Source organism: Alosa alosa, chromosome 22 (genome assembly GCF_017589495.1).
Source record: "Alosa alosa isolate M-15738 ecotype Scorff River chromosome 22, AALO_Geno_1.1, whole genome shotgun sequence".
NCBI classification, from domain to species: domain Eukaryota; kingdom Metazoa; phylum Chordata; class Actinopteri; order Clupeiformes; family Clupeidae; genus Alosa; species Alosa alosa.
Window position 1 is genome coordinate 14138364 of NC_063210.1, and position 121896 is coordinate 14260259.

The following is a 121896-nucleotide window of genomic DNA, read 5'->3' on the forward strand; positions in this document are numbered from 1 at the left end:
CATTCCACGCCACCATCGTTTGCTGGACACCCATTATATCCCTACGGTTTTATACTGCCCAACGACCCCCAGCCACATGTTTGTAATTGGGTCTCGGCGAATGGACCCTGTGACAAACGGTTTTCCAGCTCCGAAGAACTTCTCAATCACTTGCGGACTCACACTGCCTTCGCCGGGACTGAGAAATTGATCTCAGGATATCCCAGCTCTTCGTCTCTGGCCAGTGCTGCGGCAGCGGCAATGGCATGTCATATGCACATACCCCCGACGGGGGCTCCCGGAGGCCCGGGAGCGCTGGCACTCAGGACCCCGCATCACGCACTCGGACTCAGCAGTCGTTACCACCCGTATTCTAAGAGCCCGCTGCCGAACGGGGCACCTGTACCTGTGCCCGCGGCCACTGGTCCCTATTACTCCCCTTATGCATTGTACGGGCAAAGACTAACTACAGCTCCAGGCCTTGGATATCAATAGAGACTGTCATGTTCAAAGTTTATAAAAAGATTTGAATTATATGCCTAAAGATTTTCTATATTGAATGTCCACGTCGGCATATGGTCGACGGGCCACTATTTATTTACGTTAGCTTCAAGCGATACAAAAAATAAAATGATGAACCCCAATCTGGAAGAGACTCAATGTTTTTAAAATCAGACAATGATCTCTTAAATTGCACCATGTTTTAGGGCTATTGCTTTTGTTTTAATCTTTTGTAGCAACCGTTTATAACTAATGCAGGTCTATGCAAGATGCATGTCGTATATTCAAGATAGCCTAAAATCAAATTCAGTCTCAATTTATTTTAAATTACACATATTGGAACGAGTCAAAAAATAGTGCTTTAGGAGAGCTTGGAGAAATTGCAAGGCTATTTTACACATATTAAACGTGTCATTAAATGTAATTGAATATTATAAACTACCCTTATTTCATCAGGGTATTTTATAAATTATATGGGTCTTGGTATCGAATTGGAACTGAAATCCTCTTAATATTTAGGGACCGAGAATCTCATTATTCCAAACAGAGATTGTCAGTGGGTTCTCGACTGTCAGGCCTGTCCCATAATGTCTGCATTAGCATGCATTATTGACATGGCAGTTGTCTGTGAAAAGGGGCCTTGCGTGTTTTTGTCTTCTTTAGCCTATTATATTCGTGTTATTCCCAAGTTTGAAACGCAATATATTTTCTCCCATGATAATTGAAGAAAAAGTACACCTGTGACTCAACTGTATGTATAGCCTACAAATAAAAAAGTTGGCTTAATTTTTCAATATTAAGCGAGTTTCATACGTATGAAGGAGCACAGACCTAATAGTTTTGTTTATCATCTGGATGGCATAGCCTAATAACTGGTCGACATGTAATATTAAGTTTTAAGCCCAGGCTCTTTCTTGATGTGCTGTTATTCTGTTGGCCTCACCAGATTAAGAGGGCTAGTCTAAAACAAACTGTAAAACCAAACCTGGAGAGTTTTTCCATTTTGGATGGGCCAGTGAAAAGAACTGTCCGCATGTTTTCGAGGATTTTATTTGTCCTTGTTTCTGGCCTGGCCATATGTCGAATAGTCTCTGAAGAGGCTATGCTACAGACAACACATTTTCACAATCTAATTTAAGACGTCAATTTTCTATAGAGTTAATGTTTAATATGTTATGAAAGTAGACCTACGCGATGGCCTGCTGCAAAAACAGAGCAGTTCGCACAAAGAAAACCACTGACGGAGAAAGAACTCTGCCAGTCCAACTTGTAAGCTAGGCCTCCACATGCTCTTTCGAACTCAGTTCATTGAAATTAATTTAAATGTGATTTTTGTTTTACAAAAGAAGTCAAGTAAAACATAACGAAGTAAAAACAAAACACTATCGAAAGGTTTATTTTGAAATGGACTGCGCTGATGACAATACGTTGCTGGTATAGGCCGATTCCACAGCTGCAAGGCAGGGATGCGCCTAGGGAGTGATCTGTCTTCCATTTACAATCCAATCGCCGAATCCTAGCTGTATTTCTATGGTAATATTCATCTGTGTTAGGGAGGAGGGACGACGTGTTGAGTGAAAAGTGTGGTGTCTGCTAATGTCATAACCTTGGGCTTGACCCGTAAACTGGCCTTCAGATGATTAATGGAACCTCATAACCCTGCGATTGAGGTCCTGCTGAGATTAGTCTATGAAGGAATAAATAATCGTGCATTTTTTCCGTGATGGCAGTAAAGTCCTCACATTCACACACCCCTTTTAATCTGTGCAGTGCAGGACAACAGGGCCTTAGAGTGCGGAGTGCGCAAACAAATTTGCTCTCTCAAATATTGGTTGCGCCGTTCTCTAACTTTGACTGTTACAAAGTCTGAGTCTCACAATGACCATCAGTATTTTGATATGATAGAGCTGCTAACTATTTTGTTGTCATGTTTTGGTTCTATTAACAACTATGACTTTACAATTAAGTCATCTTTTTTAATCTAAAGAGAAACTTGATATTTGTAATCCAACAAGCCTAAAACGACTGAAAACCATGTCCCACATGAGATAATATTTCAAGAAATTAAGAAAGGCATGTCAATATTAAAATGGGAAAACTTCAGATCCGACGCGCAACATTGGAAAGTTGCAGGACATTGCAGCATGGTAACACGGTGTATTTTGCCATGCATTGAAATACAATCTCAACCTTTTTTGCGGGAAAACATTCTACCATTATTCTTACTTTTACTGGAATAGCCTAAATTAAATTTACACTGAATTTGTTTTATTGTAAATGGAAAACAAATGACAAATTAGTCGTGACTGTTTCTGTGTCTCTGTTTTTAATGGATGTCATGGAAAAGTTGAAACCGTACCAAGGTCACATGAGTAAGTAGTTTGATCGGCAAATTCTGTTTCTCTGTTGTCAAAACTTCACAATCAGGTGTGTGTGTTTGTGTGCTTCCATAGGCTAATCAGGTGATATATCTAAATGTACTGCATTAAAGAAAAATGTATTTAGCACTTCAGTAGCCTATACTCTATATAAACCTGGGCCTATACTATTAGTTAATGTTCGTAATGTGTTCAAATAAAAGTAGACCACTAGTCTACCACTGTAGCAGTCTACATGAAAAAAGATACATGCACAAAAAGCTTTCACCTCCTAACTCATGGATTTTTCAGAATTAGGGGCTGGCACGTAGGCAGATTTTGACTTTATCTCCAAACGCGCAAGTATAGTTTTCACAGGAGGCGCATAAAAATATCCATAGTCCATTAGCACAAAACAAGTCAGCTCACTGGCATACGTCTGCAGCACTGACCTAAACAGTGATTTATGGTGACAAGGGACGCGAGACATTTCTACAGATTGTGTGATTGCGATAATGAAGCCGTAAAACCCCGACAACATGAAACGACGCATGGGAGCCCTACTCGTTTAATCAGCTCCCTATGAACCCCACTGCATCTGAGGTCCCGCGACGGCATTACCCATGCAAAGTAAATCACATTAATCCCCAAAGATAAAATCAACATCATTAATGGTCACATGTCGTATTCATCAAAACGAAGCCATCCCCGTTTGACAGATTAATCCCAGCCAGAGCTCCCTGGTTGTATGGTAATGGGCCCTGTCGTCGACGATTCACAGTAATAAGGCTGCAGTTTAAAAGGACGCCAAGACCATACCAAGGGGCGCCTCCTGATCTACATGACTGTAAGGATCACACTAGTGTACAAAGATGGGATCTGAGGATCCCTTCCCCTGTTCATAACTTCAGACATGGCTGTACTATCTTAAACACTTGATACAAATTCATGTTATTTATCAGGATTATAAACAAATGCAGTAACCATTTCAATGATTTACAAACATACATGAATTACCAGGTGGGTTTGTGTTGCAACCCAATCAAATATCCAGTCAGATAAACAGGCCTTCCTGTTTTATAAAAAAAAATATTATTTTAAAATAAAGAGTAATGTAACAAATTGTACATTTCTAAATTTCAAGACACTATAGCTGTAACACAGTACACTTTCAATATTATGAAGCTGGTTTTGTTTACAACAACTTTCCATACTATGAGCTGTAAATGATATGCTCTGTACAAAGTAGCCTACACAGTCAACCTTGTAATTCACACAAATTGTATGTAGTTGTCTGACTTATCCAATGTACTTAGTAATTAGATTCTGCACCAAACACCTCAACATATCAATAACTATGATTTTCAAAATTAGCCGTATTATTATTATCTACAAATAATCCATACATATAGTATTATCTATAATACTATAATAAGTAAGTAAGTTACCCTAAGTAAGTAAGTATGCTTTATTTATAGTGCTCTACACATATCACAGAGTGCTTTACAGGCAACAACAACATCCTAATCAAGCATCAGATAAAGGGTGCCCTGCTATGGTCCTTTGTATCCAACTGCCTATGGTCATCTCGCCTGAGTTTCAGATCCGTCATTGTGATTTAATGCTGATGAGTTCCTGGACAGCCATGCCAGGGTCAACCACGGCCAGCCTTACACCTTCCAAATGAACCTGAGGCCCACCTTACCCCCCCATACATAATGTAAAGTCATACTCTATCAATCACACCCTGCACCATATATCCACCCCACCTCTCGACAGAGACCCACTCCTCTGAAAAGACTCACATCCAATGGGTACTTCAGGTTTGCGAGAACACCCCCCCCTCCACAACCTGCCCCCCTGCTGTGCTTTGAACTTGAATATAAAGGGGGTTATCTCTAGCCTTGGCTAGTTCTGTGTATAGGGGCTGTGTTTTCAGCGTAGTAGCATGACCAGAGCAAGACATCTGCTTACACGAGGAAAGATGGCCGACGATGACCGAGCCATGCCATGCCCATCTCTCTGGCGGCGGCAGCTGTTAGCCATGTGTCTTAGCATCTGGGAGCTGTTACGCTCGACGGCAGTGGATGTCATAAACACCGCCCGTGAGTCAGGCCGCGGCTATGTCACGTTTCAGGGTAGAACACTTCTCAGATTGGACTGTGTGTGTGTGTGTGTGTGTGTGTGTGTGTGTAAATTATACCTTCATGTTAAAGTGCACGTAGCCACTGGGGATGGACTCCCTCTCAAAACAATACAGCTCAAAGTTTAAGACCACAACCCACTGTAAACAACAAACAACAGCTGATGTGAACAGCTCCTTAGCAGACACTAGCACAGATAGAGAGACAGAAAGAGAGACAGAGAGAGAGAGAGAGCGAGATGAGAGCAAGATGAGCAAAGCAGATCTGTAGGAAGCTACAGGCCCAGTCTGTTAGAAACTTCCCACCGAGCGCTTGACTGATGAGGGCCCTCGTCACACTTATATAAATGAATGTCATCATTTTTCCTCAGTTGGTCCGCTGGAGAATTCAGGGGCTCTCGAGTTTTGTGTGTGTGTGTGTGTGTGTGTGTGCGCGCGCGCAAGCTCCCTGCTGTAAAAGGGGACTCGCATCACTGTTTACCGAGCCAGAGGGAAAATAAATGACTTTTCGCATGTTCAATCAACTGCGAAGTGTGTGTTCAATCACGCCGAGGACCACTGGTTTGTTTTGGTTGCCGAAAAGCTTGACTTTTTTTCAAACATCCCCCCATATTAATCACTGCTACGTTGCCCCCCCCCCTTTTTTTCTCTGACAACTGAAGTAAACGAAAGGGTCCGAGTCCAAGCAAGTGTTTGAGGAGAACGTCAAGTCAGTGTAACCCATTCAAGATACAGCATTTCGACTGTCCATTGAAAAGCCTTCGGGAGAAGTAGAAAAATTCACCAGCTTTGTAGCAATAGTGCATGGCAACTGAACAACATAGAGAGGCACTGTACCTAGAGGAAACTCTGTTATAACAAAAACGGGCTTTGAGGTTTGGCCTGGGAACGTGCAAAGCAGAACGCTGTCTAAGATTTCAGTAATTGAACAATAGTCTTGTGTAGGTTTGTCCAGAGAACTCGGCAGCAGATGTTTGTCCTGGCATGTTGGAGCAGCAGGTTTGTTTTATAGGCCTACTAAGGTGCGAACTTGATGAGGAGTTATAGCTTGCTATGTTACTGTGTCAAGTAGGGTTCAATATATTTTTCTTGATTTTATTCAGCCTAATTCTCCCTCCAGTCACGCAAAAGGTTCGTCACATTTGCATATGCCAAGTTAGGAGGTTTAAAAAACACAATGCCTTCACAAACACGACTAGACTGAACAAGATAATACTGTCTTTATTTAGTGTACAAACTGAGTGACTGAGTCCGAGGACAAAAGGCATTTAAGAATTGGTGACAGGCCAGCATCCCAAACCTCACTTGATGTTGGGACCATTTTTATTAACCCTTAAAGGATTACCGTCACACCGGTGTGACGGGAATGTTGGGAAATTAACATTCTAAAGAATATCTGGGTTCATTGAATTCAACATAGAATTTTAGAACCTTCAATTGTTGCGGAACTTAGAATGTTCAAAAACCTACACCTTTAAGGGTTAAGGAACGGCCACAAATCATCTCTCATAGTTCAGTCATTTCTTCTCATTTCTGTTCTCAAAGCTGGTTATTATGAACAATTAAAGACGCATCGACTTGTCATTAGTCCAGATTACAAGGTTATGCTGGTATATGACTTTTCCTCCTCTTTGCCCACGAAACCAGAACCCTGCTGTACTTAAAATGCAATCAGACATAATACCTTTCAAATAACAGCTCAGAGGAAGTCTGCTTTTTATCAATACATCATTCCTCCACAAAAAACTTAAGGCGGAGGAAGAAGACCCCCACCCCTGTAGGTTTGGCGCATGTAACATTTATTCTGCTTTACTGAGAGATTAATGGCCCACTCATGCATCTCGGGCACTCATACATTTTTATAACTTCGGTGTGAAGTGATTTTGATTCATCAGCAGAGACAAATGAGGAGTAAGTTACCGCAGCAGCTGCTTCACCAGTCGGCGGCCATATTTCTCCCGCCGCCGCCGCCGCTGCCGCCGACACCCTCATATTCATATCTCTCTCGGCGTGCCTGTCCAGCCCAATGGCTAACGCGGGAGACGGATGGGCCCCACTGTGGACTGATGTGTTGTTAATTGCAGGGCCTCCAGTCTCTGGTGTGATTGCTTTTGTCCTTTAATCACTGGAGAGAGACAGACAGAGAGAAAGAGAGAGAGAGAAAGAGAGAGAGAGAGAGAGAGAGAGACAGAGAGATGTGGGTTGGGGTTAGGGAAGAATTTGTGTACTGATGAATTTGTGGTTGAGAAAGTCTGATATAGCTATGTGGGCATGTGTCTGCGTTGCTTTACATGCATTCATACATAGCCTTTGTGTGACTTCACATGTGTGTCCAAAAAAAAAACACTAAACAAATGTGCAAATCCACTTTAAAGCATGGTAGAGAGGGACAGGGCGAAGGGGGGAAAAACAGGGTGGACTCCACAATCAGTCATCAACAAATCCTAGGGATAGAGCAACTGTGAGTTAAACAGTGGTCCCTTGTCTGTCAACAGGAGACAGAGCCTATAATTAACAGTCCGCCAGCCATGAAGGGGAGTGTGGGGTTAGTTTTGAAGCCCGCCATTGAAAGCAAACTTTTTTTGTATCTAAATGACTTGCTTACATGGAATTGACTGCTTGCGGTTGGTGTGATTAATGACTTGTGGCCTTGTTTTGTGTAGTCGGCTAATTAGCTGCATGCAGACCGACTGAGGTGCCATGAAATCTTCCCCTCCCCTTCTCTCCCTTTTTTCCCTTGATAACCTGAACTTTCTCCCCTCTTTCTCTTTCTCTCTCTTTTTCTCTTCCTGCATAATGGTAGCATGTGGAAACTCTTACAGTCAGAGCTGTAGAAAGTGCAGATACCCAGATGGTGAGGAAGATGAATGGAGGCTCCAAAGGCAGCAAACACAGTGTCTAATTTGAGAGAATACAAATGTATGGAACACTGGCATTGTGTTCTTATTCGGTCTATGCTTCCAATGCAAGTGGGGGTTGGAGTCCAAGTTCCTTGGCTGCTGGTTTAAAATTAGGGCCCGGCATATTCAAGCCAGAGAACTTCGTAGAACTGCCAAGAGCATGCTTATTTTCCCTGAAATAGCTTATACCACCTCTTTTTCAAAAATGTACAGAACAGCAATGGCAGTTGTAAGAAGTGGCAAAGGCAAGCTTTCTAAAGTATTTTTTCATCATCAATTGAACTGTCTATGTTCAAAAAAAAAAGAAATAGAAAATACGTTTTGAAAAGTGTTTCCTCGAAAAAGTTTACCGGCTGAATTTATTTGAAGTGCTGCCACGTTGGCTGTCACCAGTCGTCTGGCTAAAAACGTAATAAAGTTACAGTGAAGTCTGCATACCTTGCCCAAGGTGACAGCCTCTAATTGCTTTAGTGTCAGCATGTCACTGAACAATGCAAAGCCCCTCTCGGGTGAAAACTACATGCAGCGTTCGGCGAAAAATTCCTCTCCGTTTTGGTTGGAACCGACACACACTCAGCGTGCCACCGTGTTTACACAGTATTTCCAAGATGGAGGTCCCGCAAGCAGGGCGAGCCAAAGCAGAGGAGGAAAAATAACTGTGAGCGCGACTTGCCATTTTCCTCCTTTTGCGAAAACATTTGACTTAGATCCCTGACGTTGATGAAAAGCAGCGGGAGAGACAAGCAGAAGGGATTTCTGGCGGCGATACAACAAATGAAAAATGCAGAGTGGACCTCGCACGGAGAAATATGTTTCATGTCACAGGGCTGTCAATGGTGTGACATTCATGTCCACAGTCCCGACCGAGCAGGCCAGTATTCTTTATAACAACGGCCAGAATGAAGTGAGGTGGATCGGGGCGGAGGTGTGCGAAGGGTTAAAAAGCTAAATCAGAACCAGCAGCTGATTATATTATCAGAATAGCACGAAGCTCCATGGTGGGGAATGAGAGAGGCTCTCTCCTGTCTTTCCCCGGCACTCAGCACCGGCCCCGTCTGATCCATATATCACTTAGCGTCGTGACAAATGTTTTTCACTTTCCAAAATTAGATCAGACGAGCGCTATTAATCTTGTCACTGTCTGGAAAGAGCAACAAGATTCCACCCTTCACTCTCCCTCTCTTTTCCTAAATGTCACTCGCTTTTTGTTCCCCTCTCTTTTCTCGTCCTTGTTTACAGAGCAGATGTGGCATCGGTGTGCTTACTCATTCACAAAATGTTTATCCGGTTTTCCCGCGGCGCGACATAGTTCTAGCGGCTATGAAGCCGTGACCATCCTCGGCTTTTTAAATATAGTCTACCAGTGATCTTGCTCTTGAGAGCATTGAGGCAGTCTGGAGGACCTCTTTGGCACCAGCGCCGAGTTGACCTCTATAGGAACTAAAAAGACCTTCAGTCTGTCACCCACTTTGCAAATTAACGGCCGACATAACATGTCAGGTGCCGGACTCCCCTGACAGTTACAAGCCATTAGGGGAGTAGTGATGTTTTCACCAAGCGACAGACAGAGAAGTCAGTCAGCCAGGCCTTCTTTCTCCCTTCTATCGCATCCACCTCCTCCTCTTTCTCCTCTTCTTATTTTTTGAGCGAGTGAGTGAGAGTGTGTGTGTGTGTGTGTGTGTGTGTGTGTGTTTGTGGGCTTTATAGAGGACTTGTCTGTCAGCTGGCGCTCAAGTCATAACAAATCACCAGCACTCAGCTGAGGCTGAACATTCGGCAGCGTCGCGAGAAAGACGGATGACCTACAGGCCTTTGAAGTGAGGCTGGCGTCTCAGATGGGTCCTGCGCGCTGACAGAGAAATATACACAACAACACAACCAGTAATGAGAACATTAAACATTCTTGCCACCTGACAGACGTGACAGAAAAGCTTCGGACGCACATCAATCATCCCGACCAGACGTAACCTTGACAATTAGTCCTCTCTTTAAGTACCGGGGGGGAAAAGAAATGACAAACCCCAGACTTCTCGAAAAATAGTGCCACAGTGCTTTTGACCATTAGGGTGGTGATGAGCTTTCGGGGTGCATTTCTGACCGTGCGAAAAAGGACATTAAAAAACAAACCCCTGAGACACTCTGTGCGGCATCTGAGAGTGAGCCACAAATGGACAGATGACAGTGGAGGGAGAGCCGCGGGCGAGACCATGATGTTGGACGTCGACTCAGGGTTGACAGGGCGCTCCGTGACAGGCCGAGCTCCGCCTCAAAGATGACAGCCAGACGTTAAACATTACACGCATCTAGGCGCGCGCTCGATACTTTGTTGCTATGAATAATACCGCGTCGCAGCACTCGGCTGGGCTCGGAATGAATATTTTATGCTCTGTCTGTGATAATGTTTCGGTGATGGAGGTTAAGTGATGGCTGAGATAAGTCAAGAGCCGACCATTTTAGCAGCACTCTTCTCCGGGAAAGTGAATGGTTTCTTACGGCCATTTTGTCCGTGCTGTAATTTTTCATTCAGGATTTTTCTCGGGCTTTCACTCGTCTTGGACACAACTCCATTGCCACATGACTGACCTAGGAGTTAGAGTGTTCCCATTTGTGTGTGTCTCTCTCTCTCTCTCTCTCTCTCTCTCTCTCTCTCTAACCCCTCCAGCGCTACTTTTAGCACCATGTTCATTTATCTTTAAGAGATACCCGAGATCTCTCTCCAATCTGCTGTGGTATTAACACACCCTAATCGCACCATACGACGTAATGATGTGTTAATCACCAATCTGTTTTCGGCACCTGCTTCTTCTGAACTGCCCTCGTGAAAAACGAAACCCCCCCCCCCTCCACTCCTCTTCTTCCACCCCTCGTAACTGAAAATGAAGACGTCTCAACTTATGAACCTACAACAAAAGGGCATTCGACGGGACACACGGCCCGAAGTATAGAGAGAGAGCCTGTTACAGTTTATACTAACATACATTGCCGTTTTATTGTCTTTAATGGTCTTGTTATATTACTCTGTTACTCTTAACACTATCTGTATCCAAACAGTCATGCTAATAAAACAACTTGGACTTTGAGAGGTAGAAAGAAAGAGGGGGAGACACACTCTTCGGAGGAAGTATCATTCACCTTATTTTTTGTGTTCGCTGGAAGAGCAATAAATAGCGTGCCAAGGGGTGCCCGTTGGCAGTGTTACGAGATCCACCTGCACTTGAGCGGCGTAATTAGTGGCCCTGAAGATGATGGACGACTCGGCCTCACCCACTGGAACTGCACACCAAATGAGGACACAACTAATTGCCATGCAAAGATGCTTGGCATGGGGAGGAACAAAGAGAGAGAAAGAGAGCAAGAGAGAGAGAGAGAAAAAAAGAGATACAAGGGCCACTGCTGCGCCAAAAATGTTTCTCCCTCAACCCTCCCATCTCTCAACTGGTCTTTGCCACCCATAAATCACTGGCTGTTTACAGCAGATACAGCTGACACTAGCCTTAGTCATCAGCATGCAATCGCTTAAGCGACAGAATCCATCCCCACCACATTAATGCCACTGCTCAAATGTGGAGCTCATGGTTCTTTTTTCCCCCTCCTTCCTCTGCTGCTGTCTCCTGTCCATGACATGTCTCCCACCATCAACTTGCACTTATCAGAAAATGGAGAACAGATGGGAACAACAACAACCAAAAACACAGTTGGGTTCACTCTCGCAACGAAGCTGAAGTGCTTCTGAACTCGTAGGACGGCAGATATTTTTAGGGGGAGGCAGGAGGGAGAGAGAAAGAGAAATTACACTGAAAAACTACAGTGTGATGGTTCTCTCTCTCTCTCTCTCGCTCTCTGTGTGTGTGTGAAGCTTGGGCTCACCTGTGTAACCTGCCAAATGCTTTTGGTGATTACAATCCAAGGATCAGACAACGAGACAAGTCCAGGGAGCGACGGAGATGAATTGCCTGCACACTCGCCTGTGGCTGAGGTGAGCCTACTGTAATTGCAGACAAACTAAACACTCAGTGTGCTCTCTCTCTCTTGCTCTCTCTTTCTTTCTTTCTTTCTTTCTTTCTCTCTCTCCAAGGTCCCTGTAAACCTATGGGTGTCATTTTGGTATGATAAATGCCGGGGCCCTATCAGGAGATGGGATTTTACATGATCCTACCAGACTACCTGACTTCCACATCTGCCTCTGCTATTATGATAATGAGTAGCCTGAATACAAATGCATCAAACTCCAAAGGTTATTGAGAATGTGTAGTGTAGTAAAACTGTAATGTTAAAACATGTTAAAAACATTTAGGGGCAAAACCAATTAGTGCCGAGAAGATACAAAACACTTCAGTGAGAAACCATCCCCGAAACTCTAAAAGATGTGCTGGAAACGTGGCAAACCCAAGGGTCTTAGCATAATTATTAGCATTCCTGTGTTCGAGTCCAGTGCGGGCTATCCACATTTATATAAAATCACATGGGGAGCCATATATGGAAAAACATATAACCACTCAATACTTTGCCAAGTTTATGCCCACATACCCAAAGATGAGGCCCTAACATCAAACTCTAAGCACTTCACAAAAGAGAGATTTATTTCACAACATTAGCCACACATCTATAAGCCTTGTAATGAAATAACCCAATTACTGCAAGTGTTCCAGGGCCAGCCTCGACAATGTTGGAGCTCTAGACACAATTTTGCATTGTTTCATTGTTTCAACTTTCTCACCCAAAATACTGGAAAATTTCAACATTCTTCGGTAACACTTTACTTGACAGTATCGACATGACACTGTTATGAACACATGACACTGTCATGACACATGAACCCTAACCCTAACCCTAACCCCAACCCTAACCCTAACTTGTCATGACAAAAATGTCACTTCTGTCACTTAATAACAGAAGCGTTATGTTTATGACTTGTTTATGACACTTTCATGACTTTCATGACTTGTTTATGACAGTGTCATGTCACTCTTATGTCGATACTGTCAAGGAAAGTGTAACCCATTCTTCTTTTTATTGCTATCCCTCTACTGACAGCAAGAATTCAGACTACAAAACTGCTGCACAAACTAAACAAGGTGTGAAGTTAAGTCTAATGTAACATTGATTACTGTAAGAGTCTTGTTCTGTTTCCCCTGTCTACACTTTGATTTTCTGCATTCCTTTGTGTCTCCTTTGTTTACCTATAGACCTCTGAAGTTCGCCTATTAAAAAGCTGCCATCTTTGAGATCTGGTATTTATCATTTTTTCCTATGGGAATATAACATGGGTATTTTGAAGGCAGAGGACAAAAGTGTGTAGAGCAAAACGTTTGCATTTCCAATTTCGTCATCCCCGTGAGAGTGTAACAGGTGTGATCATTCAAAATGGGAAAATAGGAAATAGGACAAATCGACAGATACCAGATCTCCTTATATGGGCAAAGATGTTAGCTTTTTTGTAGGCTCCTATGTTTACTTCCTGTATCCTGTGTCATGTGCTTCCTGTTCCTGATTTTCCCTGTCTCTGCCAAGGGGGTAAGCGAACATCCAGAAAGTGGAAAGTGTACAGCCTATGGGAAATTCCATAGGCTAACAAGCCATCACCTACTGCTAGTGTAACAGAGGTCCGCCGCTCACGGCCCTCGAACCCGCCACCTCAACACACACCGGCATGGGAGTTGAACACTCTAACCACTGAGCTAAAAGCCCAGGCTTCCAAATCAGCGGTTAGAAGCGTTCTGAAGGTTAGGGGTATGAGGATTTACATGCACCACAAGCATGCTAGCTCCGTCTCCGCCTCTGTTACACTAGCATTCCATTGAGCCCCATTCATTTTGGCGTTACTTTGAAAGCAAATAACTTTACATCTGAAGCGTTTAAAGACTCTTATTTGTCCAATGTTTATTTCTAAAGAAACAACAACAATGTATGAATACCTCCATTACCTTGTATCTCACGTTATGGCCCCGTAGCAGCCGTTTTTGTAAAAAATATGCTAACGATGATGTCATGACCACGCAACTTTCTGTCGTGCAGTAGAGAAATTACCGTGCGTCAGGAGAAGCTTGCAGACAATCGGGGGAATTGTTGGTGGACGTGGAGGCGAAGGGAAAAGGGAGAAGCTAAAAGCCCAGGCTACTAGCTTTCATGCCAGCCGCACTCTTGAAGTGTCGGGGAGTGAGGTTTACCAATGTTCCCCACGCACAGCTAAGCTAGCTGGTATCTGTTATACTTGATTCTGATTTCTCTCTGCGCAGCTACCAGAAGAGTTTCAGACTGGTTGCTCATGTCCCAGCTACGTTGTCAAGCTCAGTTTGAGGCTACGCAGTACACTCCGGAATCACCGGAAAAGTGCTTCCAAATAACTTCACTTGTCTCGGTCGAAGTCTATGGGGTCTGTTCGTCCATTTCTTTTACTGTCTATGGTCTCCGCCCCTTGCATGATTTGACTTTCAACTCCATGATTATTGTTTCAGTGTCTTTACCTGTGTCTCGTTCCCCAGTGTATTTAGTCCTCATGTTCCCTCTGTTCCTTGTCGGTCTTTTTCGTGTTCTACACGCAGTTTGGTTTGTATCCTGTTTCATTGAAGTAAAGCTCCTTTTCATTCCATGTTCGTGGTGTTTGTCATGCGTTTGGGTCCAAACTCCCTGCAAAAAGCCTGAGTCAATTTTTTTTTAAAATGCGTTTTTACTCTTCTTAGAGCATGAAAAATTCACTTTTTTTTTCAAAAATATGATTCTTTCAGAAAGTTACAGACATGTCCACTACACTGGACTACATGCGCTTAAACACTCAACATAAACAGAATAAACTTAATGGAAGAATGAATCAAATTGAATTGTATCGTGAATCCATGAACAGTTATTTCATTTTATGCTTTGAAAAGCATTTAACTATACTTTCACACACTTCAACGTTCTATAGACCTATTATTTAGGCCGAAATAAGAGAGCAAACAGCACTCGCAACTGTAAAGCTTCCATCTAAGCTTTCAAAACATCTCTAAAAGGAACAAACATACTCCATACTTCTTCAAGGATGCAGGACTGGTAAACCAGGTCATTAAACATGCATTATGTTTTCAGCAACAAGAACAGTCAGTCTCTGCATCACTTAATATCTATATCTCCAAAAAGTCTCCGCTTCTCCAAACATTTTTTTTTTCAAATGAGCCTCAGTGTATGCTCAGTTCATCAATCCTAGGCTATATGAAAATTGGCAAAGCATCCAGGGCAGAGTGCCACACGGCACTGCATGCAGATGTATTTGGTCTTCCGTGTACATGCAGCATCGTGGCATCTGTTTGCATTTTTGACCTGGGTGAGCTTGGGCCAATGATTTCCTGTGCTGAACCTGACCTCACTGGGTACTTTAGTCACTGTTCTGCGCTTTGCTGGAGGTGGGGTCCCACTGGATCTCCCTCTTCTGTTTTGCTGGAGGGACCCAGCATTTATCAGTGCACGGGCCACAGAAGCTTTGAAGATCAGGAGATTCATCTTTTCCAATCCAGACATTAGGTAGAGGCGCCATGCATTAACAACGGTCACATCCAGAAAATGAAAAAACACTCGGCTGTACCATCGCTTGTTTCTACGTCTGTGGGGATACATTGCCACACACTGGTCAACAAGATCCACCCCACCCACACCGCTGATCATTGTTTTTTCTTTCTTCAGCCATCTTTTGGCCGTGTCTTCAGGGGACTGACCAGCACAGGTTGACGCCAGGTGGAGGACTGAACTGTCAAGGTGTGATAGTGATGTTTCCATTTGTGCTGACAACAGAGCAAGCTCCTCTGACCTCTTTTTTCAGTTGTTTTTCACTCTTGAGTTTTTGACTTGCTCCTTTCACTCTGTTTGCTCTGCATGTTCCTGTGCCATAAATGCCTAGGTCTTTCAAGGCTTCAAGGAGAGGAATGCTGGAAAAGAAATGATCAAAAAACACCTTGTGGTTCTTGTGTTTTATGTCATCACAAAGGCACATCACTACATCTCCAGCCATTCCCAAACCACTGCTGTGACCCCTATTTGCTGAGCCCTGGTACACTTCAAATCTATACACATAACCTGAGGACCCTGCCCTCACCCACACTTTCACTCCCCAGGGCTTGGGCTTTTTTGGTATGTATTGCTTGATCGACAGTAGGCCTTTGAAGGGAATCATTTGCTCATCAATTGAGTGGAATTCTTCAGGGTCTGCTGCCGCCAGGAATGTTTTTTGTTAAGTGTACTTAGCACTGGTCTTACTTTGAAGAGCCTATCCGTGTTTTCTGGCTGGTAAGTATAGTTATCCACAAAGAGGAGATAACTCAGAATTTGCTCAAATCTGTTTACAGACATGGCATCTGCAATTATTCCATCCTCACTGGACCAGTACATTCGTGCCCTAGGAAATCGAATGTACCCCATGATCACGTTGATCCCTAGAAAAATTTGCATTTCTTGTCACTTGTCACTGCCAGATTTTCTTTCCCTTTCTGCAGAGCATACATGTTGGTGTTGTGCACTTCATCATCTCATCAATGAGAGCTATGGGAAACAGATGCTTAAAAAAATCGACTGGTTCCCTTCCCTCAACATTCACTCTCCAGTCTCCTAGAAAAGGTGGCAAGTCTCCATCAAAGTCGTTGTCTTGGAGTTTCCAGACATATTCACGGCCTTGAGGTGCCTTGCGAACATTTCTCTGGGCAGGTACCATGCGAACATTTCCCACAGCTCCCTCACCATGCTGACCTTCGTCTGTATCCTGTCCCTCATCATCTTGGCCCTCATCATCCTGACTGTCAGCATCCTGACTCTATGCATCTCCTTCATCATCCTCATTTCCTACATCTCTATTGTTCTCTGGCAGCCACTCATCATCACTGTCGTTGCTATAATCATCATCACTGGAGTCAGAGGGAATTTCCTGGACCATTCTATAGTCTTCCCTATTCTTTGCTGCACTTGTGGTCTAAAAATATGATCAAATTATTTTTTTTACTAACACGAACTACATCTAATCTGCACAAAAATTGACAGATTTTTAAAACTAACATAAATACACCAAAAATGAACTGAATTTCAAGATAAGATAACCAAGAAAAATCATAAAAGATTAATAAACCACATGACTTGTATTTGTCAGACACCAAACAGGACGAGGACCACAAAAGCGTCCGTTAGAATGTTTATTTAAGGGTTGGGGGGTTACAGGGGTTTCAGGGGTTCGGGGAGTTCAAGAGTCTGCGTGTGTGTGTTCCCCAATAGCCGAGCAGCAATGGCAGGAGCTGGATGATCCGGGGAAGTCCTGGGGAAACACACACACACAACAGCAATTGAAAGCAAGCAGCAGTACAGTCAAAGGGCTAGGCTGTATTCAGAGAAGAGAGGCGGAAGGGCAGGTCAAGATTACGGGGCTGGAGATCAAAGAAGTAGTCGGCGGGTCTGGGTTCACAGGCAAAAAGTAAGAGTCGTTTTTCCAAGACAGGCAGGTAACTGGTGCGGGTTTGCAGGCGATCTGACAAGTGTGGACTGAAAAAGCAAGGCTTTATATACCGGGCATGATGAGTGGTGAATGCAGTGCAGCTGGTAGGTAAACGAGGGTGAGGCAGAGCAGAGCAGGAACAGGTGGAGGTCATCGGACTTTAATCAGCTGTGTTACCAGGCAGAGAGAGAGGCTCATGACAGAACCCCCCCTAAGGGGCGGGCCCCAGAAGTCCCCAAGAGTGACACCACGCCCGGGGGGGGCGGAGGGAGCCGGTGGAGGGCTAGGAATTCCTCCCGGCGGTCGAGTGAACATCCTCATCCCGGGGAGGGAGCTGGAGGGTCGCGTGGACAGAAGGCGGGACAGGTACGGGCAGGGTCAGGGTCAGGCACAGGACAGGAAGCGGGGCGGGCAGGACGGGTTAGGGGACCCCTCTGGTGCGGCCCCTACGGATTGCAGGTTGATCAGGATGCAGGCGGTGGAAGTCGGCGATGAGTGTCCGTCCACAATCCGACTGGCTGGCACCCAGGTTCTCTCCCTCAGGCCCATAGCCTCCCAGTCGACGAGATACTGGAGGGCCCCTACCTCGCCGTCTGGACGAAGCAGGCGTCGAACGGTGTACACCAGCCCACCGATCAGCTTGCGCAGGGAGGAGGAGGAGGAAGCGGCACGGGGACCAGCGGGCTTTCATCGCGTCGGCTTGACTTTCGAAACATGGAAAGTAGGGTGCACCCTCATGGAGGTTGGCAACTGGAGCCGGACTGCGGTTGGGCTGATGACCCTCTGGATGGGGACGGGCCGAGGAATCGAGGTGCCAGTTCTGGCCCCCACCCGCAGTGGGAGATCCTTGGGCTGACAGCCACACCTTCTAGCCAACACGGTAGGCGGGTGCAGGTGATCTTGGCCAGTTAGCCCCAGTGGCATAGCTGACAGCTGACTTGAGTAGCGTGTACGAGCTTGTGACCAGGTGCGGCGGCAACGGCGGGCATAGGCGAGGGCAGGCGGGCAGGACACATCTCCCTCCTGGCTGGGGAACAGGGGGCTGGTAGCCATACACACACTGGAAAGGTGACATACCAGTGGCAGAGCAGGTGAGGGAGTTGTGAGCATACTCTATCCACGCCAGTTGTTGTGCCCAAGCCTGGGGTTTGCGAGAAACCATGCACCGCAGCGCCTTCTCCAGCTCCTGGTTTGCCCGGGCCGGATTGACCATTGGACTGGGGGTGGGAACCCAGGAGTGAGACTCACTGTGGCCCCTAGAAGACAGCAGAACTCCTTCCAGAATGTGGAGGTGAATTTGGGACCTGGGTCAGAGACAACATCCCTGGGCAGCCCGTGTAGGCGGAAGACATGATCAAGAACAGCCTGGGCAGTCTCTCTGGCAGATGGCAGTTTAGGGAGGGATGAAGTGTGCCATCTTGCTGAACCGGGTCAACCACAGTGAGAATGACCGTCATCCCACCTGATGGTGGGAGGCCAGTTACAAAGTCCAAGGAGGCGTGGGACCAGGGTCGGGTGGGCACAGGCAAGGGCTGGAGTAAACCAGCGGGGGCCGAGTGGGAGGACTTGTTCTGATTGCAGGTGGGGCAGGCACGACGGATTCCTCGGACATCCCTTCTCAAAGCAGACCACCAAGCTGGGCAAGGGAGAGATGGCAGGTGCGGGCGGAGCCCAGGTGGCAGGCAAGGCGGGGAGTTGTGTCCCCACCTGTATGACCCGGGACCTCAAATTCTCTGGGACAAAGAGACGACCCGTCTGGGCATGCACTGGGACTGGGATGGTCACGGAGGGCCTCCTGAATTTCCTCCTCGATATCCCAGGTCAGGGCAGCTTCTGACGCAGGGATCGGGCAGAATTGATGCAGGTTCCTGGGAAGGGCGTCATCCTTATGAAACTGGCCGGGAGAGAGCGTCGGCTTGGTGTTCCGAGAACCTGGGCGGTATGACAGGGTGAAGTTGAATCTGGTGAAAAACAAGGCCCAGCGGGATTGTCTGGGGTTAAGACGTTTGGCGTTGCGGATGTATTCCGAGGTTTTTGTGATCGGTCCAGACCAGGAACGGAACTGTGGACCCCTCCAGCCAGTGGCGCCACTCCTCCAGGGCAAGCTTGACTGCCAACAGCTCAGCGGTCTCCAACATCATAATTGCGCTCTGCAGGTGAAAGCCGGCCGAGAGAAAAAAAATGCACAGGGGTGCAACTTGTTGTCCTCCTCTGCCCGTTGAGAGAGTATGGCCCCGACTCCCACGTCTGAGGCATCCACCTCGACAACGAACTGCCGGTCTGAATCCGCATCTGGAGGATGGGGCAGTGGTGAACCGGGCCTTGAGGGTATGAAAGGCTGTGTTGGCCTCTGGGGTCCAGGAAAAGGGGTGTTTGATGCTGGTCAGAGCTGTGAGGGGAGCGCGGCGAGCTGTAGTTCGGATGAATCTCCGGAAATTGGCAAACCCGGGAATTGCTGCAACTTCTTCCTATTCCCCCGGAACTGGCCAGGAGGTAACTGCGAGACCTGCGGGGTCCATCTGGATATTGCCTTCAGCGACAATGTATCCCAGGAACGACACAGTCTGAGCGTGGAACTTCGCATTTCTCGCTTTGACATAAAGGGAGTTCTCCAGGAGCCGTTGAAGAACCAGCTGGACATGACGAGTGTGTTCGGACAGAGTTCTGGAGAAAATTAAGATGTCGCCCAGGTACCGCGAAGACAATTTATTCAGCATGTCCCGCAGCACATCATTCACCAGCGCCTGGAATACCATTGGGCGTTGGTGAGCCAAATGGCATTACCAGGTACTCATAATGGCCGGTGTGGGTGTTGAATGCAGTCTTCCACTCGCCACCCTCCCTTACCGGACTAGGTGGTAAGCATTTCTAAGGTCCAGTTTGGTGAAAATAGTGGATCCCTGGAGCAACTCAAAAGCAGAGGTGAGTAAAGGCAGAGGGTACGGTTCTTCACTGTGACATCGTTCAGACCTCGATAATCAATGCAGGGGCTAAGAGAACCATCTTTCTTTCCCACAAAGAAGAACCCGGCACCAGCTGGCGAGGGAAGACGGGCGGATGAGTCCAGCTGCCAGGGGAGTCCCTGATGTAAACCTCCATAGTTTTTCTTTCAGGAGGGATAGTGAGTAGAGGTGACCTTTGGGTGGAGCAGTCCCAGGGAGGAGATCAATGGCACAGTCGCATGCGGGGCGGTGTGTGGGGGCAGAGATGTGGCTTTGGTCTTGTTGAACACCTCTCGGAGGCCATGGTAACATTCAGGGACATTAGAAATGTCGGGGCAGTGCTGGGGTACGGGGCCGGGGGCAGCGAGGCAGCACGCAAACAGGTCAGGTGGCAGGCATTTCCCCACTCTTTCACAGTTCCGAGGCCCAATCGAGGTGAGGGTTGTGGAGACGGAGCCAAGGGTAGCCCAGGATTAGGGGTTGGCCTGGGGAGCTGAGCAGGTGGAAGCGGATGGTCTCTCGGTGGTTTCCTGACACCATCATTGAGATGGGGGGCTGTGATGCTGGTAACTGTGCCAATTACGTGACCGTCCAGGGCCCGGCTGGAACAGGAGTGGACAAGCCGATGGCTTTCCAAGCCCAGCTGACGAAAGCAAGTCCTGTGTCAATAATGTTTGCTTCTGCGCCAGAGTCCACCAGGGCTGCCAGGGTGTGGGTGGAATCAGACAGGTAAAGACAGACTTGGATGAGGGTTTACGGCTGATGGAGGGCGGAATGTTCATTGAGCTCATCCGGATTCCTCCTACATCTGGTGAGCTCCGGCCTTTTGCTGGACAGGTGGCGACTCGATGACCATCACCACCACAGTACAGGCACAAGTTGGAGGTGATGCGTCGCTGGCGCTCTGCAGGGGTTAGGGGGCGGCCGATCTCCATCGGTTCAGACTGGTCCGCTGGTTAGGCGGTGTGGCAGGTGCGGACAGAAGGGCAGTTGGGACACTCCGTGTGCTGGTGGATGGACTCTGGTGCCCTCTCTCGACGACGGACCTGGATCCTGCGGTCGACGCGACAGCCAGAGCAATGGCTTCATCAAGAGTGGGGGTTGATCATGGGAAACCAGCTCGTCCTTTATGTAGTCCGCCAGGCTGTGGAGGAAGGCATCCACCAATGCTTCCATGTTCCAGGAGCTCCGACTTGCCACAGTTCGGAAGTCAATGGAGTAATCCGCAACAGTCCTTCTGCCTTGGCGAATACTCATCAGGGTCCGAGATGCCTCGGCTGTGGTGGATTCCAAATCGAATACCTTGAGCATCTCCTCTGCGAATAGGTTGAAGGTTGCACATGCTGGGGTCTGGCCTTTCGAACTCCGCCGTTCCCAGAGTCGAGCTTCGGCCCGCCAGGTGAGTGATCACGTAACCGACCCTGCCCCTTCAGTGGCAAAAGTCCTGGGTTGCAGGGTAAACTGGACACGGCAGCTCGTCAGGAACGCCTGCGCCTGGGTTGGGTCGCCGCTGAACCGCTCTGGGTTGCCGATCCTGGGTTCTGGGGCTCCGGCAGCCACGGCAGCAGTGGACTGGGCAGGAGACTCGGGTGCTGGGCCGGTGAGAAGTTGAATGATCATTGCAAGTTGTTGCTGTTGCTGCTGGAACTGCTGAAGCTGTTGGTAGGCGGCTTGAAGTAGGGGAGGCAGTGTCAGCAGTGTTCGGTTTGCCTCTCTCTCAGTCTCTTCCAGGCGTTGCATGGCGGTGGGTGGTTCTGGTTCGTCCGGTTTCCATGTTGGTTCGACCGTCGCTGGGTCCATGTTTGGTCAGATCGTACTGTCAGACACCAAACAGGGCGAGACCACAAAAGCGTCACGTTAGAATGTTTATTTAAGGGTTGGGGGGTTACAGGGGTTTCAGGGGTTCCGGAGTTCCAAGAGTCTCGTGTGTGTGTTCCCCAATAGCCGAGCAGCAATGGCAGGAGCTGGATGATCCGGGAAGTCCTGGGGAAACACACACAACAACAATTGAAACGAAGCAGCAGTACAGTCAAGGGCTAGGCTGTATTAAGAAGAAGAGAGACGGAAGGCAGGTCAAGATTACCGGGCTGGAGATCAAAGAAGTAGTCGGCGGGTCTGGGTTCACAGGCAAAGAGTAAGAGTCGTTTTCCAAGACAGGCAGGTAACTGGTGCGGGTTTGCAGGCGATCTGACAAGTGTGGACTGAAAAGCAAGGCTTTATATACCGGGCATGATGAGTGGTGAATGCAGTGCAGCTGGTAGGTAAACGAGGGTGAGGCAGAGCAGAGCAGGAACAGGTGGAGGTCATCAGACTTTAATCAGCGCGTGTTACCAGGCAGAGAGAGAGCTTATGACAGTATTGGAAATAATCTTAGAAATACATGATGTCCATTATATTGGACACATCGTTAATCGCAATTTATGACTTATTTGAAATAAAATTTTCAAAACGAAAAGAATTATATTGTTCCTTAGATATTCCTGCACATCATCATATTTTTTTACCTCTAGGGTTCTTCTGGTATAGAAGGATTGATAAGATACCGGTGTGGCTGTCTGTCGGCCATCTTGGAGGAGAGGAGGTTTACTTGTAGTTCTAACAACCTACCACTAAATAAATGAAGGGGGGCAGCAGAGAGCATTCTAACAACTGATATGGAATTCCACCATAGAAATAATTGCATTTAGTAAAAAAATTACTTTTAAACAGCTGTCCACTGTAGTGACCGCTATGCATAACTAAGGTCACCTTGAAGCAAGCAAAACATCTGTTTGACTGGAAGGGGTAGCAACAGGTCAACAGTACAAAGACTAATCAGACTCGATTGTAGAGCTTATGTTATGAGAGTAGTAAAATATGGGATATTTTATGGGAAAATATTGAAACAGGAAGACAACCGGAAAAAAGTTTAAATATGTGAGCAACCCAGAAAAAACGGAAGGGTTGACAGGTATAGGGTAACTGCTGGACAGCTGGACAGCTGGAAGGATTATTGGTGCTTCACTCCCCTCCCTGAAGGACATTTACACCACCCACCTCACCCGCAAGGCGACCAAAATTGTGAGTGATGCAAGTCACCCCGCTCACAATCTGTTTGATCTACTGCCCTCTGGGAAGAGGTACAGAAGCCTGCGCTCCCCCACTACCAGACTCACCAACAGCTTCATACACCAAGCTGTAAGGATGCTGAACTCTCTCCCTCCTCTCCCCCCTCCACCCTCAGCTACATAACATCCTGGACATTGGACCCAAAATGGCCGCCTGCACTACTCCACTTGCACACTTGCACACTTGTACACTTTACAACTTGGTGTTGTTGTCCTGAAAACACAACACTTCTGCTGCTCTTACATAACTTGCACCACTATGCCACTTTCTTTCTTACTTAGGTCAAACAGAACTACCCAAGCCTTTTATTGGCCTGACTTTGCACTAGTATTTTATTGACTGTCTATGCACAATTTCAACCAAATTTTGCTGCTCTTATTTTTTCATTATTATATGTGCCCTCTCATTTACTTATTTCCTTACTTTTTTGTTTACTTGAATGTTATGTTTGTCTGTGGACCTAAATTGGTAAAATATGTCTTGTCTTCACCGTGGGATAGTGAGAAACGTAATTTCGATCTCTTTGTATGTCTGGAACATGTGAAGAAATTGACAATAAAGCTGACTTTGACTTTGACTTTGACTACAGCACCCGAACCATATTCGGGTCCAAGTGCCCACGGGGATCCAGATTTGAGTCTGACCCGGGTCATTTCCCGATTCTACCCCATCTCTCTCTCTCACACTCGCTTCCTGTCAGTGTTTTCACGAGCCTATCACAATAAAGGCAATAAAAGCCCCAAAACTGTTTTTAAAAACGGGGGTGGGTACAAAATTGAAAAAAAGTGGTGGGGACATGTCCCTGGCGCTCCCATCACAAATGACGCCTGTGCTGTGAAACCCTTCTGATCCAGTATCCTTTGGCTCATTCATAAAAGAAACAGGGTTGTTTCCAATCTAGCCTGCAAAACAACATCTCATGCAAAAGAGTGTGTCATGCGTTCAACACAAGGGTAAAATAGCCCATGCTGAGACAGCCATTCAAATGTCTGCTTTTCTTCTCCACCTCAGAAGACCTGAACAGACATCTGGAAACTTCCACCCCCCCTGACTCCATCCTGTTCTTCCAAATCACTGTTTGGTATAAATACAAAAACGTTCACTGTTGCCTGGGAGAACTTAATCATTATTGATCTCACAAGGTGCACGAATGAACTGGACATCATAAAGTCCCTTTACTGCTGTTCCCAATAACCAGAGGCAATATTACTCCAATATACACTGAACATAAAAAATATTATCTTTCAAAAGTGTATGGAAAGTATATTACCTTTCTACTATTACATTCTGTCAACCTTTTCTGAGGGCACAGGGCTTTATAGCCACCTAATGCCATAAATCAACACATTCAGGTACGCTTAGAGCAAAGGTACAAAGGAATATGTCTTTACACAAAGCAGTGTATGAGGCCAACTCCTCTCCCTCTCTTATCCTCTCTCTCTCTCTCTCTCTCTGTTCCTGTAATGGTATATCATCATCATTATCGTCCTGAGCTTGAGTTGCGGCTGTCAGGAACTGGCTCACGGCGGCTCGACGATGGGTAGAGGGGAAGTTTCATTACACTGGCAATCATTCACCCTGACAGAGCTCCTTACAGGAGTGTGTTAGCGTTAGCGCTGCTTTTCACTCCTCGGAAAGTGTCTGAGGTAGAGATGGCGGTGGAGAGGTCTAGAAGGGAACAGTGATACAAAAGAGGGGAGGATTCCAAGTTTTTAGGGCTTTTCTTTGTAAGGCGTGTGTTTCATTTCAGTGACTTGATGGATCACCTGTCATGTTGTACTTCCCTGATCATTACTTAGCACAGGGGTCTCAAACTCCCGGCCCGCGTCCGGCCCAATTCCGGCCCACAACCTATGTCAAAATAATAATGAAATCCGGCCCTTGTGGGTATTTTTAATTGCGACAAACCACACTACTGATTAAAATAGATGATAGATCCAAGTACGGACAAATTTGTACTCTCCTCCAATATTTGCTAGACATCCAGAGCTTGATTCAAACCCAAAATCGCTGCTCAAAGTTTTCAGGAAATACTTGTATTGCTACACGCGAGAAACACGAAGACGTGCATTTGTAATGACGCGGAAGCGATGCAGGCCATAGTTTTGCACAAATTGAAGCAGAAAAAGGCCTACACCAAATGTTGAAAAACGTTCACGTGTGATGAAGTCTTGGGTAGGCTATGTTATTCACCTACTCTGATTCTGAAGGAGAATCCTTTTGGAGATTATGATCGATCGTCTATTGACAGTGATAGTCACGGTGCGTCTGTGAATGGAGGTGTGTCTTTGCGTGTATGGGACGGTGTCCACTAAGCATACTCTACCATGCTTATTTCGATCCTCTGCCCAACATAGCTTGGAGGTTGCAATGGTAATCGTGATGATGTCCGTAATGGGCGTGGTACAGACAGCAGGGCTAGTAGAAATAGGGCTCTGAAGAACTACAAAGTCACCCGCGATAGGAACTGATTTGACCAGGATACTTTATTGTAGGCCTTGTGGTTATAGGCTAGTAATAGTTTACTATTGTTGGTATACATCTTAGGTGTTTTCCTGTTAATTTGTTATGTGGGTAATATGACAAAAAAGAAAGTAAACCTGCTCAAATATGTTAATCCAGTATTTACTGAAAGGTGCGTAATTTGAGGTTGCTTGCCATCCAGTGGCAAATTAGATAGGTAAATTTACCCCCTTCATAAACTTTTGTTTAGACTCAAAGATTTTTACATTTTCAAGCCATGGCCTTTTGAAATTTTGATATACAAATCCAATGGTGTTGCTTTCTTAACCCTGACGCCTAGTTTGCCAGGTTTAAAAAAGTTATGAGAGGAAAATATTTGTATTTGGTGTGAAACACACACATAGGCCTACATGTTTTTATGCTTTTTTGTTTGTTTTTATAATTTGTATTAATATTTATTTTATCATTATTTTATTTAAAAGCTAAGGTTTCTAGCACAGGTGTCTAAGATAAAGATTTAAAAAAAGACTTGAACTTTCTGTTTGTAGTTTTGTGTTTGAAAATACAGTATTTGAAAAAACATTGCATTTTAGAAAATGGCTGTTCTTTTTGGATTATTCTTTAACACTGACTTGGCCCTTCAGTCAGATGACATTGGCAGAAGTGCAGAAGTGGCCCCCAGCTCATTTGAGTTTGAGACCCCATGACTTAGCACATATGTGCGGGGCAACAGCTCAGGTAGACAGTTGAAAAAATTAAAAACATAATTTTTTAACCTTTTTCTTCATTAAAGCTTTTAAAAGGCCTACAGTAACATACCAAAATGTCAGCAAAACCCATTTGTCACGCATTCAATAATGCATCACCCAGAATCAAAATACACAGCCACAATTTTCACATGGTGAAATGTGTTGCACTCACTGAAATGAATCCTGCCATGCAGTACGGTCTGCATAACATCTCACATTCTCCTGGTGTCTACGACCCCCTTGCACTCACTCACTCATCACGTTGCACTACAAAGAGACGTGCCTGCGGACATCATCCGTCAGACCAGGCCTTTTATGACCCATCAAAAGACAATGCGCTGTCGAAAACAAGGAGCGCCTCCGACATGATGTGACAGCAAATACTCCAGAGGAAGATTAAACTGTCTTTGAAAATGGAGGAAAAAAAACAGGGGAGCCCCTACGTGGTGTTGGTGTACAGGGGCTCTCTCTCTCTCTCTCCCTTTCTATCTCTCTCTCTCTCTCTCTCCCCCTTTCTCTCTCTCGATTGAAGCGAGATTTAGTGAGGCATCTTTGATTGGTTGGTACAGTAGGCTCAAAAAATTATAGTGATTTGTACAAAAAATGTTGTGTAATTTGTGTCAAAAGGAGGGACAAAAATATCAACAAAGTTGGAGTGGATTTGCATTTATAGAGCAAAATGACTGCTAGGCAAATTGTGTTTTGTCATCATTCTTTCAGGTCTGATTTTCTAGCTCCTCCACAGGTCGGCAAGTTGATTGGAGTGCCCTGTTTACCGTTGAGGAATGATACAGCTGCTCGCCTTGTATGGTCCTCGAGAACTTGAGCTTGCAGTGAGTCCTCCTTAGGCAGGAAGACAAGTCTGAGGACGAAGACAAATTAGTTCTGTGATTAATGTAACGGTAAATGAAACTCCTAAGAGGTGAAAATGAAGCCGCTTTGCATCCCTACAGACAGACACCTGCAGCCAGACACACACACACACACACACACACACACACACACATCTCTGAAGGTGTCTGAGGTGTCCTTTTTCATTTTTTGTCATGTTTTCTTTTTTCTATTCCCCAAAAAGGAGTGGCCGTCATGTAGCCATTACGGGCAGGGAGACCGACAGGACAAGAGAAACGGGACACCCCCCACCCCACACCCACCCCCACCCCCGTCCCCTCCCTCTCTCTCTCTCTCTCTCACCACAATTACATTGTTGTCAGCATGTCACTGATACAGGCTGACAGCGGACCCGGCCTCCAGAAATAATTCATCAGGTGGCAGCGAGCGAGAGAGAGAGAGCGAGAGCGAGAGAGAGGCGCGATACGTGATCCAGTTCAGACCTGTCAGTGCACTCCTCTCCGATATTATGGGGGCGAGAACCTTAGTCGCCAGAGTTACTCCCCAAACTCCTACCGATACCCACCCACCCACCGAGCACACTCACAGCTTGTGAGACTCTCATTTTGAAGAGTTGGAGAAATTAGAGCGAGTACACATACACACACACACAAACACATTCAGACAAACACAAAGAGACACATAAGGGGAAAAAAAGAGTGGATCTCACATTTCGTTGCGTAAGTGGTTGGCACTCTGCCGCTAAACCCCGGAGGAGCCTATGTTTCTTTTCTTAATGCCACATATTGAGCCCAGGATCAGGTTCTCACTGCCCTGAATGCCGCTTCACAACAAACCATATGCATGTTAACACAACACAATACAACACATACTATACATAACAACATACATTCAATATAGACCCTTTCAACTGCATAAACAAACAGGTGCGTTCCTAAGGCAATTCCGGCGGCACAGAACTAATGGTAACTTGGGGACGAACAAATATGGTCTAAAGTCCAATTCATTTTCATTTCAAAGTATCTGCGTTGGTTTAGAACGTATCAACTGGAAACCCTCCTGGAACAGATTGAAACGGTCTATACTGATAGAGGCTCCATCATAACAAACATAATGAAGTAGAACAGTATGCTCTAAATGCCGCTTCACAACAAACAACGACATGTTAACACAACACGACACAACACATACTAAGGCCAAATGTTCCACAAATTGAAAGAGGCTCCATCATAACAAACATGATGAGGAGTAAAAGAGTGGCAATGCGGGTTATGAGAGTTCCTGTACTGGCCGTTTCCACGGTTCCCAGTGGTGGGTGTTGTTGTGGGTGCTGTGCTGTGTCACATAGTGGGGGCTATTTCTTTTAAGTGTTTTCTGGCAGACACCCAAACCTGCCTAAGCCGGGGGCCTATTAGAGCGTTCATCAGACTGTGCCACGAGAGCAGCCGTGTCAACATCGTTTGTCATCAATTATTCACCTCGGCCACTCAGGGGGCTTCAGGGTGACCAGGAGAGAGAGGGACGCTCTCCGCCGACAGTAACGCCTTTGAACCCAACACCGCCCACTCCTCCTCACCCACCCACCCCGTCCATATATGGGTAAAGGGGTTCCTGACACCCTCTTTCAGTGGCACAGCAGAACCAGGGTGTGGGAAACGAGTGTGATGGTGGGGGCGTGCGAGTGTGTCCGTGACCTGGCATTTGCCTCGCTTGTCTGCCCCCAGCTGTCAGAGCCACTTGAGCGGTCTGGATAAAAAGAGGGTAGCCAGCGAGGGCGGACCGGCGGCGCTCTGCATGTGATCACTCCTCTGTTGTTCTACAGGAGGAACGACTTAATCGCCTCTTATCGCCTCTACGCTAGGCACGTCCTCAAGTGCCTGGCACAAATGTCAGACACAGGATGGTGGAGAGGTCTGATACTCGAGGTGGTGGTGTTAAGGTTCACCAGGGTGGATCTCCCATTTGTGATAGTTTTGCAACAGTAACATTTATATTAACATTAACATGTCAAGATCCTTGGTGAAATAATACAGTAATTATGCATGGGAAAGATTACCGGATTCATGACATTTGATCTTAGAGAAAGAGGCTGGTAGATGATAGAAAGGGTTTTGTTTTGACAATTTTTGTAAACAATTTAAATAACTTGTCTTGACTTGACTTGACTTAGGGTTGGTAAAACTAGATGTACCGCATAGCCGTACAAAATATGACCGCCGCTCAGTCCTGTACATCCGTTCCGCGAAAATAAATCACACTTCAATTTGTCTCCATATTTTACTCCATCCCCCACTCTTGAAACTTTTGTGTATGCTTGTTTGGCATGCCTGAGTGTGTGTGTGCGGCTGCACAGAAAGTACCCTACTGGTGCTGAAAAGGTGAATAGATTGTAGAATAGCCAAAGAAGATGTAGCATTGTTATAAAACCTTTAAAATCTCTAAACAATCACAAGTAGGGCAGTTCATCACAGTTCATCCATTGCAACTGGATTGATGAAAGGTCACTTACACCTGTAGGCTACATTGTATTTGGGAAAAGCAAAAGGTACCAGCATAATGTTATTTATTTATTTTTTTTTTATGTATTTATAAACAAAAACATCTCTGTCAGTTCCATGCCGTTTTCAACATCTATCAAAAACAAAGGTCATTTTTGGATGGATGGATTTTTTGTGAATGTTTCTTCTTCTACATAAGATTTTAGTCCTCTTTAGTTCATGTAATACTTTATTGTCAATGCACAAATTAAGTAACAGTAGTCTGAAACGTTATTGTTAATGCACAAATTAAGTAACAGTAGCCTAGTCTGAAACGAAATGCTGTTTTACATCTAACCAGTGATGCAAATAACTGACATGTCCAAATGGGCCTTGATGAAATGCGTCGCTAGACTGTTCATACACATTTTAACGGGCCAAAGTTGAAGAGCTTTTGTCCGTTATTGTTCGTGCAAATATAGGCTGATTCATGTTCCCTTGCATTGTGTAACTGAGGTCCATGGCTAGTCTGGCTTTCATCAGACCAAGCTCAATCTTTTAAGAAATCAAAAAATAAATATCGGGCAGATCAGGCTGGGTTCACCCAGCCTAGTCCATAGGCACCCGATATTGTTTAATTTTCCGATTGAGATATACACGCTCTGGCTATTCTAAATGCAAAAATGCATCAGGGAGTTATGACAAAACGGTAACTAACAAACTAGATCCTAATAGAAAGCTGTTAGCTTCCCTAAGCTACAGGTAGGATTATAAGGTAGGCCTATTTACAACATAAATTGTCAATAGGCTATGCTGGCGACACAAATAAAATCTCCTTTGGAAACCAATGAAATTTTTCCGTAAAAGTCTAGTGGGGCTACATACCCACCAAATTTCATGTACCCCAGTGGTTCGGTGTCCCGGGTATCAATGACCAAAAATTCAGGGAGTAGATGACGGGAAAAATTCTTGAATTATGTGCATGTGTGCGTGTACAAATTTATGTTTATGTGTGTGGGTGTGTGTGTGTGTGTGTATGTGCGTGCTTGTGTGTTTGCCTCTTTGATGTGTGTTTGTGCATGTGCATGCATGCGTACATATGTCTACTGTGTGAGTATGTGTCATACATATGATTACTGTAAATGTATGTGTGTGCGTGTGTATCTGTTTATGCACATGTGTGCACATGGAATGGGTTAACATGACCCTGGAGGCAAACATATACGAAAAAATTGGTCATCCTAGGCCCTACAGTTCTCAAGATATTCACAGAGAACTGTGTCTGCCCCACCCTCCTTTCGGGGGGGTCCAGTCCAGCCGGGGGGGCTACAGATCAAAACGAAGAATGACAGTTCCATGCTATCCATGTGGGGTACATGCCCACCGTTTTGTGTACCCCGGTCTTTCAGTGTCCCGGGAATCCTTGTTGGTGTACGCCACTAAATGTACACATAAATTATTTTATTGTAAGGCCCCCATGAACGAAAGTACACAAAACTTGGCATGCATTCGGAGGGTGTCATAATGATCCTAAACTTTTAATTTCGTGCAGTTTTGACCTTGTCAGCCAGAGATATTGTGATGAAAACACCTAATTTTTGCTTTTGAATTTTTAACTAGGTGGCGCTATACATGAAATAAGTGGTAATGGGATGGGTTGACATGCCCCTTAAGACCAACATACATAAAAGGTGGACCTCCTAGGCCCCACGGTTCTCGAGATATTCACAGAAAACTGTCTCCGCCACCTACAGGCCAGTTGGTGTATAGTAACATAAATTAATTTATTGTGTGGCCCCCATGAACGGAATTCCACAAAACTTGGCGTGCATACAGAGGGTGTCACAATGATCCTACAATTCAATTTCGTGCAGTTTTGACTATGTTAGGTCACAGATACCTTCAATTACAACACCTCATTTTTACTTTTTGTGTTTAACTAGGTGGCTATACATGAAATGAGTGGTTATGGAATGGATTGACATGGCCCCTTGAGATCAACATACAAAAAAATGGTCCTCCTAAACCCTACGGTTTTCGAGATATTCACAGAAAACTGTGTCTGCCCTACCCTCCTTTCGGGGTCCAGTCCAGCGGGGGGCTACAGATCAAAACGAAAAACGATGGTTCCATGCTATCCATGTGGGGTTACATGCCCACCAAGTTTCGTGTACCCCGGTCTTTCAGTGTCCCGGGAATCATTGACGGAAATTTGGGCATGCGAAAAAGAAAAAAAAAAAAAAAAAAAAGAAAAAAAAATAAATAATCTGACTAAACCTATATGACCGCCGCTTCGCTGCGCGGCAGTCATAATAATATCATAGCATTTTTAAGCTGTTATTTCTGTTTCTGTTTGTTTTATTTCAGTTCTAAAAACACTTCAAAATTAACTCAACAAATAAGTCTACCATTCCACAGAATTCAAAATTTTACAATTCCCATGCAAACTAGAGTAGCTCACTCAAAGCCTCTCTCCTGAGCTCTCATCTGAGCACTTAACAGTTTATGATGCTCTGCACTGCACTGCCAAAGGTTAAGCACACTTCATAGCTTATTTAGGGCAGGCATGGAAATAGCCTTACAGGCCGTCGGACCGGCCGACCGACCGACCCGGGGAGCCAGGATGAGAGCGGCTCCGATTTCTGATCGTCCCTCCAGACCCTGTGGAGGCATTACGCCGTGACTCAGATATGAACGGAGCCACAGGCGCCGACTCAAAGAATGAAGAAACTCAGGAGAGACTCACAGATGGAGTAAATCACCTCGGTATCCTCCACCACCATCCAACACATTTGTTAAGTCACTTAGGGTAGGTGGAGTACATCCTACAGCAACAACCTCTCTCCAAATCATATGGAACGTCCATGTCAAAGTCACTGGCAACACCCATGTGAAAGTCACTAGGTAACTCCACAGCACCTAAACACATTTATGAGGTGTTAATCTGACGACGTCCAAGCAACTTCACGTTGAGTAATGGGTTTGTGAGGGAACTGCAGATAGGTGTTTCTTGGAACTGACCTTAGAGTGTCTCCTCAGATCCAGAAGGAGTGTGTGCAACTGCCAACTGTCTCACAAAGTCAATATATTTATTTGGATTTTGGCATTCTAGGCCTAGGAACTTGCCAACCAGGGTGATTTCAGGATTAAAGGTGTACAAGAGACATGAGCAGGTTGGTCGTGATAAATTTTGCCAGTAGCCACCCCCTCTTTTCCTGTTGTGAACGTGAAATACTCAAAAGACGTTTTTTAGTGGGCTGATGAATGGTGACCAGTTCATTTTGATGTTGAAGTCTGATTTTGTTTGTTGTTGCTGTCTAAAATGTAAAATAAACATTATATGTGTAGTGATTGCTCCCAGTGTGAAAGCAGTTCACCTAACAAATAATTAATAACAAGGTCCATGACCTTAAGATTATGGATAACATAAAATCAGATTAATTATTTCATAATTTCTGTGCAAAATAGTCCATTCTCACAAATAATGGGATCATACTGAAATATTAAGAATGACAAAAAAGCCCATATTAGTCTCATAACTACAAGTGACAGACTGTATATGCCTACTGTGTACCAACAAGGCATTTCACTGGTGACTAAAAGCTCAAGAACCTCATTGAAACCTCATTCATAATTTACAGGCAACCACTTGGATAGCATGCAACCGAACAACAGTTGGATTACAAATGACAAAGCCAAGGGTTTGAATGTGGTTGCACTCATACACTAGCCTGGAAAATCCAGACCCTGATAATCTATGTGTATGTGTGTGTGTGTATGCATGTATGTGTGTGTGTGTGTGTTTCTGGCAACCACTTGGATAGCATGCCACCGAACAACAGTTGGATTACGAATGACAAAGCCAAGGGTTTGAATGTGGTTGCACTCATACACACAGAGAAACATTAGATGTGCAGTCTCAACACATTTGTACAGTGCAAAGCTCAAATGACTAGCAGGGGAACAAAAGCAGTGCAACACAAAAATCAAGACGAAAGTGTGGAGGTGGACAATTCACAGTGGCCAATAAGATTAATTACGGGCATTTCAGCTTCCAGATTGGATTTTTTTTCCCCCTTAGCCTTAACTCCTCCTGTAATGGCCAGTCATGCTCCGTGGAGCTGATACATTGTTGGTCTCCTTGCTGCCCATGTAACAAAATGCCTAATGAGAATTCTTAATGAGCATCATCTACCTGGCTGTCTTTTCAGTGGAAAAGTCAATATGCTGTCCATTGGTGGGAAGAGAGTATGTGCGTGTAGTGTGTGTGTGTGTGTGTGCTTGTTTATGAGAATGTGTGAGTTTGTGTGAGTGTGCGGATGCCTGTGTGTGTATACCCATGTTGTAGTGTGTGTGTGTGTGTGTGTGTGTGTGTGTGTGTGTGTGTGTGTGTGTGTGTGAATGTATGTAAGTGTGTTTGTGTGTGTGCATGTATGTGTGTGTGTGTGTATATGTGTGTGTATGCATGTATGTGTGTGTGTATGTATGCATGTATGTGTGTGTGTGTGTGTGTGTGTGTGTGTGTGTGTATGTGTGTGTGTGTGTGTGTGTGTGTGTGTGTGTACACATCTTGCTTGTGTTTCTGCATGTGTGTGTGCTTGCGCACAATGTCCCGCCCTGATAAGCAGAAGTGAGACTCTTTGGTTTTAAATGATTCTCTCTTCCCGTGAGTGCTGGCCGACTCTAATTGCATTCATCAGCCTCAGCCACTTATCTCCCATCAGTATATTTATTAGCGCAGCAACTAGATCTGAATTATTAACAGCTTAATGATGTCAGCTCGGAAAATATGTTGTTCCTCATTTTCCCCTCGGAGGATCAATGCAACACATTTGCTGGATAAATGAACTACTACTTCACCCAGGTGTGGGGCTGTGGTCAATGAAATCCCCACTCCTCTCGTGCGCACACACACACAAGCACACTCACTCGCTCACACACACACAAACACACACACACACTTTCTCCCATGCTCTCTCTCCCTTTCTCTTTCTCTATCTCTCTCTCTATCTCTCTCTCCCCTGCCCAGGAAGATGGATGTTCATAACACAGCACTCCCAAAGGCCTGGCTATACAGTATAGGATGACATAGTTCAATTTAATGAAAGAGTTTCAGTTCGGTAATGGCCTGTGCGATATACACATTAGCACAAGCCCAATGCACTTAACACAGCCCAAGCCAAACAAGACTTTCTGAGCACAATCTCCCAAGTAACAAACAAGACTTTTTACGAGCCGGCGCTGTTGTGCAAATGAGAACAGACTTGCCCCGAATGCAGAGAAATAAACACTAAAGCGAGAGGTATATAGGACAGTCAATGTAATGACTGCAAAAGCCATTCCTAACGAGCGAATTAGCAAGACATACTCCTTCGTTCCTATCATCCATCTCCTATAAAGCGTTTATTTGCTCCCCCAAACAATCTCTCCTTGGCGTATCCAACATTTGAGGTGTCAGCACATTACCAGTCAACCAGTTAAAGCACCTGAAATATTACCTGAAATGTGATGTGATTTTTTTTCCACACTCTCACAGCCACCATAACAAATCGCTACCCTCCCCACACCCCCCAACCCCTCCTTTGAAATAATGGCCCGAGTGGGTTTCTGATTAGTAGAGCAAATCAATGTGGGGAGAGGGGTGAGCCAAATTTGTCTTTTTACAAGCATGTGAACAAGGCAGTGGAGATTGACATTTACATCGGCTAATCTCCCGTGACTGACAGCGTGGGGGGGAGGAAATCAGATCATTGATCTGTGCTTTTAAAAGGGGGGTGGGGGGTATAGGGAAGCACTATAAAACGCTCAAGCCAAATTTACACGAGGAAAACCAACCAGCTGTATTTTCTAAAGCAATACACTTGCTAGTCGTGAGATGGCATTTGTTGTTATGTTTAGGGGTTTATTGATCTATTGAGAGAGGGGATGTGGTCGGTTTGGCTAAGTGGAGCAGTCGCGTGGATCAAAGGCTGTTGATCTGAATTAGGGAAGAGTGGCCTACAAGACAACAAACAACACCAAAAAGCCACTAGGCCTCCGCCACACGATAGGAAAATTCCTTTTTCTTTCACCGGGTGGTTAACATTTCAAACTGCCCCATGAGAGGGAGGAACAACAGGGATTTGGATTTGACGGACATGTGCTTCCTGATTTGATGCCATGCCTGGCACTTTGAAACCACCAGCTACAAATTATTCGGCTACTCGTTGCCTTCTCCGCCGCATGACAGAGACGCTCAGCATTTATAGGCTCTGCTCAGCACAGCCAGTAACACGGAGAAGGGCTCCCATAATTCCATCTGACAGATATATCTATTTATTCATTTCTAGGTGTAAAACCTGGCGTTGCCAGTCAAAAAGGTGAGAAGCACCGCCTTGTTTCAGACGGCTAATAGCTAACTCGCGTCTCAGGTTTCGGCTTGACAACCACAAAATGGATGCACTTCGCAGCAGCTTAGGATTCTAATTTGACGCGAGCGCTCGGGGCCTGTCTGCAGAAATGAATAGCGCCAGTCACTTGGCGAGAGAATTGATGTCCACCGGCCTCTATATACAATTACATGTGATGCAAGCCAAGGACGTTTCTCTGGACAAATGATGACAGTCATCTTTAAAAGTAATGGCCTCTGCAGCATTTTCTAAAAGTTCCAGGTCCCAGACCACCCCACCCTAACCCACAAGTATAATGAATTTCTGATCTGGGACACAATGATAGATCACCGGGCCTGGGACAGGATACTGTGCCCACAATTTAATTGACAGGGTATAAATCCAAGGAAGAGCGTAGGGAAGGTAAGGGGAACATTTTTTGCATGATCAGCAAGGTATCAAACAATCATTGCAGATAAGTCATTTTTATAGGATCTGGCGACTTGCTAAATCCAGACCACTGCTTTATGGTGGAAATTAAAATGTCAGTTCAAACGGGGCACCACACGATTAATTATTTGGCCTAGGATTTCAAAGTGATTCAACTTTCAAACATTGTCTGTCCGACTCTATTTCATAAATTAATCTCTCTCTTTCTATTTTTGCCAAAAACCTTAAAAAGCATAGACGTCGCATCATGATCTGACTCTTACAGCTAAATCCAGTGTGCGTTTAAGGATAAGATTCAAACTCCTCAGTCCCCCCTGACAAACCAGTCCAATAGCATGGGAAAATAGATATTACTCCATGTTCCCGCACTGGAAACAATCCAAGTCATTCCGAAAAGACATAGAATCCTCATTTCAAGACACACTGCCGAAGGAGATGACTCAAAGTGAGAGCCAGAGTCCAGGAGAGAGAGAGAGAGAGGGTGAGAAAGGAGAGAAAGAGGAGAGATATTAACCAAGAAATCACGGTCTCATCTTGGCCTTCCTCCTCTGCACATGGATGGCCATGTGTGGAATTCCAGCACGTCACTTTGGCGAGATGGACGACCCCGGAATTAAACCCGGCAGAGTTAAACATAGTAGAGGAAGTGTCTCTCGCGCTGCTCTCAGCAGTGATGTATTGCGGCGGTCTGTCACGGACAGAGGGCCGTAAAAACCTTTGAGCATGCAGAAATTTGTTTTACAAGCTGTGCCCAGCTCACCCACCCAGCCAGCTGCTCATAAATTCCTCCGCTGTGGGTACACGCAGTCTCTCTGTCAGATAAAAGGGCAAAGCTGCACAAGATGGACGCCGCATACACCACTCTCCGCCCACACTGGGAACAACTTTTAACATATTTTAGCACATTTTAGCCATCCCTTGCATTCCACATGCCTTGACACATTTTTTTGTGCGTATTTGTGTTGAGTTAAGATACAAAACATCTCTTCTGGTTTTCTGAAGGGTTATTCATTTATCATCCAATATGACCTGTCCTTCATACCACACCTGACACAGCACTGAAGAATGTTCCTGACTAGTTTTGTTGAGTTAAGACACAAAGCATCCCTCTGACATTACTATTCCCATTACTATTAATTCATCATCATATGATGTCTGGTTCCGCATAGCCTGTGTATGTGAGGACTAAGTCATCCGCCTGAGTCGTTAAAACAACTTATAATAACTTAACGACTCTCTGAGAATGGCATCGCGTGTAGATCATTCTGGTGGCCTGATGGCCCAATTGGAAGAGATTTACAGTGCAGGCCCCAAATAACTGGCCTGACAGCAGCACGGCAACAGGAATCCCTCCGAGTCGAAGAGCACAGCTGGCGCACTAGATCTTCCTGAGGGGTCAAGTAAAAGGGCACGTGTTTGACTCGGACATACGACACGACACTCCTGAAAGGGCAGAGGGACTTTAATGTATGGACATGTAATGGTGGTGGTATGGAAACATCCCCTTAACTTCTGCAAATGCTGACACAATGACAACAACAATGGCTGATGAACCAGATCCCAATTGTAAGGGATGATACTGTGTGTGCTTTCTTTCCCTGGGCCCCTTTCTTGCCGTTTGTCTATCTGGCGCCATCTAGTGACATAGACTCTCGCTACCCAAATCTCTCAGGAAAAATAGCACAATCTGCAAGACAGAATCAATCCATCATTCTCTCCAACGAGAACTTCTTTAACATAAACACGCTTGGGCCTCTGATTTAACATGAGCATGAGCATAGGCATTTTTAAATATATCTGTCTATTAACTGATGCGTAACCAGTGCCTTAAAAGGTCTGTTTAATGAGCCGTGTGATAACAGCACACATCCTCTGTTTAGAATGGCATTGCATTGCCTCTCGTTTTGGATGTCTGTACGAAGTGGCAAGCGGTTTTGGGCTCGGGCAAGAACGACTGTCTTCTACTTGACATTTAATCATTATGGCTTAAGGCTAGAGTCTCGTGCTGAGCTCACGCACTCATGCATTCACAAGTAAAGGTCTCTTGTCCCGCTCCACGTCGCCTTCTCCAGTATAATTCAGCTCTAGTGTTTCACCCACGCCCAGACAAATAACTCACAAAGTAATCTTAGTCAGGGGCGAGGGGGTAATATAATGTCACTGATGCTTATGGGTTAAGGGCAAGGCGATAAACGAATTATCAGGTTCTGAAGCAGCAATGTCGTGAAATCACAGAGTTAATGGGGTGCTTTCTGTTTTTATTGATGGGGGTTTGTGACACACTCCTTAACGCATACAGCAATACTTCAAGTGATCGTAATTGCTTTGTGGACAAGAAGTCAATTGGTCGTATTGTTCACCAAAAGGATGTATCTGAGAGGAAGTTGTTTTTTCCTGTTTATTAGGGAAATATTTAACTTGTGTTGTGTACTTCTTGTGTACTTCTTCAGAAAGGGTAACATATTTAATAAGGACTTACTGGGACATATCCTTGGGCCTACACACACAGCAGAGTGAGTTCAAAAGGGTGGGTCTCCAAATGAAGACACCACAAAAAGTAATCAATAGAACAAGGGCAAACACAGCTAGTCATCACTAAATTGAGATCTCACTGAATGAAATGTAGGGCCTTGTGGGAAGTTAAAGAATTGTTAATCTTTATCGCCGACTTACTGGATGCTTTATGGCACTTTGAACAGCAGTTCTGGGACAGAACATCCATAGATTCTGCGAGGGGGGCTAGACGATTTACAGCTTTATTACGCTTTGTCTAAGAGCCCAGGGAGACTTAATTGAAAGGAGGAGACAGAAACAGTGAATTGATTTAAGGGGTTGGTGCACGGCAGAGTAGAATGGCGGGAGAACAGTGTGTCATCATCTCGGAGGCTAGTTTACAGCACAGGGGGGCTGCCCTCCATTTTGATCTTCTGTTAAAGAAGAGACCAGCAGGCCAATTTGCCCCCTCCACTCCTACCCCCACCCCCCACAACTATCTCTTCTCATCCCCCTACCAGCCCATCCAACTCGTGCCTCACACCTGTGTAGAGGTCGTTACCGTGGCGCCAGAGCCACGTGAGCGCTGGAGGTCACCAGAAGGACTCCGGCAGGCGAGCGAGGCAGCGTCCATCCGCCGCATGAGCTACACTGACAGCAGCCTGCCCGGGGATTTATGGTCGCCGTGACGACCGGCCCCCTGCTTCCACTGATAAGGCCGCGGTATACGCGGTAATGGCCATCAGGGGAGGCATAAGTCACCCAGGAAGGAGGCGACACCGGATCAATAGATCACTGCCGATTTCTCATAAGGCCCGAGAAGCCATTAGTGAAAGGGAAGCCTTTGTTTGTCTAATGACAGATACCCCTCGGAGGGGCGAGTCAGGGCCAGGAGGCCCTAGTGAGGTATTAACGAGAGCCATAATGAACACACACACTATGGGTCACTATGAAGCCCCATCTAAATATTTCTCCTGATTGTTGAAAGCTCCATATGCCTTCACAGGGAAACACACTTAGGACTACACACTAGCTGTGTAGTCCTCAGGCTTACAGAGCTTAATCAGTTGCTGAAAAAACACACAACACAGTCAAGACAATGTTCTTGTACCTCAGCTGACACAGAGCTTGTTCATGAGATCACCACAGTCATGGGTTCAACTGCCAGAACATCGGCACATGCACTGATAAGGGGGGTGTATGCTTTCATTGTAATGTACGGCTCTCTGGCAAACAGTGTCAGTGTCATTGCCTGTATGGATTCAGCACATAAAATGAAAATGTTGAAGGGGCAACCACAAGAGTTCATTAATAGTAAATGTGTGTGTGTGTATGTGTGTGAGAGAGAAAGAGAGAGAGAGAGAGAGAGAGAGAGAAAGAGAGAGAGAGATGCCTTCAATTGTTTAGTTAATCTGAGCAGACCTAACTGAACTGGACTTGCCATCATGACCCGGGCCAGACAGAGAGAGCGAGAGTGGAGGCCATCTATAATGAAAGCCCTGTGAGCCATGCCAAGCCAGTGGAGGGCTGGGGGGTAAGTGGGGGGCGGATGGGGTGGGTAGGGGCCTGTGACTCCGACAGCCCCGCAGTGCAGTGCCCTCTGCAATGCATTAGTTCTAATCTTAAGAGCATTCAAATGCAATTACCCCGGCACATGTGACAACTCTAATCTGGGACAATCCCCCATTAAATTCTCAAGGCAAATGCATATTGTTGCTATCACGGCGAGACTGGCCTTTCAGGGCGAATAAGGGATCATTAGTTGTAACAATGTATTAATGTATAATGTGACGACAGGACCGGAGCCAACACTGGGCCACAGCTGAACGCGCAATGTGCCAATAGAAGATGAAGGAATAAATTAGTGTATTAGGATGGCGGGACATGCGTTTTCACAATTAATAAATTCCACCACATCAAGTTGTGATTTAATTATGAATTATGTAAATGGTTGCCATGTATTATTCACACATCTATTAGTCGAATGGGGGGTGTGGGGGGGCGTAGTTGAATGGTAATGATTTTATTTTATGCTCCCCAAAAAGTAGACAGGATAGGAACGACAGTTGTGACTGATTCAAACATGAAGGCTGTCACACAAGGGATGTTGGTGAAATTAAATAAATCCTTTTTCAGTGCGCAGAGGCTTTTGGACTGTAATGGCATCTCTGACAGAGACATGCACAACCCAACATAAAAGTCTCTCGCATCTCTGTACAACATGCAGCCATGGATGTATCCAGTATGCATACGGTAGACATTATACATACATTTGGTTTTGGGAGCCCGTTTGGATGAGAATATCCTAAGTGTAAAAATAGTCAGTCCCCTAAGATATAAGAATGTTCTCAGTGGGGACCATCTTTGAAGAAAGAGAAAAAAAAAACACTTTCATCTTGTCGACAGGAGAATGTGCCTTTCACAAAGGCCTGAGGAGGGCTGCTAGATCGGCCTGTCTCCCCGAGCTTTTGTGACTCAGAGAAAATCGCCCACTCAGCTGCCAGTCAAAGTGAAAGGTAGTCTGCTGCCAAAGTCCAGCTGTCTGCTTGATGAGAGACTATGAAAACGCTAATGGGTTGTATCTCTCCCTTGTGGAAGTCAGAAAGAAGACGGACAGATCTAAATCTTCGTTTGACGGATGATACAGGAGACACATTTGTCATCTTGGCTCTATTACGGTGCATGTCATTGTAGCTTTTAAGTGTCAGCAGGGTTGTAATAAACTGTTAATAAACTGTAAACTCATAATAAGCTGCAGGATGTGTAGAGACGACACAGTGTGGCAGCTAACATGAGAGCACAACAGAGCATATTTGAAATGTACATGTTATAATGGACTGATGTGGGACATAATGTTGATAATGTTTACCTTGGTAATAACGGCTTCTTTGTGTCCAAAGTTGGGTAAAGGAAGAGAACTGTACAGTATGTTACAAAAGCTTTTTGAGGGCCTGTCAGAAGTAGGAACTCTTTCGGTGGCTTATAATCCATCAAGACCCTGGATCCTCAACATGCAGATACCTAATAAAAAACATATGTAAAAAACACTGTTCAGCAAACAGCAGTTCAGGAACCAGACTGACACCAGGAGTCAGGACCAAACCTAAGGTACCCTTAGTGCAGCACACAGTCAGGAGCATATAGGGTGGACTCACTTGACCAGTGTTTCTTAACTGGTGGGTCGGGACCCAAAAGTGGGTCACAGAACCATTCTGGGTGGGTCATGGAGCTTGTGTTAAAAAAGAAGAAAACGCTCATTTAAACTGCTACCTCATTAAATCTAATATTGGACCTTTATTTTGATACACTTTATTCATGGCATGATGACAAATTGTCAGGTCTGAAGAAAAGACTCCTTCCCTGAGGACACTAAAGCAAGAACAGCAGCAGAGTGACATTGCAGTGCCACTGGCATGCTTCCTAAATAAGTGGAAGGGTTTCCTAATAAAGTCTTTTCTGTCCTCTAGTGGCCATCTGTGGGTACTTACAGGTTGGACATGACCCTTAAATGAAGAAAAAGTATTTCTCTGGCAATTCTGCTACATAGAGCAAAAAGAATCCTTGACTTCAAACTGCAATGGAATCCAATTGTTCCAGAAAAAATACAATATGACAAAGCCAATTTGATAAAACTAACAACTTTTAAACTAAAAAGTCTGAAGCACAATGGCAGCACAATCATGACAGAATTATGTTATAGATGTGTAAATATTACTTTCATTTGTAAAAGACAGGTTACTACAGCTATAGTGCAACATAAAGATTTTCACAGTCTATTGGCTTACTTAGGGACCGTTCGTTATTTTTAAACTGGGTCACCTGAGGGATTTTAAGTGCTTCAATCAAAAGTTGCATGGCCCTCCCATGTCTGCATGAAAACTTTCAACGACCCTCCAACAGTCTTTTCAAAAAATATCATAACCCTCTCCGGCCAATCATCAATACCTCCCGCCCATACTAAAGAACGCTATGAAACCGCATCGACCTAAACAATTGTTCTTAACTCACCCTCTGCTTTCTGATCCTACACATCACACTTCACCAAGATGGTGGCCATTTCAGTAGATTTACTCACTAACATTATTGTGGAAACACAATAAGCATGGAAACTAAATGCACACTTCCTGCAACTGCATTAGCCTACTTGAAATAATTTACTCCTCTAGTAAGTATTCACATGAAATAAAACAATAAAACATTGAGACCATTCAACAAAGCACACTGGGTAATAACAAATTCAACACATGAACTTGTTGCTATGGACTCGTCTCTAGGCTTCCTTCCTCTAGGCTTTGGCTTCCCAAAGCTGAACATTATCCAAAACTCAATTTCTCAGACGAGCGTCAATTTGGGAGCTTGCTACACTCCTTCCTTCTCAAATGACTTGAAAAGACCGTTTGCACAATTTCACAAATAATCACAGGGACCGAAAAATACCTAACATGCCAACGTTTTCCAGGTTTAGGCCTATCATTTTAACTTTTCCCCGCTGTCTTGCCGTTTTAATATTTTCCCGTAGAATATCCCATATTACTGTAATGCTCTCATAACATTAGTCCTGCATTCTGGCCTGTCTCTGTGTTGTCCTGTTGTTACCCCTTGCCCTTCCAGAGAAACAAATGTATTCAAATCATCGTTTTGCTTGCTTGAATGCGAACTCAGAGTGATGTTAACCTACAGTAGGCCTATTTAAGTTAACAACGTGGTTGTTGTTGTTGGTGGTTGTTGAGCACGATTCATTGGCGCTTGCAGTGTTCGGCCGTAGTCTATGTCTACGTGCGCACCTGCCAGGCTAAGAGCCAAAGAAATCCCCCTGTATATTCACTCCAAGTTGGCCTACCATAACTTACCAACTCTAGCCTACACTGTAGACCATAAACTGGCTATTTATATGACCAATGTATTTGTATTCTGTATTCTGCTTTATGAAGCAGAATTACTGCTACTTTGAAAGTAACACATTTTGTTGGCAGGAGAGAGAATGACAGCGATTAACAAATTGCACTTGTTGCTGGTTACCAATAAATAGGGCCTACTATATATTTTTTTTGCAAACAACAAAAACAGAAAGGATGGAGACAGCAAAGCTAGAGATGGGCAGGAACAAGGTCAATTGGTAGAAATGCCTGTCAAAACGTTAGGAGCTGGATGTGTGGATGAATGAAGCACAAGTATGCTTTATAAGCATGCACACTGTTTAAAGTTAGGCTAGGCTACACCGTAAACTACAAGTAAACCAAAGTTAGCTTTTTTAGGGCTGGATAAAGTTGACCAAATGGATATAGGCTGTTAAGCGTGAATAAAGTAGGCTACTTTGTTGCTCCAACCCTTCCAACGTTAACGGGGACGGATGTTTTCCGTATTTTGCGTGAGAAATCTCCCTTATTTTCATTGTTCAATGTTGACAGATAGAGAACGTTATATGGCGACAGAATTCAACAATCAAACAAGCCACTTTGATTTTTTGCTGTTTTCATTAATACAAAAGATGGGTGACCACCCCTCCTAGACAAAAAAAAAAAAAAAAATTGGTGACCCTCCCCTCAACAAAGAATAAAAATACATGACCCTCCCCTATTTTCCTCCGATGACCCCGTTTATAAATAACGAACGGTCCCTTACTTGTAGTTTACGGTGTAGCCTAGCCTAACTTTAAACAGTGTGCATGCTTATAAAGCATACTTGTGCTTCATTCATCCACACATCCAGCTCCTAACGTTTTGACAAGCATTTCTACCAATTGACCTTGTTCCTGCCCATCTCTAGCTTTGCTGTCTCCATCCTTTCTGTTTTTGTTGTTTGCAAAAAAATATATAGTAGGCCCTATTTATTGGTAACCAGCAACAAGTGCAATTTGTTAATCGCTGTCATTCTCTCTCCTGCCAACAAAAATGTGTTACGTTCCAAGTAGCAGTGCGTAATTCTGCTTAATAAAGTTGAACAAATACATTTGGTCATATAAATAGCCAGTTTATGGTCTACACTGTAGTTGGTAAGTTATGGTAGGCCAACTTGGAGTGAATATACAGAGGGAATTCTTTGTCTAGCTGAGTAGCCTGGCAGGTGCGCACGTAGGCATAGCCTACGGCCGAACACTGCAAGCGCTAATGAATCGTGCTCTCACGACAACCACGTTGTTAACTTAAATAGGCCTAGGTTAACATCACTCTGAGTTCGCATTCAAGCAAGCAAAACGATGATTTGAATACATCTGTTTCACTGGAAGGGCTAGGGGTAACAACAGGACAACACAGAGACAGGCCAGAATGCAGGACTAATGTTATGAGAGTATTACAGTAATATGGGATATTCTACGGGAAAATATTAAAGCGGCAAGACAGCGGGGAAACGTTAAAATAATAAACCCGGAAAAAGTTGGCATGCTAGTTATTCTTCGGTCCCTGTGATTATTTCTGAAATTGTGCAAACGGCCTTTTAAAGCCATTTGAGAAGGAAGTAGTGTAGCAAGCTCCCAAATTGACGCTCGTCTAAAAAAATGAGTTTTGGATAATGTTCAGCTTCGGCAGCTTTACAATGACTGAGGAAGCCTAGAGACGAGTCCATAGCAACAAGTTCATGTGTTGAATTTGTTATTACCCAGTGTGCTTTGTTGAATGGTCTCAATGTTGTATTGTTTTATTTCATGTGAATACTTACTAGAGGAGTAAATTATTTCAAGTAGGCTAATGCAGTTTCAGGAAGTGTGCATTTAGTTTCCATGCTTATTGTGTTTTCACAACAATGTTAGTGAGTAAATCTACTGAAATGGCCACCATCTTGGTGAAGTGTGATCTGTAAGATCAGAAAGCATTACATTACATTACATACATTTAACTGACGCTTTTTTAACTAAAACGATCAATAACATGGTGAACAGTAAGTTTTGGAACAATTCTCACAATTATACAAGTTATGTTGACAGATAGAGAACGTTATATGGCGACAGAAATCAACAATCAAACAAGCCACTTTGATTTTTTGCTGTTTCCATTAATACAAAAGATGGGTGACCCCCCCTCCTAGACAAAAAAATGAGGTGACCCTCCCCTCAACAAAGAATAAAAAGACATGACCCTCCCCTATTTTCCTCCGGTGACCCCGTTTATAAATAACGAACGGTCCCTTAATATCGAAGGCGTTGCAGCTGAATTCAACAAGATACAAAGATCTCAGACCCCCTTTCATACTGCCTTGTAAGGACATAATGCTCGCTGATCTTGAACTTATGCTCATGTGTGTTTTGGCAGATTAGAGTTGATAGTTTATCATAATTAGATTAACTGGTGTGATGTTGCGTGTTGAAGAGCACTACATGCTATGGTGTTTGATGTCCTCCATCTCCCATGTGCTCACATGCCTTGCCTGAAGATCACATGATGTGTCCAGCCCAGAGTGAGGGAGGTTGGGGGGTAGGCACAATTTACTTAATAGAGGCTCAAATAACCTTTAGTTAATACTATTTTGGTGTTATCGTGCAAAACACCACATAGCATCTGTTATTCCATGCCATAAAATCAAATCACGTGCATTGTGGTCAACAATAACCATTCGGAAGCCTTTTCAGAGAAATGAAATGATTTACCATGTTCCTGGTCAAAATCTTTGCAACAGCTTTTGAGTTATGGCTTTATTTCTGTGTGATTTCACTGACAATACGGCTGCCCATCTGCAAATGCCCATATAGCACATCATACTGAAATGGACTTCATGGCTCTCCTTTGCAGCTGCTCAATACAAATAGCGTAATTGTCACTCAAGTAGGCTACTGATTAAGAGTTAACACATTTCATTGGACAATGTTAAGATATACTGTAGGCTGTTAAAATATGCCATATACCAAAATCTCACGTGTTGTCTTAACTGTCTTATAACTGAAGCTCATTGGCGGTTCACCCAACCTCAAACATCATGCTGAAAGAATTAAATCCTGATATCCACAGCATGAAAATGCAAATGCAAAGCCGCCCATTTCAAATGACCATTCTCCTAAAAGACTGCAGAGGGCACTGTTATGAGAATACATTATGATACATCATGATGACAAAGCAAACTGCATTAGAATTGGGACATGTGTTAAAGTGTGATAAATTATTAAGCTAAAAGGATGGCGGCATTAGGCTGTTTATGTTTTCTGTAATTTAGGCTATTGGAATGACTTACCAGCCTAAACTGAATGGATGGAGAGATAGATGGACACTCAGGAGGGTTTGCTGAATATATTTCAAAGACTCTCAACATGAACTTAACTTGGACAACAGCCCACACAGTCCTGACATTCAAAATCGGTTAGTCACGCGTTAAATTTCAGCTCCACCTCCCACAATAGGGGCCATTTTAACCGAATCCACTGTTTGTTGCACAGCCACAATTCACAGAGGCTAACGGTCCAGCATCTTGAGCGATAAAGTCCAGTTAGGTGAGTGCATTATCTACTAGGCTACCTTTTAATACTAGGCCTACAGCATTTTTAATGAATGGAGTTCGTTCGATTATGCCACATGGACTTGGCAAACTAATTGTGATTAATAAAATAGCCTGCGTCGTGGAAGTCACACGCCTATGTCGTCTTAGAAATGTCAGAATAGCCTAATCATAATTTCTCAGATGCTAATGATAACCTAGGCTACAGCTTGCGACATTGTAACAAATCTCAGTTAGCCTACTAACATGTGGCTTCACCGGATTGCTTACTCAAACTACAATGATCTGAACCGTGGGGTTAAAGACAAAATGAAGGGAGCAAGTTAAAATCACATAAATGTTCGCCTATGTTTTGGGTAAACTGCACACATTGAGGTTGCAAAGCCGCAGCTACATGCACAGCACGAGCAATCATGTGACAAACAGCAACACTGTAGCCTACCCCTCAGCGTTTACCATATTGCATCTAATATAAGCGCCCCGATGTGGAGAGTCGCTGCTTTTCAGGTATTTATTTTTTTTTACGGTTACAACCACTTACGTTGACGGTAACGTAGTAGGAAACATGCTTCAGATGAAGTAGGCTAAGTTGTATCGAGTCCTTGGTGAATGACTGCTAACCGGTAACAATGTCACTTCAAAATGTCAGTAAAGAAGCTTTGATCGGCTCCGCCGCACTCGGAGTTGTCTTTGTTGCAGGTTATTATGTTGGTAAGAGAGATAAATTAGTCCCTCAACATTTGAAGTTTTGGTAGACTCACGTCAACGTCATATCAACAAGATTTAGCTGAACCTATTAATTTACCTGAAGCAAATGTGTCAGACATGCTGGACTCTTTAATGGCGTGCTAATAACTCATTCTTGTTTCAAAGGCAAAAGAAGACCCAAATTCAGCAGTATGGATATTTTCAAGAGCCACGTCGGAGCAAAGGACAACCCTTTGATGCAATATGTGCTCAATAATTCCCTGAGGGAGCACCCTGTCTTGAAAAAGCTGAGATTGGTAGGCCTGAACTTGTACCAAGCTATGACAAGCTAAACACCTTATACATCTATATATAAGCAACCTTATACATTGAATTAGCCTATAGAGTTCTATGAGTATGCCTATGTAGTGTTAAGGTTATATTATATTCATTTTAGCTTTGTAAATGAAACTATTACTACTTTCAATGCTTATAACTACTTTCAATTATCCATGGAATGTCACAGCTTTCTGACTACATGAAGATGAATGTAGAGATGCATAAAATACACACCTTGTTAAGCTTTCCCTTTGCACCATACACATTGCAGAAGACGATGGATCACTCCTTAAACTACATCATGGTGGCTTGTGAGCAGTCACAGTTAATGGCGAACATGGCAAGGTTAATCAAAGCTAAAAAAGCCATTGAGATTGGTAAGTACAGTGTAGGCTATTCCCTAAACAATATTTCCACCTTTCAGTTCATGTCATTCACATATAAAACACATTGCAACGAACCATTTCACTGAACAATGTCACTAATCATGTGTGAATATGATATGCAAGCTTATTATGATAATTTTGGAGATTAGAGTTGCAAGTCATAAGTGTGTGGTATCTGTTGTTTCACACTAAATGATTGAAGGTGTGTACACTGGCTATAATGCCCTGAGCATTGCCCTGGCCCTACCTGAGGATGGCTGTCTGGTGGCCTGCGATGTCAATGAGGAGTTTACCAACATTGGCAAGCCCTTCTGGAAAGAGGTAAGAACCAATCAGCACGGGCATGGACATTATCCTCTTAACCTGTCAAAAGAATCATTTACATAAAAATGTATACTTTTCATATTTAAAGTATAAGTCAGAAAATGGAAGGTATGCTTCCATACTAATTTAATTGTATTTTACCACAACCGTTTTATTAACATTTTTATATATTAAACAAATCTGCTGCAGCACATATATTGTATGATACAAGTGGCTTTCATGAAAGTGCTCAGTTGATAATGAATTGTCATGTATATCCTGTGTCTTGGGACATACTGTAGGTGCCATAGTTTGCCATTAAAGGATTGTGTGAATGGGAAGCTTTCGGAATGTAATGATAATTGCTTGTGAAAGTCTACACAAAGTTACGATGTTGTCCTTTGCTGTATTCATTTTGCAGTGGAATGCATAACCACAGGTAACCGTTGAGTTTTAGTAAGCATGACTCATGCATGTGGACAGAATTGTCAACAATCAATCAAAAATCAAGTTTGCCCTTGCTTGGGGTAAACTGAGTTACACCTTGGTCTTTCAGGTTAACCATTAATCCACTCGCTGAACTTAATGGATTTGTTACACACATGCATGTACACTACAGCATGGTGTGAAAAATGCATACTCTGTGTCAGTTGGCAACGCACAAACCCATGTGTTTTTAGCTAGTTGCCACATTTACTTTTAAAAAAAAAAAAAACTTTTCCCAAACAGTGTGCCTTTGTTCCTTTCCTTTTCTCGGCGTCAGTGTTATTGACTAACCCAACAGTGTTATTGACTAACCCAACAGTGTCAGTGTAAATTACCGTGTTGTAAAACCTCATTATTATTGAAAGCACTGGTGACACTGTCTGAGTTTCATCTACCATAAGACCAAGATGTTTTATGATACCATTCTATCATAAAACAAGCATATTAATCTGGAATGCCAGTGTGCTTATTGGTCCATTTGTAGCTGTTGTTTCAAATATGTAGTCATAAACGTTTCATATGCAAGATGTAGGTTTAAATGGTGTTTATATGACCAATAACACAGCTGAAATATGTCAAGGAAACAAATCAGTATTCAATTTTATTTGTCATGTTTGGATCAGGCATTTTAAGAGGCACCTTGTAGAAAAAGAGTAATACGATTATAGAACATCAATGGAGACATAAAAATGTATATCCCTTAGGCTTTAATCAATCCACCATTTACCATATCTAGATATATGTTTGGCAACCATTCTATTCCTTTAAGTGGATTACTCACTGAATCTAATGTCTATCTAATTACTAACACAGTAATCTCGCTAGTAATCGCTTCTCGGCCTTTTGGCTAAGATCAAGTGTAGTATCTGTTCTTATCAGTTAATATCTGAAACGTCCTTTACCCGAGGACTATATATTACTCTGATTTTTGGAACAGGGAGACGGAAGAGGGGCTCTGTCCGCTCCACGCATCGACCCGGTGTTGCTGTGACTCCGGGAACGGTGCACATCCCTGGGGCAGCCGTGGCCTACTGGTTAGCGCTTCGGACTTGTAACCGGAGGGTTGCCAGTTCGAACCCCGACCAGTAGGCCATGGCTGAAGTGCTCTTGAGCAAGGTACCTAACCCCTCACTGCTCCCCGAGTGCCGCTGTTGTTGCAGGCAGCTCAATGCGCCGGGATTAGTGTGTGCTTCACCTCACTGTGTGTTCACTGTGTGCAGTGTGTTTCACTAATTCACGGATTGGGATAAATGCAGAGACCGAATTTCCCTCCCCACCCCACAGGCTGGAGTTGAACATAAAGTGGACCTGCGGTTACAACCTGCTTTGAAAACCCTTGGTAATGCTGATTAAAATCAATTCATATCACAATTACACTCTTTAACAAATTAGTAGTATTATTTACAATCGTTTCCTCTATAGATGATTTACTAGCAGCTGGAGAAGGAGAGACATATGACTTTGTCTTTATTGATGCGGATAAGGTCAACTATGACAACTACTACGAGAAATCTCTTCAGCTCCTGAGAAAAGGTGGCATTATCGCCCTTGATAACGTAAGTGGGGGATCAGACATTATGGCTACATCCTCACTGCTATCGACAGTTGTCTGGTAAAGAGAGCATTGGGGTGGTGATTGTCATGTTCTGTCTCTTTGGAGAATGGTGATCCTCATTTTTGCTGTGCGTGCTTCTTTCCCAAGATGCTTTGGAGCGGTAAGGTCGTCAACCCCGCAGAGGATGACCTGGACACCAAGAGCCTCGACAAGTTGAACAAGAAGCTCCACAGGGACGTGCGGGTCAACGTCAGCTTGCTCACAGTGGGAGATGGACTTAGTCTGGCCTTTAAGATTTAAGCCACCGTGGGGAGGGCATGACCACACTGCCATGGCTACAGGCAGTCAGACGGTTTTGTGTTTTTGTAATGTTGTTTACAGTGAAAGTAAGGATGTACAAGGTGTATCAAGATTTCTATTGTGACAATTGTTGCAGGGTTCAGTTGAATTTATGAATTATACGTGATGCATAAAGGGTACTGTTACTGCAGTGTATTTTTACATAGAAATATCAACTATATTTTAAGGGATTAGATTGACCCCAGAGAAACTTGGAGTTAAGTGCCTTTCTCAAGGGCACAACAGTGAAAGCTGGGAATTGAACCCACAACTTTTCAGTCTACTGCACACTAACCAAGCTCCTTAAAGGACAATTCTGGTGTGATTTTGACCTAAAGTGTGTTGAAACATGATGAAATGGATTCCAAAAATAATTCCGTAAAAATGCATGGATTCCAGTTGCTGCTACTGGAAGCAACTGAATCCATGCATTTCCACGGAATTATTTTTGGAATCTGATCCCTTATCATACCTGTTCGTTCATACTCGTCGCTTGACTTATCGTGACTAAATTCAAGATGGCGTCGAACGGTAAAATTCCTTAAGGTACTGTCTGTATAAATCGTCTTGTAAATAAACTACCAGTGCTTTTTCAAAGTTCTCCATGTCTTGTTTTAAATGTCAAGTCTACCAATGAAGTATGGAGCTACTTTGAGCCTCGTAAATGGTGTAAAACAGTGATTTATTTGCATGGCTAGGCCGATGCCCGAGGCACCACAACGAAACACTGTGTTGGCAGCATTGGCTAACTAGTGCCAGATTTGAGTGCAGGGGACAAGCCGAGGTGAGTTATGAGACATACGTTCACACTCGGTATCATGTTTCAACACACTTTAGGTCAAAATCACACCGGAATTCTCCTTTAACCACTACACTACTACTGCCTGCATTACGAAAGTTACCAAAACCCCCTCCCTAATACAATATTCTGAAAACAGAGGAAAAGTGTCAAGTTGTTCCTTTTGTTCTGCAACCCAATAGGTTAAATGATTATTTTACATTTCTACACAATTGATCCACTAACTGGCCAAGAACAATTTGTACATAACAGCATGTGCACCAAGGTGTCAAGTTTAAAGACTTTATTGTAAAGGTTGACATACACAATGGGAGGGACTGCATGGTTTCCAAGCAACGTCCTTGTCAGCCATTTACACTGCAGTGGAATGGGGGAGCAGAAGAGGAATGGGTATGGTGGATTTACTCAGTAATTCAATGTGGATAGCTCTTAATTGATCACACTGAGAGAAATCCATTTTGGCATTATTCGTGATTTCATTACAGTTTCTAACTGAAGATGAGAACCAAAAACAGGTGGATCTGACCAAAGCTACATCTACTTGAAATGAGATAAATAAAGCTAAGCCCAGTCTGACAAGACTGCAGGGCTTTTAAGTGTATTGCAGTCCAATAGCATCTATGTTAAGAGCCAGTCTTAAGAACCGGCAAACGATAATGCTAACACGTGTGCAAATGCTGTTTTGGGGGGAAACAGCAAATCTGAAGATTAAGGTGATTCTGAAGAGTGCAGAGCAGCTGAGGTTTATAATTCTACATTCAGAGAACATTTACTTAAAAGAAAAACACTCAAGTAAGATCAGGAGGCCATTCTTTCAGACCACCCAAATGAACCCGCAGAACCAAAACAAACAAACTAAAGAAAAAAAAAACAGCCAAACATGCAGAACATGTTCCAAGTTTGTCTTTTAGAAATAGATGTATTTCATTGTCATGGCAACTCAAGTGTATAGAAGAGAGGTGGACAATACAGCAAATAAATAACAGGGAGTGAACATGATGGAAGATTTCAGGAAAAAAACAAAAAAAGTGAGTACTGTAGCTGTCAGGTATCCATCATATCACTGTGGTATGGAAGGTGTGAATATATAGTTTCATTTTTTTTTCTTCCCTTTGAGAGACCGCCCCTGCTGGTTAAGCCAGAAATACATAAGGCCAAATTCTTCCCATAATTCCTTTCTAAGTGAGAGGCGAACTGGACGTTATGCCTCCAGCTCCAGCCCCAGGCCCAGCTTGTGACCACCTGCATTGATGTTTTTCCCGTCCATCAGGGCGGACATGGTGAGCTTCACACCTGGAACGTAGCATGTGTGTAATGTTAATGGGGTAGGACCACATGAAAAGGAATAATTAATTATCATGCAAGCACACACGGGTGGGAATTGCCAGAGGCAATGATACGATAACATGATATTTGAGACAAAATACAATATTAGGATTCTTTACATTTTACAATAAGGAAAGTGCTGCGATTTCCTTCAGTGAACTGAAATGTATTGTTCCCCATATTGGATTTCCAGAACTAGCTGACTCAGCAGCTAGACTGACTTACTCTGCCCTTTATTGGCGTGACTCAACCAAAGAATGAGGTATTGTGCCGTCTTGTGAACTTCAGAGTTAACGCAAAGTTACCAGAGTAACTATGTGCCAAAATAGTAAAAAATATATATTTTTTAAAAATATACAATAAAGTTAATTGAAGCCACATATACAATAAAGTTATTTGAAGCCACTATCAATATATTGTGGATAAAAAAAAAAATATATATATATATTGAGATACATTTTTCCCCACTCTTGGCACACAGGTGATTGACAGGCAATGTACATACCTGGCCTAAGTGTCTGGGTATAGCCAACGCCAACCAGGCTTGCGTTATTCACCTTAGCCTGCAAAGTAACAAATACACAAACCCAAATTAGTCACCAACAAACAAGAATACTATGGTCCCTGTTTCCCTATGAAATAGTCTCAGTCTGAGGGTGAAAAAAGCATGTCATTGTGAACGCCCCCTTACAGGTTGTAATATGGATTTCAGAAAAATCCATATCCGTTCTAATGGACCCAAATCCAACTAACCAGAAAACATACTCACACTTAGAGAGGCACTGGAATCCAGCTGGTACTTGGCAGCTATACCAAAGCGAGTGCTGTTGTTTCCTGCAGTCCAGGCCAGATTGACGGATGTCTCCAGCTTGTCACTGACCTTCTGGTAGATGGAGCCACCAAACTCGGATCCGTCATTCCTACCAAGGAAACATCCAAACGTGGCAAGTCAGCTTCCACTAGACACTAGATAGAAACCTGCAGGTTAACTTCGGGACCTTTAATGGGAAGTGGGCTTACACGTTGGTGTGCAGCTGGAAGTCACCAGTCTTGTAGCCAACCGCAAAGTTGTTCTGGGTCATCTTGGACTTGGCCGTGTCGAAGCTCATCTGGTAGCCAGCGAGCCAGCCCTCGTAGCCCACAACTGCGGCTCCGTGGATTGTAGGTCCAGCAAAGTCGAAGTCAACATCGCAGCCGAGGTTGACGTACTCACGTTTGTAGGCCGTCTTCACCTTTCCGCTCTTCTTTCTGACAAAACCAATTTAAAAAGGAACACAAGGGGGAAAAATAAATATATTTGACAAGACAAAATAAACTGCACACATGCTCTAAAAGGTCCTAAATGTCAGCCCTAATAGTTAGAAGTAGTTAATACATTATGCCTATCAGCTTATGACATTGTACTCGGTTATGGCTGTGATCTGCCAGGGTAAACATGGGACCAGTCAAAAAATATAAAAATCTGATATGCGGGTGGTGGAAATGTGCTTGCATGTGGTTAGAACATTGTAGATAACATTTTCATAGCCCTTTTTCTCAGTGAATATATCTATGTTAGATCAATGGTCATAAGCTAACAAAGTCTTACCCAGTATTTGGTGAGAAAGTTGTGTCGAAAGTAAGCTTAAGTCCTTTGGTAATCTGTTTCACACAAAAAAAAAAAAGGTGCAGTGAATATACCGGTATTCAACAAATTCAACAAACGTAAAAACACATACAGTACTGTAAACCATGATGGTGGACCCATCCTCTCACTCTACCTGGTCTTCAACAGTGATCTCTGTTCCCAGAGTGTTGTCTGTGTTCCACTTCTCCGTAAAGGTCAGGCCATATTCTGACCACTTGTACTTGGTCTCCAGGTTACCATTGACTTTGCTGGTGTCGGTGTTCGATGAGCCTGAAGTTTTGAATTCCTGAGGGTGGATGCATACATGAAGATCAGCTACAGATATTGATTAATATATCCTCCATCAGGTGTTTCAACATGCTTTACCCTCTTATCTAGATAGGCAACTAGATCACAAACATACCACTCCGTTTGCAGACTTGGTCTTCACATCAAGCTTGACTATGCCAAACCCTGTAGGACAAAAGGAGTCATGTTTATGGTGCAATGAAGTGTACATGCCACTTCAAAGAGATAACATATTTTCTAAATCAACAACTCTACTGACATTACTACATGTATAATTCATGTTCATAAATCATACAGCTTGCTCTTGTCTGTATGAACCCCACCCTTCTAATCTGCAGAAGCAAAATTAGTGGTAAGAACAAACTCTGGAAAACTACTGCATTACAAAACTATGCAATCCCCACCCACTCACCAATGGGAAGTCAACACCCAAAACACATACTAACTAGCTATATTATTGGTTACAGTGACACCTCCATATGTCATTACTTTGACATTTATGGTGCCTCATGGAAACAAAGATTCTTTCATGGCATACCATATCCTTTGTTGAAGATGTCCTTGGCAGATTTGCCAAGATCACCATATCCGGGAGGAACAGCCATTTTTTTTTTTATCTGCAACAGAGACCTGAACATGAGCACACCTGTACACAGTATAAGTCTCTTCAGCATCCACAGAAATAGCTCCCCAGTGCATGTAATTATTGACTAAAAATACAATTAAAAAGCAAATGCAACCTCCACCGCCTCCTTATGTCACTTCATGTACCAACACAACCTCCAGCAGCCTCCTGGTATTGTAAGCTCATCTTAGTTCAGTTACCAATAGATAGGCTAGTCATCTGACCAACCATATGCATGACGGTTACCATAAATACTATTTGCAGCCAGATCACTGACATTTAATGATCGGTCCAGCCGACGATGACTGAAGTGATGCAATTGACTGACGTTACAGGTTCAACCAACGAAAACGTACGATTGAAGGAATGGAAGAAGTCCACTCTGCGTCTCAGGGAGTCACAACTTTGGCATACGCTAGAGATGTCACGTCTCCATACAGGTCGACTGCATTCAGACCCCTAGAGCAAGTGCAGCAGGCTCCAAACGTGAGGCTTATTCTCCAGTGGACGAGTTGGACGCTGGACTGGTTAAGCATATTAGAGTCACCTAGCTAAGTTGGTTAACTTGCCTTGGGTTTACTTGACTCAGCACGCAATCAAATAGCCACTATTGTACTGATCCGTCAACTCTACAATCGAAAGTAAAACCAAAAGGGTTGGTTTTCAAATTACCTTATTTCTCTTATGACACGGCCTCTGACAAGTGATGACTTTAACAAGCGTTAATCATTGTACGCATATGCAGTACACTTCTGCGAGCTAGCCATCCTCCAGCCAACTTACCCATCACCCTCTAACCAAATATCACGCCAGCGTGCTAATTTAGAGAGGTCAAACACTTTCGTTATTGGACACAACCTGGCAACATAGCTACAATGCTAAGGCTACCTGGGCGTAAAAGTCACGACATTTGGTTACCGGCACGGAAGCCTACTGTCGTTCGGCACGTCATGCCAAGCTAACTTTCACACTATGTGGTGCAATGGTTGGTACAGATAGTTACACAGCTAGTCTGCTAACGTTACCAGCTCAAGTTTCGCATCCCTAAACTGGTGCAGTCGGATCCCACCAAGCAGCTGCTGGACTGCTCGCTAGTTAAGCAATACTAGCTAGCTTTAGCCCTGGCTAACGTTACCAACCCAACTCAGGAGGGCACGCCATGTTCTATTAGTATTTCACAAGTTGTACAACCAAGCTGGCTACATTGGCATACAAAGCGGGGTTGTAACAACTATTAACAATTTGTCCCATGTAATTTTTCAGCGATAATCGCCTTACCTGAACAGAGGAGGCAGCTAATGTCAAGAGGGTATTGATTTCCTGGCTGTTACTGAGGCTGCAGTGCCACAGTACTTCACTCCAGCTGGAGGGCGATGTGAAGGAGACACTGCACCAGCAAGGCGAATGCTCATAGCACGTTTAGGACCCTTGATTTATAGCTGTCCTTAATATGCCTAATTGAAATGACCACTAACATTTGAAGATGGTGAAATGTACTGCAAAGGTGGTGTTTTGTCGTCTTGCATAAACATACGTACTATTCATTTTAAATTATTATCTTACAAACGCATACATTATGAAGACTTTCACAATAGTTACATTTCTTTCTTTTTCGGCATTTGCTAACGCCATCTGTGAAAACTATCGTCAAGGTAACCATAATGTAAATTTTGGGTAGCCTACATCAGTGATAGTCGTTGCGGCTACCGGCAGTTTTCGGAAAACGCCATTGCTATTATTCTTTATAAATGTTTAGTAACGTTAGACATTGAAAGCAAGAATATTCAGCTAACAATACATGCAAATATCCTGTATTATTTATTTATTTCACGACTTTGGCTATCTTCTCGCTAGCATTCTAGCTCTTTGGATAACCGGTCTGTTATGGTAGATCTAGTAGATTACAACACTTCAATCATATTGATAAGATTTTGAACAGAATTGACTTTTAGATCAGGATGTGTACGAAACTTCCTATTCAACAGTGCAACGAAGTCACCACTTCAACTTCAGCCTCAGTTGTTGCACTGTAACTTAGCCAAAATTGACGCTAAACTGGCTGCCATTAACAAGTCAGTGAATGTTTTCCTCGCCGTGAGGGAATCCCCACAGAATGCAGAAAACTGGAGACATGGATAGTCTACTGGGGGACATTTAAAAAAATGTAACGTTAGGACAGTCCTGAGCCGATTGCCAGAATCCTCTGTAATCCAGCGCACGGTCATGCAGATGACTGCACGTGTCATCTGGGTTGCAGCTTGACGAAGGGGATTTTGGTTTGATCAGGGGACCAGAATGGACAAAATTGCACCTGGAAGCATGCACGCACAATATGAACTGTAAACTGTTTTAATAGTGACAGACCGTTTAATATACAGAAATATTCAACAGGCCTATTCAACGTTCTAAGAACTAGCAGGGGTTAATCAAATTATTGCTACTCACATGATAAGGTAGATCAAAACCATCTCAAAAGAAGAGCCTACATAATTAAATTCAGCCATGGTATTTTAACAAATCCAAACACATAGTCATGTATGGCCAGACCTGTAACAAGTTGAAAATTTGATGTGCAGATTAGATTACTATAGGAGACATAATTTACCATTTAAGTGGTTATGTGGCTTCTTCTGTATACAAAATTCTCCACTTACTTTTGCAGTTATTCCAGTGTTAGTTTGTACCTTCTGAAATAATGTTGAAATGTAGAAAACAAATACCCTTTATCCTTTGACATACACACCAATAAATTAAGACAAAACAGTTTCCAAGAATCTGGGAAGGACAAACATTGCTGCAGTATTTTCATTTTTTTTTTTAACAGGGACACATGGCTCTCGTCATGCTGCAAATTGCACCTGTAAATTGTAAACAAAAAAAAGGTACACCAACCCATACCTTTTAAACGTGAAACTACGACGCAGCAAATTCAACACTTCAAAAAGCATTACCCAATAAACCTTGTGTACACAATATACAACATCTAAACATTATTGGCAAACAGGATGATCATTAAGACAAGTTTGTCCACCATATTCTCCCCATATTTTGGCGTCAATAGGCTTCATCATTGGTACAGTATTCAGATCCTTAAAAAAAAAACAATGATGTTGACAGCAATAGCAAGGCAGAACAACAACAGCACAAGTATAAGGAAATCTGACATTCTGCTTTACAAACACAGCATCCATTTCAAAAAAGTCTACAACAAACTGTTTTTTTTTTTATATAGCAAATGCAGTCAAGGACCACTCAAATAGTATCAGCAGTTTGTTAAGGAATGCAAAAGCTCTGTGCACAAGTTTAAACTCTTGGCAAATAAGAAGCAAAACTTACTTCACCTTATAAATTAAATATTTCTTTGAATGGAAAAATGAGACACATGGTTAGTAATTGACCATAGCTGATATCGTTTCATAAGTCCTCCAAAATTAGTGTATCTAGTGTATGAAATGTTATATCAGGGTTTTAGGAATGTATCATTTCTTGGGAATCTTTATAACACAAAACATTCCACTTATTTCTGTACATATAATACTGTTTTATGGTTTACTGAGGAAATGTTGACACAGTAAAATGGCCATGCATGATAGACTGACCATAAACAATCTCACCATGGAAACCTTGTTTTATGTTTAATATCCTAAGGCTTTTCTGAGTCACCATTCAAAGTTTTTTTTAGCATGTTTCATCGGTCTAATGGTAAATTAAGTTCTGTTTCTCCTGTTTGAGTTGTATTCTATTTCAAAAAGTGTGGCTTTTTTCCTTCTCTCCTTGTGCGAGGGTTTGGGAAATGAATGAAGTTTTTCGAGCTCCCAGGAGCTGACAGATTCTGCTTAATCCCTTTTACCAGGCCCAGCGCAGCAGGGGGAACCACTCCAACTGCTAAGCCACGGAGTGGTGCGCAGAAGGAAATATGGCAGGGTTGGGCTACGTGCCGAAACAAATTGTAGTTATAATACTAAAAACAAAAACACCAACAAAGACACTGTCTCTCCCAAAACAAACAAAAAAAAAAAACTATAAATATAAAAAAAAAAGATATTGCAAACAAAATGGCATCTTGACACGCCAACATGCCACCTCAAATCTCAGCACATGGCCTTCTGAAGGCCCTCAGTCTCTCTTTCGCTCACACACACATATACACACACACACACACACACACACACACACACACACACACACACACACACAAAACAAACAAACTCTCCCTTTCTCTCTCTCACCCCGTTCCCAGCAGCTTTTGTACCAGAGGGAGCTACACCAGCACCCGGGTTTACCCGATTAAGCTCCTCATGAAAGTGGGCTTGGTGAAGGGCCAGCAATACTCATTGGGCACAGGCCCGTTGACGTTGCATTCGAAGAAGGAGAACATGGGGAACCAGATGCGGGCGCGACGGCTCTGCTGGTAGGCACGTGTGTTGGCCAGCGTGTGGTAGTACAGGAACAGTCTGGTTGTGATGTAGAAGGCGATGAAGACATCGATGGAGTAGTGTTCATGCGCCGCCAGAATGAAGAAGATGCCAAACAGGTTGAGGACCCAGGAGAGGGTGTGGATGAAATTCCAGTTTCTTGGGGTGTCTGTTATCAGAGAAACAAACAAAACCTTGCTCATTGTATTCAATAAGCTAATATATATGCTATCGTCACACCCCCAATTATCACCACTTTTGTTCAGAAATTCTAAAACAACGATGTTTTTTAACACTTCAAAATAACATTTGTTAAATGAACCTTACATTTTTCAGTAGCCATAGGTGTGTAGATTTGACCAAAATCTGGTTTGGTTCTTAACGGGAGCATTTACTGCCTGAAATTTTGTTTGCCACGCTCGGAGTTATAGTGCTGGCCTGATGGGTCGCCTATTTACACCGTTTCAACGGCACATGAACGGTTAGACCGAGAATTCTCGTCATGAAATTAAAATTCCACTGGAGCTCCAAGCAGTTATGTACACGCAGCCTTACAACACTGTTTACAGCTCTTCGAGTAACGATAAGGTGTAATTTTTGGTACATAGCTAATTTAGATACACCTATGGTGTGGGTGGTAGCGTTTCTTTAGGAGTCCGCCGTCTTGGTTTGTATAGAAATGGATATTAAGTGACACATACACGCAAGATGGCGGGAACACGGGACCGATGCTAATAGGTGGAGTTCCGATAATTACGTAACGTCGGCGCACAAGACATTGCGTCGCGTTCTCCCACGCAGGGCATGCTGGGATACGAGAGCGAACATTTGGGAGGTTTATGTCTTTATATCTCCTAAGTTATAAGTGTAAAGTTAGCGTCTTTATTGTAACATGTTCCCCTTTTAGTTCTCCCTCGTGTGTGATCCTTTTTGTGTGGGGGGCTGCGTCCTCCCCTGTATTTGTAGTGTGTGTGTCTACTTGACCTGCCCTGTTTGTATTGTGTTCTTGGTCTGTGTCCCTGCTCTCATTCTCAGCTAATAAACCTTTTGATTGGACAACTGTGTGTGTCGCTATCAAATCGTTACATTGGTGTCAGAAGCGACTTTCGAACATGGCCTCCACCCAGCGAGAGAAGCTAGGAATGGAAGACCATACCACTGGGTGGAGGCCCACGCAAGAGGATCCAGAGAGAGTCCTTGTAAGGGCTGCTAAAAAGCTCGGGACCTTCTATCGCTACTGCCGACGGAGGATAGGTGCTATCGCCTGGACCTGCCTGCAGCCATGGGAGGGGATCTTGCCGGAAGAGGGGCCTGAAGAAGCGTTCGCGGAGAAGACGATGCTGGCCTGGGCGCTGACTCCACTGCGAGCCGCGACGTGTGAGCAGAGCTGAGGGAGAGCGGCGAGGAAGAGGTTCCTGGACGGCGGACGGTTGGCAGAGACGCTGGGGGCAGCGAACTCACGACGGTGGGGCAGCTTCGACGGAAAGGCCCTCTGAACAATGAACTTTAAAACTTTTGGGTGCGTGTGAGGCACCGTGCTGTGTGGGCGCCCGTTCTAGTTGGCCTGTTGGCCGGCGCCTTAAAAAAAGTTCGTTGTGTGGAGTTCGATAGCATGGCCATCTCGGGGGTCGTGCCTTCGCTGAGGCCGGGAGGGTGTGGAACGGGCCGGGAGCAGAGCAGGACGGCTCTGCAAGGAGGCAACACGAGGAGGGACGCCAAGACGGTAGCTGCAGCGGGAGAGCTCAGCGTGGTCCGTTAAGCGCGGTCGGTGCCTGTCTGTCCTGGTCGGTGAAACGACGGAGCGGAGTGGCGTTGGTGCAGCTTCATCTGACCCCCCCTCGAACCCCGGTGCTTGGTACAGTGTCAACGGTTGAAAAGGCCACCTAGGGCCCCGCCAGGAGAGGAGGAGTGCCGTGGTGACACGCCGCGGAAAGTGCAGCCTGAGGGCGGCTGCTGAGAGGGAGCTGGTGACGAGCGGGGACGGCCAAGTGGCTGCTAGCACGCCCGTACTGGATTGCTAGCAGCGTGGCGCCCCGTTGAGTGAGCTCCTGCGGCGTGCACCCCACGTGAGTTGGCGGTACTGTCGCACTGAACTGAGTGGCAGGGGACGCGCGCCGACGTTAGCATGTGGCTACCTCGTGGGCATTGCAGAGGACGGCAATGGCTTGTTGGGGGTGCTATGTAACGTCGGCGCACAAGACATTGCGTAGCATTCTCCCACGCAGGGCATGCTGGGATACGAGAGCGAACATTTGGGGGGGTTTATGTCTTTATATCTCCTAAGTTATAAGTGTAAAGTTAGCGTCTTTATTGTAACATGTTCCCCTTTTAGTTCTCCCTCGTGTGTGATCCTTTTTGTGTGGGGGGCTGCGTCCTCCCCTGTATGTGTAGTGTGTGTGTCTACTTGACCTGCCCTGTTTGTATTGTGTTCTTGGTCTATGTCCCTGCTCTCATTCTCAGCTAATAAACCTTTTGATTGGACAACTGTGTGTGTTGCTATCAAATCGTTACAATATATTTTTTTTGCCTCGTTATACAATTACCTTTAGTTAGACCTAATACTTTGTCCATCTTTTACATTGGGGCCCTATGATGATGTATCTATAATTTTGTTGTTTTTTAAGTATTACCAGAGACTTTCTAATGTGGAGACACAGCACTCAAAAAATACTCCATAGAAATGCATGGGGCTAGTTTGTCACGCCAATATGGCCGTTGTCTACACATATCCCACCCCTTCCTCGACATAACGTCGACATGTGAATACATTGAGCCAATCATGTGGTGTGATGTGAATACATTGACCCAATCATATGGTGTGTTGTGAAGACATTCGTGCCAATCATGTGTTGTGATCTCGTCGCTGGAGCAAGATTGGTGTCGTGAAGCCTTGCGCACACGCATTTCTGCCGAAATGGATGCCCGACGAGGGCCCAAAAAGTGTTGTCAAATGGCCGCCGAGTGAAGGGACTTGCCTAAAAGGACTTTGGTATTACTTAAAGGACTTCATTACTCCGAAAGTCTGAAACATCACATCATATTAGGGACTAGACTAGATTTGAAGCAAGCATATGCAATTTGGTGTCAAATCTAACATTGACATCATTAATATAGCATGCACATAAACATGCACATAAAATCATAAATGTAGAAAAAAAAAAAAAATCATAAAACACATTGTGATTTTTGTTTTGTAGCAGCATTGGTCAAAAGACTTGACCCACTCACATTCAGTGACAAAGAAGTTGAGCATGGTGAGAACCACAGTATGGCCGCTGAACATGTAGTCTCCGCATGTGTGGACGCCTGTGAGGGTCATCCCAAACCCACTCCAGATGGCCACGGCACGATGCAGCTTGGCCCACATGTCACCGTAAATCTAAGCACAGACAAAAAGAGGCAAATGTGAGTCCACAGGCAATGCACATGGGGGAGCACTTATAGGACTATAAATCCTTTTAGCCAATGCATACAATTTATGTAACCATACCGCAATGAAACCGCACCATAATTATCTTGACACAAGACTAGTGCTAGGAAGATGGGAGCCGGGAGGTATTATCGAGGGCAACATTTATAGATGATGATAGATGTACCAAATGTTTGTGTCTATGATATATAAATATACATGTTCAACTGGTATATGGTCAGAGCAGTCACTTAAAGATCTGCCGGGGCAGGTTCTGGGCACAGGCCCAAGGCCCAAGACATTAATCCTGCACAGACCTATTCAGCACCACCAGAGCTGTGTCCTGACTGAGCACAGAGCTAAGGGTGTCTATGGAATCAAAAACAAACTCCAGTAAACTCTCCTCATATCCCAACACTTGCCAAGAGTTATTCACCTTAGGTCTGGGACCGTTTGTGTTCCCGACAGGAACATATTTTCTTTTTTTATTAATGTAATGTGATGCTTTGTTGATCTGCTAAGGGACTACAAATAGAAATGAGCTTTTCTTGCTAACTCACACATTGGCACATTTACATTTTGAGTGTAAACAAAAAATGTCAATTAATGTGGACTGTCCATTTAAATAAACAAATTAAATACAAAAATAAATAAATGTGACTATAGCTCACATAGTTAGCTAAGAGATCTAGAAATTGAGGACAAATGCTACCAAAGCTACACCTAACGGCTTTTCCACTAAGACTAACCCCTAACTTTCAGAAACAGTTACAGGCCTCCTTCAACCCTTGCCTTCAAGAGGAGTTTTTCAGAAATGTCAATGACCCTGAATTCCAGGGAGTTTTCACATAGATTTCTGTTTGTCGAGGTCACTGAGTGCTGGCGGTATGAAATAAAGCAAAACAAAAAAACGGTGCTGCCTAGCTCGAGTTGCTGCAGCCAACAGCTATAGCAGCCAGGCAGCTACAATGCTACACTCTGGGGGCATCTTTAACATCATGCCCCCAGAATGCAGCACTATAGCTGCCTGACTGCTATAGCTGTTGGCTGCAGCAACTCAAGCTTTAATGCTGTGACTGCTCCCCCACAGTTTTAGTCAATATCTCCCAATTTTAGATACAATCATAAGACACGATCATAAGTCATGCCTGTCCATCAGGCTAAAGGGGCCACAGACATCAGACAGATAAAGGCTAGAGAATACGTTGGCCTAGAGTTTGTATGTTCAGTACAGTGCATCTATACAACAATGCCTATCTAACAATTGCATCTAATTACCGTTAATTCTTACAGTCACAGTTTGTATGTTTATGGTTATTGTTAGTATTCTGTCAAAATGTATAGTTCTAGTACTGATATTGACTTCACTTTAAATAGTTCATTTCAATGTTAATGCAATGTTTACTGAGGTCACTGTGAGTCGCGTTGGACAAAAGCTATAACAATAAACATAAACATATAAAGATGAACAAAGTTGAGTCGGCTCTGGCCTGAGGCGGCTTACCTTTCCTGAGCACTGTAGATGTTGTCCTGGCACAGAGAGGGAGGTGACAAACATGGTGATGCAGCGCAGCATGAACACCGTTCCCATCAGACTGCAGAGGCGTCTCAACAGGATAGACCTAGAAAAGGAAATGCCATCATCATCACCGGCCAACTGGCCTCCTTTACAAACCCTCGCGACAGATATAGAGCTCACTGTGGTGATGGTGACATTTTCTATCTCTTAAGTTATGTGGCAAATACAAAGTTACAAACCACCGGTATAGACCTGGAAAAGGAAAATACCACCAACAACATCGTTTAAACAGATATAAAGCCCACTGCAGCAATCGTGAGATCTGCTTGTACAAGTATGTGGCACATGCAAACCAGTGGAGGCCAACCGACCACAAACTGACCAGAAAGTCAGGATTTGTGTTAGCATAAGCAACAGTTAGCATCTATTGAATACTTTAAAAATGTCATCCTGTGAGGGGTGAGGGGAATCACTTCTCAACCCAAAAAGCCAATTAGGTACCACGTAACATACGCACAACGGGCACTCCGAGATAGTGTGTTGTTGATTGGTGGACGTTACCGGTTTGAAAACTGTCAGCTCAGGGCACAAGGGCATAGGCAGGGTTTAGTGTAGTGTGTAGCCTCCTAACGTGGTGTGCATGTTGATAACATTAGGATAGCAATAAAGGAGACTGGGCTGCTGAGATGCATGTTAAGGCTTACACCTGGGCTACACCAGGTCCACAACTGAAGCGCTCCGTTCACATAGCGCAAATTGTTTTGGAAGACTGGTGCAATTTTTTCGAACGTACGTGCCGCTATCCTATCACGTCTGGTGTAGACAGTTCCATTGATTTCAGTAGAAGCTAATGAGCAGACGCAACACTTCAGTGATGTGCCCAGTGTATTCAGTCATGTCTTTGGCCCATACTTGATTGTATTAATATTGCATATAGGAAAAATGAGAAACAATAAAATTGCAATGAATGTTGTCATATTGTGTAATATATAGGTAGGTGACATGATTTTAACTGAAAATTTTAGCATATCTCTATGCGGAAGTTAAACAAGATGTCAGCAGTCAATTTGGTACTTCCTGAGCTGAAATAGCTACCATTGCATCGGCTATGGAAACTAACGGGGGCGGTACTGTACTTCCTTACTCTCTCCGGGTCTACATGATGACATCAACCTGCCCCTTAACTGCTGCTCTACGATGCTAGATAGATGGGCAGTTCTCCATTAAGAGTCATTAGACACATTACACAAGCTTTACACAGCGCTATGTTGTTCAAAACCATTAAGTCCCTGCATTCTTTATTGATATGAATCGATACAGTGCATAGAGTACAGGCCGATGTAGAGTACTGCATAGAGTACAGGCCTACATTTGGAATCTCCCATGTACACTAGGAGAAACAATGAGTCATACTTATAATACTTTGCGAGGCTCCCAAGTTTGTGTGGTAAACACTAAACAGACTGTTTACACAATACTGGCGAAAGACACCAGAGAGCACAAAACACCAAATCAAAACTAAGTAAGATCGAAAGGCTTCTCATATACACATTTCAGCACCATTTGATCTCCCACAGAAATAATAATCTCTCCTCGTTCAGCTCATATGCCATGTCATTTGTGACTCCAAGGTCAGAGGTTTCCTTGTTAGGGTCTAGTGAATATCTTTACGGTTGAGGCACCTCCTAGCGTCCGCTGCGTATAGGGATAAAATGGTGCTGGTGCAGCACAGTATTAGAGAGGCCTACCTGTGCTTATGCAATAGCAGAACCAACAGCCAAATGCCGCACAGGATCACCCCACACGCCTCCGCCATGGCAAAGGCCCACGGGATTCTCGGCACGCTAGGAAGTCAGGGACATAGAGAGAGAGAGAGAGAGAGAGAGAGTGCAAGGCCTTTAATCCTCTTAAGACCAGATGTTTACATGATTTTTTTGATGCTCATCAGTACTTCAGCCTGACCTTGATCACGGTCATCACTGCGTCAATATGTTACACAAGGTGACGTGGCAGGCATCACCCATCATCACCATAGCTATGATGACTGATGGAAGACACACCACCAGTTGTGGTCTTATGGCCTTAGCTCAAGTCATTGGCTCATTCTGGTTCATTCATATTAAATGAATGGGGTTCAGGGTTCAAAACGCAGACAAAAAGCCCCTTTTTTTTGGGGGCAGTAATAACATGAAAATGAGTATCGCATTACAGGGATACAGGGAGTGCATATGCAAAACACCACAGGCATGCAGCACAGAGCCGAGAACCCTCCTTCTGAGCCAACAATAATCAATGGTAGGGAAAAACGGGAAGCATTGAATAAACTGATTTTTTTTTTTTCTTTAACCACAACCTCATAGCAATTGCTGTGGTCATCAGAAGTAGCAAGTTTAGAGTCAACAAAAGACCGAAAGAGTGCTTGTGCATGATGACATGACATTATTTCGACAGTGCTGCTGACCATCAGTGCAGACTCACTGACAGAGCTGCTACAAAAAAGACACAATAATGGGTTCGACAAGTTCACTGCATGTCCCACTCCCACGTGCAGGGCAGTGCAGGCGTGTTGTCATGGCACGTTAACCGCACCAGCCGAGAGTTGTGGCAACACTCACGAAGGACAAGTGCAGACTTGCAGACTAACACAGGTGTGTCAGTTCCAGTCATCCCTCACCTGTCCAGGAAGATGTCAGGGAGGGGAGGGTAGGTGCGCATGTCGGGCACACGCTCGTGCACGATCACCATGACGAAGGAGGTGAACCCGAACACGAACATCACGTAGACCGAGCTCATGATCGTCTTCCAGTACTCGGGGTCCAGCCGCCTCATCTGCTGTTTGTGCTTCCCGTTGCTGTACTGGTGACACTGGTGGTACTGATGGTCCGACCCCCCGCCGCCATTGCCCGACGAGCCTTCGTAGTCGCGCCCTGCATCGCCGTTACAAAGCCAGTCGCCACCACCGCTGCCCAGTGGTGAGTGTCCGTCGAAACTGAGGCCCAGCTCCTCGAGCACATCGGCGTGCTGCTTCTGCAGGCGCCGCAGCGACACCATGAGCCGCTTGATGTCGCCGAGCACCTGCAGCTCCAAAGGCGGCGAGCGCAGGTCGTACTCGCTCAGCGTCAGCAGGCTCAGGCCATCCAGCCTGTGCTTGTTGCACAGCAGGTCCACGTAGTCGCAGAAGCCCTCCTCGCGCAGCCATCGCGCCACATGCTTCGTCGTCCAGCGGCGAATGCTTGGCTGCGAGCCGGCCATGTCACCTTCGCTCCGACTGCAGGGAGGGGAGAGGAGGAGGAGGAGAAGGAAGACAGAGACAGTGATCAATGTGGGCAGTAATTCACTGCTGGAGTTCCGCTGGAGGACAGACAATGGCAGCAACATAAACAGTTTTTGTGGACGGTCCATTCACTGTGGACGGTCCACTGGAAGTGAAAGACACTGACAATACAGGGAGTTCAATGACCTGAAGACACAGCTACTGACAAGGCAGGGACAATGGGAAGTTGTTTGCCAAATGACTGTGTAACATGCAAATATAACAGCACCAACAAGGATGTTAATGTTGCTTATCAGGTTGACTCATCTCTATTTACAGTGACCAATATTATATAAGCCTATATATACAGTACATACAGCACCGAGAGGAAATAATCAGCTTTCGCATTATGGGTGTTATCCATGCCCTCTTATTACTTGAATGTCTGATCAAGGTGATCATTCCTAGGAAGGAAAATTAAACAGTCACTTACTTTCAAGCTCTAACCTCCTACGACAGTTGTTTGATGAACAGTAAACAAAACAGGGTTTCCTGATCTGATGTCAAAACCTCTAAGGGTTAAGTAGTAGCTAAATATCTTACGAGTGTTTGGCCAGACAGTCATTTGTCTAGAGGGCCCAGTCCTTTATCCATATGAGAAAGCTTTAATCACAGTGCTGTAGCAAAACTATGATTCTTAAAGTACAGATTCTGGCAGTTTGTCAAGTGGGGTAATTCGTTTGAAGCAAGTCTGAGAGCCACCATACACTGTGTCCTAGATGCACTAAGAACTTAGTAATATTAACCTGCTTACTTTCTATAATTATGCAAGCCTCACAGCCTGGTTTCTAGGCTCTGCCAGAAATATACTTCCCTTATTCCCTCAACACGTCACTGACACTTTCTGAAACAAAGACAGAGCTATGTTGACAAAGATAAAGCTGTCACAAACCTACCTTTAGAGAGTTGTGCCCAGGGCCGACGAGACAGTTTGACAGGGCAGTTAGCTCAATGCACGTGCCCAATAAGCCAGTAGGAGCTATGTAATCGACAGTCTCACGGAGCTGTGAAGTTAACTTATGGATAAAGCTTTTCCTCAGAGCTGCTTTTTATGAAAAACACTTCGCAATACATTGCCTAACACACCCATGCTCTGGTTCATGTGTGCAAGTAGTTCCATTTCTGATGAAATAAGTGCAACGACCTTTAAGACAGTGTCCCCTGGTTAAATTTTTTTTTTTAAAAAAGCTGAAAAATAACAAGTCGAAAACGGTCACGGTTATGGCTGCAATCTTGTGACAATGCCCTTGAGGAAACAAGACTAGACAAGGAATTGCACAAAAGTTAACCCAGGATTGCGAAAGTTCGCCCAAATGATTCGACTGAGGAACTTTCTCCTCTGATTCATGTTGCCTTGTCATCCAGTCAGTGACTCTTCATTATGTGTCCAACAAGTGAGGCTTTCTGAGAAACATAACTCTCTGAATGCTCTCATTTCTCGTCATTGGTCTTGGCATTTGGGACCTTTATAATCAGTATCAGCTGCCAGTTGGTCAGAGGACACGCCTAGGTAAATGACCAAAATATAGCTTATGGTTGATACACCCAGCCCAGCTCAACGCAATATAGGCTACCGCCCAAAGAGCTCACCACAAGGAAAAACGTAGACAGCTGACCAAGATAACCAAGATAACCAGACAACTATCAACATTCTGCGGATATGTACGGAAAATTAACCACAAACCCCAGTTCACCAGTTACAAAAAAATAACAATGTAACCTTTACATATCCCTATGTTACCCTCCAGAAGGACCCATTCTACTGTTTGGAGGACACAGTGAGGTTACATTGACAGAAATGTTTAAATGGTGTCTATTCAGGCTGACTGAATACGTATTCATGTTGTGAAATTTTTTCTTGACTTTGTTATCAGAGATAACAAAGATAACGTTTTAGAAATTTAGCTTCAGGTCCCTGTCAGACATCAGCGTTGATTTTAGTCCATTGCACAAATCTGAACTAACACGACACCAAAAGTTACACGCTAACCTTAAGCGCAATGAATGCGCTGGACCCATGCTTGGATTATAGGGTTGTCTTAGGGAATACGTAAATAAAAGCTCAACTAAGATGTGTGGCTAACATTAACGCCAGGGCTGACAGACAGTCTAGGTCAGTAGGCAGCTGTACAATAGCTAACGGTATCCTTTTTAGCCGCAAACGTGAGTTTACATGCTAAATGCCTTTAAATGCTAACGGACAACTTCAAATGGAATATATTTAATGACACAACACATTTCAAACACAGAGTCATTTGTCTGGATGAACTCAAACGTCTCTCTGTATTGTGTTGACAAGGGATTCTTATTTTGGATTCTTTGGGCACTAGGGATCCTTATTCTTGTTAGCCGACGACTACAAAAGCGTCCTTTCACTGCTCACATTCTAGACCAGTCAGGTAGCAGCTAGCTAGCTTGCTAGTTCTCTGCTAGCGCACTAGTTAGCCAGCTAGCAAGTGGTGAATCGTAGCAGAGAATGTCTAATAAGGGTAGCCTATTGTCAATTTGTTGAATGCAGAAAAACTAACAGAGAGAGTGCTCACCTTTGTCTCATTCGGAGGACTGGAAGTCGCAAGCCGTAGGTCTTTTTGAGTCTGTCCAGAATTTCTGTGGTACACGTTTAAAGTAAATCATTGCGCCCCTGATAGCTGACTAGCCTTTAACGACGCACATTAGTGTTGACTGTGAACAGTTGTAAACAGGCACCGACTCCACCGAACAGGGAGAGAGCGCTTCATGGGGACGCTCTGGCACATAACAAGCACATGATTATAAAGACACTGACCTCTTGTGGTTTTGCGTGGACTTGCACTACAGTCAAGCACAAGGGAATTAATCATTTAATTTCAGTCATGTTATATAATATTACACTGGTTGTAATAAGATTTTCCCTAATTTAAAAAGTGACAAAATTCAAACAGTTCATACAAACCTGCCCCCCCCCCTCTCTCTCTCTCACACACACACACACACACACACACACACACACACACTTGATTCAGCTTTAATGAGTGCTACCAAGTAGCACCTGGTCCTGTCACTATCTAGATGAAATGTAGGCTACCACTGCCATTACGACAAACCAGCGACTATGAAGAAAATGGAAAGGATAGGCTTCTAAACCAAGCCAGAAAGCTCTAGAATAATAATGTCTGTGGATACTGTTCAAGACAAATTATGTACATCAGCTAAGACTCCATCTGTAAAAGAACTAGAACGAATTTTTTACTCTGGAAGAAGGACGGGAAATCATGTGGATGAAGTTTGGCCTAATTTATTCATTGGGGACATGTAAGTGATGTCATATGACCTTAAACCATTTTATGCCAGAGAATGAAATGAAATCACAGTTTTACCTGTGGCCATAAGAGTTTGGTCAGTCTGTCTTTGTAGATTTCACATGTATATTCTTCTATGGTAGGCCTATGTCTTCACTGATTCCCTGTTACTCTATACTAACTTCAGAGACGGTTGATGTATATTAAGGATCTTTGCTAACTTCCAATGATCTCTTTCCCTCTCTGCCACCCACCTTCAAAAAAGTAATTTTGTCATAACGTCATTATTGACAGGTCCATCGCCAATGACCGCTATGGCTTATGGAAGCTGGGCATCACCCATGTTCTGAATGCTGCCCATGGGAAGATGTACTCTCAGGGGAGTCACCAATTTTTCGGGTCGACCATGGAGTACCACGGGGTTCCCGCTGACGACTCCCCATCCTTTAATCTTTCACGCTATTTTCAGTCCTCTGCTGATTATATTCACCAGGCACTGAACTCACCCGGAGGTACAGTTCCCTGTTCCCACATTAGTTAAGCTATTAAAACACTCCCTATTAAAAACATGTGCTCTACTCTGCTCTGATATTATCATTACCCAGCATGTACGCCTCTCCAGAGATCCAGTTTCATTAGTACAGTCTAAGTGCACATGAGGCCAATTTACAGTTAGTTATCCACATACAAGATACTGTAAATAAAAGTGTGCTTTTGCAGATCTAATTAACCATTTTCCATCAAGAAATTACATATCATTACACTTATTTAGAATAAGACAGAATTAAAATATGAATTTTAATAATGGACCAATAAACCAATCCAATCAACAAACAAACACATCACACGCATGTGTTTACATGACAGGATGTGTTTTTTTTTATCTTTTAAATAATGTTTTGAAAGTCACCAATATTTTAGCTCAGACATCAGATATAGTTTCTGTGCTTCAACGTATCTCAGTCAGTCAATCCAACCCCATGTTCTCCTCTGTCCAGCTAGGGTCATTGTCCACTGTGCTGTGGGGGTCAGCAGATCGGCCTCCCTGGTTCTGGCCTACCTAATGATCCATCACCATTTCACGCTGGTGGATGCCATCAGGAAAGTCATGGAAAGCAGGTGGATTTTCCCCAACAGAGGATTCCTCAAGCAGCTCAGGACTCTGGATATGCACTTTGCGAGCAACAATGACAATAAGATTTTCAGTCACACCAAACCGGAATGAATCAGCCCTATAGGCCAAAGTAATGTACATCCAGTGGCTTGCGCCAAAAGAACACTCAGTTTGTGTTTATGGAAAACACACAGTGCAGCTTCTGTGACTAGTAAAAACAGTGTTTTCTCCACAGCCTACAAGGTTGTAAGCCTAAATGTAACATGTTTGTAGATTTGCTATCAACATCAACTTTTAGACTGTTCACAACACATGGAAATCTTTTGCATATTGGTCACATTTTATGGTGTAACTATTTTTATGTTGTTGTATCACAGCTTGTGGTCATATCATAGGAATTATACAGTCAAAGCTTGGCTATTTCTGAGCTATACAGTGACAGACATACTCCACCAATGCACAGGGCAAGAGATCAGGATCAAAGCGCCACAGTGACATACCAGTGACACTCCAGGGATACAGTCATCACGCTCACAGCAGAGGTGACAAGTTCTGTCCTTTGAAAGGACATATTGTGTCATGTATTTCACAGAGATATAAAACCTCCCAGCTGTCAACCGCTCCTTCAAACGGAGGGCTGCCGGGACCAAGCATCAGGCTCTGTTTATCTAAAAGATATAAAGTTCTTAATGTAATCTTTCGTAAATCTTAATAAGTATTTACACGTTCGCATTGATTGACTCCCACCATCCAACAATTAGTCACACTGAGTGCCCAGTGGGGTGTTGGAGCCACGGGCAGGGGGACGGCTAGTCCGTCATTGCGCCCTGTCAATGGGAAAGAGTATACACTGGACGCTGGACAAGACACTAAATTGGGTATCCCTCCAGTGAGCGTAAACTAACACCTGTTCGTAGCTGTCAGCCTGAGCGAGAAGATATGACAGAGGCGGCCGTGACAGAATAAACGGAGAAGCTTCACTGGTTTGGCGGGCTATTGGGCGCCAAAATGGTAGCTCAGAAGGACCACAAAAAGGAATATCTCACTGTGAAAGACCTGGAGAAACTTCTAGATTCTTGCAAGCTGGATCTGCATCAGATTGATGAAGTGTGGCCAAACTTGTACATAGGAAATGTGTAAGTTTTCTCTTTTGACTCTCTCTCTCTCTCTCTCTCTCTCTGTGTGTGTGTGTGTGTGTGTGAGTGAGTGAGAGAGAAAGTGTGTGTGTGTGTGTGTGTGTGTGTGTGTGTGTGTGTGTGTGTGTGTGTATGTGAAACATACTGTAAATCTAAAAATGTGCATGAATAAACTTAGTCTGTGGCTTGTTGAGAATGGATGCGTAATATCTGGCTTGGAATTGGAAAGTCTTAATGTTCCATAGCAAGAGACTTTCCTTGAGTTGAAAGATTAATTATTTCAGCTTGACATTTTAAATTTTGAACAAAAACACATGGACCACTGGAGTTTTGAATTCTCGTTCAGAGGTATGGGAAAATATTTATTGTTCCCCTTCATTTGTTTCATAATTTAGTTTAACACAGTCTTCATTCTGTCTCCTGTCTTAACAGATCCATTGCCCAAAACAAGACTGCCTTACAGAATTTAGGTATCACACATGTGTTAAATGCTGCCCACTCCAAAAGGGGCAGTATTGGAGACCAAAGATATTATGGCAACAACTTTGTGTATTGTGGTATTCCAGCAGAGGACTCCACTCACTTTGACTTGGACGAATACTTCCGACCAGCTGCTGATTTCATTCACAAAGCTCTAAAAACACCCGATGGTAAGGCGCAATAAGTATTAACTGGTGCCTTTACCCCAGCAACTAAACACAAGGTAACTTGCCAACAACACATTTCACCAAAAGCCTAACCACAGACAGCTGCCCTCAAGCTCATTTAACACTCTCTGTCTCCGAAAACCGTCTGCACAAAGAGTTTCAGCTCTGGAACCAGACGTTCTCTTTTGTGCAGGCAGGAAAGCACTTGAACTTGAAAGTTGCACTGTCATCCAGTTTCTTCCGACTCTCCTGTCTGTCCGGGACATTTTTAGCCCGTGCTATCAAAGCCATTGTCATTCCATTCACACAGGAGGCTTAGAATTAGGTGTCTTACCTCTTAAAAGTGTAATTTATAACGTCCGTCCATGGGGCCTCTGAAGTGTGGCTTCTGCTAAAAGGACTGCAAGGCGGCCGCTGGATTAATTTGCCAGCCAGGACTTGTCTGCAAGGAGACCTTACATGAACAAAGGCAATGAATTGTTCAGGCTATTTTTATCCCAGAAGCAGAGGGAATAACGGGCCGTGCTTTTGTGAAGTGGGCAGTCATGTATGTTATTAATAAGATGAAGGGGACTAATCCTTGGCCCCTGATTTTCCCTCTTTTCCCTTCTCTTCCTCACTTAGGCTCACGCTAAATTCTCCCAAACAATTGCGTGTCCTTCTTTTCTGACTTTTTCCTTTCGCTCCTGTCTCAAGTCTGCTCTCCCTTTCTTTGTAATCCCTGTTCCTTGGCCGGACAATCCCACAACACTCTCCTCACCTCTGCTCCCCGTTCCTCTCACCACTCAGTGTCCTCTATTCTCCTCTGTCCCACCTCTGAGAGCATACTGTGTGCTGTCATACTGTAGATCCAACTCAAATAGCTATAATAGCATTTTCTTAATTTAATGAGCAATCTCTATGATCAAGCAATTATGTTTGTTTATTTTAGACCTTTGAAAAACAGTGGCAATGTCAAAGATCTAAAGTGTTTTAATTTACATGTCTAACCAATTCACATGTTGATGATTGTACATGCTTATACACATATCTGGGCCTTCTCTCTCCTACAGCCAAAGTTCTGGTGCACTGCATCATGGGATTGAGCCGGTCCTCCACCCTAGTGCTGGCATACCTCATGCTCTATCACCATCTGCCCCTACGCAGGGCTCTCCAGAAAGTGGTCAAGAAGAGGGCCATCTACCCCAACAGAAACTTCCTGGCCCTGCTACTGGATCTGGACCTGCAGCTCAACCGCAAAAAAAAGACCTGCGTGCTCCTGTGATGGCGGTCGGCTGAGAGCTGCCCACTGGACTTTACAGGAAATATATGACCTTTATGTCTGTTTTTTTTTTTTAATACCCAAGCTGGAGTGCATTGAAGTCATGGTGACAACTAGTAACATGGTGGTAGGAGAAAGTCTGAGTGGTTTTCAATATGCCCATAATTTTACTGTGAAAGATTTCTGTTGATTCTTTATTGTTGTTGTAGTAGAAGTGATTAGGTTTCTGTTTCTCATCTCTTTTAATAATTGTTTTCCTTTTGAAAAGACAGATAGAGTTACTGCAGTGCAAAAGGGTTGCTCCCTATGGAGGAACCTTTGGGGGTGTTTCTGTGGTATTGCAGCTGTTGGAAGAAGTTGCAAAAGATGCTCTGTGTTCAGGGAACAAACACTTTGACAAATGTAAAAATGTGTCTGGCTTCACACACCACACACACACACACACACACACACACACACACACACACACACACACACACAAATAGGGTGAAAGTCAAGGTCACAACTCCCTAGTCTTTAGTCTTAAGTTCAGCTGTAATGTTATTTTACGTCTCCAAAATCACTAAGGCAACATTACCTATGTAACCAAGAGGACCAAAGCCCATTTGAAGAGACAGAGTCTGTAATAAACATGGACTTTCAATCAAAACATTCATTTGGTTTCTTTAAACAACATATAAATTGCAAATGGCAGTGTTGTGTAATATGCAATAGCATCATTATAGTATGCAGTAAAGAATGTTGACAACCAGCAGCTCAATCAAGTGATGGCAATGTGACATTTTCTTTAAACATGCATGTAGGATAATTAGGCCTAGGTTGGTGATGTCGTCTTAATGATAAATACAGCTCACACAGTGATGTGGGCAGAAGGTGGACAGAATCTGTGCATATTTAAAATGATCTGTCTTATTTTTAAACTTAGCTCGACAAGAATGAGGTCGGCTATTTTGAGACATCTGCGGCATACGAGGGGGCAGATTGGAGAGTAAGTGAAGATGAGTAGAGAGAAAGTGGAGGAAGGGGAGGGGGAATCATTTCTTTGCCTAACGAGATTTTTTTTTCTTTAAAAAAAAAGGGTGGATATTATTTCTTTCACTCCAATAAGAAAGTGATAAACGCTTGCTGGTGAGGCCTGTTCTAGCTGCGGTGTTCTCTCTGCCAGCTCACATAACCTGGGGGGAATGCGAAAGATGTTGCCAGAACAATTTTGAGCAGTGATTCAGACGTTAAAATAGAGAAAGCTGCAGGGCAGAACGTTCCCAGCGGTGCCTGCACAGAACTTTCTCCTGTCAAACCGTAGCTCCACTAAATGAGAGATCTTGACAAGCCGCCACATTTAAGGCAAGTGAGAGTGTGCCTGGGACTTGCTTAACTATTCTCTATCTTAAAGTGTTTACTCTTTAAAGGGCTATCAGTGCAATGAATGAATCGCTAATTATTCATTGCCACTGTGGTGTTAAGTGTGTTGTTGTTGTTGTTAGGAATAAATGAGAGTCAAAAGGTAGAGTCCTCTCTATATTCTATTGCTCTTTTGTTACTGTGTAGGCAGTGAGGTTTCACTCCCACGTCATCACCCATATATATATATAGATGACATATTTATGACTTAATGGAGTTTCCATACATTTACAAGACTATATGAATGATGTTTGAGGTCTGTTTATGAGATTTAAAAACTCTGTACTAGGTTGAATCAAACTCTCCTCAACTTTCATGCCTCTTATATAAAACAGTGTTAATGTGTATGCAGAATATTACTCTTGATTAAATTAACGTATGTAGATGACCTTTAGCTAACGCAGAATCCGCTTGATCAACTTAAATAATGAGAAGCTGCAAGCGGTGTTGCTATGATTTGAATGAATACTAATGAATTATGTTTTACATTCCAATTAATTTATAATGTCATTAACAAACAATTAATCAAAGAGCAATTAGTTAATGTTTTATTAATGATGAATGCTTTAGTTAATGGTCGTAAAACAATTAATAGTATATACACATAATTGATTACAGTTTTACTTTTATGTGAAATTTGACACCCTAAAAACCTTGTATACTTGTTCAGTAGCATGAAAAGGATCAAAGACAAACAACAGAACAGAGGGGGAGCCAGAGACATGAAACAGGAGAAAGTAAGAGAAGCAGGGGGAGAGAGGGAGGAAGAGAGAGAGAGAGAGAGAGAGAGAGAGAGAGAGAGAGAGAGAGAGAGAGAAATGAAGTAGGAAAGCAGCTTAGCCTGAGGGAGATGAAAGTGTGACAAGTGCAACAGCTCTGCATGTGGTCCCGCAGGAACAGTCCTGTGTGTGTATATCAGTGTGTGTGTGTGCGTGTGTATATGTGTCGCAGGAACAGTCCTGTGTGTGTATATCAGTGTGTGTGTGTGTGTGTGTGCGTGCGTGTGTGCGTGTGTATATATGTCGCAGGAAGGGTCCTGAGTTTTCTGCTACAACACAATATTTTTATGGCACACACAGGAAAGAGTGTGTACAGGTCTCTCTCTCTCTCTCTCTGTGTGTGTGTGTGTGTGTGCGTGCGAGATAGAGAAAGAGAGAACGAGAGAGTGTGTATGATAGAGAAAGAGAGAGAGAGAGAGAGAGTGTGTGTATGTTACGAGGTGTCCTTGTAGAAAAACTGTGTACAACCTTACACATGAACCTGTGTAGCTGACACAGGCAGCAGATTCAGTTTGATCTATTTCCATTTTTTCCCCCAAGTGTGTGTTCATTTTGTATTATACTTCATACAGCCTCACAGCCATAGGGGGGTTTACACGCCAAGATAGATAAATCCATCAAGCACAGGCTAGTGAGAGACGCCTGGGTAAGCTGCACCAAATTTAGCAGAGGTCATTACGCTAACGGACAGCTTGGGTTTCGAAACCCTGTTCCCATTTCGGAACTAACAATGCATTTAACCTCACAGGCTGAGCAGACCCTCTCAGCTTCGACCACAGCCAGTGACTTTGAGGTTTGAGCAGTACAGAGCAGCCACTCACAGTCGTGTCCTTTTCTAAAAATGGGGACAATGTCTAATTTCAGAGCATAAGCGAGCTCCCATTATGGCAGGTTTTGAGAGAGCGGTTGTGTGTGTGTGTGTGTGTGTGTCTGCATGCATTAGTTTGATTTGTTTTTCACAGGACAACTAACCCGTGCATCTCCACAGTGTCAACATGTTGCCAAAAAATGTATCTGTCAAATGTAATAAAAAGTGGGTTTGTTTTTCCCCCTTGTGATAATGTGGGTTTTGTACGTGTGTGTGTGTGTGTGTGCTCCACTGTGATTGTTTTGAAAGGGGGAGCCTCCTGAAGAAAACAGTCCCATTCTCTTGTGACATCTGAAACATAATACAATTCACAGCAGGAGCTTCAGTAAGTAGGTGATGGTGAGACACATGAAATATTGTTTGTTAAATCCCCTGCCTTGCTGCACACTGTGGAGCAATGAATACAAATATCATTGTGAAAATTATGATCAGCAGGTATAAAGTGCTTATTACATGCATTAAGTGTGTAGACAAGTACAATGTTATTACAGTTACACATAACATAAAACATAAAATAGGCATTCCTGTGTCGGGAAACACCAAGTTCTATTGAGAATTTTGTTGCATATTCTGTAACATAAGCAGCAGTCATACAATGTAGTGATTACATGATAAGATAACATTCTTTTCAATAAGCATCCTAATGTGCTACCACTGAATAGAAGGCTATGAAAACGGTATCCCTCATTGCGACAGATCTGCAATGAATAAGGGATCGTTTCTAACAAGATACTGTGAATGTTTCATTAAAACCTCATTGTTGAGAGTCTCTATGAGATTGAAATGATAACTTCCTCTCAAAGAAGTACTTTCAAAGAGACCTCCATGCATCAAGGGGGGAAAAAAAGAGTGATTGATCTACAAGAGGAGCAAAACTCTCAGCCGTCATTATAAAAAATCACCCATAAAATCAATACTGTACAGAGACTTCAGCACACCTGTCTGCTGTTATGTCACATAAATGGCTTTTATATCTCAAATCTGTGTTCAAAAGGGTCTGGTGCGGTGTGGAACTCAGGCAGAGATGCCCAGAGGTGCTGGCCCCTCAGCGGGCACCAATGGCGGGGAGAATGGCTACGAGACGCCCTCCGCCTCTGACCTCCAGAGACTGATGTGGGTGAAGAAGGGCACCAGCGCCCACATGGATGAAGTCGTGCCCAGGATTTACATCGGAGACATGTAAGAGAAGTGCATGTGACATTCACTCTGCATGACCGGCATCTCACAATGCAGCAGACTCATTCAGAGATCCTGGGATAAATGTTTACCTGAAAGAAAAAGGTGGTTGTTTTTTGGTTTTACTTGGTACAACACTTTGGTGGCTCTCTTGACGACATAAAAAGCAAGCATTACTTCTCTGAACAAGCAGGTGGTGCCATTGACACTAACAGCTACAGTAAATCTATGTGTGGAAAATTTCAGTCAGAAAAATTATACACATAAAATGATATAAATTATATTTATAACAGGATCATTTGTGTAATAAACTGTGTACATACATTATCAGATGATACGACCTGTGTATGCATGCATTTTAGGCATGACTAAAATTTGAACAAACACTTTTAATAAGCTTTTGGCCAGAGCTCACAGCCTTTTTGCCAATTAATTTGCTGTTTGCACACCAGGTATGCAGCCAAGGACAAGCGACAGCTGCTGGGCCACAACATCTCTCATGTGCTGAACGCAGCGCACGGCAAGTACAACGTCAACACGGGGGCCAGCTTCTACAGGGACACCAAGATCACGTACCACGGCGTGGAGGCCTTTGACATGCCCTCGTTTGACCTCAGCCCCTTCTTCTACTCGGCCGCTAAGTTCATCAAGAATGCCATGGACACACCAGGAGGTAGGTTTTGTGGGGTCATGACCTTTGACACTTGACCTCCTACTGACATCATCTGGAGTTTAAATCTATATATCACACGTGCATATCTACAGTGAACGGACCCAATAAAATGGAACTCAGTTCATTTTTATTACAAATAATTAAAAATAGGATAATTTGAGTAATTTGAGCACTGTACATTGTAATAATGACTACAGTGCTGTTTTGCTTTTAAGAATTGATTGATAGAAATGTAGTAAACTTAATCACACTGACCACATTTCATAATAGATTTCTTTTCAAATTAGTCACTGTTCTTTCTCTCCACTTGTAAAACTGTATATGATTGTACATGGTTAAAGTTTTCGTACATGTATCCCATAACTGATTGTCAATCATGACCGATAGCTCCTGTTTGAGTTTGAAGTTTACAGTAGGGTCCAGAATATGGAGCACCATCATTCAAAGTCTGTGTTTACTGGATTATGTGTATGGACCCTTTCAAGAGAGTTCCATTATCAGCATCATAGTTGGCCCCACAAGACTTCCTTTTGAACATTCCATATGTTATCTTAATGTAGAGGAAGTAGATTGGGGCCCAAATAGAACGTTCAAGCATTGTTTTTGTTTACCTTGTTGAAAGGGTCCATACATCAACTTTAACACCTACACCTCCCCTCTCTGTGTCCGTGTATGGACAGGTAAGGTGTTTGTCCACTGTGCCATGGGCTTGAGTCGCTCCTCCACACTGGTGCTGGCCTTCTTGATGATCCATGAGAACAAGACCCTGCCCGACGCCATCAAGGCCGTGGCCGAGAACCGGAACATTTGCCCCAACCACGGCTTCCTGGAGCAGCTCCGGCAACTGGACAAAGAGCTGTACAGCCAGAGGAGAACAGGAAACGGTGTGTAGTGGACTAGAGCATGCTGGGAAGGGACCGGACAGGCCAGGAGGGCATTTAATGAACTGCAGACGCTTCATGAAACAGTCTTTGCAACAACAGCTTGTGTCCAATAGTCTGCATCCGAAGCCCAAAAGTGGTGTGTTTTACTGTATTTGTGACCATATTTGAACTCTCAGTCTTGTGATATCACCGTCTCTTCAGGGCCTATTGTGGTCACTGTCAGTTTATATACGTGAATGTACAGTATATGAAGTCTTTTTTGTTTATACTACATTGTCTTTTTTTGTTTACACTATATTGTCGTGTTAACAGCTACATTGGAGCTAATGGAAATTTTGGCACTCCGTTGATAAATGATTGTGTGAGAGTTCACACTGAAGACACAAACACATCTGCATTGGGGGGCTTCTTAGAGTGCACGCGGAAAAGCAACTTGGCCACCGCCGCCAGCGTTGCTCCTCTGAAAGCCAGCTCTGACCAGATTCTCAGCTGTGTGCGACAGATTGGAACCCCTCCTGTGTCTCGCTCGCTGGTTTATAATTAGCTTCCTGCCAAAGAGGCAAACGCTGTCCAGAAATAAAAACACGCCACGGAAGCAGCAACTCACGTCCGTAGGAGGTAGACATTTGTGTTGAGGAGGAGGAGGAGGAGGAGGAGGAGGAGGAGGAGGAGGAGGTGGTGAAGGAGAGGGAGGAATAAATCTTTTGAAAAATAAATAAGGTATGTTCAGTGTGGGATTTGAAGAAACAAGTCATATTATCTATTTTGCAGAATTTCCTGTCAGATAAAGACAATCTCAAATTAGCATTCACTCTAACTTAACCTTTTAAACAGTGCTGTAATGACTCATTGTTATTTAATGTGAGCCAACAGTAGCTGTCAAAAAGAGACAATAGAACAGGAAACTGTCACCAAGACAGAGCTCTTGCAGATATCTGCAAGATAACTGAGGACACCCAGTCCACCCAGCCGTTATATCTTCCTGTTATTTTTGACAAAAGATTTTCTCTGATAAGAATGAACAAGGCCAATGGCCCAAAGACTGGCGAGCTGCAATACACACCTCCAAGCATCTCAGAGCTGTTGAGTCTCCTCTTGAAGAAAAGACGACCAACTGGCCCCTTCAATGAAGTCTGACCTAGAGTCTACATCGGGGATGCCTATGTATAAATTACTGCTTCGCCAGCAAAATAACTCTTTCAAGGCACCACACACCATTGGTTATACATTGATCAAACACAGCAAAATGGCCACTTCAACACAACTTATTACTGTTAGACTCTACAAACTAATCACATGTCCAGATGGATTTCTGGTCCCATGATCAGTTAAAGGTGCAGTCTGCAATTTGGCAAAGGTTGATATTTGTGCTCAACAGCCAATCAAATGAGACCGCTTGCCTCTGTGCTCCTGAAGTAATCTGTGGTTTCCCTAGAGTCGTGTTAAGAAGGCAAGACAGCAAGCTAGAGAACTGTGTATAACATAATATATCTCTGAGACAGTTCACAACAGGCAATAACTAAATAAATAGCAGTTCAATAGATCTCCAAACAGGTCCTTCCAGTTCGGTGATGTGTGGTTGAGTCTGATCACCGTTTCATTCATCTCCGGGCATCTGGGACCGTCATGTTCATTACGACCCCCATTGATTACAACAATAATCAAGATGTGTGGGGACTCCTCGCAGAAGCACTAACAGGTGCACGAGCAGGCAAGCCAAGATGGCAGAGGAAGTCCAATTACCACATTAAGACAAACAATATCCACAGGAAACTGGCAGTTACTCCACGATAATCTGGGCCTCCGTGGATCGGATTCTGGCTTGGCGAATCCATAATGGGATATGGCAATTTGGAGCATAATGTGATATCCATTATGGCAAATCCATGATGGGATCCTATGAATCCATGATGAGAATTGAACTGCTCCATAAGTGTAAATCAGTCTGCCACTGGAGGGAGATAAGTGAATTGCACGGTGTGCTATTCAGCATGCTATGGGTACAGAATCACAACAGACAGAAATCAGAGCCTGTATGTGTATGTGTATTTTACTATTGGTCTCTTCAGGCACACTGCTCAGGATAAAGCCTTGCTGCGGAGTCTGGGTGTGACCCACGTTGTGAATTCAGCAGATGGCCCGGCGCATATCGACACTGGACCAGGCTTTTACATGGACACCTGTATACAGTACCATGGAGTGGAGGCGCCCGACAGTAAAGACTTTGACCTCAGCCCTTACTTCTACCCAACGGCAGATTTCATACACAGTGGCCTCTCACAAGGGGGTAAGATTGAAAGTGAATATTTTTAGTTGTTGAGGGTTTTCCCCATCATGTACGTTCAAGTATGATCAAGGAGTGTCTAGGCAGGAGTTTTATGAAGCATAGAGCACTTCACCAAAAAAAACCTTTAACATGTCCCGTTTGTACTATACTTACTCAACACACCGTTGTGCTCTGTAGGTAAAGTGTTTGTGCACTGTGCTCGAGGGATCAGTCGTTCGGCGGCGCTGGTCTTGGCCTACCTCATGATCCAGGAGAGGCTGTCGCTGGCCGAAGCAGCAAAGGTCGTCCGCAAACACAGGAACATCCTCCCGAACGCCGGCTTCCTCAGCCAGCTCTGTTACCTGGACATGACCCTAACTCTGGAGAGGAGCACAGAGAAATGATGGCTTTGAACCACATTTAAATATAATATAATATAATATACACATATATATTTATATATACACACACATACATTAGATAATATAATATAATATAATATAATATAATATATTATAATATATATATACACAGTCATACATTAGATTAAGTGTTATTTAGTATAATTTGAATTTTAGTATATTCTTTATCTTCTACTGTCCTTATTGCTTAGTTGTGTTTTTTGTAGTATATACTTTTAATTACTTTTTTCTGCTGTTAGTGAACGTGTGTGTGATGTCTGTATGCTACTGAGACCTTGAATTTCCCCTTGGGGATAAATAAAGTATGTGTGTATGTATGTATGTATGTATGTATTTATGTGTGTGTGTATGTGTGTGTGTGTGTGTGTGTGTGTGTGTGTGTGTGTGTGTATGTATGTATGTATGTATGTATTTATGTGTGTGTATGTATGTGTGTGTGTGTGTGTGTGTGTGTGTGTGTGTATGTATGTATTTATATTTATGTGTGTGTGTGTGTGTGTGTGTATGTATGTATGTATGTATGTATGTATGTATGTATGTATGTATGTATGTGTTTATTTATGTGTGTGTGTGTATGTATGTATGTATGTGTTTATTTATGTGTGTGTGTGTGTGTGTATGTATGTATGTATGTATGTATGTATCTATCTATCTATCTATACATATATCAACATTTTAAAACATACAAAAGGTCTGTTGTGAATACACTTTATATAACTAGATATAGATAATTCAAAATCAATTAATATTCATGCGCCTCCATATTTTAATGCACCATCCTGGATCTGTTTTCTATTTGTTTTGTGTGTATTTGCTATGTGAAAAGCTTTATAGACCTTTCAAGAGGTTTGGTTTAGAACCAAAGAGAAGATGTTTTTTGTGAAGATAAAATGAGGGTGTTTGATTCACTGTCATTGTTACTTTGTGTTTTGTTGTTAGTTTGAAGAACATCTCCCCACATTAAACTTAGCGTTTGTTTATTCCCCACCTTTGAGAGTTGCGACAGCACTAAACGGATCCATTATCTCCTCCTTAATGAGTGTTTCTGACTGCTGACAGGTTGATAACACGCACTCACACGCAGTTGCACTCTCGAAGAGATCACAAAGAGTTATTAACGGAGTATTAATTTATTCTTCAAATGCTCGTCTTCCTCTTTCTCGTGTTGTTTGTTTCATTTTTTATTTTTCAAAATTAAAATCAAATGCGGTGCACAGCAGAGTGTGCCTTTGTGCAGAATCAGGTCATCCTTTGAAAAGGCAAGATGAAATAACAAGATGAAGCCATCTCGCTTCGCCGCAGTGCTGTTCTCCTGAGCCCAAACGCAGACGTGAAGCTGCCACAATAAAAGGATTTGAATATCAATTTTAATGATTACTCCACCAGGCTGAATGACGACTGGGGTGAAAGATACGAACGAAGGGGGAACGGTGAGGAAAGGAGGGGAGGGGAGAGGAGAGAGCTGATCGTTTTGAACCCTGCGTCTGCCAACTGAAACGATGCATGCTCTTTCAGTCTCGAGACAGAAGCAGATAATCATCACAGCATTTGCACTTCTATGGCTCACATAAGGGGGAACTTTAAAAGCTCAGAGAGTGTAATACCAGCTTGATAAAATGAGATTATGATTTCATGCATCTGAGTCAAATTGGTAGCTCTCTGTGGCTTCACAATAGGGGTGTACCTTCCCTTTCAATCCTGACTTAAAGGGGGACAATTTGAAAAGGAATAAAGTGATGGAAGATGGCTTTTTTCTTCACGGGACATGATGGATCTTGTTAAAAGCCTCTTACAGAAGACAAACAAAAGCTGAAGTGCCTTCATGAACAGCCACCCCATCAGCCAGTTCTTGTTAGCTGCTGATTTTGTATCAGTGCTGGGAATCTTGCACTGAAATATGACAGGAACACAACTGTAAAATACAGGCCAAATTCTCGGTCGAAAGGCATACTGCGATTGAATGAAAAACAGTCTTGTGGTGCTGAAAGATGAGTGCACTTCTGCATATATTTCTACCATATAGGTTCCAAAGAGAAACATGGTCGAAAGCAATACCATCTCCACACAGACAGGGGTGAGCAAAGTTCAGTGCCAGCAGTAGTTTTAAGTTTCCAGCTCGGTGTTTAGATTCTCAGTCGGGATCGTGCTAAGTGCCTACCCGCCAGGGGAAAGTGGAACAAGACTAAAAATACCACCCAGGCTCAACGCCTGTCAGTGCGCCTGTCATATGGTCCTGCCTCCGCGGGTTCTCCGTTTCCAGAAAACAACCCAAAGAACAGTTAGAACTGGGGGCGACATAAAAACAACTTTGATCTGCACATATTAGATGACAGTCAGAGGGAAAATAGGAGGACTGACCACTGGTAAGTCATTCTCTGAGAGACAAATAGAAAGCCTAACTGGACCACATGAAGGACAAACGTTCTTTACTGTCTGATTAATGTGATTGGTACTGGGGAAAATGGTTTCAATACATTTAATATATATGCTTTCGATGCAATTATGGAAAGGCCCATAGTCTTGCTTGCACTAAATTCAGGATGCTGGCCTCTGTTAGAAAGATATTTTGCAATGCCTCTGTGCTGCAGTGTTACTAACAGATACAGTGGAGAGGGGGTAAAGGGTTAAAAGCATCATGGAGGGCATGACCTTCACCTTCACAAGTGGCCTACAGCTCCACTTCACACACGTTAGCAATAGCAATCCTAGGAGTAAACTGAACAGCACACAAGTAGGAAAATACCATTGCCGTTCTACTCAAAAGAACCCAATGAGAGAGCAGAGTTGAACCAGAGATGACTTTGCTGGGAACAGTCTTCGGTGAGGAAAGACAGCCTCATGACTTCTCTCACTCGCAGCTCAATGCCTGGCAAGAAGATCAAGCTTCCGAAGCCGCCCGCGCCCACGCCGGAGGTGGAGGAGGAGTACGAGACTCCCGGAGGCTACGAGCTGGAGAAGCACCTGACCCATGGCAGCGTCGCCTACACGCACGTCAATGAAGTCTGGCCCAACGTCTACATCGGGGATGAGTAAGTCTGACTGCTTCACTGGCTGCCTGTCTAGCGGGGGTGCGGGAGGATGAGATGACGGCGCATAAAAAAATCATGTCAGTTTTTAATAGCGTGTAAAACGATTCAGACACAGTGTGGACACACACACAGGGAGGAAGAAAATTTCCATCTCAGGTCATCTCTCTGATTCATGACTCTGAGAAGAAATAGGATCAAGTAAGAATAGAAACACTCCTTGTCCTGATTGACAAAAAAATGTAGAAAATTCTGAAGTGATGCTGAGGAATTCCTTGAGGGCTTTAAATCATATTCATCTTGTCTACCATCAATCAGGAAATTGTTCAGGAGAACCAAGAACCTTTGGGCCCACCTGGCCTCCATGTGAAGTCAGTACCTGTGTTGGCTGCATTTCTTTTTGGTTACAGGGAAACAGCGAGGGATCGCCACGGCTTGCAGAAGAAGGGCATCACCCACATATTGAACGCTGCTGAGGGCACGTGGAACAGCGTGGACACGGGCGCAGACTACTACAGCGGCATGAACATAGACTATTATGGGATAGTAGCAGAGGACATACCATCTTTTGACCTGAGTGTGTACTTCTACCCTGCAGCAGAGTATATCGACCGTGTCCTAAGCAATCCAGAGAGTATGTTGACGACCGATTTGTCTTCTTATTGAGGGGAAAGTTACTTTAAAAATTGACAAGACTTGTTAATGATCCATCATCAATTGATAGATCGATCATATCAAACACCTTGCATTTTTAGCCTACTGTAAGTGATCAACATCTACCTAGTGCTATGAACTCAAGGATACTTCATTGACTGACTGCATCTTCTTAAGTCTCATTTTGTTTTACAGACAAGCTTCTGGTACATTGCGTTATGGGAAGAAGTCGGTCAGCCACACTCTTCCTGGCGTACCTCATGATCTACATGAACATGACTGTGGTGGACGCCATTGACAGGGTGAAGAGTTACAGACGCATCATTCCCAACTGGGGTTTCCTGAAACAGCTCCGCGAGCTGGACATGCATCTCCACGAGCAGCGGAAAGGAGGGGAGGAAGGGAAGACGGACCCCAAGGAATCTCCCAAGACTGTCAAGAGTGATGAGCAGAAAACTTAAGGGGGCGAGGGGGGGGCAGTTTTTCCAAATCCCATCTGGAAAAATAAAATAGAAAATCACCTCTGTAATAGAAGTGATGACAAGTTGATGGGCAGTTTTTTTCCCCCTTCAAAAGTAGTGGGATAAATATTCACTGTCATTACAAGCTGAGGCAGCTGAAAGAGGTCCCTTTTTTTCCCTGGACACAAACAAGATTTTGATCTTTGCTACCACCCACTTCTGCTGGGCTTTCTTACCCACACAAACCGACACCATTAAGCAGTGATTCACTCTGTGCATGTGGGCAGCAGCTTTCATGCAAGTAGTCAAATGGATTCTAATAAGGACCTCGCTATCTGACCAAAAATGGAAGCGTTTAGGGCTTAGTGGCCGATTAACGCTGATTACATCCAGGATCTGGCAGATAGTGTGAGACACCAAAAAATCATTGAAATACAACCCAAGAACAGCATGATCTAAAAAGCCTGCCAGAAAACACAGCAAAATGGGCAATACGGGCAGGAGAAACTGAAGATGCTTTCATCACTCTCTGTGTTTTTTCACTCTGTTTGCATCAATAAGCAAAGGCAATCTGGACTCCATGTGAGATGATGCAAATCCATTAACCATATGAGCTAATCAAAAAGCTCAGGCAGCACACATATACCACCAAATCTATAGAAGGGAAGAAGAGAATGGAAAAACAGAAGAGAAGGGGAAGTGCATGGTTGATCATAATTTATTTTACGCTAAAATGTACAGCATTTTGCTTTTTATTCGACTGACTAAGTGATAACTCATAAATACATGACTTGTCGTTGCGTCGTTATCTGTACATATAACCAGGATTGCCCACCCCGACCCTCTGTCTCCGTTGCCATGGTACCAGTCACTCTGTATTGGTACAAAGGCTACAAAAAGAGTGATATAAACAACACAAATACAAGTCGCTTTTTACATGCAGTTGTCTGTTAGCTTCCGTTTGGTCTATTCACAGGCTCTACACCACATTTATGTAAAATAGAAATCCAACATTATTTTATAAAGATAGAAAACAAATCTACACATGGAATGAAAGTGTAAATTCCAAGGCATTTTTTTGTAAAATATCAACTTTGGACTAAATTAGGTCTCTATATTATATTCATTTACTTTCGTTTCGTGAGATCTGTCTACATTTCGAAATGTTTTGGAATTGAACTGGGTACAAACTCTGAAATATATGTGTTTTTTATTACTCTGACACATCAGTCTGCATTATAAAACAGAAAGCTGCCGTGAAGAAATTTGTTACAAAAAGAGTTCAGAATTATACATACAGTACATATCAATAAAACCTTTCAAACACAAAAAAAAGCAAGAACGAAAACAAAACAAAAAAACAAGGACCAAGTTTACAGGGGCATTTTCTTTTTTGTACAGTATCAGGAATTAACAAAATATAATTTGTCATCTTCTTTCCCCGGACCAGGGAAACCTTGTGAAGGCCCAACATTTTAAAAATGGCTTGCTATTAAGCACGACACTCGTACAGTACTACTTTGAATGCACTGTCACTAACATAGACTCTGTAGCATGCTAATCGTCACTTTGCAAAATAAGTCTGAATAATTTAAATGTACAAAGGCAAAAAGATTATGGTACAAACGGACTTTTCAGCACTGTTTGACAGGTCGGCTGGAAAAGGCCATGATGTCCGATCGCTCCGTCCGCAGCAGGCACATTTCATGGCTTCTAGGAAGCTGCTATGAGACGGTTTTGCCCCTGAGGGGATGGGACGGGGGTCGAAACTGGCCAACACCAGCCCCCTCAAGTCCCAATCCCCCCCCAGAAGGCTATTAATTTTTTTTTTTTTTTTTATTACCATTATTAGCTTTTTATTAAGTAAGGCTTCCAATTTCTTTTCAGAAGAAAGAAATAATAGCACAAATGCTTTTCTAATGTCAAAAATAACTTTCTCTGTTTAATCTTAATTTTTTTTATTTATTTATTTACTGTTGATTTGAAATTTTTGCATTCCTGCCAAGTGCTGGTTTTTCAGTAACTTCAATGGGTAACGACTCAGAGACAAACAGAAAGGCAAAAGCAGTGCATCTCAAGACCATATGGACGTGTGTGTGTCTGTATGTCTGTCTCTGCATGTGTGTGTGCGTGCGTGCGTGCGTATATGTGTGTGTCTGAGTAGGCTTCAGCTACCGCCTCATGAAAGATCCTTTGAGAGACTGTTTGGCTATGCCCGTGGTCATGTAACCGTGGTGACCGGCAGCGGCCGCCGCGGCAGAGTACATCACGTTGCCATGTGGTGGCGGCGGGGCCTGCATTGTCTGCTGCGGGTAGGGCTGACCACCCATCATGCCCATCTGCATAGGGTACTGCGGCGACTGGTTCATGTAGGCGTGGTTGCTGTGGTAACCGCTGTTCATCATGGGCTGGCTCACGCGGTAGCTGTTCATGCTGTTGAGCGTCGATACGTTCATGGAGTTCATGGAATTGTAGGCGGCAATGTTCATGCCCATGTTGACGTGCCGCGGCATGGCCGTCAGCGTACCGCTAGGCGCCTGCATGGGCACAGACACCTGCTGTTGCTGCTGGTGGTGGTGATGGGGGTGGGCATGGGGGTGAGGGTGGGCGTGCGCATGGGCATGAGCGTGGGGGGGTGCATGGTGGTGCGAAGCCGGGTGAGGGGGGTGTGCCAACGGGGTAGACTTTGACCGGGCGCTTGCGTGACTCTTGGCAGAGGAGGATGCAGAAGCGCCACCGCTACCACCACTGCTGCCCCCGCCGCCCACCTGCGTCTGGATCCTCTGCGATGACGGAAGGCCCATGCCAGCTGCCGCTGCAGCGGCGGCCATGTTTCGCTGGAGCATTATGGGAGGCGGGGTGAGGTTGGGCGTGGGGGGCGCCTGGGGCTGAGGGGGCCCGCCGCTACTCGGGGGAACGCCGTGACCGTGCCCGAGCTGCGAGGAGAGCGTGGGGCCGCTGCTTGCATAGGAGCCGATGGGGTGCGGAGGCGCCGTGGTGTGGCTGAACGGGTGCTCCATCAACGTGTTAGTGAGCTGCTGCAGCTTGGCCAGGCTGAACGTGGCCGACGGCTGTCCATAGGGTGCGCTGTACTCGCCGGGCGCGGCCATGCGCTCGTACAGGCTCAGGCTGGGGCGAGGAGGGTGGGGGCCCCCGGAGTCCCCGGACATCTCGGCCAGCTGCATGGGGCTGGAGAAGTTGGAGGACAGGCCGCACTGCTGCTGGGGGTGGTGATGGAGACTGTGCTGCCCGTGGCTGTGCCCGTGGCTGTGCCCGTGGCTGTGCCCGTGGCTAAGCACGGGGCCGTGTTGGGCACGTTGGGCGTGGGCGGCTGCTGCCGCTGCCGCCGCGTGCTGGGCGGAGGAGTGCTGCTGAGCGTGCTGGCTCAGAGCGGCAGCAGCTGCGGCGTGCTGCCGGTGCGGAGTCTGGGGCGACCCATGAGTGTGGTGGTGGTGGTGAGCGAGCTGACCGTGTTGAGCCGCCCCCCGCGTCGGCATGTGTTGCTGTCCGTGCACCCCACCGTGCTGGGTCTGCGTCGGGTGTGGAGCATGGAGCACTTGCTGCTGCTGCTGTTGCTGTGGACCGTGCTGACCATGCTGGACAAGCTGGGGGTGCTGACCGTGGGAGCCATGTTGGCCGTGTTGGGTCTGAGACGGGTGCGGATGTGGGGCATGTGGGTTGTGAACCACGTGTTGTGGGTGGTGCGGGTGCTGAGGGTGCGACGGGTGGAGCTGTCCATGTTGGCTAAGGTGACTGTGCGAAGTGTGCTGGCCATGCCCGTGCCCGAGCGGTCCCCCGTGGCCGTGCTGCGGATGTTGCCCAGCGTGCGGGCCGTGCTGGGGGTGTCCTGCGTGGTGCGGGCCGTGCTGGCTGTTACTGGGCGGCCGCTCCACCACCACCACGCAGCCCTGCGGCGACTTCACGCTGCTGATGCAGTGCTGTGGCGAGCTCAGGGTGCTGCGGGCTGCTGCTGCTGCTGCTGCTGCATGAGGCCAGCCATCTGCTGGCTCACTGCACAGCTACCGTTAGGCCCCAGGCCACCGTACGAACAGCTGCTCTGGTTCGGGCCCCCCGGACCGGATGTTGGGCCGCCTCCTCCTCCCGCCCCTGCTCCCCCGCCCAGCGATGAGTCGTAACTGCTGGGGTTCTCGTAGTTCTCCGTGGTGCTCTCGATGCTGCCCAGGTCGCTGAAGCCGCTGTCCACCACCTGCTGCGAGTGGTCCGACACCGACGGCAGGTCCATCATGGGGCTAGTTTCCATAGCCAGGGAGGGGGCAGATATGGTACCACCACCAGTGTTGCCGCCTCCACCTCCCTGTTGCTCGGGACTTATCTGGGTGTAGCTGGCAGTTTCCAGGATGGTGATGGCAGGGCTGCAAGCGGAGCGCACCGATTGGCTGGGGTGGGAGGAAGGGACGGAGGACATGGGGCTGCTGCGCTCCGACTGCGAGTAGTCGTCCAGCGCCGCGGCGTGAGCCGAGGCAGGTGCAGGGCTGCTGCCGCCACCACCTCCGCTGCGCTCCAGCTGCGCATACGTCTGCAGCGTGTGGCAGGCTTCCTGTGTCTCCACGCAGTCAGCGTACAATCCGCTCTCCTCCTGACGATCGGCCTCCTGGGTCAGTGACTGCACCGCCTGCGCCGTCTCCGAGTCTGTCTCCGGGCAGACGGAGGGGGGATTCTCCTGCATCGGGGGACTAGGCGGGGGCCGCTCGAGTTCCTCAAGCTGAGGTGCATTACAACCTGGCTGGCTCGCCAACTCTTCCTCCTCCTCCTCCTCTTCTTCGTCATCTGGTTCAGATTCCGCAGGTGGCTCAAAGTTGGATATTGCTGGCTCATCTGGCTCTGGAATACCAGGACTGCTGCAGGGGGAGGCTGCCGTGCTGGTGGGAACGACTGGTTCCTCGGGAGGAGGGACTGGGCTGCTCTGCTCGCTGGGAGCTAAAAAATCTTGAGCGTCGTCTGCGGACTCCTTTGGACTGCTCGCCTTGGCCGGCACCTGTTCTTTCTCCACCAAAGCGGAGTCGTTGTGACTGTCGTCTTCGTCATCGGCGTCCCGATCCTGCTCCTCCACACGACTGGGCTGCTGCTCTTCTTCCTCTTCCTCATTATCCTCCTCATCCTCACGATCATCCTCTTCCTCCTCCTCCTCCTCTACTCCTCGCTCTGCTGTAACCCGGGCGGACACATCTATCCGTTCTGCCACCACCTCCTCCTCCTCCTCCTCTTCTTCTTCTTCGTCATCTTCATCCTCCTCTTCCTCATCATCATCATCCTCCATGTCATTCTCTTCATCCTCCTGCTCTTGCTCTGGTGAAGCCACAGACTGCTGGAGCTCGTCCTCCTGGTCCGGCGATTCCTCCGGTGATCCTGGCTGACTGACAAGGGGCCGGTCCGGGCTCTGGGGCTCCGAGCGCACCCTGCCCGCCTCCGTGTCAGTCCCCACTGACCCCGGGCCCATGCCGGTCTCGCTGGCCTCCTCCGTGATGGTCGGGGGCTCCAGCAGGTCATGGCCCCCAGTGACTCCACCCCCAACCCGGGGGTCCTCAGCGGGGATGTGGTGGTCCGCCTCCAGGGGCGTCTCAGGTGGGGTGTAGAGGTTGAGCTTGAAGCCCATCTTACACTCCTTCTTCAGCCGCCACTTCGGGGGGCCACGCTTGACGCCTTTCGGCCAGCCCTTCTTGCGCTTGACCGGGCGGGGGTTCCCCACTTTCTTTGGGACATCAGAACCTGCAAGAAAGAATGAGAGAAGACAGCCCTCGTTAATTCACTCAGACATGGCTATATTGCGGCCCCATGGCTTGCATGCAAAATTCTGAACTTTAAGCCTTACTCTCCAAGTTTACACAAAAGTCATTCTAACAAGTCTTTCTTCCAGGAAAATGGCCGACAGGATATTCAATTATGGTTTGCCCATCATCTTCTTTTTTTTTTTTAACTCTCCCACTGTAAAACCCCTATTGTGACACAGGAGAAAGAGCGTACTCGAAATGAACCAGAACCCTATTACTGTCAGACAATGGAAGTCTGCTGTGAGGGCTTAGCAGTGTTGGCTCAGTCAGCAGGGCGAAAGAAAGGAAAAGAACAAGCCTCATAAAGTATAATATTTCAGAACATGGAAAAAAAAGAAGGTCAAATTGCCTTCATTCCGATTGTCGCGCTCCTCACTCTTCACCAGCCTCGGCCGACCCCTGCGTCTCTTGGCCGGACGTACGATGAGAGTCTCCATCTCTTCGTCTCTGCGGTGTAGCTTCACCTCCTCCTCCTCCTCCTCCTCCTCCTCCTCCTCTTCTTCTTCGCTCATGTCTCCTAACCGCGCCGAGCGCTCCAAGAGCGGCATGGGCCTCTCGTCCTCTGAGTTCTCGAAGGGCTCGTTCAGGACCTCCGTCGTCTCGGAGATGGTCTCCGTGGTGACGCTGCTGTTGATGCGTTTGCGCTTGCGGCCACGCTTCTTCTTGAGGGCAATGGGTTTCTAAAAAAAATAAAAAATAAATAAATTGTATGAATCTGTGAGCTGTTGCTTAGCACAGAGTGACAAGCAAACATGACACTGTAATTGTACCCTTAGCTCTCTCTGTGAAATGCTTTAGAAAACCCCAAAAATGATACTTAGCGAGAGTTCAAATTGAGGGTTCAAGCTGTGGCCTCATTACCAAGCCCTAAAACTCTTGAAAAGTCAGAGAAGTTGAAAAAAAAAAAGACGAAGGATACACAGAAAAATAGCAAAAGCGCTTGAAGCTAACCACAGTGCTTGGGCAACTCTTCCTCTCAGCAGACTCCTGCCTCCTTTTTGAAAGCCACAAATGAAGCACAACCAAAACCGCAAGCCATTCTACACAAAGCCGTCAACACACACACCACACACACACACTCTCTCTCTCATCATGAGTTTGACTAAACACATGAAATGCTTTTGCTTATTTTTGCAGTTACACTTTTATAATCTTTTCAAAACAATACACGACGACAACAATATACGGTGCATAACCTTAAAGGAAACAATCACTTGCTAAAGGAACATCACCATCACAACATGCTATACCGCCACAGGCACTAGATGGCAGTGTTCCAGTTCCCAGACAAAACTGTTGTGACTACTCTGAAGGAGATGTAAACTCTCAAGTCAAAATACATCACACACACATTCGCACACACGCGCACGCAAACACACACGCACACACATGCGCACACACAAATATTTGGTCTAGCGCAGACTGAATGCCATTAATAAATGCAGAAGACCAACAGTGTTGATTTAAGGCTACCGGGAAGCTTGGAGGAGGGAGCGGCTGCAGGAACCCAAAATTGGAGGGTAAAGAGAGGTGACTGCTATTTGCTTAACGCAGTCAAGCAAAATCTCAGCTAACAGAGAAGCGCAAACAGCGATGATGGCAACCACAAAGACACGTTTAAATAAAAACATGCCATGAATTTTACTGGTTAAAGCATCAGTTAAATAAGTATATCCATTTAACCTCCTAAAGCCTCGAGTCAAATGGATTTTCTACTTAAGGCTTTGAGAGGTCAATTTCACATCAACAATAATAGCAGCTCTAAACTGTGACAAATGGAAATGGACAACGAAATAGAGTGTACATTGACCCATTTACAGTGATTGCTCACAAAACAATCATTAGTGTAAAAAGCTTACATTACATCGGTCTTGTTATGCTAAGACATCCGGACATGTTAGTTTGCTCTACTGAAATTACACCTGGGCTTTCTTAAAAGTACATGGGGGTCCACTTGCGCTTAACATGCTAAATGTTAAATTCTCCACCAGAAAACGTTGCTTGTCCGTGCCTGAGAAAACGGTTTCACCCAAGCTTAGATCCCTTAAATTCAGACTCTTTAGAATATTTAGAGCTTCGATGGAGCCTCACCTTCCTCTTGCCCCCAAACATGGCCTGCGCCTTGGTAAGGATGGGTGGAGAACTATCATACTCTTCATCCTCCTCCACCTCGTCATCATCATCATCATCGTCTTCATCCTCGTAATCATCACTGTCATCATCCTCGCTGTCGTGTGTGGACGAGCGGTGAGCGGAGGACCGGTGCGGGTTTTTGCAGCGCACTTTGGCCAGAGGCCGGCGGCCGACATGGCTGTGGCCGCCGAAGACGTCCCTCTCCTCCTTCTCCCAGCAGCTGGCTCGAGCAGTCAGCCGCTCCGCCTGTTAGCGAGAGAGAGGAGGAGGGGGGTGAAGACGGAGAGCAAATGTTGGGAAAGAGAACTCGATGAGCAAATCCCTTTGAGAGGGTGAGAGAGAGTGCGACAGACAGACAGACAGACAGACAGACAGACAGACAGAGAGAGAGACAGAGAGAGGCACGGAGAGAGAGGCACGGAGAGAGAGGGGCGTGTGTGTGTGTATATATGTGTGTGTGTGGCAATGATTCCTACATGCATAAATATTCAGATGAGCCTTTTTAATAAATGTTTCCCCTAACCAGGGGAGATTGCCGAGTCTTGATTAGATGCTTGTCATAGCGAGGGAGTCGTGTTAAACAACCATGGGAAGATCGTGTTTCATGGAAGATTTAGGACTAATTATGATGCGCGAGCGGATGCGAGCAATTTTGCACATCATTAGACATTTACCAACAGCGCCACACGCCTAAACCTCTAATGGTCTCAAACTAATCAAACTAAACAACACTTTGCATCAACGACAAAACAAGTGGGAAGAAAAAACAAGAATTCCATAATAGCCGTGCTCTATGCAAAAAGGATTCGTTTTTTTCGGGACGTTGTGATTTAAAAGCAGGTGTTGACGCGTGGTGTTTAATATGAGGATAAATGCAATTAGCAGGGAATGTTGTACGCCCGCTCATAAAGGTAATGAGGCAAGAGTGTCTATAAAAACGGGGGCCGGGCGTATGTGGGTCTTTGTTTATGCTTCCAACGTAAGGAAGTACTTTGATGTCGGTGCTGCGGTTGGTCTCATGAAGCGTTTTGTGAGGTGACTCAGGAGTGTTTTGTGGGTTAAGACATACCAAGTGCGCACACGAAGACATCAAAATGTGAGTGTGTTTGTGTGTGTGTGTGTGTGTGTGTGTGTGTGTGTGTGTGTGCGTGTGTGTGTGTGTGAGGGGTGTGTGATTACTCTGTGTGATGATGGCCTAGGGCCGAAACACATACGTTTAAGACATAGTGCAGTAAAGACTAATCGAGAGCTACATGTAGCAGTTTTCAATGTTGTCTTTTTCCAACTCGCAACCAAAGAGGGATTTTATTTTTTGGAGTTGAGCAGGCCTGTTCCTGTGTGTGTAATTACAAAGACTCGGTGTCTGTGTTTTTTTTATTCCTGGGTAATACATGCTATACACATACTTCACAGGGTGTGTGTTTGTGTGTGTGTGTGTGTGTGTTTGTCTGTTGCATACGTACATCCATCTCTGCCTCGCGTTCTTCCTCTGACAGCACGGCGTTCACTGTAACCGTGGGCGACCAACGCAGGTAGGCGGGGTCGACCTCATTGACCCGTGGGCAAGCTCTCAGTCGCTCCATGTGTTCATGGATTAGGTCATCTCGCCGTACAATCACAAACCTGGACAAATCGGATCATAAGGTTTCATCTACTCAATGGCTACAATTCAACTGTACAACAGCACCACATCTCTCAGCCATCACCATTTGCAATACACAATATTCCTTTCCCTCTTTTAGGTGCAATCCAAAGTATATATGGTGGTGTTTGTATAAGGGCAAGGGAGGGTTGAAGGGAGTGCATTCAACACATTCCTATAGAAAAACATTAGTCTTTCTTGTCTGGGTCACGACACTTCTTTGCTAGCGGATAAGATTGCTGATAGACTTGCCCGACCCGGTGAGCCGACCCTCCTACACACACACACACACACACACACACACACCTGCCGTGGCGCCTGTCGATCATGTTGAGCTGCTGTAGCGTGGCGGCAATGTCGTGCGGGCACATGCCCGTGGCGCGACTCAGGCCCTTGACGCTGAGGCATCGGTCAGCCAACGCGGCCAGCTGCTCCAGCAGCACGCTGCGCCAGTAGGCCACGTAGGACAGGCGGCCCAGATCTGATAGCGGCTTCTCCGGGGAGCCTGCCTGTCCTTCCCGCCGCGAGAGAAGGTAACCTGGACGAGAAGGAGGAGTGAGAGAATGATGGAAGGGAAGAGAAAGAAAGAAAGAAAGAAAGAAAGAAAGAAAACAAAAGAGAGTGAGAGAGAAAGGTGAATGGATAAGAGATAGAAAGGGAGGGGGAGAAAGATAGGGCCAAATCATGAATATATGTACACACATAGACACAGACATGGTGTAAGCAGACTAGATCTGCCATTTTTTACAATGCATTAAGAAATCCTCTACAAGGAAAAATATATTTGAATATATTCGCAGAGTGACATGAATCGGCCTCCTGAAAGCATTCCATTTTCACCTTCAAAGGGTGGTTCTGGGCGGGGGAGGGAGGGGGGGTGAGGATAAGAGGTAATCTGTTTCCTCTCCTTCAGCCTCTGTCGGATGGTATGATACATACTGGCAAGGGCAGCAGGTGTATGTGGGGGCAAGAGGAAGGGAGCGATAGAAAAAAAAAGAAAGAAGAAAGAGAAGCTGTGGGATGAACAGCAAAACAGCTGGACGGCATCGCTCTGAAGAGTCTGTGCCTCTGAGATAATGAGTTGCAGTGCCCACATGTTAATAATAATAATAATAATAATAATAATAATAATAATAATAAATCAGGAGAAGCTATCAGTAATTTGTCTCCTCACAGGCCAGTCAAGGGTCATCCATTACCGGCAGTGTGAAATTAATTAAACATCTTTTAAATGTGCAGTGGTGGCGGCAGCGCTCGAAAAACTGAGTGAGAGGGAACCACGCAAGCGAATCTAATCAAAACAAAAGCCGCCAAACAGCCCAAGCGTCTTTTTTTTTACTCTCTCTTCTGTAATTAGGCCGCTGTTTACTCAATCGGCAGAGAGAGCGAGAGAGCGAGAGAGAGATCGCTCTGGGTCATCTTTGATGTGTAATCACGGACTAAATCATTAGCTTTATATGTACAAATAAATCAGCCGTAATTGTGTAGCAGCAACCTGGTGGGTTTCTGCTCAGCAGGGCGAGGCACGACACTACCAAGGTCACACCGCACACGACAAAGCATGTTCAAATGTCGAATGTTTAACAGAACATTCAAATTCTTCGTCAGTAGTACTCACACACACACCCACAGAACAGCGACTCTAGTCCCATTGTTGACACTTCTCCATGAAGGTAAGCCACCGTGTAGCAGAGCTACTTGCTGCCTACAAGTACACGCGCGGGCAAAGCTGAACTAGAAGACGACAAGCGGCTTCCACCCACCACAGTCCGATGAGAGCGGCGTAATCCAGAGAGCTCAACTTCACTGGCCGCCACTGTGGTCCCCCTCCTCAAGCTCCCACTCTCAGTGCTCATCTCCGCTAATCTCTGCCTTTCAATATGTCTGATGATCCCTCCCTCCTTTTAAGAGTTGTTTTCTTCTTCTTTCTGCATCTCTCCATGGTGGAGAGGGGGCTTCCTTCTGTGTGTCTCTGAACAGGCCCAAATGCCTGAAGTTTCATTTCAGCTCCGAAAAGCACACACACACACACACACACACTCTCTCAGGAGAAGTACAGTGCCACAGCTAACAAAAGACATCAAGAAATAACCAAGAAACACAAAAAAAAAAGCTTGTGTCATCACGACTGCATTCTGTGGTTCCATTCTCCCCCTCAATGGTGCGGAATGACACGGCGGGGAAAAGAAATCCTGGACAATTAGAACCCGGGGAACCCGCCCAGTGTGCGGTGCGGAAACAATGGCCTTCAACAATTAACCACATTTGCATGCGCTCGACATCTGCGTTCCGTGTGAAAAACAAGGAAGGCGCATGTCATTGGCTTAACGTGTTTAATCACCCAACCACAGAAGAGATTTAAAGGGCCTTTAATAAATCGTGTGACCGCACTAAAAGCATGAAGGGGGTGGGGGTGGGGGTGCGTAGGCTGGGTGGGAGGTGGGAGGACGATATCAAGTTCTCAAAGGCATTAAGCAACTTACTGAAATCAATGAGGAAGCGGCCGAAGCCCTGCCTTTGGTACTGGGGCATGATCATTATGCAGGAGACATTGTACTTCTGCTGGCAAAGCTTTTCCTGTGGGAAGGAGAAACAGATCAAGAGTGTCAAAGCTCTGCTGAAGCTGGCAATATATTGCACCTGCCACCGTCCTTGTCTTGTGCGCACACACACACACACACACACTATGTTTCTCTTGTTTGAAGAGAAGGACAGATTGTCAGGCAGGCAGGCAGACAGACACACGAGCACTCACAGATGACATATCCCTCACATTTGTTTTGATTTTAATCGGTGAAAAGTTTACAATGGCACGGACCGCGAGGAGACACAGTTTAATCATGCAGCAGAAAGTGCCGGGAAGTCTCAGTGCCACGCGCCAAGATTGCAGATATCAAAGACCAATACCATCCAACAACTTCATAAAACCCTCGCCGCACAATTTATTAACATCAGCTATCTTTCCACTGACTTCTGCGGGTGTGCGTATGTGTGTGTGTGTGTGTATGTATGTGTGTGTGCGTATGTGTGGGGGTGTTGTTCTACACTCGTACCTTTGAGAAATAGCCAACGAGATGACAGCCTTTTTCATCATTTTTTGTGAGAACGTAGAAGAGAAAAGGCTCCACATCGTAATATAGCGTCTTGTGGTCCAGGAAAAGCTTGGCGAGCAGGCAGAGGTTTTGGCAATAGATCTTGCTCACGTTGCCATCAACCTGGTCAGGAGGAAAAAATGAATAAAAGAGAGGGGAAAAAAGATCAGGAAAAAAAAAAAAAAAAATAACCATATAAAAATGGGAAAGATTCATATCTAAACACACAGCAACCAGAGAAAAGTGATCCCAGCCATATTCTGGAGCAAGCGGAGAAAGGGGAGGGAGAGAGAGAGAGCGTTATAGAGAAGAGAGAGAGAGAGAGAGAGAGAGAGAGAGAGAGAGAGAGAGAGAGAGAGAGAGAGAGAGAGAGAGAAGAGAGAGAGAGAGAGAGAGAGCAAAGAGAGAGAGAGAAAGAAAGAAAGAAAGAAAGCTAGATGAGAGAGGCAGCTAGATAGAGAGAGGGTAGGTAGCTAGATAGAGAGAGATGAAAGATGGTCTTGTTCTGACGGGAGCTCGAACTGACCTCGAACACTGAGAGGTCAGCCTTGCGGTAGATCTCATTGGCGGGCGGGTGGACCCAGATGCACTTCTTGACGTGCCGCTGCAGGATGTTCTTGCTCCGCATGTACTTCAGACAGAACTCACATAGGTAGAGCTTGTGTAACCTGCAAAGAATGCAAAAACAAACCCCGGAAAGGAGTGCAAAAATAGCAGAGATCAACACCAGCTGAGTGCTATTAAGGGCAACGATTATTAAATATCATAAACAGCAATGAGAAACAGCGCTTCTCAGTAGGATCTGAATGAGCGTGTATTATTCGGAGCCGTAAACACGTTCATACCGGGAGTATTCAGGTGGATAAGGTGAGGAGTACCACGTTTGAATGTCGTACTTTCCAAACTCGATGACCGCAGGGCTACGGCACGAGGAGTCGGTGCTGTTCATACTTCCCGTTCTCTGTAGACACACACACACACAGCAATAAAAAGACATCAGTCTGGAAGAGACTCAGGAAGCCCACAGATGGCATCTCCAAATTATCCATGGGAAAGATACTTCCACGGGTTTATAATTCACTCATAAAACAGGCCCATGAGCACTGGCAGGCCACTGCGTGAATGGAGCGCAGCCAGCAGCCCACTTCCACAATGGAAATTCATTTATTTCTCCGCATTAAAAGGTTTTTAATTTTCATATTCTTGCAGAAATCCATAGAAACTCCCCCATTAAAATCAAGTACATATTAAATATCTTTAATTACCGGGCAGAGGTCATAAGTTTGTAGGATTAGAGGAGCTTTATTTTACCAACTAAACACACTGTCAAAACAAATATTTCTAAAGAAGACATTGTAGTTGAGCTTTGAAAATAGAAAACTCTACACGTACACATTGACAAACAGTTACTTTTGGAATAGACAACTCATATAAGCGTCAACAGTAACTGTTACAAGGACTCTTTGTGTGAAACAACCTAGCTGAAATTTATAAATGAGTCCAAACTGTTCGCGATCCCAAACGGTGACACATAGTGCTGAATACTGCCAACACTAACGACCAATGCGTACTTTCTCTCACTGTAACATGTGGGTCAAAGAAGTGGGACACAGTGCCCTCAGAAGAATTTGGATGAGCCACCGAATTCCACTACCTGACGACCTGACGTGCCAGCAGGAAGGAAAATGTAATGGTTGACCATGGGCCAGTTTGCTGCCTAAACTACCCTCTTCACCAGAGAGGGAAATCTCCAGCTTCAGAAAGTAAAAAAAAGTCCACATATTGGTTCGACCTGTAGATTTAATACAGGCGATTTCACTACCTGGGGCGCCTACCCTAAGCTAGCAACTTAGTTGGTTGGCAATGCAGTTTCCCATTGCAACCAACAAAGTTGTTAACAGGTTAGCAACTATGGTTTTGGGAAACGCATCCCTGATCTGTATGGCTTAGGAGTTGTGCTGACTATGGGAAACTGCATTGCAACCAACAAAGTTGTTAACAGGTTAGCAACTATGGTTTTGGGAAACGCATCCCTGATCTGTATGGCTTAGGAGTTGTGCTGACTATGGGAAACTGCATTGCAACCAACAAAGTTGTTAACAGGTTAGCAACTATGGTTTTGGGAAACGCATCCCTGATCTGTATGGCTTAGGAGTTGTGCTGACTATGGGAAACTGCATTGCAACCAACAAAGTTGTTAACAGGTTAGCAACTATGGTTTTGGGAAACGCATCCCTGATCTGTATGGCTTAGGAGTTGTGCTGACTAGTCTAGTCACTTTATTTATACAGAAACTAGAATCAGATGGCTTAGTGAAAGATTGGAATAAACATGTGTGGTAGGACTTTTACTTTCTGAAGTCTGTGTTTTCTGATGCTCCTCTTCACATTTACAGACCGATAGCGTTGTCCCACCCACACCGGCCACCGCGCCTCACCTGTGCGGAGATCTCCTGGACCCGCCTGAAGATCTCCACGTCCTCCTCGGTCACGTGCTCTCTGGCCACGGCCACCGGCGGCAGTGGCTGCGGCTGCCGCTCTCGCCCTGGTCTCCGAAGGGCGCTCTGCTCTGCACCTGCCACAGTTTTCACAACAGGAACCAGGTGAGTGCTGGAGCCACTCCTCAACACATCCAAAATACACCCCTTGCATCCTGTGCTGTCCCATCACTTCAGGTGCTCAGACACATTTTATCCAGAAGGTATGAGACCTTTTGTGCCTTATTGGCTTTGATTGATTGATTGATCAATTATTCATTTCAAATATGCAAGAAACATGCGTCAACAAGACCGCAACAAAACAAGTTATGTTTTTTTCTTAACATATTTGAAAAGGAGTGGGAAGAAGTTTACACTTGTTTAATCCCACCCCCTTTCATTAAATCATACAATTAATTATAAGGGAAATACATTTGCAATGATTGCAATTAATTCTTTAAATAACTTCTTATTCTTTAAATAGCAAGGATTTCCATTTGGAAGTATACATAGCTAGAGCTTCTGTTCAATGACAACGATGCTCAAAATGTGCTGACACGGTGAAGTGCAAACTGCCACAGATGTTCTTAAGATCAGAAGTTGTTAATAATATTATGATGTTTAGAAATATCTGCATTAGTAAGTGTATACAATGTCCTCTTAGTAAGTAAACACACATCAGAAGACGAGATAAGCTTTCAAACAACAAATATACTACGGAAATAGGGATGAAAGCATTTACATGAAAGCCATCGTTCGGTTTATGAAAACATTAAAAACACACTGAGCGAGTCTGTGTGTGTGTGTGTGTGTGTGTGTGTGTGTGTGTGTGTGTGTGTGTGTGTGTGTATACATACATGATGGAGAGTTAAGAGTTTAAATTACATTAGCACTACAAGCCCACTACTTCCTCCTAGAGGGAAGAAAAAAAAAACAAAACAAAAAAACAAAGCAGCGAGAACCAGGTCTCTTAAGAACCCACAGAGATGGGGGAGTTGTGGCCCCCTAGACATTCCACTTAACAGCGGAAAGCCAGGGCCAATTCCCTCTCATTAGATGCCCAATTAGGGGCTGTTAATCACATTAAACCTGTGAAACGTCGAGGCAGGCAGCTGGGGTGCGGATGAGCAGAGCTTTGAGGTGGTGAGGCTAGAGGATGGGATGTGGAGGATGGGTAATGGCTATGACTCAGCAGCACAGGTTATTATGGGATGCGCTTGCGGTTAGACAATGGGGCTAGCGATGGGCTGATGTAGCACGCTAGCACAGCGTGAGAAGGAGGTATGGGAGCCATGCATTTCCAGAGAAGAGAAAGGAAGAAAGGAGAAGAAAAAGAGGAAGGAAGGAAGGAAGGAAGGAGGAGGAGAGGAGGAGAGCGGCAGATTTTCTACAGCCACTACGGAACCAAAAAAAAAAAAAAACAGATCATGTCGAAAAGAAGCGTCCGAAGAGTCAAGATTCAAAAGGAAAAAAAAAAAACAAGAAATCAAACTCAGAGGTTGAGGATTAGTCATAAACACACACTCGGCTGCATGTTGAGTAAAAAAAGGAAAATGAAAGTGGATAAAAGCGAATAACAAAAACAAAAACAAGTAACAGTAGTTTTCTCTACACTGAGCACAGAGAGGGTTATGAGAGCGAGCGAGCGAGCGCGTTGTGTGTGAGTGAGTGAGAGAGAGAGAGCGAGCGCAAGCCAGCGACAAGCCGAAGAGGGGTTATGTTGTTATTCTTTGCTGGACGACACGCAGCAGTTCTGGGCAGTATAGCTGGGGAGGAGGGAGAAGGTGGGGGGGGGGTGGGATTTTTGGCGGGCCGTTGCTTACCATCGAGGCTCTCGGGTTTAACTCGTCCGCTGGTCATGCTGCCCTTTGCCGGCGAGGGGCCCCCCTTCAGAGCGGACACTTTATATTTTAACCTGCCTAGCAAACGGTGTTTTTTCAGGAAGGCGCTACGTCGAAAATGGCTGACCACCTTAAAGGGCCGGACACGGGGCAAGGGGTGGGAGGCAGGTCTGCTCTTTACGGTGCTTGGCCTCGGTCCTAGAGCCTGGGGGTTGGGGTTCTGGGAGTGGGAGTGGGAGTGGGGGGCGGACACAGAGTTGGTCTGGGCCTTACGGTGCGCGCGCCGGGGCTCGGCGTAGCACGGGAGTCCCTTTTTGCGCGATTGTCCCTGAGCGGTGAAGATGTGGGAGAGTCCGTCAAACAGGCCCTTGAGCTGACTGCTGCCCGAGAGGCTGCCCATGGACGGGGCGCTCGACTGGCTGGACGAGCTCTGCGGGGAGCTGGGGGCCCGGTGCGGGGTCGGGGGGCTGAGACGGGGGGCAAGGGGGGCAAGGGAGGCAGCGGTGGCAGCTGCGGGCAGCAATGGAGTCGGGCTCTGGCACTCGGGGGCGCCGGGGAAGCCAGTCGTCCCTGCAGCAGTGCCGTCTGCTGCCGCCGCCGCAGCTTGGGACGACAGAGCGCCGAACTCGAGAAGGGACTCGGAGTAAGGGCTATGATGGGGGTGGGAGGATGGGACGCTCTTACGCGGTCGCCCCGCATGACTGTGGTGCGCAGGACCGTCCAGGTCGGCCCGCGACCTCCGGCCCCGGGGGGAGGGAGTGAAAAACTTGGTGAGGCCGTCGATGAGGCCACGGGGTCTCTTGTGCAGGGGGGCATGCCCAGCAGCAGCAGTGGCAGCCGCAGAGGTGGACGAGGAGGAGGAGGAGGAAGAGGAGGAGGAGGAGGAGGAGGAGGAGGAGGTGGTGGTGGTCTGGGTGATCGTGAACGGAGACGAAGTGAGGGGGGCGGTGGAGGAGGCAGAGGAGGAAAAGGAAGTAGAGGCGGAGGAGGAAGAGGAGGGAAGGAGGAGGAGGAGGAGGAGAGGGGAGGAGGGGAGGTGACACGGGAGCCAGTGGCTGCCCAGCGGGCGTCTACAGTGGCCGGTCTGCCTCGGGTGTCCTTCACGGATGCGGCATGAGCAGATGAGGGTGTGGTACAGAAGGTGATCTTTTGACCCCTACCAGGTGACCCCCTTCCTGCCAGCGCAATCTCAGAGCCATCGCCCCCGGTAACAGACCTGCAAGGGGAGACAGGATGTCATTTAAGGAAACACCTGGAGGCACTACCCTGCCTACATGAATCAACTTCACAAGCTCTGATGAAACCGACTTCAAAATACTACATTAGCATTTTGTCTTTCAGCGGATTCAGTCCATGACACCATCACAAACATTACAATATCAACTATCTTAGTGTTGAGTCACCAGTTTTCACTGGAACTGAGGAAGCATTTATTTCAAAAGAAATCAAAAGGTTTTGTTTCACAAGACATTGTTAAGTCTGTTCTACAGAAGTCATGCTTCATAAATAGCTGGCAGCATACTCACATTCTTTGCTTGAATTTCTTCCGCGGCCGGCCTACGGGCTTTGCGTACCGCCGTCGGATCTGATCGGCTTTTCGGTGCAGCAGCATCCTGCTGCCTCCCCTCGGCCTGCACACCTGACAGACCCACGTTCCTGGACACACACACACACACACACACACACACAGGATTCGATCAATTGAGATAAACATCCAGACACTCCAGCAAATTTGCCATAAATCATTGCATTTGGTATTGGGCTACGTTTATGTTAATGACAACAGTAAGTTCGTTCCTAAACCCACAAGTGAGGGAAGCATAAAACGCACACAGATCTATAAAAAACAAAAAACAACAAAACAAAAAAAAACATGTAAACAAGAAAGAAAACCCAGTCGATTCCTCCACCCTCTCCCTAAAGCTCTAATACACATCGTTCCCATAATGCATGTGGATTTACTGAATCCGTCATTTATGACACATTGGTATTGTGAGCATCGCTCTGGGCCTCTGCGCTGTAATCCGGAGATAGTGGGAGGTCCCGCGGGAGTGAAGCGGGGAAAGGAATCATTTGACATGCACACACACACACACACACACACACAAAACATCTAATAAGACATCACTGAATCGTCTTGGTGACTGACAGGCCCAGGAGGCGAAAGATAAAGGGGAAGAGTTTAAACCGATGACAGGGATGCAAGCCACTGAAGTGTCGAGGGGAATGAAAGGGTGAGTTGAGGTTCGTGGGTTGGGGGAGGGCTTTCTGGCCGCCTTACCTTTTGGCATTCTAGAGATTGGAGGGTCGCAGCACTCCATGTGGAAACCCCGATCGCAGGAATCGCAGAAGAGCATCTCGTCCTGAAAAAGGAAACAGGGAAAGGTTATGGGTTGTGTGTGTGTGTGTGTGTGTGTGTGTGTGTGTGTGTGTGTGTGTGTGTGTGTGCCTGTGTGTGCCTGTGTGGCGAGAGAGCGAGAAAGAACGAGAAAGAACGAGAGAGAGCGCGAGAGAGAGAGAGATCCTGTGGGGAATATCCGTTTTAAAAAGAGAGGGCTTTGCAGGAATCGCTCCAATAAGGCAGCCTGAAAGAACAGGTGTTGAGAGAGAAGCTGTGAGACAACTGTTACATTCCATACAGCTGGAAAACTCCCGATGCGACAACAACATGACAAGCTCAAAACAGCCCGTTAACAAATGTTGTTTGTGCAACATAATGCACCAAGCACTAGTAAATGCACTGGACTTATAAAGGCGTGTAGTAGAAGTCTATAAAAGACCAAGATGTGTTTGAGGTATCAATCTTTTAGACAGCCCTATGTGGATTCTCCCGAGAGGGCTTGTTTCATCACATAACAACAAAAAAAAAAAAAAAAAAAAAAAAAAAAAAAAAAAACGAGACTTCAGGAAGAGAGGAAAGGAGGGGAGCATCTAGACAGGTGTCGACTTACCGCATTTTTGCCCTGTATTCGACATGAACTGCACGTCTTGCACTCGATACACTGCCACCGTAGGGCCTTCACGTTAGCCGTCAGCTCAGGCGAGAACTTCAGACATGAAGGGTGGCCTTTGAGGATCCAAAAAAAGAGGGGGGGGGGGGTCTTAGTAACTGCAGTTCACCACATCACTGAAAAGATGTAACCTGATACACTTAGACTCAAACAATTTAGCATGAACTTAGCATCAAGAACCTGTCAGACACGCTGTGGGTTTCTATTATTATCTGATGGTACACTACTGCAGCAGTCCTGTCAGAGCTTTCTCGTCGTAACACTTCAGCTTGTTACACTTCAACACATCAAACTGAGAACTTCCATCTCAAATTTTCCTTCTTGTTGATTGAACATTTAAATCACTATTTGCTTTTTCGTGGTTGTACAGCATGGCTCTGCTTCTTTCCAACCGTTCTGCTCTCTGCCGTTTCATTCTCACGGAGAAACTTCTGGAATTGCCACTGTGCACAAAATTGCTGTATAAATAAATTTGCCTTGCGTGCATGAAACACAGACCCAGAGGAAGTCATATCCCTTCCTCTATGCACCAACTAAAGGTTAAATATTAAACAGGAGTCTAATCAACGAGATCTAGTCCCATCCCTCCCTCCCCAACCCTGTGCTTCTCGGTCTCGTGCACACACAGACATACATCCTCAGTTTACATTAGCCGGCTACAGCTAGTAATTAGCCAGTTTCACATGTAGTGGTCAGGCAGAAAAAAAATCTAAACAGACAGAACGTATGGTGGAAAATGTTACGTTTATTAATTAATTAATATTAAATAGCCCAACATTAAATAGGCTTATATTGCACAACATATAGGCCTACAATATGCTACCACGACAACAAGAAGTGGAATAGGCTTTCATTCTATGAAATCGCGTGGTGAGTAAGCAGGAGTTGCAGTTGTGTTTGCTAATTTATTAAGCATGGTTTCAAGTCATTTATTGGGACCATTCCTATTTGGGGGATCCAGGGCAACTAAAAAGATGTCACGACCACCCATCTAAAACTTTCAGTAAGGGTCTGTATCCACTCTCAGGTCAACCTGCATGTCCATTCGTCTAAGCTGTTGCTTCGTTATTAGGCTACTAGATCTGTGGGGAGGGGCCGCTGGGAATGAGAGGAAAGGCGCTGTGATTGCACAGTAATAAACATATACAAACAAATTGATATTGTGCCGGTTTAAGCTCACTTATGTGGACAGAAAAACGTTATCGAATCGATCCACTGGGAATTCTCCTGACTCCCGCGACTCTCCACTACTGCGCTTGTGTAGCATTATGTAGGCTACAGTCTGTCTGCAATGTGTGCACAGAGGTTTGCGCGACTTAATGAGAGTAGGCTTCTCCGCTGCTTGTGCAAAGCTAATTCTAAACAAACTGTTGGTGCTGATGACGTAATAAACTGCATTGTGGAAATATATAGTTTGTGACTTAGTGCCTTTTCTATGTGCAATTATGGTTGTTTAAAGCATATGTCCTGCTGATTTTCTGCATGTCCAGTATTCTGGAATATTACCGTTTTACATGTTGTCCGTCCAAAAGAAAGTCTAGCGTAACCCTCTGGTGCATTCAAACTCATGTCGAAACCACAGTATGATCACACACTTGAGAGACTAATCATGGATAATTTGATCTTAATGAGGCACAAATGGTAGCAATGTAAACTGTATAATGGCGGAAGAGCAATGGAAATCATGTAACAGCTCCCTCAGACACACCCACCCACCCACCCACACACACACCTTCTCGCTCGGAGTGGTAACACAACCACAGCTGTTTTACAGTGTTCTAGCACACAGACACAGACACACAGAGTACACACCACCCTGCTCTAATGAAAACCAACTCGAACGCCACTTAGTCAAAATCACGAGCAATAAAAATGTCACCGCGAGGAACGATTCCTCCTGACATTTAAAATAATTGTTCCACACAAATGACTCCTTTAAGAGGTGATTTTATGGTGAGGTGGATAATTTGGTCTGGAACAAAAAAAAAAAAGGAAACAGTTATGGGGGAAGGAAGAGAGAATGCCACCAACATGCTTCAGCAAATGGACGATCTCTTTGACCTCTTGTATCGCGCTTGCGCTACAAACTGAACACGGCCGCCAACCTTGGACTGTCTCACTGTTTGTCATTGTAGAAGCAAAAGGTGTTTTGTAGTCAGAGCCGCCATTAGGCGAGCTGCTCGTCACAGAGAGAGAGAGAGAGAGAGAGAGAGAGAGAGAGAGAGAGAGAGAGAGAGAGAGAGAGAGAGAGAGAGAGAGAGAGAGAGAGAGAGAGAGAGAGAGAGAGAGAGAGAGAGAGAGAGAGAAGATGGGATATGACTGAGTGACACTTAAGAAAGATGACACTGACCCTCTCAGGCACATCTATTTAGTGATCTATTCAGGTGCACCATATCCAAGCATCTCTTTGTCCCACAAGGCTGCTAGCGTGCTAATCGTTAGCCTAATTGTCCTTGGCACCACCCAAGGTGCCTAGAAACGCCCACAATCAATCCAGCAACCACCCCCCCTTGCATCCAGAGGAGGCTTACCACTGCTTCCACAGTCTGCACAGGACAGGAGGTCCTCCGGCCGCTTGTCCCGGTTGGTCTCCTTCGTTCCCAGACAGAAGCTGCAGATGGGAATGGGGTCAGCCCGAGTCTGTGGAGAAAGAGGAAGGACAGACAGACAGACAGAGATAGAGAAAAAAAAAAAAACAGTCAGTCAATCTCAGGAACAAGCATTACTTAAACTGCAATATGGGTTATGTGAGGTAGAATGACACACACACACACACACACACACACACACACACACACACACACACACACGATTAACCTTAAATTACAGCCTTGAGCTGTCTGCAATCAGCCTTATTGCTACTGCCGGCAACAATAAAATGTTTCGGGTCAGCCTGCTTTCGAGCCAAATTCTCTTACATGACCGTGTCAATAACAATTTATGCATGCAATAAGCAAATATGTTAGGCACTTAACCGACAAGATTCCTCAAGATACCCAGAGCAATCAGACATTTCTCCACAGTGAAGCACCAATTAAATTAAGTCTGAAAGATGCCCCGTGCGCTACAATAACACTCCATTTTATCCGGCAAATCAGGAGGAAGGATGCCATAATCACAGTTTAAGGGCTTAATAATACTCAACAGCTTACACAACAGTCTGAAGGGATTAACAGGCCTGTAATCAAATTACTTATAATAATAATAAAAGCAACATTTCACCAAGCAAACCATTGTTTCAAGTCACGTTAGGCCTATTCCTAATTAGCGTGTGAGAATAGTGGCATGCCCTGTATCTCCCAACAAGAATAAGTCTTTGGCCTATTTCACCGTAGGAGGGGAAAAAAAAGAAAAGAAAAAATAAAAAGACTGAAAAGAGTAAACAACATTTTTAAGGAATTATTTTTCCAGAAGGCTCTATAAATAAATGAATAAACAAATAAAGCTTGACGCGAGATGTCTGCAGTGCTGTTGTCAGAGGAGGAGCCAACAGTGTCTCACTTCCTCTTTCTCTCGCACTCTCAGTTTCTCTCTCTCTGCCTTTCAGGAAGCTAACTAGGCTGCGCTGTAGATGCTGCGGTCCACTGCGTTGGCCTTACAGGGGCGTTTGCCACCGCTTGAGCTGGTGGAGCACTCCACTGACTCTGGCTAGCCTTTCCAACGGCTCTGGGCGAGAGCCAAAGAGGCCTTGCTGCTGTAGCAAGAGCAGTGAAGGTAGCGAGAGGGCCGGCAGTCAGTGCAGCGTCAAGTGATTGCTAAACCGTAATTCAGCCGGAATCCGCTGCCCGCCCTCCTCCCCTCCCTTCGCCCGGCCCATTGCCGCGGCCCGATCGATCGCCGTCGCATGAGGAAGCAGGTTAAGGGCCCCCCAATCAATGTCCACTCCATTTTCTAACACTCCTCATCAATAGCGCGAGAAGGACTCGGCGCTGCGCAAGAGCCAAGCTGCCAATAGCCGTCGCTGCCACGGATACTCTAACGTCCACAACACCGAGACGATGGCGCGGCACGGACCCGCGGAGTTTGTCTGACCTCCATCCAGCACCGGGTTTTCGGAAACAACTAGACCACAGGACAAACATTCAGGATTGCTTAAGTAGGTGCCACTTCTGGACTGTGATCCAGAACCTCTGGGACTCGTCCCAAAACCATGGCTTGAGAAGACACAGACAGGGGGCAAGGATAGGTAAAACAATAAACACCATCACGCTACAATAGCCATAAACAAGTCAAAGCAGAAGCAAGTGTGCCATAATAATAATAATAATAATAATAATAATAATAATAACAATAACAACAACATCAACAACAAAGACAACCCCACTGGCACCAAAACACAGGGTGAAATTTCAAAAGATGATCTACTGCTGGCCTGAACCTGATGCCAGACAGACATCCTGGCATTCAGACCAACAGTGTGTGTGTCTCAAGGTTTGCAAATACTGCATTTTGATGTGCTTCATATTAAAATGTGTGTGTTTGCATGCTTAACAGGCAGGCTACACCAGGCACATAATTGAAGTGTCTATTTTGTGGAGCGTCTGCTGCAACAATTAGCCTCCACCATCATCAATGGAACTGGCTACCCAGACGTGACAGAGGAACGTATATTCTAAAAAATTAGACCAGTCTTCTAAAAATGTGTTTTACGCTTCACGAACGGAGCGCTTCAATTGCCCACCCGGTGTAGCCCGACTGCGGTCATTTTTCTGCACAAGCAGGACAAAAATATGACTGACAATGTTTTAAGCAGTAGGAGCCGCCACTGACACTTTCCCCACCTAAAAAACAAACTGGTCTGAAGAGCTTCCATGAGGAGCCCACCTGAACTCTCCATGATCAAGTAGCAGACACGGGGGAAAAACAGCACTCTTTCTGAATAACCAAGACCATTGTGCAAATGGTGAAAATGCTTTCAGTGAGCCTCTCCATTAACCAGCTTACAAGGGTTGGGCAATTGCTTCACTTTGTAATCACACACAATTCAAAACAGGATCGGTGTTTATTATCAGCATCCATTTAAGGGTTTCTACAAATAAAAGCCTTGCTTAGGATCCCATGGCAACTAAGTGGACAAAGAATCAGTGCCATTCTCACCCAGCAAAGGTTCTTCAGCCAGGTTAGATCAGTTCAGTTCAGTGCCCTTTACAATGCAGACGTCTCATTCTCTGACCAATTATGGCCACCAAACAACCCTTTTGTCGGACGAGACCAAGTAAACAGCACCCGACTCAAGGGCTCTATGGACACACCGCTCTCCAACGAGATGATGTTCCCTGCCTTTGTTTGGACGTTTCCAAGGTAACCACAAGAGTGGCATAGGCTTGAGGGTGATATCAGGCACCAATTATATACTTGGCCATTGTGAAAGTGTATGTCCGTGGCGTCAAACAAGATCATTCAAAAAGCATCTGACGAGCTCATCACATGATGATCATTTCAATATATGGATGCAGCATATTAGGAACATTTAGTCATTCGCTATACAATATGCAGTGAGGCTGTGCAAAAATCATGTCAGATTAGACTACCTGTGCCTCATTATAAGACCTTATAGACAGTATAGATAGTCCCCAATAAGACATAAAAAGTAGGCTTATTGAAGACATAAAAGTAGGCTTACTGAAGACACCTTGGTATTTTCTTAGCAAATGAGCAAATTCTTGGTTGCAAAACTTAACGTGTGGGGTAAAGCAAAAAACAAAACAAAAAAACACCCTGGTTAGAGATTTGCCTGGTTAACAATTAGCTACCTAAGTTCTCCAATTAAAAACTGCAACGATCAATTGGGAAAATAAATTAAAAGGGCATTTGTTTCCTCTGGGGCAATTTGAAATCAGCTTATCACTCACAATCCAACCTAAGCTAGCCAAGCAATTAGAATTACTTTTATTAAGAAAGTCAAGTGATTGAGGGAGCAGAGCGAGAGAGAGGGAGCGAGAGAGAGAGAGAGAGCGAGAGAGAGCGAGAGCGAGAGTGTGTGTGTATGTGTTTCGGGGGTGGGACTCCCGGATATTAGGGTTTCCTGTTGGGCTCACTTTATCCACCATGAGCCTCAAGGCCAATTAGTCCTAAATATTTAACTAGACGGCCTCATTTGTCCTACGTCTCTTAATCCCAGTAATAAAGATTCCCCCTTATTCTTCCAAGCAGTAAATTAGAAATGGTCTTCGGGCTCGGTCACACCTGACGTGGAAATATGCACACTTTCCAAGCGAGGAAACAAGAAAAAAACCAACCCACCAAAATGTCAGAAAAGAGCAATCGACATGCCATCCGAAGAGCCATTACGCAAACAAAATGTTTCCCTCTTCATTTTCCCTGCAGACTCACACACACACAGACAATCAGGTCCCTCCTTTTCTCAGCTGTCCCTTTTGTCAAATAAAGTAACTAGGTCAGAGGGCCTACTGTAAAGGGCTGAAGACAAGACTGGCGGGGCTGCAGGAGCCTCCACTCTTTCATTAAAACCTCGCTCTCTCTACACCATGTGTTTCTCATTCTCTCATCTCTCTTATGACACAAGATAAACGACCTGTGTACCTTGACAGTGAGACAGAAGAAAGGAAAGAAAGAAAGAAAAGAAAGAAAGCACACCAGATGATTTCCCAGACACAGCACGGCTGGAATGGGTGACCCAAGCAAGCCAGAAAGGGGGGGGGGGTCCGGCCAACACAACATGCAATTAGGGTTGCCTAACCCCACCCCCGACTCCATCTCCCCTTTGCCTTGCCGACTTGACTGGCCACCAAACTTTTGTGAGCTGGTGGGACTTGCGTCAAGTGGACATGTCTTGGCTGGTTGCCACGGAACTAACATTCTTGGGACTGGCTGATGGTATGCTCTCCCATGCCAACACATGGCTTTATGGGGTGGGCCAGGGCCTCCAGTTTGTAGTGAAGCCTATAAGATGAAAAGGGACACCTAATAAAATTTTTTTTTAAAAAACCCTACCTGGGCCTACATAATGTTTTTTTGGCTATGCTGTGGTCTAATGACTAGGCCTGCTTTCTTTAAGAAAGAGGGAGGAGGAGGAGAAAGAAGAGGAGGAGGAGGAGGAGAAAGAGGGGGTGGGTGGGTGGGTGCAGCTGGATCCAAAAAAGGTGGACTGGGCTGAGCACAGAGTCTGTGCTCTGCTGTGCTCTCCGAGGGTTACATAAGTGCTGCTGAACAACATCTCATTCCTTCCCCCTTTGTTCCATCCAGGCGAGAGAGCCCTGGAACGGAGAGGCTTCTTGTGGCCAGAGACTCACTCCTTCAAGGTTGGATCGTTTTTCATTTTATCAGACGCAGGGTGGCACTTCTGGCATCGGCGCAAAAGAAAGGGAGAAAAAAAAAAAAAAAAAAAGTCCAGTCCAGTTCTGGCTCGGATGAAACCGCAGGAGTCTTCACAAACACGCAAAGGGCCTGGGCCATAAGATTGCAGTTAACCTCATCTGACTCTGTGTATCATAACTGTGAAAGGGAAGGGAGGACTAACTACGAAAAGCAGAGGAAGAAAAGACAACCAAAGTGGCAGTTACATGCAATAAACAAGGCTGAAAGACAGAAATATCCACATTCTCTGCGAGTAGGATATTTTCCCTCAGAAGCCTAAAATCGGTCACATGACTCCTCCATATCTGTGGAAGTTATGTAAAAGCATCAAAAGTGAACATCAAAAGGTGGAAAACTTGGGCTTTTATATGCAATCGTGTGCCTTTTGGCTCAAGTCCACTCAAATACAGCATTTGGTCAACTATATTCTCTCAATACCACCAGCACCATGCTACAATAAGACAGGCAGAAAAAAACAGACTGACTCATCTGGTCTCAGCAACAGGATGCTGGTTGGGTTATGTCTGTCAAGCACAGTACATCTTCTCTAACCACAGACACAACACTTCGGCTAGTGCTCAGCTCATGGGGCTTTTTCCTTTTTTGGGGGTTGAAGTGATATTCATGAAGCAGAGTTTGCAGATGTAACAGAGAGAAGTGGTGTTGCTGACTCCTAAGGCTACTGGGCCATGTCATGGAATACAACTTCTTGTAAGATGGATGCATTTTGGGAATGGAGATTGGTCTATATTCAGGTCACTCAAAAAATCACACCATTCAATTAGTTCACCACATCAAAACAGATATCACAGAAAACATCAGCCTTTTTACAACAGCAACACTCATTTGGAGTTGTTGACGCTTAAAACGACAACAAAAACTATCAACGTATGCAATGAAAAACAAGCAGCATAACAGCTAAATGCCTACTGCAAAACTTAGCAGTAGTTGTCTAAATAGAGCTAGTGCATCTCCATCTGTTTACAGACAAGTCTCTACAATGCATCACTGTGACTTCAGGGGGGAATCTTATCACACTCACACACAACCCATGCAGGGAGGGAACTCTTGGCCCTGGGCTATGTTTACAAGCAGAAACCACAACATTTCTTGTGGTTGGCCCTGTCTCTAGGTAATCGAGAACAAATAACTGGTAGTGGCAGGGTTGGGCTGGGCTGGCTACCACCTCAGATGTTGCATGAAATGGACTGGGTTGTGTGCGGATTGCTCTACTTGTGGGAGGTCAATCCAAGTTCATATTCATGCACATTTTATGTACCGACTTAAGTCTCTAAAACTATACAACGGAAACTGAAGAGCCTTCGTGCACAGCAATCTCTTAGGCCTTGTAGGCCTTGTGTGCTTGGCATAAATTCCAGAAAGTATCAGATGGTCCCATAATAACACCACAAAATCATGAAAACAGACAACAGGGTGGGAATAGCTAAAGTACTACCAAAAAGACATTGGTTGTGAAATTAAAACTATGCACATGATTGATGTACCTGATCTCTCTCGTGCGGTAGCAGGGTGATGGTCGGCGTGGGTGACCCAGAGGCACAGGCCCCGCGGATGCCGGCTCCCCTCCCGGCGTCACTGCCGCTGCTGAGCCGGTAACGCGGCCCGTTCTTCAGGAGGCGCCCGCTGCTCACAGCCCGCTTGGCGGCCAGTCGGAGTCGCTGCTGGAAGGCAGGGTTGGCGATGACGTGGACCAAGTCCTCCTGGTTCCTCAGGTAGCGCTCGATGTTCTTCAGTGAGGAGCCATGCGAGTCATCCAAGCCCTCAATGGCCCGCCGAAGGACCTTATTCCAGTCGATGTGCCGCAGGTCTCCAGAGCTCAAGGTAGATCCTTTATTGTTGGTGGTCTGCAGGGGTGCAGTCTGGGCTGACCCGTGGTTGACAGAGGCCATACGTCCAGGATGACCCGGGTCTTTATACGAGGCACTGCCCTTGTTGGTAACCTTGAGCACGGCGCCATCGTGAACACCTAATTCCAACTGCTCGAGAACGGTCTTCTTGTCCAAGCCGTGCAAGGTGGCAACAGCGTGGCAAATCCGCTCCTCGGAAGGCCGCTGCTTTTGCCGTTTGATCTTCTGAATTGCCTCTAAAATCCACTCCGTGTACAGAGGGTTGGCGAGTTTTACCATGGTTGCGCAGTATGGCGTAGGAAAAAGCGATCCATAAATAGGCCTAATTCCGTCCTCTTCCTCCACGACGTGAGACTGTTAAAACATCCTCAGGACAATGCAAGTGATGAGTGATGCAGAGCAACATCAAGACATGTTTATGTAATTCCCAGGTATGGTGACGGAGACGAATAACGATTCAGAGATAATTCCTCAATAGACAGAATGCTCATCAACCAAAGAGCTGGTGTACAGACACATTTTGTAATTCCACTGGGACACCTACAAGAGGAAACAAACAAACAAAAAACAAAACAAAAACAAACAAACAAAAAAAAAAAAATCACCACTAGCACACACACACCACTAGACAGATGCAGTTATGGCAAACACTACAGTGTGTTCTTAATAAGCTCTACATTAAAAAAAACAATTACAGTCTGGGGATATGGACAGAACAATAAAATACAGGACAGACTTTATCCTACATTATGCACACATAACTTGCCCATTTCCAACCTACAAAATTAACTGCAAACTGAGAAAGATCTGATGTTGACAAAAACGACATATTAAGACCTTATCTACCCTCTGATGTACATCAAACTTGACAGAACACCTAGAATCCGGAAATGTAGACTTAAGGAAGTGTATCAATTCCAATGTCAAATTTTTTTTCCAGCAACAAAAAACACTACTAGTAATAAAAAAAGGATTTCGTTCATATTACGAGTAACGTTATTTGCCCTAATTACAATTGAAAAAGCCAGATAGGGTTTGTTTTGCCTGAATAAAATCAATTCCCAACTCACTTTCTCTTCAGAGAAGTGCAGGGAACAACCAGCAGGTGACACATTTTATACGTGTGACTTCTCTCGGAACCCTCAACTACCAAATGGTGACATCAACCTCCACTCGTCACTGCAGTACCAGGGTCAAAGTTGGACCGCGGCTGAGAGATAACGTGTACAATGTTAATGTTTAAATAAAATATGGTTTCAGGCACTGTCATACTATCTTCTCGACCTGGCAAGGCATATAATCTCGCTAACTAGCAGGCTAAAATAACACGACAATGCTTCTATGCTATCCTAGCTTCCCAGGAAGCTAACAAGCTAATTCGTTAGCCAGATGGAGAAGTGCCATTGGAGCCAAGAAAAAGCATTGGGTGACATCACTATTTTTCTACGAACATCACTGGCACAGGTCGTCATATTTGCGTAAAACATATTCAAGTTCTTTACAGTATTTTTTATCCACATGCAAAGTATGTCAAGCTATATTAGCCTTGCATGCTATCCTGTATTTGCCAAGCCAATGTTGCTACATATTCGGCTAAGTGTCTTGCTAGGTAGCCAACAGCAGCTAAATTGACAAATCTTAAATTACCAGTTGTATACGCAGTTGACACTGATGTCATACAACGCAATCGTGCAAGTTCTATTATTGACAACCCCATAACAAGTTTGCAACTTGCTGCAAAACAAAGTACCTTGCTAACTATGTAGTCGGGTAATGTTGCCGCAACAGAGCCAACCAGACTTGTCAAAATGCAGATTAGCCAGCTAGCTAGCGAGCTACAAGGCTACATAGCCAGCTGCTATTTGCGTGCTAACGTTAAGCGACGCTTAGAATTAGTGGCAGCGACTGAGATGCTAACGTACTTTATTTCACGGGGAAATGCACTGCTGAAATATTTGTACAAGAGTGATGAACGAAAAGTCAAAACACCAACCTTGAAATTTAGTAGTGAGGTTGCGAAGAGCACTGCTGGTGCCTGCTGCTGATGTTGCCTAAAACAGTCGCCATTTTGTTACAATGTTGTAGTTTACATGAATCCGACATGACACTGATTACAATCCAATGGAGTCTCATTAAACCTTACCTACACACTAATGTGCCCTCCCTAGCAACTTTAATATTGGTTGTAAAGACAAGATCAGATTTCTGGTTTGATAAAGTACATGTCAATCATTACATATACGCGTAACCAAAAGGGGCGTGTGTTGGCTACATAATTTGCCACTACCTACAATTGACCCGCCTCTTAAGGTGCCAACTCATGTAATGGAGATGACACACTCGTTTACTTTGTGCGCTAATCATATTTTGACAGGACAAGAAAGCCTAGCGTAGGGTGACTTTTAGAGGCCAACCAACGTACCTTAATCACTGATACCAATCAAAGATGGTGAAGTGCATGGCAATTTTCCTTTCCAAACAACAAATTGTAGACAAGCCCATCTTTCGAACACTGGATGAAACAATCAGTTGCACTTGAGAGTGATTTGTTACATTCTAGAGACGAATTGGATACCATTAAAATCTATAACACTGTCAACTAATGTAGCAGCAGTGAGATAACAGGAACGCGTTATTACTGTCCTGCGTGGTGAAACTATTTGTCGCTGCATTAGCTCGTTGGCTGTAGCCTACATAAAATGTAATTCACACTCGGGTTAAAAGACGCGCGTTTCTTTTAGCTGTGCTAGCGAGTCATTTTCCGTCCGACATGCTGTCGACTTAAGATCTTTAACAATATTGTGCTTTCACAGTGATTAAATATCCTACTCACCCCCAAACAAGTACAAGCACTTGACGTAAGGAGCTTTCTCGTAGCCTGTCTTGCAAATAAGCCACATGGGTTTGGGTTATTTATTATTTATCAAATTAAATATGTCCACTGGGAAAATAAAACCTTCGGGAGAAAAAGAAAATCCATAGCCTATCCATTCAATATCGCAAGCAGTCTACGTTAAAATCTCATTGCTCCACCTTGAGTGCTGATGCATGATACACTCGTTAGCTATCCATCAGCAGATTAATTTCAATCTTTGGTTAATTTATCAACATAAATGGCATCATTTGTACCACGAGAACGAATCCCGAGCGACCGGTAGCCTGCGTGAACAAACACAACCCAAGTGACAAGCAATGGTGTAGGCGAAATGTAACCTTGCAAATGGTGGAGAAGCAACGCGAACATTTTGCTGGTAGTTACCTTTTCAAGTTTTCTCTCCTCGAGACCTCTCGTCATTAACACGATGATTGAAAGACCCCAAAATGTAAGCATCAAAGTATTAATCCACACAGGTTCCCAAAACACTAGCCTATTTGAACACACGTAGCAATTCTCGCGGTGGCAGAGCGGACCTGATAATAACTAATTGAAAGGTTAATCTACATAGCAGTCTGTGACAAAGTGGTACCCTCCCCCTTCCTCACTGTAGACATCCCCGGTTTATTGTAGCGGATCGTCGCCCTGTGTGCGTTCATATGGTGATCACAGGAAAATAGCCTACATCAGTTTTTTTGTTTTTTTACCGTTGCGATCTGGTATTATTGACATGCAGAAGACA

The 121896-nt window shown here is 44.8% G+C and overlaps 9 protein-coding genes and 1 non-coding gene across 13 annotated transcripts in view; 7 read left to right on the plus strand and 3 right to left on the minus strand.

Moving 5' to 3' along the window:
• Positions 1–627, plus strand: part of znf503 (zinc finger protein 503) — a 2439-nt gene extending 1812 nt beyond the window's left edge. Inside the window, exon 2 of the mRNA XM_048232451.1 lies at positions 1–627. This exon is cut by the window's left edge and continues 948 nt beyond it. Within this exon, the coding sequence (XP_048088408.1) occupies positions 1–474 (474 nt within the window). The 3' untranslated portion in view covers positions 475–627.
• Positions 628–47321: 46694 nt separating this feature from the next.
• On the plus strand, positions 47322–52162 carry comtd1 (catechol-O-methyltransferase domain containing 1). Of its 3 annotated transcripts, none has more exons than XM_048233161.1 (7): positions 47322–47512; positions 48522–48652; positions 48946–49051; positions 49263–49381; positions 51134–51188; positions 51272–51405; positions 51552–52162. In XM_048233161.1, exons 1-7 carry the CDS (start codon positions 47401–47403, stop codon positions 51702–51704), a joined length of 810 nt encoding a protein of 269 aa, XP_048089118.1. In that variant the 5' UTR covers positions 47322–47400; the 3' UTR covers positions 51705–52162. The 3 variants fall into 3 exon arrangements, with proteins under 3 accessions (XP_048089118.1, XP_048089120.1, XP_048089119.1); XM_048233163.1 differs by having other exon boundaries at positions 47506–47643; positions 51552–52161; XM_048233162.1 differs by lacking the exon at positions 47322–47512 and adding an exon at positions 48218–48359.
• LOC125288064 lies at positions 50677–50862 on the plus strand. Its single transcript, XR_007192434.1, has one exon. It is a non-coding gene; the product is annotated as a U2 spliceosomal RNA (small nuclear RNA).
• Positions 52163–52810: 648 nt separating the features above from the next.
• vdac2 (voltage-dependent anion channel 2) lies at positions 52811–57836 on the minus strand. The gene is made up of 9 exons (XM_048233164.1): positions 57687–57836; positions 56322–56400; positions 55899–55948; positions 55629–55781; positions 55457–55509; positions 54889–55116; positions 54638–54788; positions 54374–54431; positions 52811–53835 (listed from the first exon to the last, which is right to left on the minus strand). The coding sequence occupies exons 2-9, from the start codon at positions 56386–56388 to the stop codon at positions 53744–53746; spliced, it is 852 nt and encodes a 283-aa protein (XP_048089121.1). The 5' UTR covers positions 56389–56400; positions 57687–57836; the 3' UTR covers positions 52811–53743.
• A 905-nt stretch (positions 57837–58741) lies between these two features.
• Positions 58742–71788, minus strand: LOC125287780 (sphingomyelin synthase-related protein 1-like). 2 transcript variants are annotated; one of them, XM_048233800.1, is made up of 6 exons: positions 71608–71788; positions 68426–69019; positions 67500–67595; positions 65737–65854; positions 64052–64202; positions 58742–60992 (listed from the first exon to the last, which is right to left on the minus strand). In XM_048233800.1, exons 1-6 carry the CDS (start codon positions 71616–71618, stop codon positions 60688–60690), a joined length of 1275 nt encoding a protein of 424 aa, XP_048089757.1. In that variant the 5' UTR covers positions 71619–71788; the 3' UTR covers positions 58742–60687. The 2 variants fall into 2 exon arrangements, with proteins under 2 accessions (XP_048089757.1, XP_048089759.1); XM_048233802.1 differs by lacking the exon at positions 71608–71788 and adding an exon at positions 69961–70590.
• Positions 71789–72156: 368 nt separating this feature from the next.
• Positions 72157–73944, plus strand: LOC125287729 (dual specificity protein phosphatase 13-like). The gene is made up of 3 exons (XM_048233721.1): positions 72157–72355; positions 72637–72854; positions 73341–73944. Exons 1-3 carry the CDS (start codon positions 72213–72215, stop codon positions 73565–73567), a joined length of 588 nt encoding a protein of 195 aa, XP_048089678.1. The 5' UTR covers positions 72157–72212; the 3' UTR covers positions 73568–73944.
• A 128-nt stretch (positions 73945–74072) lies between these two features.
• Positions 74073–77149, plus strand: LOC125287730 (dual specificity protein phosphatase 13-like). Its single transcript, XM_048233722.1, has 3 exons — positions 74073–74592; positions 75025–75242; positions 76292–77149. The coding sequence occupies exons 1-3, from the start codon at positions 74465–74467 to the stop codon at positions 76501–76503; spliced, it is 558 nt and encodes a 185-aa protein (XP_048089679.1). The 5' UTR covers positions 74073–74464; the 3' UTR covers positions 76504–77149.
• A 376-nt stretch (positions 77150–77525) lies between these two features.
• LOC125287731 (dual specificity protein phosphatase 13-like) lies at positions 77526–84512 on the plus strand. Its single transcript, XM_048233723.1, has 6 exons — positions 77526–77844; positions 79798–79873; positions 80543–80727; positions 81177–81397; positions 82078–82281; positions 84351–84512. Exons 3-6 carry the CDS (start codon positions 80573–80575, stop codon positions 84392–84394), a joined length of 624 nt encoding a protein of 207 aa, XP_048089680.1. The 5' UTR covers positions 77526–77844; positions 79798–79873; positions 80543–80572; the 3' UTR covers positions 84395–84512.
• A 2616-nt stretch (positions 84513–87128) lies between these two features.
• LOC125287103 (dual specificity phosphatase 29-like) lies at positions 87129–89775 on the plus strand. The gene is made up of 4 exons (XM_048232603.1): positions 87129–87332; positions 87828–87998; positions 88406–88629; positions 88845–89775. Exons 2-4 carry the CDS (start codon positions 87832–87834, stop codon positions 89108–89110), a joined length of 657 nt encoding a protein of 218 aa, XP_048088560.1. The 5' UTR covers positions 87129–87332; positions 87828–87831; the 3' UTR covers positions 89111–89775.
• A 35-nt stretch (positions 89776–89810) lies between these two features.
• On the minus strand, positions 89811–120689 carry LOC125287102 (histone acetyltransferase KAT6B-like). The gene is given in 18 exon segments (XM_048232601.1): positions 89811–93096; positions 93099–94837; positions 95249–95579; positions 96991–97278; positions 98496–98655; positions 98981–99212; positions 101158–101251; positions 101728–101889; positions 102293–102434; positions 102612–102727; positions 104204–104340; positions 107244–107299; positions 107610–107739; positions 108365–108446; positions 109035–109150; positions 111626–111734; positions 117917–118819; positions 120273–120689. Coding segments are annotated over 17 exon segments (6351 nt in total). The 5' UTR covers positions 118559–118819; positions 120273–120689; the 3' UTR covers positions 89811–91281.
• Between the last annotated feature and the right edge of the window lie 1207 nt (positions 120690–121896).

What these genes read in the sequence shown, in the direction of transcription:
- comtd1 (XM_048233161.1), top strand. Translation starts at nt 47,401, where the DNA reads ATGGATGGAGAGATAGATGGACACTCAGGAGGGTTTGCTGAATATATT. An exon ending in TAAAAAAGCCATTGAGATTG is followed by an intron (nt 49,052 to 49,262) that starts GTAAGTACAGTG and finishes AAATGATTGAAG; the next exon opens with GTGTGTACACTGGCTATAAT. An exon ending in GCAAGCCCTTCTGGAAAGAG is followed by an intron (nt 49,382 to 51,133) that starts GTAAGAACCAAT and finishes CCCACCCCACAG; the next exon opens with GCTGGAGTTGAACATAAAGT.
- vdac2 (XM_048233164.1), bottom strand. Translation starts at nt 56,388, where the DNA reads ATGGCTGTTCCTCCCGGATATGGTGATCTTGGCAAATCTGCCAAGGAC. An exon ending in AGATCACTGTTGAAGACCAG is followed by an intron (nt 55,510 to 55,628) that starts GTAGAGTGAGAG and finishes TGTGTGAAACAG; the next exon opens with ATTACCAAAGGACTTAAGCT. An exon ending in ATTCCAGTGCCTCTCTAAGT is followed by an intron (nt 54,432 to 54,637) that starts GTGAGTATGTTT and finishes GTTACTTTGCAG; the next exon opens with GCTAAGGTGAATAACGCAAG.
- LOC125287780 (XM_048233800.1), bottom strand. An exon ending in CCTGACATCTTCCTGGACAG is followed by an intron (nt 67,596 to 68,425) that starts GTGAGGGATGAC and finishes CTGACTTCCTAG; the next exon opens with CGTGCCGAGAATCCCGTGGG. An exon ending in ATCTACAGTGCTCAGGAAAG is followed by an intron (nt 64,203 to 65,736) that starts GTAAGCCGCCTC and finishes GTCTGTGCTTAG; the next exon opens with ATTTACGGTGACATGTGGGC.
- LOC125287729 (XM_048233721.1), top strand. Translation starts at nt 72,213, where the DNA reads ATGTCTGTGGATACTGTTCAAGACAAATTATGTACATCAGCTAAGACT. An exon ending in AATTTATTCATTGGGGACAT is followed by an intron (nt 72,356 to 72,636) that starts GTAAGTGATGTC and finishes CATTATTGACAG; the next exon opens with GTCCATCGCCAATGACCGCT. An exon ending in GGCACTGAACTCACCCGGAG is followed by an intron (nt 72,855 to 73,340) that starts GTACAGTTCCCT and finishes TCCTCTGTCCAG; the next exon opens with CTAGGGTCATTGTCCACTGT.
- LOC125287730 (XM_048233722.1), top strand. Translation starts at nt 74,465, where the DNA reads ATGGTAGCTCAGAAGGACCACAAAAAGGAATATCTCACTGTGAAAGAC. An exon ending in AACTTGTACATAGGAAATGT is followed by an intron (nt 74,593 to 75,024) that starts GTAAGTTTTCTC and finishes CTGTCTTAACAG; the next exon opens with ATCCATTGCCCAAAACAAGA. An exon ending in AGCTCTAAAAACACCCGATG is followed by an intron (nt 75,243 to 76,291) that starts GTAAGGCGCAAT and finishes TCTCTCCTACAG; the next exon opens with CCAAAGTTCTGGTGCACTGC.
- LOC125287731 (XM_048233723.1), top strand. Translation starts at nt 80,573, where the DNA reads ATGCCCAGAGGTGCTGGCCCCTCAGCGGGCACCAATGGCGGGGAGAAT. An exon ending in AGGATTTACATCGGAGACAT is followed by an intron (nt 80,728 to 81,176) that starts GTAAGAGAAGTG and finishes TTTGCACACCAG; the next exon opens with GTATGCAGCCAAGGACAAGC. An exon ending in CCAGAGGAGAACAGGAAACG is followed by an intron (nt 82,282 to 84,350) that starts GTGTGTAGTGGA and finishes TGGTCTCTTCAG; the next exon opens with GCACACTGCTCAGGATAAAG.
- LOC125287103 (XM_048232603.1), top strand. Translation starts at nt 87,832, where the DNA reads ATGCCTGGCAAGAAGATCAAGCTTCCGAAGCCGCCCGCGCCCACGCCG. An exon ending in AACGTCTACATCGGGGATGA is followed by an intron (nt 87,999 to 88,405) that starts GTAAGTCTGACT and finishes TTTTGGTTACAG; the next exon opens with GGAAACAGCGAGGGATCGCC. An exon ending in TGTCCTAAGCAATCCAGAGA is followed by an intron (nt 88,630 to 88,844) that starts GTATGTTGACGA and finishes TTTGTTTTACAG; the next exon opens with ACAAGCTTCTGGTACATTGC.